Source organism: Lissotriton vulgaris, chromosome 2_1 (genome assembly GCF_964263255.1).
Source record: "Lissotriton vulgaris chromosome 2_1, aLisVul1.2, whole genome shotgun sequence".
Lineage (NCBI taxonomy): Eukaryota > Metazoa > Chordata > Amphibia > Caudata > Salamandridae > Lissotriton > Lissotriton vulgaris.
In genome coordinates this window covers 1,505,285,227-1,505,429,405 of record NC_141687.1, presented here as the reverse complement: position 1 = coordinate 1,505,429,405, position 144,179 = coordinate 1,505,285,227, and positions in this window count along the sequence as shown.

The following is a 144,179-nucleotide window of genomic DNA, read 5'->3' as shown; positions in this document are numbered from 1 at the left end:
CCTTTTACGAAGCTCAGACTCAGATTATTAGAGCACAAGTCAGCACTGAAGACCAGGAAGCAAAATGCGCCTCTGGTTGATCACTACACGAGGATGAACCACAAACACATGGGGGCAGATTTATGTTAACTGGCGCATCCCGAGGGATGTGCCAGTTATCATGCGCCACAGTGCGCCACAGCTACGCCACCCATGGTGCGCCGCATTTATGATGCGGCGCACCATGGGGCAAAAACGGCACAGATGCGTGACGCATCTGTGCCGGAAATATGGCGCATTGCTGGAGTTGCGTCGCAAGCGCGACGCAGCTCCAGCAATGCTCTGGGGGGGCCTATTCTTTCAATGCTGCCTCAAGCCTTACGCCTGCTTCAAGCATGCGCAGGGTTTTGACGCAGCATTGCCCTGAAAGTGACTCAGTGAAATCTCATAGATTTCACTCAGCCACTTTCAGGAGGCGTTCCTGCGCAGGAACGCCCCACCCCTGCGCAGGAACGCCTCCTCATGGCGCAGTGCTGTACAACGTGACGCATCTTCTAGATGCGTCACGTTGTAAATAGGGCGCAGGGATGCGCCACGTTTCCGGGCCGTTGCGTCACGCAACGGCGGCGTAAACGTGCCGCAAGCCCTTCATAAATCTGCCCCATGGAGTTTGAATGGTTAATCTTTGAAAAAATCATTTGCTCAAGAAGAGGGGGAAATGTTGAAATTAAGAGAAAGAACAGGGAACAGTGGTATATTTTAACCCTTGATACCATACACAAAGGATTGAATACCAAAGAGGATTGGATAAGGATTGTTATATAACTTGTCTCGTTTGGTTGCTAACTGAACTCAAAAGCACCTGATTGGGTAGATATTCATAGGATTAATATATTGAGATCCATACTGCCATCAGACAGGGGTGATGAGTAACATTTTGAATAGGGAGGACCATTGGTATGGAGTGTTTCTGCCCATGTACCTTATAGACCACAGGGTAAACATGGGAGAATAATAATAGTTCAATATCCAAGGTTTGAAAATAATTTTGTTTTAAAATTTCAATCTATGAGTTAAACCCTGGGAATCTAAATATCACTGCACCATTCCGGTTTAGGGATACATAGATGGACACCTGAATCGATATACCGAGTGGCTGCATGTGAACGTTTAAATGTGGGCCATTTGGGAAGTTTTTAAAATGTCCCATAGCCCATATACTAGTCTCCTTGGTAGGGATGACACTAACAGCATACGAGGGCCATTGTCCTATTAGAATAGACTTTATGAGTGTTATTGCCCACGTACCTTAGAAGTCACTTGATAAACACAGGCGAATAATAACAGTTTAAGATCCAGGGTTCGTGAAAATGCTTTGTTTTAAAATTATAGTTATGGGAATTTAATTTTTAGTGCAACATTTCGGTCTAGTGATAAATAGATGGACACCTACATCGATACATTGAATGTCCACTTATGAGTCTTTAAATAAAGTTTTTTTTTACACTCCGAAACTAAGTCACGTCATTGGGCGTAGTGACGCAATCACGCAAGCGGGAGACAGAATAAAATGACAGTAGGAAGGCGAGCGCCTACCTACCACATCTTCCATGATTCAGGCCATATACTGGGGGTAGCAAGCCGTTAGATTTAAACGGTGAGATGCTTGAAAGGCAGATTGATTTCGGCTCGCACACTGGCGGGTCACTGTGGGGTTAATGAACTAACACAACTCGGTAACAGAGGCTTGCTCAATGCGGGCATTAAGTTAAATCTAGAAGGGGCCAAATAGATTGTTATTGGCACTAGAATTGAATGGGGCACTTCTTGGTACTTCTCATATGTTTGTTTGTTTATAAATTAACAAACTGTTGGAGTGTCATTTTTATCTGGTATTTACCAATGTTCTAGTTCTATAGATGTTGATATGGAGAACTGGAGTAGTGGCTGGAGTATTTTTCTTGAGCATGGTATTATTGAGGCCATCGCTTTCTACAAGGAACTGCGAGTGAGATAGAGGCAACGTATGTTGATATAAGGAAAGGATTCAGACATCCTTTCCGTTTGTGTGTTATTTAGCCATGATAAATAAGAGGCTATGTAGGACGATATACATAAATTAATTAAGCATTGGTTCTTATTCGTGTTTATCTAGCCAGGAGAAACAACACCTAGTTATCAAAAGGACGTGAATGTTGAAACACGCCTCTGATGCTTAAACGGTGAGAAGTATAAATTTAGACATTTTTGATAATTTTTGCGCTAAGAGACAGCTAGAAGATATTGACCTGAAATATATATATATCTTTTACTTCCTTCAAAACCAGGATGTTTTAAACCCTAGAGATACAATATGGGGGAATCCAATTGAAATGGATTCTGATGCCTCCATCCAAGTATAAAATATTTTAGGTAAGATATGGGCAAGTTATAGTGACATGATAATACTTAGTGATTGAGACTCCTGACACTTATAATAATTTCAATACTTTCCTTGTAGGACAGAACTGAAGTATCACCTATTGCAGTGAATAGAATGTTGTCTTCTTTTAACCCTAGTATGTATAACCATTCCTGACATCCGAGGTTTATGATACTATAATAAACAACTTTCTTATAGATAATTATTTTTCATAATTTTAACAGACCATAATAAGCGGATCACGTTCTCCACTATACGTTGAGAGTACTGCTCACTGAAGTGCACCGGTGAGTAATAATAATAAAAAAAAGTGTGGTGATGCATAACATGCAAGAGTGGAATGTTTGATGTGAGGATCGGGGAGACCCTGGAATTGTTGAATGATTGGAGCACTTATAAAAAGAAATAGAGTTTTCCTTGTGAAGTGGATGTATATATATGTATATCTAAATATATATCTAAATGCCTATTGATTGTAATGTTTTGATTTGACACAAACTTGGTCGTAATATTTTAATGAAATTTTTGTTATTTATTATTCCACTTACATTAACCCTTTCAATGCTGTGACGGAACCATTCCGTCATCAGTCACGGCTGAGCTGTGCTGATGACGGAATGGTTATGTCACGACCACACCCTGTTCTGGAATGTCCAGCACAGGGGAAAAATTCAAGTAGCAGCCAAGGTGTTAAGTGAGATCTAGAGCTATGTTTAGGCTTATTTGTAAGGATGAAATGTATTAAGAATATTGTCATGTCTTACCTTACATTAGGTGAGATTAAAGCTGTATAAAGGCGAATATACCTATACTTGTCCTGATGAAGGTTGTCTTATGAGAATATACCACTGAAACGCGTTGACGCCCAACTTTGTTGTTAAATTTGGACAATTCAGCAGTCAAACAGTGACAGGGAATCAAGACCTGTGCCCTCTGCTGTATATAATGGATCCAAATTAACATGTATATGACAGAGTTTTGTCTATGTTTACTCTCCTTTAGGAATATTGTATTCATTGAAAATTGTGTCACTTGATAGATGTGCTTTTAAAGTGTTTTTATCATTTTTGCTATGACATAAATTGCATGACCCAACAGTTTTTTTATTAATTAAAACATATATTTTGCATAACTTGATTTTTATAAGTGCTTTAAGATGATATGAGTTGGAAGATTGAGTACCTGCGAGGCATGAATGGCATAATTTAGATTTTTACCAAGAACCCTTTTTTTAGCATTATGGTTATCGGGAGCTTCATCCTTTTGGTGTATAGAGCCCCCTCTCCTTGTTTTCAAGGCTAGATGCAATGTTCACATCTCAGGACAAGCAGAGCTCTTCTCTTCCAAAAGGTGTCTCTCCAAGTGTGACAAAACATGTTGTGCTTGCAATATTAAGGCACACGATATCCAGTAGTGCAGCTGTGTGTAGCATGTCATGTCTAGGTGCGCGGGACTGACCAGTACAGAATACCTAGGGGCATTGTTGTTGAACCTTGAACTTTGTGTTTTACATACTAAACCTCAGAGCACAGTAAGGTAGACGTTCTCATGTGAAAGAGGCACAAACAGGGTCTTGCTAAATAAATGCATGCAATGTTGTGTGCAAAAGCAGCCTCATGGCAGTGAAGCTCATGCTAATTTAGCAAATGTCGACAATGGACCAATACTACACCATGCAAGACAAAGGAACAGAACAACAGAGAGGAATTCCCTTGGTGATGTCACAATAATGAAAAAAACACTTTTATTTCCCACTTTTGATACATCCTTTCAACAAATGACCAGATTCTGAGCTTGTTATTCACTCTAAACGCTTCCTATTTCAGTCATACATACCATACATAACATTGTGATTTGGGCATTAAATTGAAAAATGTGTAAGTATATCTACATATTGAATGTTGTTATAAAGATATGTTTATAAATATGTGGTGAAAAAGTTTTTAAAAACTGGCTTTTGTGAACTTGAATGTTTAGATATACCAATAAAGCTGCATTATATTGCTGTGGCAAAGGGTTTTTGCAAATCAAGTCAAACATTGCATTCTGTTGTTTGGTCACAGCTCAGTCACGGCTGAGCTGTGCTGATGACGGAATGGTTATGTCACGACCACACCCTGTTCTGGAATGTCCAGCACAGGGGAAAAATTCAAGTAGCAGCCAAGGTGTTAAGTGAGATCTAGAGCTATGTTTAGGCTTATTTGTAAGGATGAAATGTATTAAGAATATTGTCATGTCTTACCTTACATTAGGTGAGATTAAAGCTGTATAAAGGCGAATATACCTATACTTGTCCTGATGAAGGTTGTCTTATGAGAATATACCACTGAAACGCGTTGACGCCCAACTTTGTTGTTAAATTTGGACAATTCAGCAGTCAAACAGTGACAGGGAATCAAGACCTGTGCCCTCTGCTGTATATAATGGATCCAAATTAACATGTATATGACAGAGTTTTGTCTATGTTTACTCTCCTTTAGGAATATTGTATTCATTGAAAATTGTGTCACTTGATAGATGTGCTTTTAAAGTGTTTTTATCATTTTTGCTATGACATAAATTGCATGACCCAACAGTTTTTTTATTAATTAAAACATATATTTTGCATAACTTGATTTTTATAAGTGCTTTAAGATGATATGAGTTGGAAGATTGAGTACCTGCGAGGCATGAATGGCATAATTTAGATTTTTACCAAGAACCCTTTTTTTAGCATTATGGTTATCGGGAGCTTCATCCTTTTGGTGTATAGAGCCCCCTCTCCTTGTTTTCAAGGCTAGATGCAATGTTCACATCTCAGGACAAGCAGAGCTCTTCTCTTCCAAAAGGTGTCTCTCCAAGTGTGACAAAACATGTTGTGCTTGCAATATTAAGGCACACGATATCCAGTAGTGCAGCTGTGTGTAGCATGTCATGTCTAGGTGCGCGGGACTGACCAGAACAGAATACCTAGGGGCATTGTTGTTGAACCTTGAACTTTGTGTTTTACATACTAAACCTCAGAGCACAGTAAGGTAGACGTTCTCATGTGAAAGAGGCACAAACAGGGTCTTGCTAAATAAATGCATGCAATGTTGTGTGCAAAAGCAGCCTCATGGCAGTGAAGCTCATGCTAATTTAGCAAATGTCGACAATGGACCAATACTACACCATGCAAGACAAAGGAACAGAACAACAGAGAGGAATTCCCTTGGTGATGTCACAATAATGAAAAAAACACTTTTATTTCCCACTTTTGATACATCCTTTCAACAAATGACCAGATTCTGAGCTTGTTATTCACTCTAAACGCTTCCTATTTCAGTCATACATACCATACATAACATTGTGATTTGGGCATTAAATTGAAAAATGTGTAAGTATATCTACATATTGAATGTTGTTATAAAGATATGTTTATAAATATGTGGTGAAAAAGTTTTTAAAAACTGGCTTTTGTGAACTTGAATGTTTAGATATACCAATAAAGCTGCATTATATTGCTGTGGCAAAGGGTTTTTGCAAATCAAGTCAAACATTGCATTCTGTTGTTTGGTCACAGCTCAGTCACGGCTGAGCTGTGCTGATGACGGAATGGTTATGTCACGACCACACCCTGTTCTGGAATGTCCAGCACAGGGGAAAAATTCAAGTAGCAGCCAAGGTGTTAAGTGAGATCTAGAGCTATGTTTAGGCTTATTTGTAAGGATGAAATGTATTAAGAATATTGTCATGTCTTACCTTACATTAGGTGAGATTAAAGCTGTATAAAGGCGAATATACCTATACTTGTCCTGATGAAGGTTGTCTTATGAGAATATACCACTGAAACGCGTTGACGCCCAACTTTGTTGTTAAATTTGGACAATTCAGCAGTCAAACAGTGACAGGGAATCAAGACCTGTGCCCTCTGCTGTATATAATGGATCCAAATTAACATGTATATGACAGAGTTTTGTCTATGTTTACTCTCCTTTAGGAATATTGTATTCATTGAAAATTGTGTCACTTGATAGATGTGCTTTTAAAGTGTTTTTATCATTTTTGCTATGACATAAATTGCATGACCCAACAGTTTTTTTATTAATTAAAACATATATTTTGCATAACTTGATTTTTATAAGTGCTTTAAGATGATATGAGTTGGAAGATTGAGTACCTGCGAGGCATGAATGGCATAATTTAGATTTTTACCAAGAACCCTTTTTTTAGCATTATGGTTATCGGGAGCTTCATCCTTTTGGTGTATAGAGCCCCCTCTCCTTGTTTTCAAGGCTAGATGCAATGTTCACATCTCAGGACAAGCAGAGCTCTTCTCTTCCAAAAGGTGTCTCTCCAAGTGTGACAAAACATGTTGTGCTTGCAATATTAAGGCACACGATATCCAGTAGTGCAGCTGTGTGTAGCATGTCATGTCTAGGTGCGCGGGACTGACCAGAACAGAATACCTAGGGGCATTGTTGTTGAACCTTGAACTTTGTGTTTTACATACTAAACCTCAGAGCACAGTAAGGTAGACGTTCTCATGTGAAAGAGGCACAAACAGGGTCTTGCTAAATAAATGCATGCAATGTTGTGTGCAAAAGCAGCCTCATGGCAGTGAAGCTCATGCTAATTTAGCAAATGTCGACAATGGACCAATACTACACCATGCAAGACAAAGGAACAGAACAACAGAGAGGAATTCCCTTGGTGATGTCACAATAATGAAAAAAACACTTTTATTTCCCACTTTTGATACATCCTTTCAACAAATGACCAGATTCTGAGCTTGTTATTCACTCTAAACGCTTCCTATTTCAGTCATACATACCATACATAACATTGTGATTTGGGCATTAAATTGAAAAATGTGTAAGTATATCTACATATTGAATGTTGTTATAAAGATATGTTTATAAATATGTGGTGAAAAAGTTTTTAAAAACTGGCTTTTGTGAACTTGAATGTTTAGATATACCAATAAAGCTGCATTATATTGCTGTGGCAAAGGGTTTTTGCAAATCAAGTCAAACATTGCATTCTGTTGTTTGGGATGTTGTTTGGGTACTCCCATCCAGCAGCTACAAAGCAATTTGGTGATCTTTAATACATCCTGGTACTTAGGCTCCTATTGGGGGCCCTGAGGCATCAGCTTCCTGTTGCCTTTATGTGGCACCAGTCATTTAATGCTGCCAGCGCCTTACCTTCAATCTCACCCCTACATTAAATAACCAAGGATATGTTTCCCTACTTTGCACTTTCACAAAATTTGAAACATATGCACTTCGTCACTGCAGTGAGCATTCTAATCCCTTAGATTGGCAGAATCTATTCCTCAATCGCACATAGGGTGCACAAATTAATTGACATTTGTTTTTACATTTCTGTAACAATACTTTTGCTTCCCTTGCATTCAGTATTTGCTGTATCTTATCTTGTCACCATCATTGCTGTTATCTACCAACGGTCAGCATAACTTCTTATTTAATGTGATTCACGATGCTGTCTATTCCGGGCTGTTTGTTCATCATCAATTTCCAGCGTTCAATTACACGGCACACACTGTGCCAATTTCGTGGAAACTCCAGCAGCCAATTCTACACCTGCCCTTCCCACAAAGCATACGGTATCTTGATTAAAAAATGATTGCCTGTTTTATTGATCTGTTTCTGAGTCCAGGAGGCCATTTGTAATCATCTGCTCCAATGTTTGCAGCCCATTAAGCCAGCTGTAATATCTTAGCGGCCATATCTCAGAATTACATATTGCTAACAAGAACTATATTGATTGCTATTGAAGTTTTTATATTAAACACATGGTCTCTTACATAGATGTAATTAGCAGCGGTGTGGTTCATTTTGCTGATTGAGCCTGAATAATCTTCTTTTTGCGCTTTTCAGTATTGATTCACAGCTTTGTATTTCTCATCTGGCCCGACAATGTCCTGACAGCACATTTGTTAGCCAGCCTTCATTTACCAGAGTTGAAAGACTTGGTATTGTCCAGCAGGTGATGTGCGATTTTTCAATTTCAAACTTGTGATGAGTAGCCTTTATTTCTCTGCATCTTGAAATCGCCCTCCACAGTGTGCACCTTCTAAACTCATCTCTCATCATGAGGTGCAGCAACTCGAACATGCCGAAATTACCCGCCTTCTAAAGCTGCCTCTGTGATACCGGAAGCTCTAGTGAGTGTCGGATGCATCTTAGAGCACTTGTGTGACGGGAAAGCCTTCAGAATCATTGACTTCTCCCTGCTGCTTTCCTTTCAACTTGTAAAGAAATATGGTATCCCAACTGGTAATATTTGAAGGCAGTTAGCAAGGATATGAGTACAACATTATCCGAAAGGAGGCAAGGAGATTCTGTATGATTATGGCATGTGCTCAAGGCATCATTTATACAAATGTTCAAGGGAAAAAGTAAAACAAAGGAAGTCATTTGCAGTTATTGCAGCACTGCAGTATACAATTAACAAAAATGGAGAACAACCCAAATTGTACGTGGTGCTCTAGGTGTATCAGTGAAAACCAAGGTAGCGACGCATGTGACAATGTGAACAGTGTGGGCGGCGCAAGGTGACTGGTGCATAAATATACAGTGAAACATTTGGCATACGGCGGTTCCAAGTGGCTTTAAAAGTTCATATTTAGTAGGTTCAATATTGTGAGCCGCTTCGTGTGTTGCGCCTGTGTTTGCGCTGTATGGTCGACGGCGTTTCGATCCAATTAAATCAGGATCTTCATCAGGACTGGGTCGAGGGCAGTGCTGCATGGGGGCAATGAAATATGAAGGATGGAGCGGGAGTGGCCGGTGGTTGAAGGGATACGGCGGTACTCTGGGACACAGACAGATCGCAGAGGATGAATGGTCGGGGGGGGGGGAAGGAGATAGTTGGTTAAAATGGCTGGGTAGAAGGCTACTGACTTAAAGCGCTGGAGGCCGCTCTCTGGGTGGTGATCGATAGGAGTGTAGGATCGGCTGTGAATATTTGAACCTTTGGTGTCGCTGCAGGGGGTGCAGAGGAATACTGGAGCGTAGAACCCTATGGTCCGCGGCAAGTGGGTCGGACCGCACGCGTAGGGCAAGAACCAGAGAGTACAAGATGCTGCTATCCAGAGGGCGGCGTACCACCAAGAGGAGGTACGGGCACGTGTAAGGGCTCGGAGGAAAGCAAGCAAGGGGATAACTGGAGCGTAGAACCGTATGGTCCGCGGCGGATGGGTCGGGCCACAGGTGTCGGGCAAGAGCCAGAGAGTCCAAGAAGTTTACGGGACACTCACAGGTCTGTTGGATGTGAGCGGTGGCTACTCAATCAGGGGAAATCATTTGCATGACTGATTTGTGACTTCATGTTGCCTTGTTTTTGTCACTTCCTATACGATGGTCGTTAAAACATTTTTTACTGTATTGAGAGAAATCTATTATGTGCTTTTTTTCTGGCACTTGCAGAGTATTGATTTCCAGCAGACATCAAACCTTTATTTTTTGGGTCTCTTATTTATGGATTCAGTATTTATATATATTTTTGCACTATGTATTTATTTTGGTTAATTTTTTGATGTTTTCCTGCTATGAAATTATGCACACCTTTCTCTCTTCATTGCACCTTGCATTGTTTTTCAGGAATGCTTTGATTGTTTGTCAGTATTTGACCGTATCAGGTGCCATAGTCTGTTTTTCATTTTGTTTGACATGGTTAGCCTGTTTCTATAGCTGATTGTGCACATTTTACACTTTAAATACGTCAGAATATGGAGACCCATCATGTGAGAAAGCTCCCTGCGAGGAGCGAAACTCGTCATAGAGGGCACTGCACCTGTGTAATTTTCTACTTAAATAAATTTGCACTGCTTCACCCACTCATGCTGGGTGGGAGTCCGTGATTTTGTCCCTGGAGTTTGGAGGTCCGTGCCTGGGGTTCCGCTGTGAAAAGGAATTGTTGGACAGGACATCTTATATATATATATAACCCAGTGGAAGCGGTCAAGCAGGGCTTTCTGGCATATCTGGTACCTCGGATCCTGACACCATCTCTTTGTCAAGCTCTGCGAGCACAACAGGATCTGAGTTGAGTCTTGATGAAAGCAATCAAACCAACGCCTTTTTGGATATAGCCGAGGAAATCGATTTTTTAGTCGAGGAACGCCTTTGAACCTTGCGCCCAAGGACAAGGAACAATGCCGCCGGAAGAGGCGCAATGCCAGGCACAAAGCAAGGAGAAAGCGCGCCAAATCCGCCGCTGCTAAAAAGGAAACCGTGGCACAACAAGAAAAACAAAAAGCAATAATCATGGCCAGCACAATCACAAATGTATCCAATGTGACTCTTACAGCTGCAGAACAACAACTTTTAACTTTAGGGCTTAACTATTGCCCGGAGAGCACCTTCAACTATGCAAACACAAGAGCTGATGTTTTTCTTTTTATATGAAAACTAAAACTAAAAAAGTTCTTTGCAATCAAGGCAAACCCCAATAAAGTAGACACGAGCAGCAATAACACAGATGTTGCGGCAAATAATCCTCCGCTGACCGCAGCAAGTGATGCCAGAACTTTGTTAACATTGTGTGACCTTGGAGCTGGATGAAATAGTTCTGACGCAAATGCAATTCACGACACACCAGACATTCAGAGTGAGCTGCAGGCAATCAATATTGTACAAAAAGGAGCAAGGGAGCAGGAGACAGTCCCTTCAAAACAAAAAGTAAATTTGTCCCCGTCATGCCAAAAGACGCGGTGGACATTTTTCATGAGTGCGTGATTGAGGATTTAAAAACATTGAACAGAAAAGTTTCCAAGCCAAACAATATGACAAGCTGATGGAAAAGCTAAGCAAGAATCAAGAGATAGTGGTCAATTCTTCTGACAAAGGTGGAAACATCGTTCTCTGGCAAAAACAAGACTACATTGCAGAAGGAATTAGACAGCTCGGTGACATCAACTGCTATGCAAGGAGCAGTGGTTTGGAGTACAAACAAGCTAGGGATACTCTGAAGAAAAAGTTGATGTCTTACAAACAGGAACATTTAATCTCTCCAGCCGAATATGCTTTCCTGCATGTAGAAAATCCGGTCATGCCACATTTGTAACTGATACCAAAGGTGCATAAAATGAAGAATCCAACCCCGGGCATACCGATTATATCTGGGATCAAGAGTATGGGTAGGAACGTATCACGTTATATTGAATACTATCTGCAGGAACATGTTCAGAATCTTGCTAGCTACATAAAAGACACCAGTGACTTTTTGTCCAAACTCAATTCAATACAATGGCAGAACAATTGGTGCATGATAACATTGGATAGTGAGTCATTGTATACGTGCATTGAACATTCTAAGGGAATTGAGGCTATTAGATACTAATTGGGACATAAATCACGTGAATATTATGGTCACAATCATATGCTTTGTGATTTAGTGCAATGGTGCCTTAACAACAACTTTTTCACATTTAGCAAGGATGCATGGAAACAGATCAGGGGGGTTGCGATGGGATCCTGCTTCTCCCCCAGCTACGAGTGGGCTGGTGGGAGAAGCGGGATCTTATTGCAATACCGGGTTTTAACAATGTCAAATATTGGATGCGATTCACAGATGACGTTTTCTGTGTGTGGGAAAGTGATATCTCTAGTGTATGCCAGTTTGTGGAAGCTCTAAATGTCAACAAAATGAATCTTTTCTTTACATCTAATATAAGCAGACAGGCCGCAGAATTTTTAGATGTCCATATTACTATAGATGAGGGACTAATTATGACATCATTGTATCGCAAGCCTACGGCGGGCAATAGTTTTTTGCACGCAAGTAGTGGACATCCGAAACATCTTATCGACAGCCTACCCCTAGGGGAACTACTGCGCTTAAAAAGAATCTGCAGCACAACAGAGAAGTTTGACAAAGGAGCCAAACTAATGATGGAACGTTTGAGGGCGAGGGGTTACAGTGAATCCACCCTGTCCAGAGCTATATCCAAAACTAGGGAAAGGTCCAGGGAATCCCTGTTAACATCAAAGCCTACTGAAACAACAAGCAGTGATGAAACTCCCAGGCTGATAACTACTTTCAGCCAACAACAACGCAAAATTAAATCCATCATACACACAAACTGGCCTATCTTAAAAACCGATGGTGTATTGAGCTCTAGAGTCCCTGACAAACCCACTATCACCTTTAGAAGGGCTTATAGTATGCACAGCAAACTGGTCAAGGCCAGTCCTGAGCTGGGGAGCGGCTGCAACTGGCTAAGCAGGAGGGGCTTTTTCAAATGCTCCTCATGCCGGGCATGCAAATTTGGGCAAAATACAACACATTATGATACCCCATTTTCGCACACAAAAACTGCTGTCAAAGACAATTTCAACTGCCGCACGGAGTTTGTTGTATATGTCCTGACGTGCACTTGTGTACTGTGCTATGTTGGCAGCACGAAGTCGCAGGTGCACGTCAGGATACTGCAGCATCTCCGCGCTATTGTCAACAATAATGCAGCCTATCTTGTGGCACGCCATTTCCACATAAAACACGGCAGGGATCAGTTGTGTTTAAAATACTTTGTCATCGACGCAGTGCCCCCACTAAGAAGGGGTGGGGATCGGGAAAAAATACTCAGGAAGATGGAAACAAAATGCATCAATGAGCTAGACAGCAAACAGCCCAACGGTCTTAATGCGACCGAAGATCTTAACAATTTTTTGTAAATTTATCCTTTTTGTCAGTACTAGTCCGCAGCACACATATGAGAACATTGTCTGGTTCTGGTTAGTCTATGATATATTAGAGTCAAGTGAGGACTCCAGTAAATGTTAAAGAACCCGCAGAGTCGCACGCATGCACATTTACAGGGCATACAAATGAAATTAATGCACCTGTTAATTTTATGAATTAACAGCATGAGTACAATATATTCTATCCTTTTCCAATATTGTACATATTTCTAAAATTAGATTGGTTTTGCTCTTTCCCTTTTCTTTTGTGTTCATTCACTTTATTTTATTGGTTGTCACAAATTTAGCACATGTACAGATTAGCACTTATTTTTTGTTTCCATGTACATAAATTGTAAATAGGTCTTATGCAATATAAAATTTATCAATTTTTAAATTTTGAATAAATATTTGGGACAGGATTTTTGTGGGTAAACACTATGACATTTTCTATATAGACTTTCTCATGAATTATTGGTTCAGAATTGGTACTAAAAAAAATTACTAAATCAGTATTTTTATCAAGTTGCACTTAGTCACTTTATGTACCATTGGTATCTGCATTCATGCAGTAAGGATATTTGTTCATAATAAAATGTATGCAACTATTGAATTATTTGAAACTTTTTAAATAATTCTTAAATGTGATTTTATAATTTTATGCAATTATGGGATCAGTATACACAGAAACAACAATGTGATTTGTTTTATGACTTGTATACATTGCACAGGCAAGCTTGTAAAAATCAAAGTATAAGACATGTCATTTCCTGAATCCTATATGCACTATGTACCGTTTCTATATCCATGAACCTGGTCATGTGATTCACTACAGATGGTGTGGCCCATAGGAGGGGTCAAGGAAACACAGCATTAAAAAGCAAGCCAACATGGCTATCAGGTGTGTGAACAAGAGTACTTGGTACTCGAAACGCGTCGCTTGGAAGGTTAACAATAAAAATAACATCTTGCCTGAAGCTGTGGGGTCCGTCTATTCTTTCGCCACGTCCCGTGGAGGTCTGAGAAATTGGTTTATATATATATACACAAGGTCGGTGCTCCAATCGGAAGGTTTTTCTGATTCATTCGGGAAAGTTTTGTGACTCCGGAAGGAGTATAGCGCCAGACCCCCGCTCACCGGAAGAAAGGAAGAGGAAGACGGAGCGAACTGGTCGAAGAGGAGGCTGCTCAGCGAGAGCGAGAGCGACCGACCGGGTGATCAAAGATCCGGAGAAAACCACGCGACCAAGTAAGCATCTAAAAATTCACTGAGCGGGTGAGGAGTACGGCACAAGGTTGTTTGCTATTGTCGAACATTGCATACGACGATTGACAAACACCTAATCAAAAACTGATTAAGGGCAGAGAGATGTCGAGTGACAACGTTCGGGACCGGGAAACTCTGGCAGCCTCATTGTTTTCCGACAGCGCCCCCCTCCCGCCAGACATTCGCGGGAGGCAAAATAATGACTCTAGTGGTAGCGGCACCTCGACCATTAGGGAACTGTTCAAGATATTGGAGAAAAAATCTCGCCAAGAGCAAGCTAAATGGTGGGAATCCAAATCGTTGCAAAGATATATTGAGGTTAATGGCATACCCCTGGGACTTAGAATCCTCACTGTACCCACTTACAAGGATCCCAACCCTGAGCTCATGAAGGAGTGGGCAGAAAGCAACCTCGAGGCGTCACGCAGACAAGTACAGATATTGATCAAATATGCTGACATTGACAGGGCAAAGTTACTGACAGAAATCGCGACTATTAATGAAGAGATTGAGGCTCTTGGGGAGGAAGAGGAAAGAACTAAACTAGCTAAACTGATGAATGATCGCCTCAAGAAAGAGGAGAGCAAAATCGTTGATAGAAAGGCCTACAAATTCCAAAGGGACCTCAACGATTATGAATTGGGACAAATATTCACCTTTTCACGCAAATATGATGCTCTCCGGAAAGGCTTATCAAAGCCCCAACCCAAAGCCAAAAGTGCACGTCAGCAACAAGGGAAAGACTCACAAAGTGATTAATCTAATATTACTCTGAGTTCCGACCAAGAATCAGGGTCGGATTCTGAACGCCGCAAACAGGCGGAAGGTGCCCCAAAACCATCACCTGGCCAGGAAATCATTTTTTTATGCCAGGAAAGACTCAAAACACTGAGGTCTCACACACGGAATGAACAAAGAAACGACGAGCCAACTACCGGAGACGCCAGAGATGGGGGGCGGCGAAGAGGAGGATTTCAAAAGAGGAAAAGAGGCGGAAGGGGACGGGGATCTGTCAACCAACAGGAATAACAAACGCCACTAGTAGAACAATTGTCAACTTAACATCTCTGATATTGACAGCAAAAGAAGAAGAAATCCTAAAGCTAGGACTCACCTATGCGACACCCTGCAATTTTGATTATCCGAAAACAAGATGTGATGTCTACAAGGCAGTGAGAAAGGTAAAACTCCGGAAATTCTACACCCTGAAGAAAAGTTCTGGAGATATACAAGTAAGTGAACCAATCAATAGCAGTAGTATTACCAATGCTTCACAAGGTACACGATCTATAACGGAATTATGGGAAACTGATGGACAAGGATATGGCAATACAGGAGACGGAAGTACAAATGAAATAGATCAATGGGGGAATAGATCCTCGTTTAATACTCACTTCAAGCCACCCTCCACCTTCTATCCCATACTTCCGCGTGACAACCTTGATATCTTTCATGAAAATTATACAAAGAACTTGGTGGTAGTGTTTCTCATCAGAGAAAACGTCCGCACCTAATGTTAAAGTTATTCTCACTGGGTACGTAATACGTGAGGTATCAAAAAGAGGTGCACTGAGAACTTGATAGGACACCCACCACCAGGGGTGTTTGAGCAATGCAACTTAATGCAAATACCAAGAATCAAGAGAACAACCAAATTGCACAAGCACCCTCTTCAAAGTCCATTCTCAGCGAACATTACTGTAGGATAGTGGTATTGTTTCCAAGGTTATTACACCAACATCAACCAATGGTTCAATGGCAATTCAAAGTATGGATCCAAAACCAAATCTTGTGCTTCAAGTTCTTTATTAGTCAAATATGTTAAAAGTTTCCCAGCTTTACACTGCCGACACGTGTTTCGCCCTCTCCAGGGCTTTTTCAAGGCTATCTTGGTTAGTCTATACTGGTCTGGCGTCGGAGAGGTCTAGAGTTCGAAAGGATAAGGGTATGAAGCGTTGATATGTACGATACCTATTGGATGTCTTGATCACAGCGAGCTATTCCAGATGTGGGTTCCATCTAAGTACCTTCATTTTATTGGGTCCCTCGTAGAGTGTTATAAGAACATGAGGACATTACTGGAAGTTTGTCTTGGTGAGGTGGTGCGACTCGCTGCGTGGAGGTAAGTCTTATCTTACTTGGGTAGAGATTCTTGAAGACCTTGATAAGTCTTCTATTCGTTGTCCTCGGCGCCGAGTCTCCACTAATAGATGTTACATCACTTTATACGAGTATAGCACACAAGGATGGCTTAAATGCGGTTCAACATTATTTATCGAGAAGGGGCCCTGAATTTGATGAACATAATGCCATGCTCCTTGAAATGTTAGAATTTTGTTTGGTTAACAATATTTTCCTTTTCAACCAGCAATTGTACCACCAATTACATGGAGTAGCCATGGGGGCCAGCTTCTCCCCAAGCTTCGCATGTTTACACATGGGGGCTTGAAAAGAGCTGGTCCTTGGCCTTGAATATCAACACAATATACGCAACAATTTGGTGGCATGGTTCCGTTTCATCGACGACCTGTTGGTCGTCTGGAGAGGAAGCCATGAAGGTGCACTTAGGTTCATTCACGAGATAAATATTAATGAACTTAATCTGAAATTTACAGCGACCCTTGGTCAGGAAAGAGTAACATTTCTTGACACAGAACTGTATATTAGTAATGGGCATTTGGAATCCAGAATTTTTCGTAAGGCTACTGCTGGAAACAGCATTCTACATGCTGCCCGTTCACACCCGGCACATTTGGTTTCCAGCATCCCCTATGGGGAAATGTTACGACTGAGACGAGTCTGTAGCAATCCTTGAGATCTAGAACAGGCCCAGAGAGAAAGCGAGTCACGATTTCTAGAGCGTGGATATTCAAGCCAACTAATTAAAAGTGCCAAACAAAAATCTATGGCATTTACAAGGGATGAACTATTGGTGAAAAAATCTGAACGACAGTTAATGTCCACTGGCGACATACAAAGTGGGAGGGAACAAGGAGTAGGTTGTTTCCGAATAATAACAGGATACAACAAACAACACAAACAAGTACGCAGAATTATTGACAAACATTGGCCTATTGTTGCCAAGGATAACATCATAGGCAAAGATCTCCCAAAAAAAGTATCCCTCACATTCAGTAAAGCCCCATCCTTGCGAGATCACATAATGGTAACTAACTCTGAGCCATATGTCAAATCTTCATGGTGGCAGGAAAATAAAGGTTTTTACAAATGTAAAACTTGTAAAGCCTGCCAACATGGAATCAATACCAAAACTTATAAGGATGGTTTTACAGACACACAACACCAAATCAGCCAAGTCCTAACCTGCAAAACTGAATTTGCAGTGTACATTTTACAATGTCCCTGCCATCTTAGATATGTGGGCAGCACTAAACATGCTGTCCACAAGCGAATCCTCCAACATCTACGCGCAATCACAAATGGTGACAATACTTACCCTGTGGCGCGCCATTTCAGGGAATGTCACCGGAGTAACAATACCAGCTTACGATACTGGGTGATTGATGCGGTTACAAGTAGTAGAAGAGGAGGGGACAGGGACGCAAAACTTAGAAGGCTTGAAACCAAATATATCCTCTTGCTTAATACTAAGACTCCCATGGGCCTCAACATCACAGAGGATCTCTATACATGCTTGCCATGAAACTATGTTAATATTCAATCCCAAATACTTGAGGTCTCCTCTTTATGGTTGTCGCACACAGTGATCGCCCGGCTGGGTGATGCATGTGTGTGCACCATGGGCGGGTTGCGACCCAACAGATATCCTTGATATATGACTGACTTTAGTTGCTATTTAAAGGAATTGATATTGAAAAACTTATTTTTAATTTACCATTTGAACACTTTTATGAATTATTTTTTGGTTGTGGTATTTACTTTCTATTATATCACAAAGCATGAACTAGGAAAGAATTATTTGGATTATATGTAAATAGTGAAATTAGTGGTATATACACATGATTGGAATTTTATCAATGGTCACTGATTGTTAATTGTTATTATATTGATATGTAACATAATCTGATATTACCAGGTATAACATTTCATACGGCATGTACTGATCATACAATAAGTTTTGCCATAAAAGGAGGATTTAAGCATAAGAGGGGAAACAATAGCTTATTTTGCACATATTGAGAGTTTACAGTTTACTTGAATTGCTTCATTTTGCACATTTTGCGATATTTGCACATGACTTAAGTACTGTTAGCATCATTTGCACATGTCTTGAATTAACAACTTGCATTTACACTTTACTATTGACTATTTTCCCCTTAATCTGAACAAATCCAGGCGTTACATTTAATCGAGCAAATATTTTTAACATGTTGTATCTAATTACCGGAAATGTTGCATAACAGTCTAAAGCGGGTATTTTACTGTGATTGTTTTTTCTAACAAACTCTGTATATATTTATATCTATTTTTTTCACAAATGGTATTTTACTGTTATCCAATACTAGCAACTAACATCATGTTGCTTCATACTTACTATTGAGTGATTATAGTATGTTTTCTATGCCCATGCTAATGATTGCACAGGTGATGATTATTACTTTTGACACTAGCACTTTAAAAGGGCTGTCCTTTCGACAAAACGTTGTCATGTGAAAGGCTCCGTTGAGCCGAAACGTCTTTGACAAACTCTCTGCAATAAAGAAAATTCAGCGCCTAACTGGTCCATGTCCGTGTTTCCTTGCCGGCTGGTGAGACTCCGGTACAGTGCATTTGAAAGCGGATTACCTGATATATATATATATATATATATATATATATGTATATATTACCTACAGGCTGTCGCCAGTAGGTAGTTATAGTTAGGATTTTTTTCAATGCAAAATCTCAACATTCTATTGGGAATAACTTTGGCGCCGGTTGAGGAATCTGCCTGAAAATTTCCTCAAATTTGCCTCGCGGCGCTCCGGTCCTTCCTTGAAAGTTTGGGGGGGGATTCGTCAAGCCGGGGCCGAGATAAAAGGGGGGTCCCTAAACGTGTTTTCCCCATGTTAATTTCCATAGGGCGGTCGACCTCACTTTTAGCCCGAACGGCTGAATGGATTTCCACCAAACTTGGCAAAATTATAGGGACTGGTTGCCCGATGTGCCTTTGCTATGTCTCAAGATATGTGCTCCAGTGGTTTTTGAGTAATTTAGGTTCAAAAAATATATATATCTATAGGCGCGCCCCGGTACGCGCACCAGGAAGCGGACCGGGCACGCTACACGACTTATGCGCGGAAAGCTGATTGGCTCCCGGGTGTCTGTAAACTTTCGAAACAGTCCGGAGCGGCCGCCATCTTGTGTCTCGGTAAGATCGAGGCACAAGAGGTGGCAAAAACAAAGGGGGAAATTGACCATAAGGGGGTGGAGTAGACCCCCCCCTGACCCCCTAGGTTTGATGTGGGGGTCATAAAAAGGGCCCCGCGGCGCAAAAAAAAAATTTTTTTTTGATTTGCGCAGGGGGAGCGGACCGGGGAGCGTAGCATGGGGAAAACCCAGTTTATTCACTGCGTTATCTCTACGACCCTTTCTTGCGTCAATACGCCCCTTTTGCATACATTACACCTGATGTAGGTATAATGTGACGCAGGGGTTTACAAAGTGACGCATCTACCTAGATGCGTCACTTTGTAAATATAACTCAATAAGGTGCATGTTTTACGCTGCTGATGCGTCACAAAAAGTGACGTACCGGTGGCGTAAAAGTGACGCATGGCTTTATAAATGAGGCCTTCAATCTTCTACTCATGCGTCATATTAAATATATGAAGTATTATGTCGCAAGTACTTACAGATACGTCAGTATTTCAGACGTATCTGTAAGCGCAACAGTGATGCATTGCTGGAGTGTGTCACAAAAATGATGCAACTCCAGCAATTCATCCTTTCACATGGGGCCAGGCCCATGTGAAAGGGCATGCATCAGTCTTACGCCTGCTGTGAAACAGGCGCAAGATTTTGACGCAACAGCGTCATAAAAGTGACGCAGTGATATCTCATAGATTTCACTGCGTCACCTCTTGCGTCAATATGTCCCTTTTGCATATATTACACCTGACGTAGGTATAATGTGGCACAGGGGTTTACAAAGTGACGCATCTACCTAGATGCGTCACTTTGTAAATATGACTCAATAAGGTGCATTTTTAACAGCACTGGTGCGTCACAAAAAGTGACGTACCAGTGGAGTAAAAGTGACGCATGGCCTTATAAATGAGGCCTTCAGTCTTCTACTCATGCGTCATATTAAATATATGACGTATTATGTCGCAAGTACTTACAGATACGTCAGTATTTCAGACATATCTGTAAGCGCAAAAGTGATGCATTGCTGGAGTGTGTCACAAAAATGATGCAACTCCAGCAATGCATATTTTCTTACCCTTCCACACCCCTGTTCCTTTTCTACATTTTCTTTGAATATCCACATTCCACATGTTCACTCTCCTTCTCCTTACTTTCCTTCCCAACACTCACCTTCTTTCAGTTCCTCTACTTCACTTCCTTTCCCCTCTCATACCTTTCTGTTCTTTCTTACTAATTTTCTTTTCCTTTATCAATGCACTCCAGTTCACTTACTCTTTTTCATTTTTTTAAGAACATAGCTCTTTGATGAGAATTGGAGGTAGTTCTGAAAAGAACTTTTTTTTCTTCTTTTTTCTTTTTTTAGAACAAAAACAAAAACAGGGAATGGAAACTGCTCAACAGGAGCTAAAAAAATAAATTAATTGAGGCTGGGAACGGCAGCGATGGTTCTCCAATGATCGAACCATGAGCAGAACACTTTGCTCCCCATAGCAAAGTAGCTGTTCACAGTATCTGCATTTAAGGGCGCCTTTATTAACTGCAGGCTGAATGTTCGGAACCAGCTCTTGTGATCTCCCCCTCACCGATGTTGTTGGTCCTCCTGTGGATGTAGAGGCCCCATCACTGGGAACCTCTTGTGCCAGAGCCCTGACACTTTCCCGGGAAAAATTCTGGGGGTGCCTCCTCTCCACATGGCGAATCATTGTGGAGTTCCCAAAAGAATATTTTTTAGTGGGGTCACCCCATGACAGGACTGTGTGACAGATCCTGCATTCCACTTTTGGAGCATTTACCTTCTTTTGGTCTTCTGGTATGGAATTTTTTTTCCAGATGAAATGTTCTTTCACCTTCCGCTGAGGAGGCTCTTCATCAAGGAATTCATTGGAGTCATCTTCACTGCTGGATGATCTGGCAGCCATGATAATTCAAGATATCCAAAAAAGAACCGAGAGCAAAAAGGCAGGTCTTTCAGTCACAAAAGTGAAAGAAGAAGTGAAGGAAATGGGTGGGGATTTCATTCTTTGTAAAAAAAACTGTTAGCAACCAATGAAAAGTGTTATTTTAAGGTCACATGACTTGACGCGCTTACGCTGCGCGCACCGATGCACTTCCGGGGGCGCTCACGCGGCGTGAACGTAGGTGCTTCCGGGGGCGCATACGCGGTTCGAACGAAGGCGCTTCCGGGGGCGCTTACGCGGCGCGCCTAAGTGACGTTTTGATAGTTTCACGGAAATGCAAAATCATTTTCATTTCCTTATTCAAAAAAACTGCTTTTATATGTATGGTAGTAAATGTCTTGCGTTATTATTTACTTTTCATTTATATTTTTTTTCACGAACGCAAGTAGCGCTCTGGGTGCGCTTTCCGGAGAGTTTACCGGTGCGCGCACCAAGAGCGCCCCAGGAAAAAAATGATAAAAAAATATATATATATTATAAAAAATTAAAAATATTTATTAATACTTACACCATACAGCAAATTTATAAAAAAGAATCGTAGGTTAGAAACTCGATATAGAAAGGAATTAGCTTTTAAAAAACCTTTGAAATTCACTGAAAAAACCAAAGGTTTCACACTAGTTATAGTTAGGAATTAGCATTTAAAAAACCTATTAAATTCACTGAAAAAACCATAGGTTTCTCACCAGTTATAGTTAGCGGAATATTTTACTGACATAAAACCATTGAAATTCCCACGTTATAGTTAGTTGGACTCACTATAAGTTGCGCGCCTGCAATGCACTGCTGATGACACATATTACATCACTCATGACATGGTCAGTGACATCACTCATGACATCACTGATGACACCATCCTTGTGACAGAGTGACAGACCTCCTTTCAGTGTAATGTAACCCTTGAAACACATACTCAAAAATAGAAACTAACATTTTCACAAAAATGGAGATACCCATACCAGTTACAACAACCAATTCAGTAATTCCACCATCTATATACACATCCACTCATTCATTAACAGTTCTATATAGTCACTCATACATATACTCACTCATCATATGTAGTGATACATCTATACATCCTGTTACACACCGACAGTCATCCAAAAGTTACTCACACATGCAAATAAACTATTGAACATCCATTTATTTGCATATACAGCTATACACACACTACCACCTTACTTCTAAGGAAACTTACACATACTTACTCTCTTAAACAATCACTTATAGAAACACATACTTATTTAAATAGGAACTCCTACAATCTCTCACTCTAACATATACTCACTTATATACATCAATACTCACATATACTAGATTAAAACATATGTCGTTACTGATAAAGACACTAGTGAGACAGTCATTCACTCACTAACACACACACATATACACATTCATCCACCCATACAGTCCTGCATATATGCTGTCTTCAAAACACATACAAACAGTGAGTCTGTCATTGATGCATCTATGTGCTAAGTAATACCCCCACCAAACCATACAGACACTCATACTGATACTAAAAAATATAAAACAACAAAAAAGAATAAAAAAAACAGTGACACCATCCTTGTGACCGAGTGACAGACCTCCTTTCAGTGTAATGCAACCCTTGAAACACATATTCAAAAATAGAAACTAAAATATAAAACATATTTATTTTTCAGAAAGACACAAATTCACTGGATGGTGTCATCAGTGAAGTCATGAGTGATTTCACTGACCATGTCATGAGTGATGTAATATGTGACGTCATCAGCAGTGCATTGCACGCGCAAGTTATAGTGAGTCCAACTAACTATAACGTGTAATTTCAATGGTTTTATGTCAGTAAAATTTTCAGCTAACTATAACTGGTGTGAAACATATGGTTTTTTCAGTGAATTTAATAGGTTTTTTAAATGCTAATTCCTAACTATAACTGGTATGAAACCTATGTTTTTTTCAGTGAATATATATATATATATATATATGTCATGAGCCCGCCCTGCAGGACCGGAGGCCCCCAGCAAAGTGGAGGTGTGTCTTGGATATGAATTGAGGGGGCATGGACCGCTCTCTGCCGTTTGCCAGCTTGAATGGACTTCCGCAGTAACACGGCAAAGGCGGTTGAGAAAGGGTGATGAGAGAGGGTGACTCCTCTCTTTGGTAACAGCACCAAAACAGCAACACTATTATCAACGTGTGACAACAAATGGATGCACCGAATATGAACTATAATGCAAAATGAAAATGACGCTACTTAGCACAAATTGAAATCGCTGTGCATGTTCAAGAGATAATGATGGTGCATTCTGGGACCTGCAGTATTCCTGACAGGCACATGACCACTTGGTTTTAATATTGCCCACCTGTGAACAAGGCGCCAGTAACGCCGAAACGCGTAAGGATAAATATGAGCAAGTTATGCACCCGTTGACGACGAATAAAAGTCAGTTGCTGCAGAAATCGCTGTTGGGCTCATTTTTGTGCTGTGGTGAACCCGTATCTTACCAGGATCTCCATTCCTGGTCATGAGCCCGCCCTGCAGGACCGGAGGCCCCCAGCAAAGTGGAGGTGTGTCTTGGATATGAATTGAGGGGGCATGGACCGCTCTCCGCCGTTTGCCAGCTTGAATGGACTTCCGCAGTAACACGGCAAAGGCGGTTGAGAAAGGGTGATGAGAGAGGGTGACTCCTCTCTTTGGTAATAGCGCCAAAACAGCAACACTATTATCAACGTGTGACAACAAATGGATGCACCGAAAATGAACTATAATGCAAAATGAAAATGACGCTACTTAGCACAAATTGAAATCACTGTGCATGTTCAAGAGATAATGATGGTGCAATCTGGGACCTACAGTATTCCTGACAGGCACGTGACCACTTGGTTTTAATATTGCCCACCTGTGAACAAGGCGTCAGTAACGCCGAAACGCGTAAGGATAAATATGAGCAAGTTATGCACCCGTTGACGACGAATAAAAGTCAGTTGCTGCAGAAATCGCTGTTGGGCTCATTTTTGTGCTGTGGTGAACCCGTATCTTATCAGGATCTCCATTCCTGGTCATGAGCCCGCCCTGCAGGACCGGAGGCCCCCAGCAAAGTGGAGGTGTGTCTTGGATATGAATTGAGGGGGCATGGACCGCTCTCCGCCGTTTGCCAGCTTGAATGGACTTCCGCAGTAACACGGCAAAGGCGGTTGAGAAAGGGTGATGAGAGAGGGCGACTCCTCTCTTTGGTAACAGCGCCAAAACAGCAACACTATTAACAACGTGTGACAGCAAATGGATGCACCGAATATGAACTATAATGCAAAATGAAAATGACGCTACTTAGCACAAATTGAAATCGCTGTGCATGTTCAAGAGATAATGATGGTGCATTCTGGGACCTGCAGTATTCCTGACAGGCACGTGACCACTTGGTTTTAATATTGCCCACCTGTGAACAAGGCGTCAGTAACGCCAAAACGCGTAAGGATAAATATGAGAAAGTTATGCACCCGTTGACGACGAATAAAAGTCAGTTGCTGCAGAAATCGCTGTTGGGCTCATTTTTGTGCTGTGGTGAACCCGTATCTTACCAGGATCTCCATTCCTGGTCATGAGCCCGCCCTGCAGGACCGGAGGCCCCCAGCAAAGTGGAGGTGTGTCTTGGATATGAATTGAGGGGGCACGGACCGCTCTCCGCCGTTTGCCAGCTTGAATGGACTTCCGCAGTAACACAGCAAAGGCGGTTGAGAAAGGGTGATGAGAGAGGGCGACTCCTCTCTTTGGTAACAGCGCCAAAACAGCAACACTATTATCAACGTGTGACAACAAATGGATGCACCGAATATGAACTATAATGCAAAATGAAAATGACGCTACTTAGCACAAATTGAAATCGTTGTGCATGTTCAAGAGATAATGATGGTGCATTCTGGGACCTGCAGTATTCCTGACAGGCACGTGACCACTTGGTTTTAATATTGCCCACCTGTGAACAAGGCGACAGTAACGCCGAAACGCGTAAGGATAAATATGAGCAAGTTATGCACCCGTTGATGACGAATAAACGTCAGTTGCTGCAGAAATCACTGTTGGGCTCATTTTTGTGCTGTGGTGAACCCGTATCTTACCAGGATCTCCATTCCTGGTCATGAGCCCGCCCTGCAGGACCGGAGGCCCCCAGCAAAGTGGAGGTGTGTCTTGGATATGAATTGAGGGGTCATGGACCGCTCTCCGCCGTTTGCCAGCTTGAATGGACTTCCGCAGTAACACGGCAAAGGCGGTTGAGAAAGGGTGATGAGAGAGGGCGACTCCTCTCTTTGGTAACAGCGCCAAAACAGCAACACTATTAACAACGTGTGACAACAAATGGATGCACCGAATATGAACTATAATGCAAAATGAAAATGACGCTACTTAGCACTAATTGAAATCGCTGTGCATGTTCAAGAGATAATGATGGTGCATTCTGGGACCTGCAGTATTCCTGACAGGCACGTGACCACTTGGTTTTAATATTGCCCACCTGTGAACAAGGCGTCAGTAACGCCGAAACGCGTAAGGATAAATATGAGCAAGTTATGCACCCGTTGACGACGAATAAAAGTCAGTTGCTCCAGAAATCGCTGTTGGGCTCATTTTTGTGCTGTGGTGAACCCGTATCTTACCAGGATCTCCATTCCTGGTCATGAGCCCGCCCTGCAGGACCGGAGGCCCCCAGCAAAGTGGAGGTGTGTCTTGGATATGAATTGAGGGGGCACGGACCCCTCTCCGCCGTTTGCCAGCTTGAATGGACTTCCGCAGTAACACAGCAAAGGCGGTTGAGAAAGGGTGATGAGAGAGGGCGACTCCTCTCTTTGGTAACAGCACCAAAACAGCAACACTATTATCAACGTGTGACAACAAATGGATGCACCGAATATGAACTATAATGCAAAATGAAAATGACGCTACTTAGCACAAATTGAAATCGCTATGCATGTTCAAGAGATAATGATGGTGCATTCTGGGACCTGCAGTATTCCTGACAGGCACGTGACCACTTGGTTTTAATATTGCCCACCTGTGAACAAGGCGACAGTAACGCCGAAACGCGTAAGGATAAATATGAGCAAGTTATGCACCTGTTGATGACGAATAAACGTCAGTTGCTGCAGAAATCGCTGTTGGGCTCATTTTTGTGCTGTGGTGAACCCGTATCTTACCAGGATCTCCATTCCTGGTCATGAGCCCGCCCTGCAGGACCGGAGGCCCCCAGCAAAGTGGAGGTGTGTCTTGGATATGAATTGAGGGGGCATGGACCGCTCTCCGCCGTTTGCCAGCTTGAATGGACTTCCGCAGTAACACGGCAAAGGCGGTTGAGAAAGGGTGATGAGAGAGGGCGACTCCTCTCTTTGGTAACAGCGCCAAAACAGCAACACTATTATCAACGTGTGACAACAAATGGATGCACCGAATATGAAATATAATGCAAAATGAAAATGACGCTACTTAGCACAAATTGAAATCGCTGTGCATGTTCAAGAGATAATGATGCTGCATTCTGGGACCTGCAGTATTCCTGACAGGCACGTGACCACTTGGTTTTAATATTGCCCACCTGTGAACAAGGCGTCAGTAACGCCGAAACGCGTAAGGATAAATATGAGCAACTTATGCACCCGTTGACGACGAATAAAAGTCAGTTGCTGCAGAAATCGCTGTTGGGCTCATTTTTGTGCTGTGGTGAACCCGTATCTTACCAGGATCTCCATTCCTTGTCATGAGCCCGCCCTGCAGGACCGGAGGCCCTCAGCAAAGTGGAGGTGTGTCTTGGATATATATATATATATATATACATATATATATATATATATATATATATATATATATATATATATATATATATATATATATATATATATATATATATATATTCACTGAAAAGACCATAGGTTATAGACCATATATAGTTAGGAATTAGCATTTACAAAACCATATTTTACTCACACAAAACCATTGAAATTTCATATATAGTTAGTTGCCCTAACTATATATCGCGCACCCGCAATCCACTGCTGATGATGTCACATATTACATCATTCATGACATGGTCAGTGACATCACTGATGACATCACTGATGACATCTCAAATGACATCACTGATGACAACATCCAGTGACTGTGTGTTTCTGTAAAGTTAAAATATGTCTTACATATTGAAGAATGAGTGGATGTATAAGTGTCTGGATGAAGGATTTAGTAGGTGCATGACTGACTGTATGAGAGAGTGATTAAATGTGTCTCACTGAGGGCATGAGTTAGTGACTAAACTGTCTTATTTTGTACATCATTATGTCTGTTGTTCTGTAAACTGCTGCATGTGTTGATCAGGAGCTATTTGAGTAACTATATGGGTTATTGGTTGGTTGCCCAAGTATTTGTATGGGAGACTGGATGTGTGTGTGGGTGGCTGGGAGGTGTATGACTCTGTGCATAGATGTGTGAGCAGTTAATTCACTAGATGTATGGGTTCAAAAGTGCATGTGGAAACAGCTGTATGGGCGGTTGACTGTGTGCATGAGTGTATTGGTGAGTGAATGGATATCTCAGTGCTACATGTCAAAGTAAGTACATATGTAAAACACAGTACATGTGAGAGTTGACATATATAAATAACTGTGCATAATGTATATATCATTGTGAGCTTGTATCAGGGATTGTATAAGAGAGTAAATATGTGTTAGTATATGTTTGAATAAGTAAGGTGTGTATAACTGTATAGTTGAGGAAATGGAGGTGTGAATGATTTTTTGCATGATTGACTAGGTGTGTGAATAACTCCATGGATGAGTGACAGTCTGTGAGTGTCTGTTTACACTGAGTGTATCTAAGGTTATATTAGAGTCTGAAGAGGTTCATCGTATTATCACAGGAATGATGTCATCAGTGATGTGATCAGTAATGTCAAATGAGATGTCATCAGTGATGTCATTTGAGATGTCATCAGTGATGTCATCAGTGATGTCACTGACCATGTCATGAATGATGTAATATGTGACATCATCAGCAGTGGATTGCGGGTGCGCGATATATAGTTAGGGCAACTAACTATATATGAAATTTCAATGGTTTTGTGTGAGTAAAATATGGTTTTGTAAATGCTAATTCCTAACTATATATGGTCTATAACCTATGGTTTTTTCAGTGAATTTCAATGGTTTTTTAAAAGCTAATATCTGTAGCTGTAAAATGTATTTTTCTTTAAATCCCAAATTATATTTTATATGTTTATGATTAATTTTTAAAAAAATATTTTTTGGGTTCGCTCCTGGTTCGCGAACCGGGAAGCTTTCCGTTAGCTCAATTTGATGCCGCGACCCGGTCCGCTAACCGGTAAACGTTCCGTTTGCGCAACTACCGCATCAGAAATCAACATTGTGACGCGTCGCGGAAGCGCGACATATCACGTTGTCGCGTAATGCGTCTTATGACGCGCCGCGTTAGCGCTCCCGGAAGTGCTCCGGACCGCGAACCGGAAGCGATCCGGGGCGCGGCGCGCTGCGCGTAACGTGAGCGGAACAGGTCATGTAACTTGTTTAAAAAACTTTTCATTGGTTCATTTCACTTTTGGTTTCCTAATGATGTAAGACTAGGTCATGTGACCTAAAAATAACACTTTTCATTGGTTTAGAACTATTTTTTTTCCCAAATGATGAAAGCCCCCACCTTTTTTCTCACTCTGACTTTCAACTTTGAGAAAGGAAGACCTATTTTGCTCTGTTTAAAAAATGGCTTCAGTAGTAGCTTCAGCTGGTGCACCCCCACCACCACCACCACCATCTCCTCATAGGAAGAGAGGACCACCTCCACAGTTCCTTGGAAACCCAGAGGAGGAAGAGGATCCAGAAGAGGGTGAGGAAGAAGAGGCACCACGATTTGTCAAAGAGTTACCCCGGGTATCTCATCACAAAAATAGTTTTATCTGGCAGTTTTTTTCTATTCCACCAGGAGAGAAAAAAGTTAATGTACGGTATGCTACATGCCTTTTATGCCAAGATAAATTATCCAGGGGCACTGAAAAAAAGTACAGCTATGGAAACTACACGATGCACCGACATATGCAGAGGTGGCATCCATTAAATTATAGCCGGGCAGAGATGCGTGACCTACAAGAGAACCCCCCATCTTCGGTGGCCAGAACATCTGCTGATATTTCTTTCACAGTTGCAGAGGCAAGCGAAACAGTGCCAAATATTCAAAAAAAAATTCTCCATATGAAGCTTAGTTGCTTATATTGTGGCACTTTAATTTCATGCGCAAATTTGAGTGTGAAATTAATTAATTTAGCATTTGAGAAACACCGATGCTCTAAACACCCCAAGCAATAATTTTTTTTTTGCTCCTGTTGAGCCCTTTTCAATGCCTCTTTTTGTTCTTTCCCTTTGAAAAAAAACAAAAAAAACAAAAAAGTGTTCAAAAAATACAAAAAAAACAAATAATGTTCAAAAAAGAAAAAAAAAATATAAAACAACAAAAACATTAAAAAAAAGTTCTTTTCAGAACTACCTCCCCTTTTTACAAAAATTGCTAGAAAGTGTAACACTCTGGCAAGCTGTTTTTATTTCAGTTCGCTTTCCGGTTCGCGAACCGGGAGCAAACCCCAATTTTTAAAAAAAAAAAATAAAGGAGTAAGTACAAGGGAAGAAAACAGAGAGTAATGTTAAAAGAAAGACAGCTATAGGGACTAAACCAGAAATGGTGTTTAGTAGATTTATTTACCCAAGAAAAGAAGGAAGAGGATATAATTGTGGAAAACAAAATACATAAGGAAGTGAAAGAATCAAGCATTGAAAATGCAATAGGTTTCACAATAGAAGAGTTTGTTCTTTTGGTTTTGCAAATGGATGAGTGGCGTTGTGTGGATGAGAGGCATTGCGTGGATAATTGGCGTTGTGAGGATTATTGGTGTTGCGTGGATGAGTGGCATTGCGTGGATTAGTGGCATTGCGTGGATGAATTGCGTGTGTGAATGGCGTAGTGTGTGTGAGTGACATTGTGTGTGTGACTGGCGTTGTGTGTGTGAGTGGCGTTGCGTGTGTGAATGGCGTTGCGTGTGTGAATGGCGTTGCGTGTATGAGTGACGTTACTGTGAGGGGGGGGGGAGAAATGCACACGACAGACAGGGGAGGGGACGGAGCGGGGACAGTAGAATGAGGATGTAAAGCAGCCGGGGCGTTTATAGTGAAGCTAAACTTCACTTCAAAAGTGTGGGAGGAGTACGCCTGAGGAAACAGACGGCGATTTGGTAATGTGCACACGCATTTTAGGTCAATGCACTTGTGTATTGAACCAAAACCCACGGGCACAGCTCCAAATTTGCACATTTAAATAATCTTTGTTTAAAGCTCTTTAGTCTGAAGCCCTATAGTAGGTGAATGTGATTGAAATGTAACGAAAAGAGTAGAAAACATTTACCTTATAATTCTTGTTAACTTTTTCAATTCTTTTTTCATACTTTCAATCTGTGAAAGAGAGAACAAACATTTCAAAAATATTAAAACATGTATTTAAAAATTAGAAAAGACAAGGGAAAATGTTCAAGAACAAACAGTTTTTCAACAACTTTGTCATTTACAGAAGCCTCTGCTTCTCTACGTCCCCTACACAGTCCTAAAGATATATATTTTAAACAAACAGTATCTTGATGCTGATGAAGTGAGGCCTATTTTGGAACATGGTGCATCTTTTGCACTGCTGATGTCTCACAATAGTGATGCAATGGCAGCGCAAAAGAGATGTAAAGCCATCATAAAATTGTCTCTAACATTTTAAATGATTGTTTCAGGATGCAAATAAGATGTGTCGTTTCCAGAGGTTTGTTTGAGGTGAGGCCTATTCAGGTTTAAAAAAAAAACAGTACCCAGAAGTGCAGCACTGTATGCATTAACTTTGACACTTACAGAAGCCTCAGTTTCTCCATATCTACCTCACATTTCTAAATGTATATCATAAGTACAAAAAGTAGAGAATTAATTATACATGTTAAATGGTTTATTTTTGCTGTTCTCAGAATGTATCAAATTTCACTAGAATCAGTGACTTGAAGGTATTCATCATGTAACAGCGGGGAAAAAAAACACAATCAAAATGATTGTGTTTAAAAAACCCATACAACATAAGAAATCTGAATTCAAAACTCCTTAAAATTAACTTACTTTCCATGACGTCGAAGGATGTCCTATGAATAGCTTACACTCTGTTGTGCTATTAATATTTTCAGCCCGCCACTTTCTGAAAGAAAACCTCCATCGTTTTGAAAAATATGTTACATACGATAAAAGACTTCTCACATTCTACCACATGTGTCCACATGGCCAAATCATGTTAGAGCGATTTACAACTCTTGGAATTCTTGTAAGCAAATCCCGTCATTTTCTATTTTCGCAACTTTCAGAAAGAAAACGTTTAAGATTACTTTCACAATCCTGGACTACTAATATCTTACTCTTCTTGCTCACTCATGTTCTACTTTTCCTATCACACTGATACTGCTTACTATGAAGCAGACTTACTTGCATCAGGTTTATGTAGTTGGATATTTAAAATGACATTATAATCCAAATTTTGGACCAATAATCTAGACTGCATTGCAGACTTACATTCCCTCTACTCCATGAACCTCTTGAAATTCCTCAGAGCACATCCCGAGATTCTTTCCCTAAAATGTTGGTTTTAAAAACACCAGGTAAGAATTTTTAAGGTCATACGGCAATTTTTTTTTTAAAGTTACAACAGAATCGTTGCAGAATGACCAGCCGTTTCTAGACTTTAAATAAGCTGTGTAATGTCCTGATGTTGTTGAAGGACCGTCATGATAGATAATTGCTGCAGTTACAAAAGTCCTTCCTGATATTGACAACTGCGAAGCAACACATTTTTTTATTAAAGTTGTCAATTTTGTTCTATCAGGCCTACATCGTTGGATCATTAAAATGACATACTGGCCATATCTTCGTATAAATAATGTTGACATCATTTCAGATTTACATTGGCTACACTCCATGTTGTGATCAGCTGCTTTTACTAGCTTATTAAAGGACACTTATTTACTGTCTGGCAAAGTAAAATATATAAATCTTTCTGAGTCTACACTAGTAGTACTTGATACCCTACAGTTCTCGCAGTCATGCTGCCATTGATAAGAAAGCCCAAACAGGTGATCTACATCTACACCCTCATCTTGCAATACATCAAGCATATACATTAAAAACTCCTGACAATCCTGCTGAATATTTTCAGAGAAGTCTGTTTGACCTGAACATTCGTCTAACAGATAACGAACTTCAGACACACTTTCTACTTTTGTTCTATCAGTGCTACATTTCTCTAACACAGAATTCAACAAACAGCATAAACTTTGTTCAGAATTGATCACAATCTGTTCTTTTAAAGTATCTAGTGAAAAGACAACATTAACAACTACATTAGCATAGCAGTTGACACCAGAACTGTTTTCAAATTGAAAACCGACAACATCTTCAACAGAATCCATTTTCTTTCTGCTTACAATTTTCGGTTCATCGACTTTTGGGCTTTTTGCTACAACCTCCCTACTATTACTGATATTTCTTCGTTTCCGGCCTACCACACGTTTCTCAAACAAAGGATATTGAGGCAAATGTGGCGCATACTCTCTTCTTAACCTATTGTATTCCTTAACACAATCTAGATCTGCACAAATGTTTGTGACATCACAGTCAATCAAGTACAATCCCGATAAAGATCTAACTCGTGACAAAGCCACACATGCCATACCTTCCTTGAACACAGAACTGCCAATATTCACCAATGCACTATCTACACTTAAACCTTGCGATTTATGGATTGTCACCGCATATGCCAAGCAAACAGGAAACTGTTTACGGCGAACATATAAGTCTTTAACAAGCAAAAACCTAGCAGAACAACGACCAATTAGCTGTACTTCCTCAATGCCATCAAATTTAATTTTTAAAAATTCAATTCCATCTCTACTTCTGTATTTCTCAAAATCAACAACATTACCCATTGATCCATTTACCAGACCTCTTTCAACATGTAAATTCCTTCTCAAAATGATTCGGCAATTTAAACACACATTCAAAGTCTTTTCAAAACCCGCTGTTTTAGATATAGTCTTCTCTAATGAATCCAATTTTGATTTCAAATTCTCAGACAAAATAATTGTTGATCCCATATGCTCTATTCTGTCAATAGCTTCCAGTTTCACAATCTCTTGCTTTTCTAAATTCAACATTTTGTTGTTGAAGATGGCACATTCTGCAAGAGGTGTCATCAAACATATTCCGGATTTCTTCTCAGTAATTTTCTGAAAAATATTCTCAGGCACAATGTCTTGTTCTGGATATAAATTTGACAGTAATCGTGCATGTAAAGCTTCTTTCCCATGCTCGCTCACTTTTCCAATTCTAATATCTTGTAGAATATTCTTGTAATCTTCATCCTTTGCCTGACGCATATTTTCATGCAGTTCAGCATAATTGAAGTTTAACCATATATTGACATTGCCAATGCTCCCTAGGCACTTCCTGGTATCTTCATGCGTGAGTATTTTGAACACAGGTTGTCCTTTTACTGGTGTCAGCTGCAGAAGATCTCCGAAAACAATGATGTGTTTGCCACCAAATCACACATCATACTCAGTTTTAAGAACTTCTTGCATTCTCAAATGCACAAAGGCAAGCATGACATTGGAAACCATGCTTACTTCGTCAATGATAAGAAGTTTCATTTTCCTCAAGACTCTTGAAACTTCACAACAAGCATCCCCAGATAACTTGTGGTATTGTAATTTGTTGTCATGCTCCACTGGCAGCATCAGTAGACGATGCAAAGTAATACCTTTAATGTTATGTGCTGCCAGTCCAGTAGGAGCGGTAACAACACAAGACAGCGATGACTCAGTCCTTTCCTGCAAATAACAAGAAATTGCTTTAATAAGGAAACTTTTTCCAGTTCCCGCTTCTCCACTCACGTACAGTCGGACAGGCTTCAACGACGTACATGAGCACTCTTTCTTCTCATGACTTAATCCATGATCAATTTGCTTGGTAACTTCGTCATATATTTTCCTCTGCTCAATGTTGAGTTGTTTTTCCAAGTCTTCTAAGTTAACCGCATCCTCCTGAGCATGTGCCATGGCTCTTTCCACTTCATTCATAGCAGTGGCAGCTTCATTTTCGATAATAGGTCCTTCTAGTGGATCCTGACTCAATGAAACAGAACTCTGACTGTCCTGAGAACTGTCTCTGGCAATCTCGGCTGCAATCGTTGCTTCCTGCTCAATTTCCAAAGTCAACATTTCTTGATATTTGGGAAAAGCAGGACATTCTATGGTCTCCTTGGCGGCAGTGAAAGAGTCTTCATAACAGAGGAAATCTCCAAGCAGTTCCTCTTCTGCATGCCAAGGCTTGAAAAGTTGCAAAAGTGCTAAATAGAAAAACTCCTTTTTTTCTGGAGATTCGCCACTCAATTTTCGATGATTTACCAAGTGGCATTTTCTTTGCTTCACCAGACATCCCTCACTTCCAATTACAGCATACACTCCTTTCTCAATATCTTCTTTGATGTTCCTTTTGAATATGTAATTTTGTAGAACCTCATACAAACAAACATTCTCGAGGTGACTGCTTCGATTTGGATAATATGTATCCAACATGTTGGTCTTCAAAATGTCGGTACTGTTTGGCTCCTTTTCCGCCAAATACTCAATTTCCCACACAGGTTTCAGAACTCGATTACGCGTTGCAGCAAGACCAAGACTCGCCCAAACGATACTCATGGATTTAGAATAAAGACTTGCTGAAGACAACCGGTCAGAACATTCGTAAGCTCCAATTTCTCGATGCGACAACATCTTCAGACTGAAACTGTACAACTTCTTACTGAGGCTCTTTTCATGGGAAATGTCCTCCCACATATCCTTCAATTCTGTCTTTTCTTTTTTGGTGATGTAAGATGTCACATACCGAGCCACAGCCATACAGTTGTCAGCCACAAACTGTATATCCATGTTAGCATTCCACATGGACAAAATCACTGGGTTGTAGTCGTTGATGTACTTGGACTCTTCGTTCCTTTTCAAATTGTATGTATTTTTGGGTGATTTCCTCGTCACATTATGTCGCAGAGAAGACATCAAACTGTTCACTCTTCCTTTAGAAATCACCGGTCGTGGAAAGTTGAAACGACATTTGGTGTAGAACTTGTCCTTGTTTCTGAATTTACGACGACAGTACTTTCCACAACGATGGCTTTGGAAACGTAGAACTTGTTCTCTTAGGCTTTTCTTCTCCGTTGCGTTTGGAACAGCACACGTAGAATACTGTTCTATGAAATTCATCACTAAGTCATCCGGATCTGTTCCAAATTTAGGTGCATCCTTGATCCACAGCAGCATATGTATATGAGGAGCACCTCTTGCTTGGTACTCCTTTCTCCAGAAGAAATCCAACACCTCTCCAAGAGGTGGATTCTTCTTATTCATGATGAAAGACATCATAGCTTCAAATCTATGATTGAAGTACCTGCATACATTCACTGGATCCAAAGAACACAGTTCTCCGGGTGTCTTGAATTCAATGTTTTCAATGTTTCCATTTGCCTCTCGTAGAAATTCAAGTAAGTCTTCCCCGCCATACTCGGCACAACTCAGAGTGAGGAACCATGTCGGAGTTCCTAAGTTCCTCAGCATACATTTTAAATCACCATGACGATGGTACCAGTACTCATTAGTACCACGCTGACACGCCATGAGATTAATTAGGTGAGAATCCAAAATACTGTCTTGGACATTGACTTTATGCATAAAGTCACTTGCCGAGATGTTTCGCATCTGTATACCACTTTTCAAGATGTGGTTCACTGCATATGACAGTCCAGACAGATCGCTTTCAAACAGGAGATGAAACAAATAGGGAATGCATTGACGAAACCTAGGATCTTCTGCATACAATTGTAAAGTCCGGTATTCAGAAGCAGGAATTTGATGAGGTCGCTCATCATATCTTCCTCCTTGACCTGTTGGAAATAGCTGTGGGAAACACTGAGCTTCCAAACTTTCCTCCCAAACACTAATGGGACTCCCTTTGGCTTGTTTCATTTGAAACAACTCAATAGCATTCCCCATGACTTCCTTGGAATGCAAAGGATGAACACTATAATGTTCATATATTTCTTCACTTTTAGAGGCCTTTACTTTCTCAATTTGGCCAGCACACAAATCGCTATCCTCTTCATCACTTACTTCCTCTTCTGCAACATATACATTCTTATAGTACTTATTATTTTTTTTCAAATACAATGTTGCCTTTTTGACTTTCCTAACATCCACAAAATCTTGCCATATTTTCTTATTCTTTGTTGGAACCCCATTAACTAAGATAACCAGAGGTTCCTCTTCCACTTTTTCTACTCCAATTGTGTTAATGTTTTTGTTCAAATCTAGAGGCAAATAAACAACTCTTCCCTTTAATCCTCTCTGTAAATCTGATGGAGGCAACTTCCCTGTCTTTGGCTCCATTCTTACAATAGCCTGAAAGGGATGGATACTTTGAATCAAAATAGATTCATAAGTATTTAAATCCTTCAATTCAGAAGGAATCTCAACCAATTCCAGATTATTATGAACCGCCCTAGCAGGCATCTGGTTTTGGTTTAATTTGTTACAACAATAAGTACACACACGTTGATCCGATCCCAAATCAAAACAATTTTCTACCATCAAGTATGTGGCAAAATCCTTCCATTCACTATTATTTTCCCTTTCACTTTTTGCATATAAATCCACTAACTTAATCTGATTCTTGTAATACGTGCGTCGACAACACACGCAAGTGAAATTAGGCCTCTCACTTGATTTCATCTGAAACGTGGCAATTTCCTTCTGAAAATTATCTGTACTGGAAACCTGTACATTATCTTCAACATTACCCTCTACTTCTGGGTCAATTTGAACATTCTCGTCTTTACTTCCAAAGTAACAAAACTCAATTTCTTCACAAATATTCTTGACATCTATTTCAGAACCATGCAAAAGAGCAGCACATAATTGTTTAAGCATAATTGCTGGACTCTTAGCATAATACAACATTCTGACTAATTTCCTCACTTTATTATGATGCACTGCTAGCATCCTGAAATGATGAAAAACACTCTGGCATACTCTCCTGGAAAGACAAGCCAGTGAATGACCACGCAAACCTGTCACTTGTCTCACTCTGCAAGGATCTAATTCTTGCAACAACTTCATTTTCTGCTTCAAACTTTTCTTATTAAATGTCCGTACAAAATCACAAAGCAAATTGATGGAATCCTGTTGCACACTGCAAATAGAACTACACTTCCAAATGTACACAGGACCTTTAGGACGTCTTTCTAAAACTTCATTACCTAACACCTCTTCTATCTCTGTTGTCACAAGTTTTTCTTTTTCAACTGGACAACCATCCTTCACTTCATAAGCTCGACCACTGGTGTCAACTGCAAGCACCACATCATTATCCTGAAAATAACTCTCCTCATTAAAAAATGCCTCACAACTTGAACTATGCATCCATTCTCCGGAAAAAACTTCACAAAAATTACTACGATTAACTACTCTCTTCCATCTACTATTTGATTTGAAATCAGAAATTACCTTGTTTAGTGTCCTAATTCTATTGATTACCAAAATAAATAACTTTCGCTTAATTTCGAAAGCATGATCAATAATTTTCTCTACATTTTTCTTTTTCTTATAAAATGCCACTTTCTGTTGGCCTTTCTTAATATTTTTTAATAAATTAACTATTATCCTGTTGCGGAACATTCGTTTTCGAATGTCCCTAAACTGTTGTTTCCTTCTACTATCATGCACAGAGTTATCTCTTGCTCTAGCAGTAACATTTTTGATTGGTCTTTCCTTTCCATTTAAATTGCTTCTCTTTTTCTGGACTGAAACATTTTCTGTAGAAATACTTTTTTTACTACAAATATTTCTTATGAATGATTTCGTGGTCTTACCCGGAGCTTTATTGGTGATTTGACAAGTTTTTTTGGGAGAGGACTGCTGCAGTAATAAATGAACCTGCTGTCTTTGACGTTTTCTAGCCTTTCTAATTCGATTCTTAGTTGGCATTTTCAAATTTTGAAATGATCTGCAGTTGAATCTGTGGAAAAATATAATAAAAAATGTTATTAACCACTATTACCAAACAGTAAATGAATAACAGTCATCAAAAACGTAACACCCTACTTATTATTTAACATAGCAAATCTTTTGCACCACCACTGCGTCACAAAAGTGACGCACAGTGGTACAAAACAGGCATACACCTATCATAAATCTCTCCCTAACATTTTAAATGATTGATTCAGGATGACGATAAGGTGTGGCCTATCCAGAGGTTTGTTTGAGGTGAGGCCTACTCACGGTTGCAGATGAGTTTTTCGCTTGTTGAAGAATACAAAGGAGATAATACATGTGAAGGCCTACCAATGAAGTAAGTCATGTCCACTTCACTCTTGAACAAAGGGCAGACCTCTTTTGAATCTGTGGTCAGACCTAAACTTCATCTGCACAATGTCATTCATAAACTTAGGAAACACTAGTAATGAAAATTGAAAAATGTGGAGTTTTTTTCCTTTTTTCAGAATTACATCACCTGTGTTTCCTCATTGACTTAAAATGTCCTTAAGACACATGAAAGCGTTTTTTGATTGCCCTTGCACCATTTTTGGGTCATTTTTAAAATGACTATGTAACTCCCATAATCAAAATCTAAATTTGCCAAGCACAGGTGGGAGCGTATTTACAAGAAACTTGCCCCATGGAGAAAGCTCTTCAATTAAAATGGGAAAAATAACATCATAGACACTCAAATGCCTTATAAATATGCTCCAAACAACCTATGAAGCTCTAGCAGTACATATCCAGAAATGTAACTGATTTCAAAAAACGTTTTTGAACACAACATATAAATCAATTGTATACCTACATTCAAGAGGAAATGATTGAAGATGTCCTTAAGACACATGAAAGCGTTTTTTTGATTGCCCTTGCACCATTTTTGGGTCATTTTTAACATGGCTATGTAACTCCCATAATCAAAATCTAAATTTGCCAAGCACAGTTGGGGGCATATTTACAAGAAACTTGCCCCATGGAGAAAGCTTTCCAATTAAAATGGGAAAAATAACATCATAGACACTCAAATGCCTTATAAATATGGCCCAAACAACCTATGAAGCTCTACCAGTACATATCCAGAAATGTAATTGTTTTCAAAAAATCGTTTTTAAACACAACATATAAATCAATTGTATACCTACATTCAAGAGGAAATGACTAAAAATGTCCTTAAGACACATGAAAGCGTTTTTTTGATTGCCCTTGCACCATTTTTGGGTCATTTTTAACATGGCTATGTAACTCCCATAATCAAAATCTAAATTTGCCAAGCACAGGTGGGAGCATATTTACAAGAAACTTGCCCCATGGAGAAAGCTCTTCAATTAAAATGGGAAAAATAACATCAGAGACACTCAAATGCCTTATAAATATGGCCCAAACAACCTATGAAGCTCTAGCAGAACATATCCAGAAATGTAATTGTTTTCAAAAATCGTTTTTAAACACAACATATCTGTTTGAGCTTACATGAGAGACCATGGAATGGGCTCCATGTACAACAATAACTTGCGTTACTGCATGCAAGATTTCTACACAGAATATGCAATTGCAATTTCTCAAAGAAACAAAATCTATTTGTATATCACTTGAGACAAAGCAACATTTTAAAAACACAGCTTTCTTCATCATTTTCTCCTTAAATCATACTATTCTCTATCTAAATTAAATAAATCTTTTCTCACCTTAGCAAATACTTTTTGAGTTTCAAAACAGTGTCAGAAATACACCAAATTGTCTTCAGCAGAACAAAGAGGATGCACTCCAGAGGCTGCAGCTATAGAAAGCACAGAAATGCTGATATTCATTACACATATCTCTCATATTAGCCAATCATAACTCTTCCCTCACTTTTTTCAAATCAAAACCCTTCCCCCCTCTGCCCTCTCTGCCTTTTTTGCTTAGCAACCACCTCCTGAAAGACCTCTCATGTTTGCAAGTTCACACAACAATGTTTCAATTGAACTCTGAACTCTCAGTGCACCTGCGTATCCAGGGCAATCTTTCATTAAATGTTTTTTCCTTGACCATTCAAATTACATCTTTCAAAGAACACATCCATGCACCCTAACTTTCTGTTTTCAGAAATGGAAATCCACCAATCACTGCTAATGAATCATTAGCACTGGAAATCCACAGTTTTTTTCTTTACAAACTCCTACTGTTTCAACTGCCCTTTCATTACCACACTTCATCTGACTGCAGCACAACCTTCTCTCACCATGTTTCATGTCTGGATTGTTGGACATAGTTACATCTACTGGGCTCAAAGGTATGCTGAGAACAGAAATTTACCTAACCTCAATTTACAAGATGTGGAAATTAAGTGGTTGGGCCAAAGAGGATTAAAATGTCACCAATTGATACCATTGGTGAAAACCTTTATGCATTTGCCAAAACCTGACCTTTTAATTGTGCACTGTGGAGGTAATGATTTGGGCACTTTGACTGGGGTAGGTCTGGAAATGCTTTTAAAGGACACCTTTGAGCAATTAATGGCACTTTTTCCTCAAACTGCCTTGGTATATTCAAATATATGCCAAAGACAGAAATGGAGGTGGTCCAACCAATTTTGTCCACAAATTGAGAAGTCGAGGAAGCATGTAAACAAATCTGTTTCAGCTTACATGAGAGACCATGGAATGGGCTCCATGTACAACAATAATTTGTGTTACTGCATGCAAGATATCTACAGAGGAGATGGAGTTCACTTCTCAGATGAGGGCAACAGAATTTTCATTTTGAATTTAAGACTGTGCATTGGTACCTACTTATAAGTACCTAAATGTACCATAAACCCAAAAGCTCTTCTCAGAGCTACCCTACATCTGATCACTCACAATTATTATTTTACTCTAACTTTTTTCTCTAATTTTCAACAAACTACGCTCCCCAGAGCGCTACCCGGTACGCGAACCGGAAGCTAACCGTGCAAAATTTCTAAAAAAAAATGTTTTTTTCCCGCACATATGGGCCTCCTCAGCCACCCTCAGAAAACCTAGGGGGTCAAGATACGTCTACCGTGCCCCCTTCTACCCATTCTGAACATTATTTGCCCTCCATCTTGTATCTTGATTCGACCGAAACACAAAATGGTGGACTCCCATAACGCTGCTGGTTCGCGAACCGGGACGCTTCCCGGGAAGCGGTCCAATAAAAAAGGTGGGAAAGTAATTTACAGAAAAACGACTGGAGACACTCTCACCAAATATAGATTAGCTCATACTACATAACAATCCCTTTCATTTTCACAAATTTGATTGAAATTCCATTTAGCCATTAAGCCTGTAGACCTCTCTAAATACCGTGAGGTAAATTACTTCACAAAACACATCTGAAGTGTTGGAATTGACAACCAATGAAAATGTTACTTTCATTTTCTACTTTTATTACCTGACATTTGATTGGTTATATACCTGAATATATATAAAGGAAGAGAAGGAAACACAGCCATTTTGACTGCTACTTCTTGTTGTACATTTCAATTGAATTATCACTAAACACTTCAACTTGTTTGTAAAGGTAAGTTGTTATTTTTAAAACTGAAGTATATTGTGCACTATAAATTAATATGGTAAACTTTTTCTGATAGTTATATACTATCCCTCAGTAGTAGTTATAGATTTAGATATACTTCTCTGTTATAGTTATGAATGGAGTTAGGCTTCTCTTGTATAATTATGAATTTACTTACGTTAAATCACATACACTTTTTTATATTCCTACTTCCACTCTGATACTATACACTGCCAAAAGATAAATTCACTGATAAAAAATTAATCCCAACAGTGCCCTATCTCTACTAATATATATTTTTTTATCCAAATTTCAGGCAAAATGGAAGGCGAACAGAAAGTTGAATTTCAAATTGTCCTGCAAGAGAGCAGCCAAGAAATCATTGATCCAAATTATATTGAATTTATGGATGAAACTTGGGACCAAGAACTACTGCAATGTGTGCAAGCAGTAGATGACCTCCTTAAAAATGAGGACATTTTACACCCTCAGAGACTACAAACTATGTTCAATGAAAATAATGACATTTCTGACAGTGAAATGTTAGAAAGTTTATTAAAATATGAAACACAATCACAATAATAAAAAATTGCTTAAAAAATAAAGAGATTAAAAAATAATCAACAAAACCAACAATCAATTAACATACAGTATTTGAAAAGTCTATCATTCTTTTTTCCTTATAGTACGCTGCCCAGAACGCTTTCCGGTTCGCGAACCGGGCGCTCCCCACGCAAAAAAAAACATTTTTTTTTTTTTGCCCTGCTGGGCCCTTTTAAAACCTCTACATAAAACCTAGGGGGTCAACGAGGATCTACTATGCCCCCTTATGGTAATTTCCTCCTTTGTTTTGGCCTCCTCTTGTCTCTCGATCCTACCGAGAGACAAGATGGCGGCCGCTCCGGACTGTTTAGAATGTTGACAGACACCGAAGAGCCAATCAGCTTCGCTTCGCAAAGCTCCGTTACGCGAAAAGTACGCGAACCGGAGCGCTGCCCGGAGCGCTGTTACAGATATATATCTTTTTTTGAACGTTAATTTCTCAAAATCCACTGGAGCACATATATTGAGACCTAGCAAAGGCACATCGGGCTAACAGTCCCTACAATTTTGCCAAGTTTCGTGCAAATCCATTCAGCCGTTCGAGCTAAAAGTGAGGCCAACCGCCCTATGGAAATTAACATGGGAAAAACGTGTTTTGGGACCCCCCTTTTTTCTCGGCCCCCCCTTGACAAACCCCCCCAAATTTTCAGGGGCTGCTCAGAAACAAAATGTGCCATTTTCCAGAAAATTTCAGCCAATTCTGTCCACAAACGCCAAAGTTATTAGACATAGAATTTTCAAGAATCCCATAGGGAAAAAATCCTAACTATATATACCTACTGTCGACCGCCAGTAGGTAATATATATATATATATATATGTATATATATATATATATATATATATATATATATATATATACAATTACCGCTCCGGTGCTTGAAACCACCAAACGGAGAAAGACACGGACTCCAGAAATAACTTGCACACTGCTGGCTGCAGTTACTTTTATTTAAAGATGGTGCGAGATGTCAGACGGGATGACGCGTTTCGGCTAACGTGTAGCCTTGCTCACATAACCCCGCTGCTCAAACAACTTGATTTAAATACATTCGTGACAGTGCTCACGTGATTGCTTGGACTTCACAGGTCATAGACATTGAAAACATACTGTGATAAAAAACTGCAAAACTGTTTTCTAATTTGTCGTTCTTGATTAAATGCATTTGTATTGAGCATTAGACAATTATTATATCAAATATTTATCAATTCAACTAATTTGACGCTATTATCTCTACAAACACATTTGTTTTGAAAATTGAAACAAACAGATTTTGTCAGATAGTCGGAGAAAGGTGTAATTGCTTGTACTAATACAATTATAATACAATCATGGAAATAGCCACATTAATTCATTAGTGCCATGAGGTCTTATTATAAGCATATAAAATTAGAAGAAATGCAATGCACAAATGCATAAAGTTTATACCCAACTAAAAAACACATTTTGTCAAATAGTTGAAGCATTACTCTAACTTAATGCCAAATTTATCTAAACCGACCCTAAATAGCCTATTGGTGCCCACTATTTGATGTCGCCTTAACTCCACAATGTAGTCGCAGTGATGAAGAAACAATATGTGCAGGGTGATCATAATGTGCAAATAAAGTGTAGTGTGATTAAAAACATCAGTTGTCATACTAAACCAGCTGGTGTATCAGGTACACTATATATTGCTGGTTGAGAAGGATAGGCATAATTAAGTCTTCCATAGACTATAGATATCACTCCCTTGACCTATACAGGGTCACTTTCCTTGTGTGGAATGTTTAGCGATCTTATTGGAAGACAATTGAATCAATCAAACTGGAGGGATTCTTGTTTGGACAAAAGCTAAAAGTATATGCAGAAAAACTGGTGCAGAAAAGTTGGTATCAAAAGATATAAATATATATCCTTCAAACTGATAAAACGGATCAGGATCAGGCATCAGGACAGCAGTAATAAATCCTACTCAATATTAGAAGTGAGTGAAACATATATGGACTTCTTGTAGTGTGCTGAAACAATTCATTGCTCATAAAGGGTACACCAGACTTCATGAGGTCCAAACCAATGACCTCACAAAAAATGATGAATATCTTCACAGATATTTACCCCATTAGGTGTTTTACAATTAAGTTTGAGAATATATTTGGTCTCCAGTTGTCGCAACCTTTTCTCTCGATCACCAACTTGTTTGCTCAAAGGCACACAATCAATTACGAAATATTGAAGCATATTTAGATTGCCACTGTGTTCTTTATTGATGTGGCAGGCCACTGGATATCCAAATTTACAGTATCCCGAAGGTGCTGTAATATTCGTTGTTGGATGGTAGCTTAGTGCTCCCCACGTAGCAGAGTCCGCAGCCACATTGCAACACGTAAGCGGCATGATCTGTGCAGCATGTGTAGTGTCCTTTTAGTTTTACTGGCGCATTGGAAAAGCCATCAATATAGGTCTTGGTGTTGACACCAAACTTGCAGGCACGACATATGTTACATTTAAAAAAAAAAACTAGCTGTAAGCCAATTTTTGTTGATCTCCAGTTCTGGACTGGTTCTAACTAAATCACTTTGCATCGATCTGGCTTTGCGATACGTGTGATTAGGTCTTAAAGGTAATGTTTGTGCCAGGACTGTGTCGGTCAGTATAATTGGCCATTGGGCATTGATAATGTTTTTTATAGCTTTTGCCTGTCTGCTGTATGTAGATATAAACCTACATGGTGCCATAACATTAGTTCTCGACTCTGCAGCCGGAGTGTTACCCTCAACTGTCACTGTTTGTGACAAGCTCATGTCTGGTTGTGTGAAGAGCAGTTCTTTCCTGTCCCTTGCATTGGCCTTGGCTAATGCAGAGTCCAACAATTTGGCTGAATAGCCACGTTGTAGCAATCTGCTTTTGGCTGCTTGTTGCGCTGTTGTCATAGCTGCGGTGGTACTACACGCTCTGCGTATTCGTAGAAATTCTCCATATGGCAGGCTAGTGATTGTATGTTGTGGGTGAAAGCTGGATGCATGTAGCAAGGAGTTTCCTGCTGTGGGTTTGCAATACAACTGTGTTGTGATCTGATTATTCTCAATAATCACTGCAATGTCCAGAAAGTTCACTCGTTGTTGATCTATGTGTGCGGTAAACTGCAAGTTCAATTCATTATCATTGATGGTATTGACAAATGCTTGTGCGTCAAATTCACTCCAGTTCCAAACAATAAATATGTAATTTATATATGTCAGCCATATTCTTGTGTCTGCCCCTGAGTACATGCTCCTCCCACCAGCCCACGTGTAAACACGCGTAGCTGGGGGAGAAGCATGCACCCATGGCGACACCTTGTAGCTGTTTAAACACTTTCCCATCAAACAAAAATAAGTTGTTGTTCAGACATAGGCGAATCATACTTAGTAACATTTTGTTGTGATTATAGAATGTTATGTTTCTATTTTGTAAAAAATGTTCAGTTGCATTTAAGCCATCTTTATGTCTGATGCTTGTGTATAGGGAACAAATATCAAGAGTCATAAGGAGATAATTTTCCGACCAAGTGATGGAATCCAATTTACAAAGGAAGTCTTTGGTATCTCTGAGATATGTAGGCAGAGAAGTCACATGTTACTGAAGATAATGATCCACATATTTCGATGTGTTCTCAAAAACACTGTCTCTGGCAGAAAAAATGGGACGTCCGGGTACTGGTCTGGTTAGTTTATGGACTTTTGGAATCAGGTAGAAGGTAGGTAAGGTGGGAAACTCCTTATTTAAAAAGCAAAATTAATCTTTTGAGATTAATCCTTCTCTCTTCCAAGCCATCTGTCGTGTTTAAAATACTTTGTCATTGACGCAGTGCCCTCACTAAGCTCTTTCAAGCAACAAGAGCATTTTTTGCAGGATGTTTCTGCACGGCTGCTTCTGGCCGTGGAAGGAGCACCACCCACATAAGTTGAACGCCGGAATCGTGGAGACTGTCAAAGCAGGCAATGTCCTGCCTCTATCGGCGCAACAGGGGCCAATCACTAAATGAAGATTTAATTTCGTTCCGAGCGCAATGAAGTGCCTTAATTCAGGGGTATCGCACAGAACCTCTGAACCCCTTTGAAATATTGGTGCATCGCAGAACCCACTGCAGGTAAGAGTTAAGGCAGAGAAGAACTACAAGTCCCAGTATACTTACATGCTACTTTAGCCTTCATTAACGGCTACTAAGCGCTATGAATTATGGGATTTGACCTAGAACTGCCGTTTCTGCGCTTCATTACAAGCCCAAGAGGAAGAAGCGGATATCTTTGAAGCGCGTAGGCTGAGGGGCAGAATTACGAGTCAAATGTAATGTTCATCATGGCAATAAAGTGTTTTCACTTACCTGGGTGCGGCATGCTCTTTCAAGCAGCAGGAGCGTTTTTTGGAGGATATATATATATATATATATATATATATATATATATATATATATATATATATATATGTATATATATATATATATATATATATATATATATATGTGTACTTCAACGTCAGCTCAATATGGACATATATATATATATATATATATATTACCTACTGGCGGTCGCCAGTAGGTATATATAGTTAGGATTTTTTCTCTATGGGATTTTTGAAAATTCTATGTCTAATAACTTTGGCGTTTGTGGACGGAATTGGCTGAAATTTTCAGGAAAATGGCACATTTTGTTTCTGAGCAGCCCCTGAAAATTTGGGAGGGGTTCGTCAAGGGGGGGCCGAGAAAAAAGGGGGGTCCCAAAACGCGTTTTTCCCATGTTAATTTCCATAGGGCGGTTGGCCTCACTTTTAGCTCGAACGGCTGAATGGATTTGCATGAAACTTGGCAAAATTGTAGGGACTGTTAGCCTGATGTGCCTTTGCTAGGTCTCAATATATGTGGTCCAGTAGATTTTGAAAAATTAACGTTAAAAAAAAATATATATCTGTGACAGCGCTCCGGGTATCGCTCCGGTTCGCGTACTTGACGTGTAACGGAACTTCGCGAAGCAAAGCTGATTGGCTCTCCGGTGTCTGTCAACATTCTAAACAGTCCGGAGCGCCCGCTATCTTGTCTCTCGGTAGGATCGAGAGACAAGAGGAGGCCAAAACGAAGGGGGAAATGACCATAAGGGGGCATAGTAGATCCTCCCTGACCCCCTAGGTTTGATGTGGAGGCTTTAAAAGGGTCCCGCGGGCACAAAAAAAAAAAAAATCTTTTTTTTTGCGTGGGGACACCCGGTACGGTTTTGTGCAATGGGCGGTGGTAATCTAAATGATGAGAAGGGGGGGGGGGGCAGCGTTCAAAGCACATCAGCGTGCATAAACACGAAAATGTTTTTATCTACCACGTACTTGACTTATCTCTCTGAGATGCATTCCCTTGTGTTTAGGTATATATAGTTAGGATTTTTTCTCTATGGGATTTTTGAAAGTTCTATGTCTAATAACTTTGGCGTTTGTGGACTGAATTGGCTGAAATTTTCAGGAAAATGGCACATTTTGTTTCTGAGCAGCCCCTGAAAATTTGGGGGGGTTCGTCAAGGGGGGGCCGAGAAAAAAGGGGGGTCCCAAAACGCGTTTTTCCCATGTTAATTTCCATAGGGCGGTTGGCCTCACGTTTAGCTTGACCGGCTGAATGGGTTTGCACGAAATTTGGAAAAATATGTGGGAACTGTTAGCCCGATATACCTTTTCTAGATCTCAATATATGTGCTCCAGTGGATTTTGATAAATTAACGTTCAAAAAAAAATATATATCTGTGACAGCGCTCCGGGTAGCGCTCCGGTTCGCGTACTTGACGCGTAACGGAAGTTCGCGAAGCGAAGCTGATTGGCTCTCCGGTGTCTGTCAACATTCTAAACAGTCCGGAGCGGCCGCCATCTTGTCTCTCGGTAGGATCGAGAGACAAGAGGAGGCCAAAACAAAGGGGGAAATGACCATAAGGGGGCATAGTAGATCCTCCCTGACCCTCTAGGTTTGATGTGGAGGCTTTAAAAGGGCCCGCGGGGCAAAAAAAAAAAAAAATTGTTTTTTTTTTCGTGGGGAGCGCCCGGTATGGTTTTGTGCAATGGGCGATGGTAATCTAAATGATGAGGAGGGGGGGCAGCGTTCAAAGCACATCAGCTTGCATAAACACGAAAATGTTTTTATCTACCAAGTACTTGACTTATCTCTCTGAGATGCATTCCCTTGTGTTTCGGCAATGGTAGTCTGTTCATTACATAGATCGCCCGAGGGCGGTAGAACAGACCGCGCGTAGGAAAGGGTCAAAAGCCAGGGGTATAGGAGTATGTAACAAGCGAGCCATTTAATTGAAAAAACTAAACGTGACAAACGGTTGCAGGATCAGTGAAGGTTGATTTTTTAATTGAAAGTATAACAGGATCAGTTACAATAAAATAGTCCATACGCACACCATGGGCGAGTATCATGGGTAACATTACTTTGATGCTTTATTAATACAATAATCAATAATGAAAAATCGATATCAATAGGGTTGTCCGTATTCCCAGTCATTACCCTTCCCCGCCCGCCATGTGCACAAAGACCGCATACATCCCCCATAACGTCAAGGCTAAGTAACTAGAACATCATAAGGAGTTGCAAGTCGATCCCATACTGGCTCCATTTTGGTCGAGGCCAGGCAGGTCCAGAGTATAGTTTAATGTCTCCAATAAGTAGCGGCAGGACCAGAATCCCTTTCGACAGTTCTGGCTTCGTCATTACGAGCACTAGAAAACAAGACATTCTGGGCAATACCACCCTTGACGCAGCCCTTTATGCTACAAGATGGTGTCTTCCAGTCAGAAAATATTGTTGGCAACATTTTGAAAGGAAAGATAAACGGCCGTTCTCCTAGTGAGTCTCACATTGTTACATTTATGAAGAATGTTGAAGAGTAGTATGTTGAAAATCTGAAGCTATCGTTCTACAAACTCTCAACCAGCCTTGGATGGAAAAATCCTGAAGAATGTACAAACTGAAAACCAGTTTTTGTCTGCATAGCATCAGCAGCAACACTTGAGTCAGCTTTGTGTGAAGCCGCCATCTTGATCCAATCAATACCGTCCCCCTGCACACATTCAGGGACCAGGCCGCAGGACGTGTCTTCAGGTCAAACGGATTGTGGGACAAGGTCCAGAATAGAAGAGTCACCAAAGGCAAAAAGTTCTGCCGGACCCCGGGAGCCGGCCGCCTATGTCGGGGGCGATCTCAGGCCACACCAGGGCAACAAGATTTGGGGAGGGGGCTGGAGCCAAGCCAGTCCGCGCTACCACACCGCCCCTCGGGGGCCTCCGTCAATCGGTTCAGGGAGGCACCGCAGGCAGCGGTTCTTCAGATCAGTGGCTCTCACTGGCAAGTCTCCCCTCCGTTAGCAGCGATCGTTGGCACTGTGGTTGCGGCCGGAGGCCCCGCCTAGTCAACGCCCCAGTCTCTCCATCTCGTAGGCCGCAAGAGTGGGGGCAACTCAGCTGGACGAGCGAGGAATACCGTCCCCCTGCACACATTCAGGGACCAGGCCGCATTGCGAGGGCACCGCAGGACGTGTCTTCAGGTCAAACGGATTGTGGGACAAGGTCCAGAATGGAAGAGTCACCAAAAGGCAAAAAGTTCCGCCGGACCCCGGGAGCCGGCCGCCTATGTCGGGGGCGATCTTAGGCCACACCAGGGCAACAAGACTTGGGGAGGGGGCAGGAGCCAAGCGCCCCCTCCCAGTCCGCGCCACCACACCGCCCCTCGGGGGCCTCCGTCAAGCTGTTCAGGGAGGCACCGCAGGCAGCGGTTCTTCAGATCAGTGGCTCTCACCGGCAAGGCTCGCCTCCGTCAGCAGCGATCGTTGGTGCTGTGGTTGCGGCCGGAGGCCCCGCCTAGTCAACGCCCCGGTCTCTCCATGTCGTAGGCTGCAAGAGTGGGCGCAACTCAGCTGGCCGAGCGAGACTTGGGGAGGGGGCAGGAGCTAAGCGCACTCTCCCAGTCCGCGCCACCACACCGCCCCTCGGGGGCCTCCGTCAAGCGGTTCAGGGAGGCACCGCAGGCAGCGGTTCTTCAGATCAGTGGCTCTCACCGGCAAGGCTCCCCTCCATCAGCAGCAATCGTTGGTGCTGTGGTTGCGGCCGGAGGCCTCGCCGAGTCAACGCCCGGCCTCTCCACGTCGTAGGCCGCAAGAGTGGGCGCAACTCATCTGGCCGAGCGAGACTAGGGGAGGGGGCAGGAGCCACGCGCCCCCTCCCAGTCCGCGCCACCACACCGCCCCTCGGGGGCCTCCGTCAAGCGGCTCAGGGAGGCACCGCAGGCACCGGTTCTTCAGATCACAACAGAGTCTCATGCTCGATCGATTGAGCTGGCCGAATCAGGCAACAAGAAGGTGTGGGGGGGCACCTCTTGCTTAACCACCACCTGAGGAGGTGGTACTCTCTTCCTAGGAGGTGGTGGTGGTGGTGGGGATGCACCAGCTGAAGCTACAACACTTGCTATTGCTAAGTGATGAAAAAAGGTCTTCCTCTCACAAAGATGAAAGTCATAGTAAGGAAACAAGGAGGGGTTTTCATCATTTGGGACAAAAAATAGTTTTAAACCAATGAAAAGTGTTATTTTTAGGTCACATGACCTAGCCTTACATCATTAGGAACCCAAAAGTGAAATGAACCAATGAAAAGTTTTATTAACAAGTCACATGACCTGTTATGCTTACGTTACGCGCTCCGTGCCGCGCCCCGGATCGCTTCCGGGAAGCTGCGCTTCGCGCCTCCCGCACCGGAGCACTTCCGGGTGTGCTAACGCGGCGCGTCATATGACACATTACGATGTTGTTTTCTAAAGCGGCAGTTGCGCAAACAGAACGTTTATCGGCTAGGCATATGGAATACATACACATTCATACCATACAATCAGGGCATGTACGCACAGTCACACCATACAATTTTTCACGTTCCCAGTGATGGTCTGCACTCCATGCAATATCTCACAGCGCTTGTCTATGTCTTTCCTTACATGGAGCACGGTGCGGTCCATGTCCACTCCATTCTTCAGTCGGAACTCCGATGTAACCTACAGAGGAGAAAAGAAAGGGGGGGATACTGCATTCAGAGGATGTCAGCGCGCGCAAACACGAAAAAGCTTCTACTTACCATGTATCAGACTAGCTGCAGGAACATGTGATACAACAGATCTTGGCTATCCCTTTCGCATTTTTTTTCTGTGTAACATATCCTCCCCTTCTTATGATGCCAAAAAATGTTTCATTTTGTTTGTCTCTAAATTCAAGTTCCCTCTTCGTGTATTTGTTTCTCAATTAGTCTTATTTTATGGGACAAAATACCACACCTTACATTCGGCAGGTACCTTAAGCTACGGTCGACCATTTTCTAACAATTCTGGAAAAAGGGCTGGTGTGACGGATACAAATTTCAATCAATCCAAAATTCAGGCAAAGGGTCTGCATTTTCTGTCTTCTATTGTTTGGGAATAACAGCCATTATTCTAAAACCCTACCAACCTAGACGATTGTTATGACGCTGATTCCATACTTCCTTCGAAAACTCTTTTTTGCAAAAATATATATACAAATACTGGCCTACAACCACGTGGGCCGGCCACGGAGCAAACTGGAATCGTATATGATGAGGGGACCTTTACACTGTAGAAAAACGTAACGGGCGGGCCATTAGGTTGCAGGAATTAAGGTGTCTAACAGTTACAATGAAATTATCTAGATATACATTTGCGGGCAAGTACCATGAGTAACGTTAATTCGAACTTTCAATAGTACAGTAATGAATAATACATCAGAACTTAATATCAATAGGGATGTCCAAATGTTCAATCAGTACCCGTCCCCGCCCGCCATGTGCTCAAAACTGCATACATATCTTGTGATATCAAGGCTGAGCAACCAGTACACAACAAGGAGTTGCGAGTCTCATTTATACCGACGCCATTTTGGGCGAGGCCGGGCAGGTCCAGAATTTAGTCAAAATGTCTCCACCAACCAGCGGTCGGAACAGAACCCCTTTCAGCAGTCCAAAAAGTTCTGTTAAATGACAACAGAAGGGACAGGCAACAAGAACCATCATTCAAAGAGGGGAGGGCAAGTTCGTCTCTACCGGGTCACGTTGGGGCTCCACCGGAACTGATCGAATTGGTAGTCTACAGTGTTTCTGGATGTTTCAGACTGAAGCTGGCGTCAGCATGAGAGCATTCCGTGGCTACGTCGTGGCCATTCCGCGAGCGATCATGGCAGTCGCTCCCCACCGGAAGTCTGCGGGAGTCGGGGGCCCCGGTGACTCTTGTAGAATCTTCAAGGATGAGGCAACGCTTTTGGGAATGGGGCCCATGCCCTAGCAGTCAAGCGTCCGAGTTCCAGTGTTGCCCAGAGCCATCCTTGCAGGCCAGGCCCAAGTCTGTGGAGCCGACCGCCATTTCGTGAGCTCCGTGGCAGCCGCCTGTCGCTGTATCTCAAGAGTGGGTGCAATTCAGCCGGATGGCGGGTGAGACGCTGTAATAGCAAGAGCAGGCGAAATTCAGCTGGCCGAGCGAGGCACTGTGCCGCAAGAGCGGGCGCAACTCAGCTGGCCGAGTGAAGCGCTGGGGTGTAGCTGAGAAACCTCCACCTTGGGAGGTGGTGGAGGCTCGCTCGCGCCGCCTCTCCCTTCCAGTGCACCCCACGCCGTCTCCTGGCGCAGGTATATGTGATGGTCGGACCAGGGCACCGCAGGACGTGTCTTCAGGTCAAACGGATTGTGGGACAAGGTCCAGAATGGAAGAGTCACCAAAAGGCAAAAAGTTCCGCCTGACCCCGGGAGCCGGCCGCCTATGTCGGGGGCGATCTCAGGCCACACCAGGGCAACAAGACTTGGGGAGGGGGCAGGAGCCAAGCGCCCCCTCCGAGTCCGCGCCACCACACCGCCCCTCGGGGGCCTCCGTCAAGCGGCTCAGGGAGGCACCGCAGGCAGCGGTTCTTCAGATCAGTGGCTCTCACCGGCAAGGCTCCCCTCTGTCAGCAGCGATCGTTGGTGCTGTGGTTGCGGCCGGAGGCCCCGCCTAGTCAACGCCCCGGCCTCTCCATCTCGTAGGCCGCAGAGTAGTCGGGGAGAAATCCCGGGAACGGCGGCATGCATTTGGATCGATGTTGCAGCAGGCTGCCATGTAAATAGTTATTTAATAAAACGTTTTACCTTGTTACTTTGCTGGTGTGTTGTATATATTTATAATATTTGCATAGGGTTTGTCGTTGTTTTGGGCGGGGTGGGCGGCGGAGCCGAGCTGTCTTGCAGCCATCATGGCGTCGAGCTCAGTTCCTCTCACTAGTTTCATATTTCTCATGAGGTGTTGTTCCTAATGTTTCTATTTTAGCGAGGTCAAAAAGAGATCCCATTAGTGGCCTACTGATTTTGCTTGATTCTTTTTGTTTTTTCTAACAATTTTTCACTATCTGCAAAGACTAAACAGAGTATTGCGACTCTGTACTTGTTTGTAAATAGAGAATGAACCAAAGAGAACCAATTCCAAAACAGTAAATGCTTGGATAACAATCAATCAAATGGAGAGGGAAACAGGCACGACGGATTACAACGGGGGCAAAGGCCTGCGTTACCTACCCTTCACTATCTGCAAAGAGAGAATACTAATAAAAGAAAAGAGGGGGGGGCAGCGTTCAAAGCACATCAGCGTGCATAAACACGAAAATGTTTTTACCTACCACGTACTTGACATTTTAAAGCTTTTGATATTTGCTATTAAAAAACCATTGAAATTCACTGAAAGAACCATAGGTTATAGACCATATATAGTTAGGAATTAGCATTTACAAAACCTTGAAAATTCACTGAAAAAACCATGGGTTATAGACCATATATAGTTAGGGATTAGCATTTACAAAACCTTATTTTACTCACACAAAACCCTTGAAATTCCATATATAGTTAGTTGCACTAACTATATATCGCGCACCCGCAATCCACTGCTGATGATGTCACATAATATATCATTCATGACATGGTCAGTGACATCACTGATGACATCACTGATGACATCTCAAATCATGTGACAATACAATGCATCTCCTCACACTTTAATATAACCTTCGTTACATCCAGTGTAAAATACAGAATATAATTTTTTAAACCATTGACACACCAATACTAGTTACTACATACGCACTCACTGATTCCTATGTCTACACACACATTCACTCATTCACCCATACAATCATTCATATATACAATCACTCATCTTTACAACACTATCATATGCACTCATACACCTATACAGACACTCACACTCTGCCACTCATCCATGGAGTTACTCACGCACCTAGTCAGTCCTGTAAAGAATCAATCACACTTCCATTTTCTAATCAATACAGTTAAACATAGAGTACCTTACATTTTCAAGCATATACTAACACATACTTACTCTTATACAATCATTGATACAAGAACACATTGATCTGCACAGAGTCACACATCTCCCAGCCAGCCACACACACACTCAGTCTCCCATACAAATACTTGGACAATCAATCAATAACCCATATAGTTACTCATATAGCTACTGATCAACACATGCAGCAGTTTACAGAACAACAGACATAATGATGCACAAATTAAGACAGTTTAGTCACTAACCCATGCACTCAGTGAGACACATTTAATCACTCACTCATACAGTCAGTCACGCACCTACTAAATCCTTCATCCAGACACTTCTACATCTACTCATTCTTCAATATGTAAAACATATTTAAACTTTACAGAAACATACAGTCACTGGATGATGTTGTCAGTGATGTCATCAGTAATGTCAAATGAGATGTCATCAGTGATGTCATTTGAGATGTCATCAGTGATGTCATTTGAGATGTTATCAGTGATGTCGTTTGAGATGTCATCAGTGATGACATCAGTGATGTCATCAGTGATGTCATTTGAGATGTCATCAGTGATGTCATCAGTGATGTCACTGACCATGTCATGGATGATGTAATATGTGACATCATTAGCAGTGGATTGCGGGTGCGCGATATATAGTTAGTGCAACTAACTATATATGGAATTTCAATAGTTTTGTGTGAATAAAATAAGGTTTTGTAAATGCTAATTCCTAACTATATATGGTCTATAACCCATGGTTTTTTCAGTGAATATATATATATATATATATATATATATATATATATATATATATATATATATATATATATATATATATATATATATATATATATATATATATATATATATATATATATATATATATATATATATATATATATATATGCCGCACTAGAGTTACTCCTTCCGGAGATTGTAGCCCTTCGAGGTGTGGCGCGATGCCAATGGAGTGAGACCATTAATTAATTATTTTGCAATAAATGAAGCTCCAATCGCGCGCTTAGACCATAACACAAGCACCAACATCCAGGTTTCATCAAGAGGGGTTTATGAACTTCATAATCCCGCAGTGTCGCGTTTCACCCTCAAGGGGCTTGTTAACACAATGGTACCACACTGAGTAAAGTCTTTACATACACTCCATCAATAACCATGTACATAGAAAGCAAAGTGCAGTCCATCAGCGAAAATGCAGATGACATTTTGGAAAGTGCAATTGACAAATCTCAGTAAGTACATATCTAAATGTCCCTACTTTGTTGCCCATGTGTTCTTGCAATGTTGCATCATGAGTGTATGGGACCTCATTTGCTTTGCTTAGGCAAACTATCAATGTTGGTATCTGTGTAGTTTGTATCCTGCGCATGGTGCATTGAGGTATTGGAAGTGCATAGTGTCCTTCTGTTCGTGGTAGCAAGCGGGCTGTCAGTATCGATGACGTATACCATACATAGTGCTAGGTGGCACTTGTAGTGCACAGTGTCTATACTCACGCGGTTGCCTTCACACCATAGTGGTATATCAGGTCATATACCTGTTAGATCATCCTGTAGTGGAGCGGTGATGGTTACGGTGCTTGATCCACTTGCGTGTGCGGTTTTTTAGTGCAAGAGACAATGGGATTCTATGTTGTGCTCTGCGGTGGTTCAGGAACACCAGCGAGTTAGAGACTACTAGACATATTCTGACGCTTAGTGTGCGGCATATCTATTGGGTGCATCTAAGTAACAAGCAGTGCACTCTCCTGTGGTGTGTACAGTAGGAGTGCATTTACCCTAGTGGTTCCTCCTCTGTCACCCAAAAAGAGACACAATAATGTGATAATAATAATGTAAAATAAGTTATCAAAAATTGAGTGAGATCTTATCTGCTCCTGGGATGCAGCCGAAGAAAAGGTTAGGGAACTTTTTGTCATGGGTCTGAGACATAGTCCCTTCCTTTCCTCCTGTGGAAGATAAAAACAAAGCAGTATAAACTAATTACAGTGAAAAGGTTGCCCAATGCACCTAGCACAGACCAAACTTATCTGCAGGGTTGGCTTAAACCATAGATCTACAGATTGCTACGATCTAGGCCTCATGAAGGTGTACGGCCATTTCCTCGTCAACATTGTGTCCATTCGGTTGACGTGTCCCCATCCCTATGATGTGTCTTGATTCCCTTTGTCTACATTTCAGGGTCCGGTTTTCCCCTCTCCTATTTGCTGTTACCTGTTCTATAGAGTAATAGGACAGTTGTTTACAATCAGAGAAATGGTTAGTCTCAAAATACCGTGCAATTGGATACTGCTGGTCCCTGTTAGTTAAGGCTCTCATGTGCTCCAGGACTCTTTTTTTCGCCATATGTGTTGTGCTACCCACGTACCTTAATTTGCATGGGCATTTTAGGACATAAATTACAAAGGTATTGCTGCACATGAGGAATTGCCTTATGAAATGAAATGATGAAGAAGGTTCTTAATAAAGCGCACTGCGACCAAGCGGCTTCCTGGCGCTGAAGTAGAAGGCTAAGGCAGAGAAGTAGCTGACCATTTTGTTAGTACTTGAACTCCTTTCACATGTGGCTGTTTCCCCAGGCCTTGCAGTGGCCGCAAGGGAAAAAGCCTTGAAGGTCAAGTCCCCTTTCCCCCGTGTCGTCTGGTTGATCACTATGAACTAGTAGGTCTTTGAGGTCACGTCCCCTTCTAAAGGTAATCATGAGAGGTCAGACATGACATAGCTGCCTACTCTCATTTCAAACCCAAGTCCACATTCCTACCAACAATGAATCATGACAACATTAATACTTTTCAGGAACAGGGGGGAAAATAACTTTTGGAGCTTAGGCAAAAGAACTGGCCGAAAAAATGAGAAAAATCAAGTTTAATCTGACCGTGACTCAGAAAAGCCAGTAGGCCTCTATCATTACTCAACATGAGTGAAAAAAATCTGAAATAATAGCATCATCTCAAAGGTATGGGAATTAGAAAGCGGTACACGGTGCTCTAGTTCACCATTAATATTTTCTCCAGCAGGTAAACCTTTAGCTTTTCAGTCATGTAACAAACTCCAAGAATAGGCAATATATGTGTATGGCCATACACTTGCAGTGTCACTGTTTGCTGACAATCATAAGAATATTAATTTGAAAACATCAGTGTTGCTGTGAAGTCGAGGTGGACTGAGAAATGATTTATTTATGCATCAGCAGGTCTGAGAATCAGCAAATATCACATGAGGGGCTGTCAGCTGGAGAGTATCCAGTTGAATAGAGTTCTTCACCAGGTCTGGTGCAATAATACAGTACACTCTAAAGCTAGACTATGAAGTCTGTGAGGGACCATAAGGGTCCTGCACTCTATAATCCACAGGACACTACATTTTCCCTTTGTTAAATAAAAAGTTCAAACAAAGAAAAAACACATATACATTATAGTTCCTCAGTGAGTTGTCAAGACACTTGAACCACTCTTCCAGATCTTTTGGTGTGAGGCAGAGGAAACACAGGAGAAACAACCGCAGTAGGCACTGGTGATCCAGACACTCATCTAATCCTGGGGATCTCCTGGCACTTTCATGACCAAGTCTCACTTTGGATGTCTGGAATTCACAGACTCCAAGGTAGGTGCTTGAAATGTGAGGAATCCCTCATAATGGACTTTCCAGAATGGTGAGCAGTCCCCATGTGTCCATTACTAGTCACAAGTTACAATGGATGGGCATCAAATGGAGTATCAGATTTTCCGCCTCTGCCTAACAAGGACACAATTCCCTTGCTGAAATGTAATGTCTCAAGCACAACAACGATTGTCAGCATAAGTCTTCATTCTGGACTTGGGAGAGAAAAAGTAAGTAAAACTCTCTTGGCCTCAATTGTTCTTTCAAAGGTCCACAAGGCCAGCTTGGTACCCATGGCTCTCCCGAACATCAAGGTGGCTGGGCTTTCATCAGTTGTAGAATGAGGAGTAGCTCTGTAAGCATGAAGGGTATAATGAAGAACTGACTTAAGCTCAAGTCCTTCTAGTGCAGCGTGCTGAACAGCCTTCTTAAGTGTCCTCATAAAACATTCAGCATCACCATTAGTCTGTGGCAATTAAGGGGTTCTTTTCTGATGCGTGTTCTTTAAATTATCAAAAAAGTTTTTGAATTCCTGACCATTGAATGGCTGGCAATTGTCAGATTTTAGAATGGATGGAACACCACATGTTGCAAATATGCCTTCTAGTCTTTCATTTACTTGATCATGAGTGATTGACAAAAGGTCTTACCACTAGAGGAAACCGGGAGAACTCATCTACTATTGCCATGAGGTTATGGCCATTTTCAACAGGTCCAAATAAATCATCAGAAATTTTTATCTCAAACGTTTTGGAAGATCTGATCTGACATGTTCAATGGATGCTGTGTTGTTTTGGGATATTAACATTTACACAAATGACAGATCTAGAGTATTCTCTAAACTCACTCACCAAGATGGGGGATTCAAACATGGTCCTGGAAGGATTGCTCTGTGGTGACAATTCCAAGGTGTCCTTCATGTGCCACGTTAATGACTTGCTGTCGTAGACTTTCTGAATTGACAATTCTCGACCTTCATAAGATAATCCCTTCATAAAACACATTCTTGACTCTCTGATAATCACTGTTGCTATTCAGAGGTTTAGAATGTGTTCTCCAAGATTGATGCATAATAATTCTTTGAGAATGAGCATATTCCTATCTGCAATGGTATCTGCACTTATTTGCTCCACAGACACAGCTGCAGGAGAGCTGGATCACACAACGAAGTTGATGTAGACCTCAGTCACTTTAGAAGGGGTACCCTGACATTCTATGGGCTCTCAAGAAAAGTAGTTGACAGTGTTATGATCTTTACCAAGTCGGTGCACAATGGTGTAGTCTTACTCTTGCAGTCGCAGCCCCCACCTCTCAACATGAGGGGGCATCTTGGCCTACCTATTGCCAAAAATAGAGAGCAGTGCTTTGTTATCAGTAACATGCGTAACATGCTACCCATATAGAAACACATGAAAAGCTTCCCAAGCCCACACATCAGCTAGACTTTCTTTCGAAAGCTTGTTCAGTCTGTGACAAAGTTCAGCTAGCATAAGCTACAATGAACTTTCAGGTATTTGCATGTCCACTATATTGGGTGAGAAATATACCCAAATCTACTGGGATGTCATTCACAACAATCTTTGTATGCAGTTTTAGATCAAAGTAAGCCATTTCAGACGCATTTTCAATTGTATGCCTAATTGTCTTTAGACTTTGATCATACTCCTGTGACCACTGAAATGAAACATTCTTTTTTGTTGACTCTCTCAATAAGGCACTCACAGTGGCAAAGTTACAGATGTACCTGGAACAGTAACTGGTCATACCAATAGAAGAACTCAGCATGGTTACATGTTGTGGTGAGGAACTCGATGATAAAGCATAAATCTTGGTTGATCTGGAGACATTGTCCCTCCAAGAAAATGTGCCCACACAACTTTCATTTTGTTTTGTGAAACTTGTGCTTTTCAGCATTCAATGTGAGACTTGCATCACCAAGCAGTCAGCACAATTGGGTAAGGGCTCTATCATGTTCCTTTTGTGTGGCCCCAAATACCATATTATCATCACTGTAATTGAAAGCATGTGTGACGTGCTGTGTAATTCAATGAATGACATCTTGGAAGATTTTGGCAGCTGACAACATTTTGAAACTCAATCTTATGTATCTGAACAAACCAACATGAGTTCAAAAGGTAGTAATGTACCTGCAATTGTTTTGCAATTTGAGCAGATGATATCCTTTGTTGAGATCATGGAGGAAAAAGGCCATAGCACCATTCGACTGGGCAATCAAATTGGCAATGTGTTGACATGGATGTCATTCCCTTTCTATTGCCTTGTTTGTTAGATGCATTTCAATGCAAATTAGCATAGACCCTCCTCTTTCCTTTTTAGGTCCCACCACTATTGGCAAGACCCATGGCGTTGGACCAGTATTGATCTTTTTATGTTTCACAGTTCCCATGAATGAATCTTGACTTTGTAATGGTGCCAAGACTGCCCCTGTGTATACTTTGGTTTTCAATGGTTTAAGACAGGATACCCGGGACAGTTTATGGTATTTTTGCGACTGGCATGATGTTTATCGACACACCACTGTCTATGACAGAAAGTATATAGCAACCATTAACCTTGAATTTTATATTGGGATAATGTTCAAATGAATTTTGTGATTTCATTTGTCAATGCTTTTCTGACTTGGATCCTTCCATGCAGGAAGCCAAATTTTGATTAGTCAGCATTGACACTGGAGAATGTAAACTAATTATGCCACACATGGAGCTCGGTATTACACATATTTATCTCTCAGAGTGTAACCAGAAACTGGCATGAACTGCTTCCTGAATTTTATTAACCACACCTAGTCACTTATGTCACTAGACTACGGAGTCTGTGAGGGACTATAGTCCCCAGCTCTATAATACACAAGACACTACAGTACCTGCTAAAATGATTTATTATGGAGAAGTTCTATTTTAATAATTTCCTTCAGTAGCTCCTATATAAAGGTCAATTGTACATCAAGCCTCTGTGTCCTCAGCCCCTAGCTTCAAGTATATGGACGATTCCTTTTCCTTTCCAATGATATGTTGTTCTAATACTTTTTTCATTGAGGAGGGCCTTGACAGGACACAAACTTAAACCACTATTTTTAGTGTGTCCCATTCAATGTCTTTTTATAGTAGCTATATTCTAGTTAAGTAGGAAAAATAAAAAAAAGTCTACATTGCTTGATGACAGTCTGTTTCTTTGAGTGACATGGGTGGCAGTCACCATGATGGAACCCAGGGCCTGCCTGCAATGCTCTGTAGTTAGAATTGTAGCAAGAAGTGATCTGACAAAACTGTGCCTAAATATTGAGTATCTGAGATGTACTCTATGTTTTCTTTGTTTGTTCGTGCTAAATCTAGTAGTGAGTATGTTTTATTCACCTGTGTATGGTATGTGTATTGCTTCGTCCTCAGGTTATGCTTCTTCTTGGCATCTAATTGAGCTAGGTCCCTGATAGCTTTTATCAATGATGGGGTCATACTTTTCTTTTTGTATGATTTTGAGTGATGCGGGAAAGAGCTTCATATACTTCATGTTTTTGTCTTCAAATTTCTTTTTGGCTGCTTTAAAGATCTACTCTGCTAATGGACTTGTTGCTTATAGTGCAGGAATCTAGCACACACAACAAAGGGAATGAGGAGGTAAGACTTTAAATTGTTGTCCCCCTTTTCGGGAACCCATAAATGGTTTAAAAGTGCCCTCACCCGCTAGCAGTGGCATGCTTCATCATAGAGAGTACTACAACACACCCTGGACAGCCAACTCTAGGAGTGGAGCAAGGTTTTATTATGAATACAAACATACAATCAAAAAGGGATCCTCTGTGCAGTATCAAGTTTAAAGCTATTTTACGAGTGTCCCTCACTACTTTATTCTGGGCCCCGTAGGCAGGGTTAAAAAGGTATGCTGAGATGAAATGGGGAATTATTTCCCTGTCACATTTTAAGCTATCAACATGTTTCAGCCATCTTCTATTGCGCCTCAGGTTTATTGGCCTCCATCAGATTTGAGATCCCTATAGTCACAGTCACCAATGCTCTACGTGGCATAATACCAAGCAGTAACCTTACATGTAACCTCTGTTTTAGAAAACCTGGGATTTCCTGTAAAACAAATGACAACAACATAAATCACATTCCACAAGGGGTTAATGTATGTGGTCCTAATATACAAACCCTTTCAATTACAGTCAAGTACTCATGTCTTGCACACTCATACCTTCTGCGCCCACTATCACTTTTTCATTGTGAAACACCAATCACCATACATACATTAACATAGGTGGCTTTAAAACAAATATACATACAGATACTATAGTTTCTTACTCTGATATTGAACTCATCTCTCCTAAAGCAGGGGAGTGTCAGAAACGTCACCCTGTAGTTGCACACTGCATAAAAGCAAAGTTTGTCAGCCACACCGTCATAGATTGAAATGTTAGGTCAATTATTTAGGGTATATTTTTCTCTTTCAGATAAAAAATCATTCTATACAGGGATCTAATCCATTGTTAAGTAATCGGCATGAGAGATGTGAACAACACTGACTTGTCTCACTTATCAATTTGTCTGGGATGCCTCATACAGTAATGCAGCCGTGCTTGCACCAGCACCAGTGTAAACGATCAGGTAAGCTGACCTGGAGTGCTGCGAAACTATAGGTCAGGAAAAGGTATGTTACCTTTAAAGCCAGTCATTATTAATAGACCCCTCAAGATTTTGTACCCAGCTCCCACTTTTTGACTGCACTATTAGACAGGAAAAGATATGTTATCTTTAAATCCAGTCATCATTAATAGACCCCTCGAGATTTTGTACCTAGCTCCCACTTTTTGACTGCACTATTTGACGTGGTTGTGCTGATGCGGTCACATAATAATTAACCAATAGATAGAAAGCCCTAACCCGAGCGGAGCCAAGTTCTTTTTAGACTATGCTTCTTGCCTTTAATTCAAATCTAAGTCTTCTGCTCGGCTTGATTTTGAAACCCCCAGCACTTCTTCGAGGGACAGACGCTGCCTCAGTTCGCAGCACGCCACCACCCTCTGGAGATGTGTTATCATGTCGACACGCCCCTTTTGTAGCCACCAATGAAGCATTTCTCGCCTATGCAGCGTGAACGCGTATCTGCACGCTGCCGGTCTTTAAGCTAGGCCGCTAACCCATTCTGCTGTGTTCATGTACTTCCGGCTATGTTGGTTTAGCTTGTGGTGATCGCCTGAAAAAAAATGCAATCTGTGTTCTATTCTCATGGATTAAAGAAGCTAAAGTGCCAGACTCAAATGTTAAGTATTAGCCTTGCTGCAATATATATTCTGAAACAATAGAACATCAAATAGTGAACAATTATGTCAATGGCTCGTGATGTTTTGATTCCCCAGGTACTTCTACTATTCACGGTAAAAACACCTAGCATCAATGTGGTGTATCTCCCCATATGTAGTTCGGAGCTCAGAACATATCTGTGGAGATCCCCAACTATCAAATACCTCTTAGATCTCTCCTCTTCTGTCTGATTACATATTGCTATTTGGTATATATATAGTTGCTGTGTCAAAATGGAATCTCGTCAATTCTTTATTGGGGGTATACTTTGTGAACACTAGAGAAGAATGTTACCCCCATTTCAGCATCACCATCGTAACTTTTATAAGTGCACTGGTTAGCCCCTGCAATTTATGTCTCATAAATGGCTGAGATGGTGCTAGGGAATATCTTCATTTAATCTTCTCTTGTGGCTACGTATTCTTTAAATCCATCTTTGTTCCCATTTCAATTGGAAGTTCTTGACATATCTTACATTTGAAGGACATTTGGTTTATTTAAGACTGCCCCATAAGATCATTCACCAAATGGTTAATCTCTAGGAAGTATGTGGTTAGTTTTGTCATGGTTTTATTACACTTCACATCTTGACCTTCCTTGTGGTCATACCCATATATAGTAGGTTGCAAGGGCAGCGGATGAGGTATATAATATTCTCTAAATTAGAAGTGGTGTGTTTTGTTAAAATCTACAAGTATAAAAAACATATATCAACAGTCTTTGGTGCCCTTGTGAGGGGACATGCTTTATGTGAGCCACACGCTTAATGGCCCACTATTGGGGGAAGATCCCACACTGTTGGTTCCACCCAGGCTTTATTCACCTGTGGCCTACTGTGAATCAGCATATTCCTAATTCTGACGCTCTTCTTGGATGAGAACATTGGAGAATGTAAACGTAGGTCATTGGAGTTTAATGTGCACCAATTTCTTGGGATAATCCTCTTAATGTAATTAGAAGTTATTTCTGTCTATTTTTGGTCTCTCATTGGTCTCTAATAGGACATCTCTGTAGCTATTTCTCAATCTCTTAAGTGCTATTGCAACCCCCTGATTAGGATACTGTCTGTTCCATAGTTTTTTTGCTGAGTCTGTCTGTCTCTTAGTTGAAATAGTTAATATCTGACCAGTTCCTGCGTTGACTGACTGATTTTATTTCAAAGATCTTGGGTGGAAGGTCAAATGCCTCCTTCATTTGTATCCCAATTGCTTCCCGTGTCTGCTTGTTTTATTATAATATTGGGGTTGTGAATTATTTCTCAGTTGCTTGTTTTCCCAAATTGGACAGGTTCTTGAAAGGCTGTTTATCCATGTTTTCAACATCATGGGTTACAACTTGTTCAAAAGCTGCAATCTCGGATGGGAGTTGCGAGAACATGGGTACAAATGTGAACTTTGGTTGTAGACCTGTATCCCCCTTTTGTGTGTGCCCAGAGAGATCCTTATAAAAAATTTACCTTAAGGCATACTTTCCTGAAAATGTCTGCTCGCTCACATCTGAGTTCACACCAACCACATTTGTTTGAACATATCCAAATTCCTTGTTGACGACAGTCTCTTGTTGAGGTGACAAGGTAATATCTGATAGATTCATCATAAGACCTGTTTGGTTTAATCTTAAATACCTGAAAGACATTATGAAGTAAGCTTAATTAAACAATTCTATTGTATCTGTGTTCTATTTATTAATTCAGAAGGATAACCTATACTCACTAACTTCTCTTCTTTTTCAGGCTTTAAAGTTTCTTTTCAATTCGTGTCTTTGTATGACTCGTAAGTATCCTCTTTTTGTTCTATTCAATGATGTATTTACATAATGTACAGGGAATATTCAAATGAAACAGTATAGTAGTCTACAGTCTTTTTCTCTTGTTATAAAACGAAACAATTTCCTTTTATAGGCTTTTCTTGGTACTTGCGTGAACTGCTACCAAGATGAGTTCCAAAATGTTGTTTTTCCTGTTGCCTTCTTCGTGAGTAAGTTGACAAGGATTCAGGAGATTCTTATGAAGAAAAACTAGAACTGGCGCGTAGGCAGGAGAACCCTATATTCTGATGGTATCACTCAAAAAAGCCTCTAAACTACTCTGACTAAGATACATGGAGACCAAGGCTGAAGCACAACCATTTGCGGTTGGAACTTCAGTGAAGTGCGCAGAGCGGTGGGCGCACTCGAGCTCCTCGCGCCCTGCTTAAAACAACTAGAGCGCTGACTCTAACAGGCGGCCACTTGGGAAAACTGTGTCTGCACTAATGCGGTCCAAGATTGGTGTTGCCTTTTGTTTAAGTAATCAGCGGAGAACATTCTCCTTGTTTTACTGGCTATTATAGTAGCCCCTGCAGTTAGGCCAGCAACACGATCCTTCAGGTACAGCTTCCTGACACCTGTTCTTGAGGAGTCTCCTTGCTTACTACCTGGGGGATTACTCTTGTTGTTTAATTATCCCTTCTGTTGTATGAACGCATCTGAGGTATAGGGATATACTCTTTTTCAAGAGAATTTATTTAGGTCCTTCTGGATTTTGTTAATATTGAAGGGGCCAAGAACACCTTAAATTCTCCACCTCCTTGTTTGCCTCTTCTAATTTATTTTTGAAGATTGTCAATTGAAATTGAGCTCTTAATTTGTTTGTATCTGAATCAAAAGGGTGTCTGAGATCTTTTTGGCAATATTTATGATTAGTATAAACCAATCTGTGGTATGCTTCCCACATCCAGGGTTATTTTGTGACTAGCAAGCCCCTCAATGCTACGTTTGCTCTCAGGTGCTCTGTTAATATGGCCCTGTGCCGGATAGACTTAACTTGAGTTTTTTTCAATTCCACTAACATGTCCCAACCCTCCACCTGTGTCAGTGTTTGTGTGTTTGCGGTTTCCTCTAATAGGGAAGGTGCTGATAAAATTGACACTGCTGTGCCATAATTATATGACAGTTCCTGTTCCTCTGTCATGGTCTGTCTGTTATTTAAAGTCACTTAGTAAGTGGTGTGGAAATGGGGAGTGTCCCTGTCCCTAATGCTTAATGTTCACCCATGTGGCCCAGTAGCCGTACTAACACTGTACACACAGAAAGAAAGGGTGAGAGGTACTACTTCTCAACCTTCCTTCCTAACCAGAAACCTACCATATACGGCAAAGGGGATGAGGAGTTTGGACTTAAAAATGTTGTAATACTCTGTGGAAGCCCATAAAGGGTTTATTGTGCAGGAACAACATGATTTGTAATATGTCAAACTGTAACCTGCCCTTTGCCGTAAAGTCCTGCAGTATGACATCTCTGTCTCTGATGTTTAAGAGATGCAATATCATAGCCTGAGGAAGTGCCCCATGCAGGGTCAGAACTGATTCCCTGTGCATTATTTCGATCATTTAAAATACGCATAGACCCTTGAGTTTTAATGTCAGAGTATACATTGATGAAGGAACAGTGCAGCACACTTACCCACCCTCTATTTTATCAGAGAAACTTAAAGCACAGCTATTTATGCGACACAACTCTCCTTCTACTTCTTCTGTTCTTTCTTTGGCAGTTAGACCTTACGTGTTATGTCATCCAGTTTCTTTTGGAAGGTCTTGACCGTTTGCTCTGCTTCCATACCCATCATTTAAACATTTGTGACAGGATCTATGACATTTTTCAAAAGTTCTGGTTCCGCACTACAGCATCTGCCTTGGATTCCAATGATGTTCTAGTTTCTTGTATGAATTACATGACACCTGAGAAAGAGAGTGCTCAAGGGCTCTAGGTTTAACCCTGGGTTGAACCTTCTGGGTCCTTCTGCTGAGTAGTAGTCAGCTTTGCGTATCTGGACTTGTTGTACTGATGTGGTGCTGATTTGGGACCTATACCTTTGCCCATTGTGAAGTTTGTGCAATGCTTGCACTGCTTATACAGCTATCTCTACTGTTTGCATCTGCAGCTTTGTAAGTCATCTGGTATCACTCTCTAGCATTATGGGACAAGTGGCTATCTTTGGGATGGCAGTGCTTTGACTTGGGTTTTTGGGGGCTGGGAAATGTCCATTCAGGGGAATTAATTCAACAACTGCGTCAGAAAAGTAAGACATTCCTCTGGTATTCGGAGTATGGTGCATCACTGGGCTTCTTTTCCTCAGTTGCCTCAGGATATATTTTCCATCTTAGTTGTCATGCATCAGCTTACAGACTGCTTTCACTCACACTTGCAGTTTATCAGGGTAGTTGAAAGGGCTGATTATGTATTGCATGGCTTCAAAATAGTGGTGTAGGTCCCTGGCAGGCTTGGCATTATCATGCTTCCATTAGGTGTAGGCCTGCCCCTTGTTTTACTGACTGTGTCGCCCGCATTGATGGGACATGTCCACTTTCTCTACTCAATTTGCCTCTGACTCCTTCTGTTTTGCTTCAATTCAGTTCTGCCGCCTGCCCCTCTTCATTGTTCTGTCACACCACTGCTCATTCAGCATGGCATCTTCCTTCCCTGGTGGGCAGCATGTACTCCCCTCCATCTCAATGTATTCGTTCAGGGATTGTGTTTGTCAGAACAGGGCACCTTGAGAACTAGCACCATTGTACAGCTGCTACTTGCCGCTCACTGCTCCAGTCCATCTGCGTAGTGTTGTCAGCCACATAGAAACCCACCCTGCGTAGTGTTGTCTGCCATATAGAAACCCACCCTGGCGCATATAAGGAAAGGGGACTGCTGATCTTGTCTAATTTTTGGCATCACCCAGACAATTTCAGAGTGAGTATTCAGCTGCAGTGATGCAAAATCAGTTGCTTTATTGTTTGTTGTCAGTAATTCCACATGATGGCCATTTTGTCTGCAGATTTGCTCAGGTTTCTTGCTGTCTTAAGGGAACTGTATATTTGAGTCCTCACTACATTGTATCGGGTCACCGTTTTTGCACGTTCATATTAAAAGTGTTATACGTTAAGTTTACAATTTTGTCATGTGAGTACCAGATATAAATAAATTGGCAACGTGCTGTCTTTAAAAAAAGAAAAAGTAAATTTATAATTCATGGACAGTTATCCCGTCTCTCAGGGCATACCACCACCGTACGACTACCATAACCACTCCGAGCACTGGGCCCTTTTCTGTCATTCTCTTAGGCCTGTGCGCCATGAAGGAAGATGAGGGCGGAAGTATTTTTTTTTTAGAATAGGAGGTCTCAAATTCTCAAAAAGATCATGGATCGCAGCGCAGCTGCCAAAACTGCTGCACTGCATTGCATGACAGGGAGGAGAGATATATCTCTCTCCTCCCCTTGCACTGGAGCTGATTTTAGCTGCTGTGTGCCAGGCACACACCTTAGCACCATAGTAATAGGATGAATGCCTGAGTCTACAATAGGTTTTGGACAAATACTATGCTTAGACACACTTTCAAACTTTCCCTACTTTGTATTTGTACTGTACATTGCACCACACTTGCAAAGTCAAAAATGAAGGGAGAAATACAACATTTATCCTTTAAATGCATCCTTTCAAATTAAATTAACTTTTGGTGCTAAACCCTGTCTACTATTGATTGTAAATAACGTTTTGTGTCAAAACGCATGGGTGGTTGCATGAAATCCCATGTACCATCCATATAACTCCCCTTTGACTCTAAGTAATGCACAGCTTTGCTGAATCAGGAAGAAAACAATTCGAAAGGGCAGGAATGCACCGTATTTACAAGATACGGTGCATTCCTGTCCTTTCTGCCTACCCGGCTCACAATTTGGTGCCTAGCATGGTGAACGAGTGTCTGTGTTGTTGGCAGGATTGTTTTTGTGCAGTAAGAGACACCTTCCTGCAAAAAAACAATCCATATAGGAAATAAAGATATTTCTCCTCGTTACATCTCCCCTGGGGATGCGTACAGTTTTGATGCATTCACAGGTTTATAGATCTTTGTAAATCTGGGAATGCTTCAAAACCCATGGGTGTTGTGTGGCCAAACTCATTGTAACTCCATTGGAATGCCCCTCCTGACCAGTGTAAGAAAATGCAACAACTTGCTTAGCCCTACACCATATCTACAGTGCATGAAAAGCCACTCAAAGTGGCTTTGCGTGGCCTCCTAAATATGGGTCTGCACTTTGCACCGCCGCGGGCGTCATAAATTGTGGCGCACTGGCGGCACAAGGGGTTTGTAAATTAACGATTTAGAATCTCCCCGATGTGTGCTGCCCAGACAGGACTAGTCATTGATTCCGAAAGAGGAATGCTCAACCACTTCTGCTTGTCGGTTCTTATAGTCCGCCTGTCACTTCCCAACCTCTTGCCAAAGCTGTGTCTCATTCGTTTGTCACCAGCCTGTTCTGGCAGCTTCTTTTGGACGGTAGAATTTAAACTTTATATCTACTGTTTGAGGTAGATATTTTGCAGAATGTAGTCCTGGAGTGTCGAGTGTTTACTTTTACCTCTTATCGGTTTGGTTATCAAGTTATAGGATTGTAAATTGGGGACTTTTTCAAGTTGTGGTACCCACTCCAAAGTTTTTCCAGGTTGTAAGTCAAAGTGCTATGACAGCAGAGAAAATAGCTACTGCTATTAAACAAACTGCCATCCATTGGCCACCCTCTGGCCGCGCTCTACGCTAGTTTCTGTTCCCTCCAGTGCCAGAAATTACTCTATCACTTAAAAGCTAGAAACCTCATCCAAAAGATCTTTCTTAACGTAATTAGCCGTGACCTCAAGCACCATTTTCTTTGGTAAATGTCCCTAAATGCAAATTTCAACACTTCCCTAATAACAAGTGCATTTATTTATAATTATATGTGCATAATACCCGCATAGTATTAAAATCACCATAATAATTTCGCATTTTAGTGCTTTTATTCAGAACGGACATTCCACTATTGTTGTAAAATAATTATTTTCATGAGTAGAAGCCGAGGGATATGGTTTGGAAATTATAGATAATATTAAGATGTAATTGACGAAATAGACTCAGACTAAGTGGTCATTGGTAAAGCAATTCCACCAGCAGTATCATTCTAACAGAAGAAACAAATACAAGCAGGAAGCCAATTTAGAACATTTTTGTACACACTTAAATGTTGAAAGTGATATAAACGAGCGTAAAATGCAAAGCGTGGACTCTCAGAGAATGTGATGTACTGTTCAGAGGAGCAACATGTGAAATTCATGCACAAAGGTATAGGACATTTTGGAGCTCATTATGTAAGAATAAACATGGTTGGTAAACTAAGGTAAATTTCGTTTCAGTCATTTAACTGGAAATACATTTATAATGTGAATATAAGTTGTTTTGCAAGACTGAGATACCTTAGGGACAGAATAGAGCGCCTCACAGACCTAGGTGTTCCTAGGTCTCAACAGAGTGTGGTAAATTACGGGCTCATTTATGGGGAATTGGTGCAGGGCAGTGCTGCAAGTCTTCTTGCTGCACTGCACTATGCCAATGTGTAAGGGCTGGAATGCACTGTATTTATGCAGTATGGTGCATTTCTGTCCTTTCCCCTGCGCTGATGCACAATTGGCTACCTAGCAACAACGTTGGCACCCTTGCACCTTTGTGCGAGGGTGTCTGTGTTGCACGCAGGATGGTTTGGCCCTCATTCACAGGGAACCGGCGTAGGGCAGCGCTGCAAGGCTGCTTGCTGTGCTGCCCCACACCAATGTGAAAGGGCAGGAATGCACCATACTTATTAAATAAAGTGCATTCCTGTCCTTTTCCCCTGTGCTGGCACACAATTTTCTGCTTAACGCCAATGTAGGAAGCCTTGCACCCAGGTGCAATGGTGCCTCTGTTGCAGGCAGGATTGTTTTTGTGCATGAAGGGGCACCTTCCTGCACAAAAACAATCTTAAGAGGTGTTTTCCTATTTCTATGTGTTCTGCAGAATGCAGCACACATAGAAACAGGAAAAAACGAGGATAAAATATTTCTCCTTCTTTATGCCTGCTCTGGGGAGGCGTAAGGTTTTGGCGCTGATCCAGTTTTTCAAGATTAAGGAAATCTGAGGCAGCATCAAAATCCATGGATGCTGCATGCCAAAACTGACACAGAGTAAGGCAGGGCAGTGTCCTGTGCTGCTTTGTTTTACTCCATATCTATGAGGCCATGCAAACCATGCAATGATATGATTGAGAGGCTTATACAGCCGGAGCGTCACTTTTTTTGACGCTCCGGTGGCGCAAGCTTCTCATAAATAATCCCCTTTTTGTGCAGGAAGGGCATTTTCCTGCACAAAATGTATCCCAAGAGGCATTTTCCTCTTTCTATGTGTGCTGCGGAATGAGTGGCTCCATCCTAAGTAGCCCCTGCTGAGTGAAAGTGGAACTTATACCTTTGCTTCTCACAGGGAAGCACAGCCTGAGTTCTAGTAGAAAATAAAGAGTTCAAAATATTAACTTTTGCAGATTGCCAAAAATGAAGCCAAAATCACCAAGGGGCGCTATTTTTCCAAGGAAGCAGAACCAGACTTCGGACGACTTGTCCTGACAGCAATCAGTGTATACCATTTCAGGAAACTACACAAGTAACAGTGAAATAACAAATGTAGCAAATTGCATCAAATTTCTATTTACACTATTGCCCTGCATATATTGATCATACTGATCATATGAGCTAAAGACGCGCAACTAAGTTTTAGCACTAGGATTCTTTTTCCATCAAATCTTAATGTAGGCATGCTCTTTCTTTCCCTGCTGTATTTTTGGTTCCTGGCCTTTATAAATCAATGGATCTAAAATGTAATTTGGTTCTTAGACATAGGGTCTTATTATGAGCGGGTCGTTAATTTCCGACCCCTGCATAAATCCCTGTTGTTGCAGGGGTCGGAATTACGAGTTGAGTGTTATTTACCGCATCCGATAATTATGGGATGGTTTAAATACCTCAACCTCCTAAATTTTAGAAGGTCAACCTGCCAAAATTTAACCAGGAAAAAGCATACAGTATTTACTGTATCATGCTGATTCTGGTGTGTTAAACACCAAATTCCACGTTTTTCCCCACAGACTTGGAATGGGTGCTATGTTTCACATCTGCTAGATAAAGTACCCCATGGTATCGTTATTTATCAGGTGAGATATATAGCACCTGAACTCGTAATCAGGCCCTAAGTGTCACAAACAGCTTCTAAAGATATTGAGCTTACATAATTTTGACTATAGTACATCTGTTCACATTGAAAATAGAGAGGAGCTATGCATAACGACTAATAAATTGCTCAGATTTCATAATCTGAAGAGATAAGACTGAAACTAATTTGTCACTGAGAAATATTTTAGAAGTGATCAGGAAAACACAGGAAGAAAGAAAACGTTATTGCATGATTTAAAAAACGTTTGCAAGTTACAAAAGATCAAAGTATTTCACGTTAAAAGAAGATAAAACCCCAGTTCTTAGTAAAAAAAACCTGTGCCCCCTGTCTTTCAGAGTACACAATCGTAATTGCCCTTTCGCCGACAAGTTTAATATAAACATTTGGGGCTTTGATGTTAGTGTCCAAGATTTGAATATCAAGTCCCGCATTAAAAGGAGCTATAACCCTAGTTCTTCGTTAAAGGCCCCCAGGCCCCAGTTTTTCAGAATACACACCCATAGTATCCCTTTCGCCGACACGTTAATAATAACCATTTGGGGTATTTCTGGTAGTGCCCAAGATTTGGAAATCGAGTCCCGGAGTGTGCCAACCAATGTGCTGAGCCCCCCTAGGCAGTTAGGTTGGTGCCTCTGACAATTATTTTTTCCTTTTCCTGAGCACCTGCAAGGAGGATCTGCCGGTTGATTTTCTGGTGGAGGTTGCTGTTAGTAAATCCCTTCCCATAGTTTTTTTGCAGCACGATCTATAAACATTACTAGAGCACAGGTTAAGTTGGTGTTGCGTGGGTCAAAGCAGGCTAATACTGCAGCTCTGCACAATCTGACCTCGTTGATGATCCATCCTCTCCATAAAAGGGACCTTCTTTCCTTCAACAAAATTGGACACAGGCAGAGGATGTGTGTTATGTCTTCCCTATGGTTTCCACAAAGCAGACATTGCTGCTGGGCTTGTTCTCTTTTCCATTTGTGAAGACAGCAGGACAAGTTGATCACTCTCATTCTTAATTTTAAGAAGCAAAGTTTAGTGCTTGCAGTGAATGGCAAAATTAGATACCCCTGAGCCATCAGCTGGTCGTACGATCTAAGAGTCATCCAGCCGTGATTTCTTCTTGCGAGACATGCCTTATCTTTTAGTAAAGAGAGTTTTTTTTGCGCTTATTTTTCCTAGCCTTTTAAATTCATTTTGGCTGACTTGTAAGTCCCAAACTTCGATCAGGCTTAAAGTTTTTAGACCTCTCGCTTAATTGTCGTACCCTGCCCTCCATCGTTTCGTATGCGGGTTTGACCATAGGAGTTGCGCTAAGGTGACTTCTTTCGACGACCTCAGTTTGTGGCAGCACATTAGGAAGCTCATCAGTCTGGCCAGTGATTGGTTGCAGATGCCCAGTTCCTGCCTTATTTGGGAAGGTGACATGTGTGTTGGTAACTGGAACACTGTTCTGAAGATTTTCACAATGATTTTGTCTAATTGGCCACTGTCAAGCCCTTTAAACTCCTCGCTTCCATGTGATCCTGACCCATGTGTCCCTGTGCAGTAGCTGTATAGCTCTTAAAAGACCATTTGGGATATTCAACCTGGAAAGCTTCTGCCAGAGCTTGGCCTTGTTGACGTTGTCGAATGCAGCTCTATAAATCCCATGTAGAATGGACTAGAGCTGATTACCGCCTGGTCTATCAAGAAAGAGAGAGTCATGAGATTAACCGAGGCACCTGTATCACTTGTGAAGCCAGTTTGGTTCGGAGGGGTTACTGAATGTTTGTTGGCCCATGCCCGAAGTAAGTTGAGCAGTGTCCCAGCGAAGTACTTTGATTCATTGGTTACAACAAAGAACCTTGTAGCAGGGATTATTGCCGCACTACCTTTCAGTTTAAAAAAAAACGTTCCTTGGTTCCAGCTATAATACACAGTATTGCCCACCTCCTAAGACCAGCCACCTGTGTTCCTCTTAACTATACATCAGCACTTTTTTACACAATTGTGGAGAGGCAACATGTACAATACAAGTTTTAGCTTCAAATGCTATACATATAATAACAATGGATAACTTTGATTTGTTGTTGATAAGGGCGACCAATCGGTAGTTCCCTGGAGACTTTTTGTCCCCACCTTTGAATATTAGCTCAAGAATTTAAACTTGCGGAATTATGTTCTTTTGTAAGATGGAGGTAAAGAGTGGAGATAACTTTGAAGCCCAGAAGGCCGAATCCTCCTTAAACAAAGCTGGAGGGATGTCTTCTGGACCTGGAGCTCCATCTTTCCGGCCCTTTTTTATCAGTTTTTCGATTTGGTCCCCTGGGACTATACTTTGTTCAATGCTGCTTGGGTGATTTATTCTCACTGATTGCTTTTCAGGTAATTGGCCTTGGTAGGGAGATTCTTCCATAATTAGTATTGTAATTAATCACTCTGGAGGCATGACCTTTATAGGGAGTCCAGAGCTGTAGCCCATGACTTCTCTTGTTTAAATACCTCCTTCTTCTCCTCATTTGGAGATGATGATGGTTGAGAATGGTCAGGTGCATCTTTACCATATGAGGACAGCATTTTTTCCCATTCTTTTGATTCAAGAAAGGAGAGATCTCTCTCCACGGCGCGAGCTTCCTCCGTGTATTGCAAAGCCGCAGACCCAATAGAATCATGTTGTACACATTGGGCAGATTTGCTTTCTCACTCCCCCCCGAAGGGTGCGAGCACTTGTGGTGCGGATGGTATGAGAGCAGCAATGTAGATAACTTATCTCACCTCTGTCATATCAGATACACTTTCCTTTGTGGCAGGATTAGTTATTAAATCAACATGATAACCCATTGTGTTTAAGTTAATGTCAGGGGGAACAGTATTGATGGCTTCTGGATCACTCATTGTCTCTCTGTTAAGTTCAGTTGAGGGGTAAATGTTGTTGAAGATTGGGTTTGGTCTAACAACAGGAGTGGCTGCAAAGTCACGCCTTGGCATTGATTGTATTGAGGTGGTCTTTTTTTGGATCTTTCTAAAGTTGTGACTGCGAGGACCCCTAAACTGCTCTGAATGGATATGTTAGGGACTCCTCCCTCCTGTGATGGAGTGAACTCGTCAAATTGGCTGGTGACTTTCGCTTGATTGGTTTGAGGTTTGCCCATCTCGTTGTTACCGCCTGAGCTACCCTTGCTGATGGTCACTGTGGGGCTCAGAGGAATGGATAGTCCCTTAATTTTCATATTGATGGAAAAGACTGCTGACCCTATGTCTTTTCAGGAAGGCAAATTTTTTCATTATTTTTGGTTGATTGCTGAATAGATGTTGGTCCACCAAGCCTGCTTCCTTCGATTACACTGCAAGCGTACTGACTGTAGTGCTTCCAGAAACGCTTGGCGACAGGTTGAGTAACCGTTCTGTGTCCATGATAGATATCTCTAGTTTTTCTCTCCCTTTCTTTTTCTTTTGTGGGGCTGTAGACCTCCACTTCCCTGATCTCATCCTTTGCTTTAGCCGGCGAAGGGAAAGAAGTGAAAGAAGGGGAAAGCTGGGTGGCCTGTCCAAGCTGTTCAAAATGACTGTGTCACAACGTGAAAGCTATGTGGCAGTTGCAGGTGAACCCAAGTTCACTGTAGGGCGAAGCAGCAGAGAAGGGAGAGTAGGATCAGGGTGGAATTCGCTACTTGCCGTGCCCCGCCCTCGCAAAGCCGTCGAGCATTTGGGCCTTTGTAGTGACCTTACTTCCACTCTTTTACTTTGCTTGTTAGATGTATTTGCTTACTTTCCTGTCCTTTCTTCTCACTTCTTTGGCGCTTCGTTGACATTTACACTTTTCTCTCACGCTTGTCGACCCAAGCCCTGGTGTCCTAAGTGCTGCCGCAAGTCCGACACAAATCAGCCACTTAGTGGCGCTGCCGAGTTGAGGCGGGCTGGGGCAGACTAACAGGAAGCCACGAGGAGGCTTAGAGAAGCAGATCGTGGTATCACAGTATGTAGCTAAGCAGCCAGCGGCCAGCAGGTAGAGCGATTTCAGCAAGCTGAGCGGATAAACTGTTAAGCTGCACGCACCCGCGAGCCAGGTTCCACCCTAGCTCTGAGTTCAGCCGCCACCAACTCACCTCCTGTTTCCATGTCTTCACAGCTTCGTGCTCAAGAATAAGGTGCTGACTGCCAAGCCTTTTTACCCATATTTAATATCAGTAGTAAGTGCTGGAGTTTCCAGGCAGGCAATCCAACACGGCGGGTGAACCAATGTGGCTGTCCGTCACACTCTACTCCGCCAGCCGCTCCCGGTCCAAAGATCACTGGGCCGCTTCCGCGGAGTGGCAGGCTCGAGCCCGTGTTACACACAAGCTGGGAGCCACTGCAGAACCAATTTCGCGGCACCACCATGCTCCACGAGATGGCAGGCTCAGACCCGCGGGACAAGCAGACTAAGAACCGCAGTCAGTCTAACTTCACAGCCCCACTGCACTCCGTTGCTCCAGGGTCTATTTCGATTGCACTTGGCGGGGGGTCAGGCCCGCAAAGTCCAAGAAACTGCAACCAGGTGCTGGTCCTGATACACTCCCCCAGTGCACTCCGAGGTTGCCTCACCGCTGCTCTGCTGTCTACGGTGCACTGGAAAATCAGGTCTGGAATACCCCAGAAAAACACAATGATGCTACAAGCATGCACTAGCGTGCATGATAAGTTCCAAGATCTGAACCACCAAGTTCTGGTCTTCTTACTTCAGAAGTACATTAGAGTATGGCAACCATGATATAATTCAGCAGGCTGTAACTAATCTACTTTATAACCAGCCAAGTCAATGCTCAAGATATTGCTGAAGCTTTTGCATGGGTGGATGTTTCTTGCAATGTTTCTGGTATTTAAAAATAATTAAACTGCAAACATTTTGCTGATTTTCTAAGTTACATATTCTAGCTTCTCAGGAGACTTGGGTCACTGACTTTTTTTGCCTTCCCTAATTTAGAGGTTATTTGTAGTCCAGTCATTGCTATCGCACATATGAAAAAATTTGTGGACTTGTAGTCTGCCTTGCAATCGGTAATTTCCGCTACAAATGTAACTGTCATATGTGCCATTATTTTCACTTACAATGTGGTAAGAAAAGTACGTGATAAGCACTAGCATTGACTTTTAAAACTGATAGATAATAACAATTTGAGACATCTAAATGGATAATGCAGAAATAACGTTATTGTTCTCTTAGTAAAGAAAGGCACCCAATCAATCTGAGTGATTGTGGGCTCCTCTCCATGCTGCAACCAGCTAAGATGATCACAAAGTTCATTCTGGATGAATTAATAGGCTCAATGGTCTATACAAATACAGGCTTCCACAGGGGCTTATCAACAATGCACAATGCAGTAGCACTAATGACTAATCACTATTGACGTCTAAGGTTTATTTTTTTAATTTGTTGATTTTTCTAAAACCTTTGGTTAATTGGTTAGGGGCCTCCTCTGTAAGAAACTCATTGGTTAGGCTCATATCCTGCCTACAAGTTGCATTTGGGTAATATCTGACTGAAACAATAGAAACCTTTGATTCTAAAACTAGAATTATTAAAATAGTATACTATGTTTAGGTCTCGCACAAGATGGCCATCTTTATGGGAGGCTCCGCACCTCACCAGGACCGCCAATGGAGGTTTCTACAGTCTTGGCCCACATGAAAGCGGAAGACTTGATGATTCCCCAATAAGAAGTCTCTTCCACCACAATTGAGTGGATTTCATTGCTTTGAATGTCCCCGTGTTGTGATTAAATGCTTCAAGGGAACTAATTGCAAGATTCTATGTTGAACAATGCATTGATTCAGCTTTAGTGAGTATTTTTTCCTTGCTCTATTTCTTGTATGCCCTTTTTAACCACCAGTGATGCTCGTTTTTTCTCATTGTTTGGTATTTTAACTCACTTCTATTGCCTCTCATATTAGATTTTTGCTAAAAGAATTACTTGAGCGAAAACGACATCCTTGTACTGTGTCCAGTCTCACTCATTCCCTTAAGAGGATGTCTTCAGGTTTTTGGTGACACTTTGCTTGACACAAAATCTAGCTTCTTTCTCCACAAACAGGCGCATGGCATCACTCCATGTGTCGTGGCCGCCATTTTGAGAATTACCACGTTGAAGGTATTACCTGCAAGCTTCCTTGGTGGCAGTGTACAAAGTCTACAATTTGCAATGTATTTGCTTCATATTTCAATGAAATAATTACTTGAGTAGCAAGGTAATTTATATTCTGTATCCTGTCTTATCGGCATCGCTTACCCCAACACTATTAATGCTTCTGACCCGTATATCCACTCCTTAAGCACTGCAACTTTTTCTTCCATGGTTAGAATTAAAAAAATCACATACTTCAGCAAATATTGGGCTCAGGTCTGTCCTCTGGAGAACCTTTCATGGAGGGCACCATTTCTCTTTCTCCATGTCATATTTCGGTAATTGTCGCTCCATGACTACAACTGCTAGTCCTTTGAAGATGCACTCAGTGTCTTCTACTAATAAAAGACTCAATCATGATCCCCCTTCTCCAGACAAGGCCTTCATACTATTTCTTTAAAAACTGTAATAGAGGAGATTAGAGCCCTAAGACGATTTATTGAAGAAACAAATACACAGAGTCAAACCCTTGATGATAAATGGATGTCTATGGAGTCTAGAATATAGTTGGTGCAGCAACAGGTCAGTGATCTCAAGATGAAACTACTAAAATCTCATCTTTGGAAAAGGACATCATCATGTTGGAAAAAGAAGCGGAAGATCTCAGATCTCAAGAACAGAAACAGACAAAATAACTTATGTTTATTTGGTCTACCTTAAGCTATTGAAGGAGAAGATCCTGTGAACTCATTGAGTTGTTTTCTTCTACGACCTTGAACATTCAGCGCGCACGCAGATTGGGCCCTCATTTATCTTCCTCATTAGCTCCTGGTAAATCTTGTGGTGTGATTAATTTGTTTCTGGAGTTTCCATATCTTTTGAAAGTTCTAACAGCAGCCAAATCTATGAAACAACTTCTGTGGTCTGGTGTGAAGATATTTATCTTACAGGATGTCTCCTCAGCTACAATCAACAGGAGGAAAGACTTTCTTAATCTTTTCCTGGCTGTGTGTCCTATGGGTACTCGCAATGGCTTATTTCATCCCTGAATATTCAAAGTCATATACCAGAATAAGAAACCTTCATATGACAATCCAGCAAAGCTCAGAAACGTTATTCATTCTCATTCAATGTCCACATTGAGATGCCAAGCAATGTTTTATTGCAATTAACTTATATTATTGTCATTTATTGGTTGTTCATCGTTCTTTGTTAACTCTCTCTTTTCTTTGCATTCTTTTGCAGGCAATCAATATTTCTTCTGTTATTTTTTCCCATTTTCCTATGTAACACCCCAGTGTAGTGCATTGTCCCTAGTTAGTAGTCCTGCCTTTATCTGTACAATACCACCCCATTATTCTGCTTGTTCTTTAACAAGGTATGTGCTCTCAGTCATCAGCATCTGAAATGTAATGTCCGCTATTGTTCTATTTTCTAATTTTCCTTAATATCTTTTCCTTCCTTTTCTTCTTTTTTTACCCATTCTTCTTCTATATCTCTTCCTTCTTTATATCTTATAAGGCTTTAGTTGTTACTCTAGAATAAATAGTCTTATATTTTTTGATTGGTTATGACATTTAGAGTTGTTTCTTGGAATGTGAAAGAATTTGTCAATCCTATAAAACGGCAGAAACTGTTCTCCTATTTAGCTTCATAAAATCCACAAATGACGGATATTACAATTCCATTATATACTATGGAAATTGTAATACAGTGGACAGGATATCCGATTCACTAAATTTGCAATCAGGCCCTTAGTCCTCCTTCAAGAGTCTAATCTTACAGAATTGGAGAGCAGATGTAAGACCCACCAATTTGAGTGTCACAAATTGCATCGCATTTGCGACTTGCAATTTGCGACTTGCAAATTATGATGTACAACATTGTCACAATATTGTTACTGAAATAGACGTGTATTGCAACAAAAACATCCATCTACGCATTGAGGTAACCATATGATTAACCTTAGTACACTACGTAATGAGGGTACTAGTGCCAGCCATCATTAAATAAGACACTGCTCTATTTTTAGATAGATGAATAAAGAAAATCCAGGTGACTACTACGGATGAAAAACAGAGGGTCGCTATATATCTGGTGGCCTCTCTGTGGAAAGAATTAACGATTACGGTCAGTGTATTATTGCTGCCAGTGCGCATGGGTGCAGTATGAATGTGACATTTTGAAGTAAGAGAACGGTGTCAACATGAACCAGAAAGCAAAAAATTATTTTTATAGTAACAAAAAAAGGTGTGGTCCCTTTGTATATGGTTTGGTTTTATAAATAAAGGGCATATTATTCAGGATGTAAAGATATGGTCCCAAACGGGGTATACCAATGTGGTCTGTTCCAAAACAAGCATTCTATGTGGTCTAAGTTAACCTCGCAGTGTTCAATATTTTAAAATGAATGTAAAATAGTCCCATTTGAGTTTTTCTTTTTGGATCTAGATACATAGATTTTTGGGTTAGTTTAATATGCTGTTCTGTATCTCTCTGTATTTGTGTGTATCTTAACTTTCACCATGATCGAAATCAAGTGCATAATGAATTATATAGATGAAATGTTTAGTGTCTAAGCTGGAACATGAAATTGGGAAACAAATGAATTTACTTAAATGAACCAACACGACTGACAAACCAATTGAGATCAGGAATCGTAGTTGTACAACTCTCTTTAAGGTTTATGAAATAGCGCATAATATATATATAGTACTGTTACATAGGAAATTGTGTAAAGGCCAAAAGCCCCTAACAGTTACATTTCATGTGATTTATGCATTAGGTTTACTACCAACGTGTGGAGAGTACTTAAGCAAATTGTCCTGAAGAAGGAAGCCGTTATCAGTCTTTAAGCTTCCGAAACGCGTCGACGCCAACCTCAAAGTCATATTCGGCATTGCCAACAATTTGACTGAACAAAAGGAACACTTTTCCTCTTAGTGTTGACAAATGAAAGTCCGAAATGACAGACTAAAGACAGATATAAGTGTCTCTTTAGATCAACTCTCTCCCCGACCACATTAGGTGGCCTTTTACAATTGTGTATTTCATTGTGTTTTTTATGTTTTTTTAAAATTGACCGGTTTTGTATATTTTAGAATAAAGTGAATATATTTTTTACAGTACTAGCAGACTGGGTGGTTTTCCTTTCTGGTGAATGTTCGCCCGTTCCACATAGATGAATGGTATGAATGGTGTGTGAAAGGTGAGCCCTGATTTATGAGCAGGTAACAATATCTCCCATTGGGAAATCTCTTGTTTTACTTTTAAAACATTGTCTCAGACACTGTTTGCAATTCCTAATTGGTTGCATATTGCATGCCTCATCAATATAAATGAGGCAGGCGCAATTTACGACCCCATTAGAAATGGCTAGCACTCACAGGGATGGTGGCCTGCTGGGGTCAGCATACCACCATGTCTGTGACTGCTTTTTTAATGAAGCAGTTTTTTTAAATGTAGCCCGTTTTCCTTAAAGGAAAATGGGATGCATTAAAAAAGAAAAAAATAACTTTTCAGTTTCATTTTTTTAAGGGCAAGCAGTGGTCACTGGGATGACTGCCTGATCTTAACAAATATTTTCTAACATACTCACAAAGGGGGAAGAGGTCCCCCGGGGACCCCTTTCCTGTTTGTGAGCGGTTTATCACCTACTTGAAGTAGGTGGTAAACTGTGAGTGTTTTGCTAACGCAAATGCGGTCACAAAACAACACTACATGGCATGGTGACTCGCTATTAGAAAGGTACGTGCCTTCCTAATAGCGAGAGTCACAAATGCTATTTTGCAAGTCAGTAACTCGCAAAATAGCATTTGTACATTACCCTGTTTTTGCAGTTGCTGGAGGATCTGCCATCTTCCATTCATCACCCTCTTGCACTCTCAGTAAATGGCATGTTCCCCTTAAATCCAATTTGGTAAATAGCTCGGCTTCTTTAACCTGGTCAACTACATTCGGTTAAGTGGTAGAGGATACTGGATCTTTATGGTTATGACCTTTAGGGCGCAGTAGTCAATGGAGCATCTAGGACCTCCATATTGTTTTTGTTACATTCTAGATTCCTTGCAGAAAGACTTCAGGAGCAACCATAGCACTGAGACAGTGATTGTTGCCACCACTGTTGGCCACAAGACAACAGACAGACTAGGGTGGGATGATTGTCTTTGTGCTGCTGGACCTGTAAGCAGCCTTTGGCACCATCTCACCGCACACCTGTCTCCATCAGACAGGTATTAAGGGGGAAGCTCTTATATCTTCTCCATTCCTTTCTCAAGTGGTCAGTTGTGGTGGCTTTAAAGCTAAGGCTTAGTCTTTTTTGGGGATCCGTCAGGGGTCCATGCTAAGCCCCACTCATTTCAATCTGTATGTCACCCCGTTCGCCAACACATACGTTTGTGTGGCTTTCAAGCACTTTCTTATGCAGATGACATGCAGATTATAGTGTCTATCTCCGATGACCTGCCACTAGTGTCCAACAGGATTAATCTGCATGACAGAAAAATATTGGGTGAAGGAAAATGTTCTGAAACTGAACAAGGAGAAAAGTGAAGTGCTGATGTTTGGGGGACAAGAATCCATCTGGTCTGGCAGTTGATGGGCAGAAGAATGTGTACCATTACGCACTTCAGTGAAAGCGCCTAAACATCTCAGTGTGGCATTTGATACACATTTGAATCTTGAGTTGAAGGTCAATCCGACCAATAGTACCTGTTTCCATATTATTAAGACTCAGGAAGATCTTTCCTTTAATCCTGTTGAACTGCACCATATGATGGTCATTGCTTTAGTTTTGTCTAGACTTGACTATTGCAATGCACTTTATTTGAATATCAAGGCCTTCTTATTGAACAAGCTGCAAGTGATCCAAAATGCGGCTGCATGCATTATTCTTGCATCAGTTAGAGAGGGTATCAAGGTGTTGCACTAGCTTCCTGTTAGGCAGCACATCTTGTACAAGGCTATCTGCTTTCAAGCCCACCATCATAACTGGTCTAAACATCTCTCTCGACCTTGTTTAACTGGTATATCCATGGCAGGTCACTCAGATCCTCTTCTGGTAGGAAAGTGTGTATCCCCACATTTCCAAAGCTAGATGGGGCGGCCGGCCTTAGTCCGTGCTGCTGCCAAGTTCTGGAATTCCCTGCCTATCCATATTACCAATTTGGATTTTTTTACTTTGTTTAAAAAAATCCCTGAAAAATTGTCTTTTCTTGTCTTAATTCTCGTAACTCTGCTGTGGTTGAGCCCTGTTTCTGGATTAGTGCTTAAATACTCTCCAGTGTAATGCGCTAGTTTAGTGTGCTACATAAATGTGTTTTTTATTTCATTGATTTAATTAATTTCATGCACCTGATCAACCAGGCTACTTGGCAATGTCAAGAAACTTGGTCACTTTGCGTCACAATTTACTTTAACCTTCCAAAGAACATGTAATGAGGGATTTGGATAATATATGAGCACGCTATTCCGATGCTCCACATAACATGCCCTTCTTGAATGAGCTGTGGAAGAAAATTATTGCTCTTCCTCTTCAAAGCAAGCATCACTCCTGCCTTGGCACAAACTAGAGTTTGTTCTATACATAACACCTATTGGACCCCAGTTAAATTGCATAAATTAGGCCTGTTCATTGTGGACGTCTGTTGGAGATGCGAAGATGGCTCTCCTCCTGTGAAAAGGTTCAACCTCTATCTGGAAAAAATCAAAACCTGTTACAAGACATCTTTGGGATACTGCTCAAGACTGATTTAATCTCATCTGCACTGGGGGTCAGCAGGATGCACTTCCATGCTAGACCTGTCTGTGCAAGACATACTGCTCTTAGACCTGCTACTATTGATGGACATCAAGGTAGTTCTGAGGGAGTGGAAATCAATCTCTGTAATCCCCTACCAAAAGAGGTGGAATATGCTATGCTCCACTAACATAATATATGAAAAGTGTCACTCCACCAAAGGCTCCAGATGCTTATGGGACTCACTAGCACTAGATAGGTACTTACAGGAATGGAAACCACCTGAGGTACAAAAAAAAACACACTATGCCTGCCAGATGGTGACTAGATGTGGATTAAGAATGCATACGGTCCTGCTGACCTTGCACACCTTAGCTCCTTTTCCTCTTTTTTCTATCCTAACTCTTTACTCTCTTTGCTTTTCTTTCCTTATTTTCTTTCATCATTGGGGTTTATGTTTGTGTATTTCAACTTGGACAGGTGTACTTTTGCTTAGGGTATTTGTTGTCTTGATACCATTAGATATAAACCTTAACCTACCTGGGGGTGCTTATGATATGACGTTATTCTAGCTCTAGCCGCATATCTTCAAATTTCTTACTGTTGGATTTGTCCCTTTTTGCAGGGTCACGCCAGCACCTTTTGCCTTCCTCATGTATTGTTTCTGACCTGTTTTTGGTGGTTTTATGACTCTGGGCACTTTACCACTGCTGATCAGTGCTAAAGTGCATATGCTCTACGTGTAAATTGTGTTTATGGATTGGTGATTCTATGATTGGCATATCTGATTTACTGGTCAGTCCTTAGTACAGTGCTCTGTATGTGCCCAGGGCCTGTAAGTCAAATGCTGCTAGTGTGCTACAGCACTGATTGTGCCACCCACAGAAGCAGCCTGTAAAATGTAACTCTGGCCTGACATTGCAGAGTCTATGTGCAGTCTGGGACTGCCATGTCGACTTGGGAAGTGTGCACACTTGCCAGTCCCTAACCTTCCGTTTTCTTACATGTTAGTCACTCCTAAGGTAAGCCAGTGGTACCCCTGTTGGCAGGGTGCAATATAGGTGAAAGGTAGTACATGCTCTGATGTGTGTGGAATGTCCTGATAGTGAATTACTGTCAATTTGCTTTTTCACTATTCCAAGGCTACCTGCTCCCATAGGATAGAATGGGGAGTTTGTGTATAACATCTTATAAACATAACTAGCCCTGGGAACAAGTTGGAAAATTAAAGTTTAGAATGCCTGAACTCAGAAAGGTAAAGTGTTTCTTTTAGTGAGAGTGATTTTTACATTCTGTGTTTGAAAATACCACTTTTAGAAAGTAGGTATTTTCTTGCTCAACATCCAGTGTGCCTCTGCTAGGTTTGTGTATTGCATGTCTGGCTTTTGGATGCCAGGGGCTGAAGAGGGCCAGCAGCTCCAGAAGTCCGATGAGTCAGGGCTTGGCTGAATAGGCATAGCCTGCATTTCGAGTGATGGGAGGAGTAACACCTGCACCTAAATAGGGCTGTGCATGCCTTCCACATTGATGGCTCCTCCCCCCTGTGCTGTGTCTGGAGCCAGGGCTCACACTGACAATGGAGGTTTTTGTGCACTTGCAAAGTGCCCCACAGAAATGGTTTTTGCTGGGTACAGACACTCTCTGCCTTCATTTAACAAAGGATTTTTAGATATAAAAAGAGAGGCCCACACCTTAGACTTTTACATCACTGCTGGGAAATCAAGAGGAACATTTGCCAAGGAGAAGAGCCAGATAAGCTGAAGAGGAATATTGCCCCTGTGCTGTTTGCTGTCTTTGGTTGGCCTGCAGTGGCTGCTTGCTTCCAAGGAAAGGAGGAAAATGACTTTGATGTTTGCTTTGTCACCTGCTTGAAGAAAAAATCTCCAAGGGCTTGAAACTGAGCTTGCCTTCTGTTCTGAAGTCTCAGGGACACAACGACTTCACCACCAGTTGCCCTGAATTTTCTCACTGGAATTCCAACCTGCATAGAGGTGCCTTCTGCTGTTTAGGACCTCCAGAGACTGTTTATCACTGGGAGCTGGAAAATCGCTGCAACACCGAAGAAGCTTGTCGCATCTGCACCTATTTTGCGATGCATCACCGAAGAAACCATTGCAGCGCCTGCCGCGGCTCAAGAAATCGCCGCACAACGCATCGGGTGCAACGATCTCCGAAGTCCGAGATCACCCCACCGATCCTGATGCAAGCCTGCTCTGCGGCTGCACGAAACCACTCATCGTACCGGATCAATGCAGCGCATCGAGGCGCCATGACTGCTGCATTGTTGGGGGGAGCAGTAAGAAACAGACATATCAACTTCCCATGCAGTAAAAAAATGACACATCACCTCCTCTATGATAAGGAACTGATGCATCAACTCCCCTGCGCTGCAGTAAGGAACCAAGGCATCACCTCCCCCGGAGCAAGGATTTGACGCATCACCTTCCCTAAGTGAAAGGAACCAATGCATCATCTTCCCTGCGGCCATTTTGTTTATTTTGGATCTAAGGTACTTTTGAGAAAAGTGTTGCATTTACAACTTGCATTGAACTGAACTATTTCTATCATTTGAAAGCCTTATCTTAATACTGTATTGTGGATTTTTTGTCGTTTGGTCTTGTTTTGGTTTAGATAAAGATTACTTATTTTTCTAAACTGGTGTGGTGTCCATTTTTAGTGTTTTCACTGTAGTACTGTATGTGTTCACAAATGCTTTACACCCTGCCTCTGAGATAAGCCTGTCTGCTCGTGCCATCACCACCCCCTTTTGTACCGCAAGCTACCAAGGGGGTGAGCAGGGGTTATTTTAGGATTGCATCCCCCTTACCCTGACTCGAAGCAAGGGTCCCCATTTGGACAAAGGTACCTACCTCTGCAAACTAGAGACGCCCATTTCTAACACTTACTCTGAATATAACTTTCTATTTAAGGATATCTTGTATTAGAATTTGCATATCATGAGAAATGTATCACCCTTCAGCATAATTTCCAGTATGAAATATACTGTCGACCGTTTGGAAGCGTATTATGATCACTATTATCTCTGTAATATCATAAAAGTCAATAAATGTTTGGAATAAAAAACATTTCCTATTCATTTACCTGCTGCAACATTTTTGTTTGCCTGTGAAGATGTGGTAAATGCTGTTGTCAATTGTCCAAGGGGAAAGGCCCCAGACCCGGATGGGGGTACCTCTTTATTTATATCAACTTATTATTGAATTATGGGCTCTGATTATAACAAGCAAAATAAATGCTTTTTCATCCTCTAAGTTTCCCTCAACCTGATTTCAACCTATTAACAGTTTGGAAAAAAGTTAATAAATATGACCCTGCTTGTTACAGACCAATCTCATTGATTGATACTATTGTCAGAGTCACAGGATGAAAACTGATGCTAAGTTGGCATGAAGGCAAATGAAAATAAGGTAATGTCCCAAACTACAGTATTTTTTTCAGCCTGGCCTTGGCATTTTGGTCGTGTTTTAATTCGCATTTAGTGGTGAAGAAGTATGCAACTGCTACACAATCCTTGCACCTGACTTTTATGGACCTGAACACTACCTTTGATAGAGCTATCAGATCTAAATGATGGTCCATTATATTTTCCATTGGTATACATGAATAAACTGTACTTTCTCTAAATAAGTTACAAAGCAATAACACTACTAGGGTCAGGTATGGTCCTGGGAATGTGTGCAGGTATTCCTTTGATTTAAGAAGGAGAAGGTTGTTCTTTAGAACCCTTCCTTTTCATTCCATATATCAAAGGGCTGGGAGCTTTCTTTCTAAACACATTAAGAAATACGCCCTTAGTTGAATTTAATCCTATCCCTTTGAGACTATAAGCTGACAGCGTGATTCTGTCAGTTAGAACTGCAAATAGATTAAAGTTGCTTCTGGATTCTTTCATTGATTTTGTAGGCCACATTGAATTATCTCCTAGCTTGTCTAAGGACCTAATTTTGAGTCTGGTGGTGCACAGACCGCCAGACTTACGGGGCGTGGTGGTCTTCTGACCGCCCTATTACGACCAGGGCAGCAGTGCCACCTTGGAACCATCGCAACCCCGTGGTGCGATGGTCTTCAGGCCTCAATGTACTTGTCAGGCCACTGCGACCAGCCAAGAATATTTATTCATTTATTTATTTTTATTTGCAGTATTTATAGAGCGCAGCACTCATCCCATGGGATATCACGGCGCTATGTACCAGAAAGGACTACTGATGGCGTATGCTCAGAGATTATGATTTAGGTAAGAGGTATGTTTTCAGTTTTTTACGAAACTGAAGGTAATTTGTAGTATGTCTCAGGTCGGTAGGCATGTCATTCCACCTTTTTGCTGCAAGGTAGGAAAAGGAGCGACCGCCGGTTCTGACTTTGTAGATGCATTTGGTTTTGGCCAGGGCTGATTGGCATGAACGCAGGTTCCTATTCGGTACATAAAAATCGATCTTCCCGTGGAGAATTGTGGGGCCAGTTTTATGTAACGCCCTGTGGGCATGGCTGAGCAGTTTGAAGGCAGCCCTCTGGCGCATCGGGAGCCAATGGAGTTTCTTTAAGCACTCCGATGCCGAGTTTTGTTTGCCTTTATTACAAATGAGTTTGGCCGCCAGGTTTTACAGAGCCTGTAGGCGACAAAATAACTGTTCATTCATCCCTTCGAATAGTGCATTGCCATAGTCGAGGCGGCTGACCAGTAGAGCTTGTGTGACTGAGCGTCTACAGTCCAGGGGTATCCAGGGAAATATCCTGGCGAGAAGTTTTAGTATGGCAAAGCCTTTGCCACAAAGGGATCGGAAGTGATCCTTCATGAATAGGGCGTCATCCATGATGATTCAGGTTCCTGGCGTGTTGCTTAGGGGTGGGAGCTAGTCCCAAAGAAGGTGGCCACCATGTAGCGTCCCACACGCGTTTGGCTCCACCGAACAGAATAATCTCCGATTTGCCTGCATTCAACTTTAGACAGTGGTTGTGCATCCATTGGGCCATTTCGGAAAGGCGGTCATGTAGCTTGGTTTTGGTTATCTCAGGCCCTTCGTCCATAGCCACCATCAGCTGCGTTTCATCCGCGTAGGAGCAGATGCCAATGCCCCACTTTCTTCCAATGTCCGCAAGAGATGAAATATAGACATTGAAAAGAGTCGGGCTCAGTGAGGCGCCTTGGGGGACTCCGCAGCTGATGGGGTTTGGTCTTGAGTGGAACTGGCCCATATGAACTGCCTGGGTGCGATTACTCAGAAAGGAGTGTATCCAGTTCAATGCTGTGGATTGGACTCCCTTGCTCCGGAGAGTGTTCAGCAGACAGTCGTGGGATACCGTGTCAAACGCCACTGACAGGTCAAGCAGTATCAGTGCCACCGCTCCACCTTGACCGGTGGAGGATCTGATACTGTCCGACACTGCCAGCAACATTGCCTCAGTGCTGTTATTGGCTCTATAACCAGTCTGGGAGGGATCCAGAAGGGAGTTGTTTTCTAAGTACCTAGTCAGTTGTACATTGACCAGTTTCTCCAGGGCTTTAGAGAGGTAAGGAAGCTGGGAAATGGGTCTATAGTTCTCTGGATTGAGAATGTCAGATACCCCTTTCTTTAGAAGCGGGGTCACGGAAGTGTGCTTCCAGGCATCAGGAAAGGTGGCAGTGACTAGCGATTTATTAAAAAGTTGAGTGAGCAGGGGACAGAGCATGGGTGCAGTTTTCAAAAACACGAAGTGGGGACATGGATCCGAAGGGAATCCGGATTTAACTGTGTTCAGGACTGCTAAGACCTCATCTGCAGAGAGTGGTTCGAATCTGGTTAGGCAGGGAGTATTACCTGAGTCTCATGGGTCTTTGGGTACTTCTGGTCGCATAGCAGGCTTGGATGAATTGTCTAAGTTACTGTGGGGATTTTGGGGAGTGAAGGTGGAGTATATTTTCTTGATCTTTTCAGAAAAGAAAGTGCTGATATGCTCACAGGCCTCGATCGAAGGGGTAAGGGTTTGTGAGGTGCTAGAAGGTTTGCTAAGCTCCTTCACTATTTTGAACAGTTCTTTCGCTGAGTTGCTGTTTTCTTGAATGCGTTGAGTGAAGTAATCCTTCTTTGCGTTTTTGATGGCCAAAATATACTGCTTCCGTTTATAGACATAGTTTCGTCTTGCTTCACTGTCTTTGGACTGTCTCCAGGTGTTCATTTTTTTGGCATTCCTTTTTAAGATTTTTTAGGTAGAGGGTATACCATTTCTCTGTTATGTTTTTTTTCTAGATTCCCGCATAGGGGCTAGTTTGTCCAATGTTTGCAGTATTCCAGCATCTAGTAGGGTGACGTCATTACAGACAGGGGAGTCATCCAGTAGTTTGACATCAGCCTCTTGAAAGCATTTCTCAAAATTGGATTTATTGATAAGCCTCCAAGCTCGTTTGGAGATGTGAGGGGCTGCTTTTGGGTTTCAGAGGTTTGCCGGGCAGGTTAAGTGAGAAGGATATGAGGGAGTGGTCTGGCCAGGATAAGGGTTGGATTTCTCTTATGTTGGTGGATTCGATGTTAGTGGATAGTATGTCTAGGGTGTAGCCAGCTGAATGCGTGGGGCCCACTATCCACTGCCTCAGTTGGAGAATTCCCATATCGTATTCTAGCTGGGAGGTTCCTAGGGCATCCATTTTTTCATAATGAATGTAGAAGTCGCCAACAATCATATCGTTTTTGTATTTTAGGCATAGTGGCAAGAGTTGATTCAATAATTTAGCGCCAAGATTGGTTTGTTGTCCAGGGGGATTGTATGTAACTGCACCAGCTAGGATGGTGAGGCCCTCGAGGAGTACTTTAAAAGGTAAGGTCTGAAGTTCGATATGGGCGGTTGCTGGTTCAGCAAGGCATGCTAGATGTTCCTTGGATATCACAGCAACCCCCCCTCCTCTTTTGCCAGGTCTGTCTTGCATAATGATTTTATAGTTGGGGGGAGGGCGTTTGCTAGGTCTGGCGCGCTGGTATCGGATAACCAGGTTTCGGTAACGAAAACCAGGTCCGGGGTCTTAGATGTAAGTAGGTCCCAGATGTCCAGGGCATGTCAAGGTAAGGATCTAGCGTTAACATAAAGGCAATTCAGCGCGAGGTGGTGTTTTTCGGGGATTTTGTGGTTGCTTGGTGGGATTTGACTCATGCTGGACCAACCGCAGGCGAGGCAGGTAATGGGTCCATAGGATAGTCCTGGCCCTGTTTGGGTGCATAGGTGTGGTTTTTTGCCCATGTTGACTTTATGGACGGCTAATAGCTCGCTGCGCGAATAGCAAATCGGCCTGGAAAGATTTTGATTAAAACCAGCAGGGAGTATAGCCCCTAGTCCTGGCCGGCTGCGGACGTGCGCAGACGGACTTGCCTTTGGCGCGCCTTCGGCACGCAGGCGGCGCGCCCGTTGCGCGCGCCCGCTGCGCGCATCCGCTCCGCGCGCGCGCTGCGCGCATCCGCTCCGCGCATCTGCTGCGCGGCTGGGTTTGGCACATTGTTTAAGGGAGGACGGGAAGCGGCGTGGCCGAGCGGTGGTGGGCGTGGCCTGGGTCGAGGTCTTCCTTGTGATGGGGGCGATCTCGCAGCAGCGTTTAATCGGCTGCGCGAGTTTAGGGTGAGTGAATTTTCCAGGCAAGTAGGCTTTTGCAGTGAAGTCTTAAAATAACACACAAGAATTACAACAAGTTATTTAAAATGTGCAGTGCTCCCGGCTTTTGCCTCAGGAGTTACTTTCCAGCTAGTAGTATTACAAGTTTCCTCACCACCACAATTTTCATGGCAGTGCGACAGCAATGAAAGGTGTAGCAGTGAGGAAACAAAGGGGGGCCTTGTACCTTGTACCTCTGTGCCATGGAGTGCATGCAGGAGGGCACTTGCTGTGCCACCCGTGTGCAAGCACCCCAGTAACTGCAGGGCATGGACAACAGAATTCCATGCCGTGCAGGTACTGACTTTGATGTTGCCATTGCGGTGCCTGTTTCATAACGCACCTCTGATGGAACACCAAAGAACAGTCCGACAGACATAGAAAACTCCTAATATGGCTGGCAGTTCAACAATGAGTTTGGCGGTGCAGGAGTGGGCGATCTCGCGCCCCCATTGCCAAACCAGTAATATAGTCCTAACACATTGCCTCTTCATATGTGGGATGAATTTAACAAAATCTAGATCATACAGAATTAAAGGAAAAGTTATTAGTAAATCTAAAGTTTTCTCCTATTTGGGTAGCATATTTGATTCCCATACTAAATGGCATAATCTCTTAAGTGTAAGAAGAAAACAGTTTGTTAAGTCAACTGCAGCAGTTTTGATTTTTCATCATAATTAGATTAAAGGTCCTTATTAACAATGTTGAGAATGTTAAGAGCCAAAACCTGAAGTTTTGCCTGCCTGTTATGGAGTAGGAATATGGAAGTATACAAATGTCTCTCACTTACATGTTGAGGAAAACAGGTTCTTCGATGATTGCGGGCAGTTCATCATATTGCTTCAATATTTTCATGAAGTGCTTGGATAAGGGTATGTGGATGACATTATGCAGTTATGACCCCTACTTTTGAGGATTTCTGTCTGGCCCAAGACCACTCTCAATTGATCAACTTTAGAGGACTGTTCTTAAATGGGGTTTTTGCTCATCCAATGGATGTCGTATTTAGGAAAATCCTTTGGTAAGCTTAGGACAATTAATTCGTTTTTGACATTTCTGTTAGCACTTAGCAAGATGCATTTTGCAACATATCACATTTTTGAAAGCAAAATCTTTGAGAGGGGAATCAGAGTTAACAAAATAGACTCTTCCCTAATTCTAAAAACGTGCCAACAATAGGGCCATAACTTACTCAAGTGCATAATTCAAGACAGATTTCTGTTAACATAATTAGGATAGAACATTATTCACTTTTGTATGTGCTTTCTGAAGGAGTGAGCCCACTCTGGGAATTAATGTCCGCTCTCTCCATGTTTTTGCGATGACGTGTTCTCTCAGCCCACTCTACATTTTGTCTTGTTGGTCCTTTTTATTTACAATTATGCAGTCAGCATTTGTTACCTTTACGCTGAAACCATAACTGTGTAGGATGTAGAACTTACTTGAAAATGCTTTCTGACGTTCACATTCATTCTACTTTGATTTGTTCTCTGAATGAAGTGATGTACATAGGAATATTTTAAAATGATCTTTACTGAATCTATGTTGTCATCATATTTCATTCACTCTGAAATGGTCTGATGTGCTTTTGCTTAAATCTGTATGGATGTATTCTAAATGAAATAAAGATGTATTGAACTGAACTTAACTGAATAAAAGGTGTAGTCATTCTCTCACTCCGATTACAGTTGGGCTGATTATTTATGATTTTTGCAGAAACTCTGGTGAGCACACATATCCCAATTATGAATAGGACGGTAAGGCATATACCTCTGCAGTGACTGTAATGCTGCCAGGACATGCATATTTGGTGCATAGACATAAAAATCCACATTTTCAGGTAATAATTGGAAGTGGGTACTATTTCTTAAACCCAATATATTCCGATCCTGCAGTGTCAAATAATTGGGTGCAATAAATATCTCAACCTTCTTCGGGACATTGGTGGGTGTAATGTTCAACAAACTTCAACATAACACAAACCTCTTATCATTCTCCATGCTTAGGCAAGGTTAGTATGGATGTCCATGCACCTGCCTGCTAACCAGGACTGGACTGGGAACTGAAACCGGACTTGGCAAACTGCTCGGCTTCCCCCCGGGGCAAGGGGCGGATGCCGAGCTGTTTGCTAGGGTCGATTTTGTCACAGGGGGCTGATATTGCTGGTCCATGGTCATAAAAAGGCCCCCCCCCGGCCCAAAACCTGCCCCCACCATGGCAGCCCACCGGGGAAATGCCGTTGCCTGCTACGGCCCGTCTGGCCCTGCTGTTAACTAACTGGTTGAAACCTACTGTCACAATGATCGTACCTTATGCAAATCCTCCCAGTTTCATAACCAACAGATGAAGATGGGTCTAAAACATCAAAACTGAGATCTTCCTCCAAAATGTTTACTAATTCATAATCAAATCCCTGACAGTTTAGTGCATCAGAAGCTTGGGGCAGATGGACACTGTAACTGTCAAATCAGAGTCACTCCCATTCTTTCTGATATGCCAGCACTCCCTGTGACATTAAATAATATGGGCGTAAAATACACACAGATGGACACAACTTGTTATATTTGTTTTCCGGTTTTACATAGCATGAAATTGGCCAGAACGTATTGGAGTGCTTTACATGACCTCCAGTTACAATCATTTTGTAGGCATGTGGAGATTAAGGGCCTGATTATGACTTTTGGATGAGCCGTGGTGTGGCGGTGCAAACCACTGCACCATTGGCCTGCTGAGGGTCGCCACCATCTGCCAGCCAGATTACAGCTTTTAAGTAGTCTGTAGGGAGGGCAATGTGGTGGTCCTGGGCGGTGCCTCATTCAGAGACGGGGTTCCTTTGAAAACGAGAACGCAATAGGAATACCTCACAAGGTTCCTGCATGGTATGGACTTGAAAGTCCATGCTTTGCAGGAACTGTTGTGCATGCACACAGGTGGGCACATGTTTTGCCCCCTGTGTGCACCCACAAGCATAGGAAGCACAGGGGGCCCTGTAGTCCCCCTTTGTTTCCTCTCCTCCAGCATTTAACTAGCGTAAGAATCTCCATGTTATCCCTGGGGGTTAGGAAACTTGTAGTATGCTTTGAGGAATCACGGCGGTCACGCAAAGCATATTACAGCCTCCTGACTGCCATGCCACCTCCGGGGAATGAAGGTTCCCTGCAATTGTTGGCAGTCCTGGGGCTTTCCGACCACCTACCTGTAATGGGGCGGTCAGAACCCTGGTGCGGCAGTGACTGGAACGCCACCACCTCGCCCCGTAAATCTTCTGATCCTCAAGCCACCTGGCTCGTAATTTGGGCCTAAGGGATTTGCTCAGAATCACAGGATGTTGAGCTGAAGCCAAAACTCGAACCTGTTTTCCCAGTTTCTAAGAGGTATATTTGCTATTATTTCACACAATGAAACACAGCAAGAGAACTTGCTGCACTGCGCTGTGTGAAAGGGAGACAGCAGACATGTGCAATATCTACTCAAATATGGCTCATTATTTCTGTTTCTTAGTGCTGGTACACTTGTGACAACTAGCACCAACACAGGCACCCTTGCACCATGCTGCAGGTATTCCTGCATGATGAGCAGAATTGTTTTTGTGCAGTAAGGAAGACAATCCTTAAAGCCATTTTCCTAATTGTATGTGTGCTTCAGAATGCAGCACGCATAGAAAGGGGAAATAACGAGGAAAAATAAATATAATAACGATATTTCTCCTCATTAGAGTAGAAATAAAGATAATAAAGATATTCCTCCTCATTATGCCCCAGTCAGCATTTTGTCGCAATCCAAGGTTCGTTAGTAAATCTGGGAATGTGTCATAATCCATAGGTGGATGCATAAAAACACCCACACTCCACTCATGGAACTCCTCCCTGCTACAAGGTAAAACAAGGCAGCGATATGCTCTGGCTTGCGATACTTTGGATTTACTAAACCATGCAGAGCCTCACAAGGTGGCTTGGTACACACCATGCAATGACTTACGTCACACAAGCCAATACAAAACCCTTAGTAAATACACACACACACAGACACGCACCAAACACCCACACATTTTTCAGTAGTAAATGAAAGGATAATCAGTCACAGCTCATGGGACACAAGCACCGTGCAAAAAAGAGAGAAGGAGGTAATCTCCGTTTTGATCCAGATAGTATGAATAACTACTTTTACCAGTGTTCAAAATAGCTAATCTCAGAGGAATAAAATGTTCAGGTTTATATACAGGGCTAATGGAATAATGGGATTCTGCGTCTGCAGCTTTTTTGCATAATTATAGATTTGCTGCAGGCGACGTTTGTTTGAATGTCATGGAAATCAACTATAACAAGCATTTACAATGCAACGGTTTCGCCTTTGGAAAAGTTAGAGCTATTGGCATTGTTAATGACAAAATTTGTATTTATGTGTTGGTTTTGAAAACCGATAAATAAATGGCATTGTCATTTACATTGCCAATAGCTTAATCTCTCGCAAATGTGAGATCTATTGTACCCTACGGACGAGCTCAGCAGACAGCAATTACTACCACACACACACACACCCAGAGCCACACACACCCAGACACACACACCCAGAGCCACACACACACACACCCAGAGCCCAACACACCCACCCAGAGCAGTCACATACACACACCCACTGGAGCAGTCACACAAACACACACACACTGGAGCAGTCACACACACGCACTCTGGAGCAGTCACATACACACACTGGAGCAGTCACATACACACACACTTTGGAGCAGTCACATACACACACACTCTGGAGCAGTCACATACACATACACCCTGGAGCAGTCACATACACACACACCCTGGAGCAGTCACACACACACACACCCTGGAGCAGTCACACACACACACACTCTGGAGCAGTAACATGCACACACACACACACACACACTGGAGCAGTCACACACGCACACACTCTGGAGCAGTCACATACACTCACTGGAGTAGTCACACACACACACTCGGGATCAGTCATACACACACACACACTGGAGCTGTCACACACGCACACATTCTGGAGCAGTCACACACACACACATACACACACTGGAGCAGTCACACACACACACGCACACACTGGAGCAGTCACACACACACTCTGGAGCAGTCACATACACACACACACACACTGGAGCAGTCATACACACACACACTGGAGCAGTCACATACACACACACTGGAGCAGTCATGGTTTTCAGGTGTTTTAGTCTAATTAGTTCAATGGAAGCAAGACTACAATACCCATAATGCATTAGGTGATGACATAAAGGATGAGGACTGGATACGATGCCCCTAATGACGGAAAGAAGGCAGTCCTGCTATTGAGGTGTGGCACCAGCCTCTCTGTGGGGGTGTGGTTCCACACCTTGTCCCGCCTGGGGTTTTACATTTGAGGCTGTCACAGCGACGGTTTTCAAAGCCTGACCTGTTTTGCGTGACTTTCCACGGTAATACCACTGGCGCCCCAGGGTTGTAGCCGCAGCAAGTGTAAAACCGGGTGTCATCGAACAGAAATGGAGCAGCCCTTGCTTCCATCAAAATATCCATTCTAAATGTTTGTAGACTCTGGGGGTGAGACTACCACTTCCTAATGGCGAGCACAAACTTGCATGTAAAATAGGCTTCGGTGTCATGTTTATTACTGACATATAATCTCTTATATATGCCTCTTAACATCACTTCCGGCAGATCCGCGCCCTCTCCCCTCCTGGGAGTGAAACATTGGACAGCTCCGTGGGAGATCGCCTTTATCTGCTTATAAGGGGAAACCATGAACAGGTCTGTCTGAGACTCCCAGCTACGACCCCACCTTCTTTGATCCTGGACTGAACCATGTAAGAACCCCCCCCCCCTTCCTACCCCTCCATCCGAGACCCTGAACAGATTTTTTATTTTATTTTTATTTATTTTGTGAGACCCTGGAAAGTCCAGTATGGGCACCCCCCCCTCATGCCCTCCGTTATGAGACCCTTGATAGACCCAACGCCCCCCCTTCCCGCCGAGTGAAAACCTAATCAGATCTTACAAAGTCCCATCCCACGTCCAGTCCAGACATCAAAGCCCAGTCACCCCAACAAAACACAGCCACATCCTAGGCATATGCAAATAAGCCCCACAATCCTATTCCATTATTAACATCCCCATACTCTTAGGGCTGTATCCCAAATCCCTCACATACTCGTAAAAAGCATTTTCCCGTGGGAGCGGTAGTCTTAGCCTCCCACCCCCTTCCCTCCCAGTGCCACCTGTGGGAATCCGCCGGGTCGAACTCCTAAGGGAGGGTGCATTTTAGAATTCCTCCAGCTGCGCACACCGCAGCCCATCAGCACCAATAACGGGGAGCCCCAGTCCTGCGGGAGGGGCCCACAGGAGCCTGGGGGGTCTCCTCCGGCACCCGGGGAGGGAGCGCCGCGCCCGGGGGACTCGCACAACTTCACCCGATCCGGCTTTGTCACTCAAGGCGGATTAGGGAGCGTGAGGCGATCGGACGTTGCCTGGCCCGATTGGGCTGCTACTGCCGATGACGGGCTGGGAGCGCCCCCCCTCCTACAACTGATGGGCAGAGAACGCTCCCCCCTCCTATAACTTACGGCGTGAGAGCGGCCGCTACCTGAGTCAGCGTCGCCCGGGGGGTGGGTTGGGGGGGTGGTGAGCTGACACTGGCGGCTGCCTTTTGAAGTACCTGCGCAGTCCGGAGAAGAGAGGCACGATGGGACTGAAGCCCCCGGGATAATCCCAGCTCGTGTTGGGGGTTAGTGCCACTTGCGACCTACCAGGCGCTTACTGGTGAGTAGGTAGGGAGGCGCTTTGGGGCGGCGCTACGTGGGCAGCTCAGCCGGGCACAACGTCTGCTGTACTTGCAAAGGGTGCAGCTGTGTCAGATATTTGCATCTAGCAAATAAATAACTCTTCATGGTTGGAGCTGCTGACCCCGACTGAACTTCACCCAAGTGAGTATATCCCTACTATGAGCTTACACTAATTTTCATTTGCGGACCCTGGCTATTATTATAGGAACCATAATCCACTGCTTCCTCATAGGACAATATGGGTTTACGCAATGTATGTTTGCAAGACTATTCATCCTGCTCAGCCTGCGGAGGGAGCACTGGCCAGGGTGCTCTCATAGGCTTAGGTTGGAAGGTGGGAACTTTAGCCAAGCCTCAGTCACAACTCCATCTGTCTCCCTAGCTCATGTCAGCATGTCATGTCACACCTTAATAGTTTGGGGTGCGCCACTCCTAATCTTCTTGACATACTTTATGGCAGTAAGCTTGCTTGAGGTAGGTTGCTTGATTAGAATTATTAATAATGTGCTTCTTGTTTCCTACATAGCACTTCATAGGACACTTCTGCTGGTCTAATCACGGTTTACTGTTCATCAATGTAGTTGTACCCAACTAATTGACCTTGGAAGGATGGAGGGTGAGTTTGCCTACATGGGAATTCAATCTGTTGCCTATAGATATCAACAGGTGTCGTCTGTTGACATTTAACTATGAGCTATTTTGCATACTTTTAATTATTGCACATAGTTCTACGCCCATAAACAAATGTGAGAGATTACTTAACAACAGTTTACAATGCAACTGTGGGTAAATAATATATGGAATAAAGTAGCCTCGGTCATACATTATAAGGACATTGCAAGTCACCGAGGAGTTCTGTCACCATACAGAGGAACAAGGCGAAGGCTGAGTGCATTTATAAGGCTATGGAACTCGGGTACCTTGTGAAATCTTTTTGAAGTATGGCATAGTGTACTTTATTCATTGTATTCCTTCCCTAAAACTGGTTAAATCCTCTGCGTCTTGCTCTCGAAAGATTCTTTATATCCTGTAAGAAGTGTGGAATAAAATAATCATATTCCCATAAATAATGTTTCCTTTTTTACGAGCGTTGCTTCTTTAAGCAAGAGAGTAGACAAGTTAATCGGCTATTTTCGGGTCACTGTCTTCATATTTACAGGACTTGGCGTGTTCGTTAATTCTCTCCAAGTCGGTAAAAGCCCGGAAGCGCGGTTGAACCCCTCCGGAGAGTTGGCAGTAGAACTGGAAGAGAGTTTTAGGTGTGCAAGTCAGAGACCGGTCACTGCCTACCTGGGCTGTGCAAGAGCAGTACATACGTTCAATAAGGCTATGCTAATACTGGTGACAACGGGCTCGTGGGATGCTTCATTCCAGAGGTTGCTGAATCGAACTGGCATGTTTTTTTAGTGCGAGTAGATGCGCACGCATCACACTGATGCTAGTTAAACTGCAACGCAGTTAATAGGTATGCTGTCCCACATGTCCCTATCAAACTTTCTGGGACAATGATTCCATGTAACTAAAGCGGCCATTCATTTATGACAGTGCATTAAGGATCTGTGTGTCAAACACTCTCAATAAACTGATTACACCCACATTTAAGAAACCACACAATCAACACAACTCTTCTGTTGCTCCACCTCCCTTCCAGTCCCTCCTTCGGACGTCACCTCCAGGTTTGACATTAATCCCTGCAACACGCACGTTAACACATTGTAATCCCAAAGCAAGCACTACACAATGCGGTCTACATGAGCAATGTGTACATCACATGGATGTACAAAAATGAGACTCAGCAGAAGAAGCCCCCCAGATAGGCCGGCGCCGCTCACCTTCCTCGCGTCTCCACTCCAACGTTATCAACGGTACATGCTGTTTCACTCTAGGCTGGCTGCTTATCTGTCCCGACTCCGAGAAAATGGGAAGTTGCTGCTATGGGTGCAGCACCGATGCTGCCTAGAATCACTTCCTGGTGGTCACCATCCCGCCTACCTCCCACACACTGTGCCAGGATTGGCTGAACTAAGCCCTCGAGCTACATTCAATTGGACACGCAGTACGTCAAGGAAGAAGCTGCTCCTCCTTTCATACCACAGCGTCTCCAGTCCACTCTCAGGCTATATCTTATCAGCTGTATTAAACAACGGAAAGCGATTGATATTTTAATTTTCTTAATCGCTCGCGTTGTGGTCTTTTCCTCGGACATTACAGTAACGGAGTTGGTTGAGCTCCTGCTGCGAAGATCCATTAATGCTTCTTCACGCCACATTCAAATTCTGGCAGGATTTAACCGGCACAATGTTTGCTCTTTCCGTCTGCTACGCTGACCACAGAGACACCGCAAGGCCGCTGCCCCCACAGGGCTGTTGTTGCGCAGGAACTGGGGTGCAACCTTTGGGTAGAGGAGGTCTGATCAGGATACTACTTTAAGGAGATGGTAACTGCAACGTGGCCTAATCTGACTTGCTGCGGGGGCAAACAGAATACAGATGTCCAAGGAGTGACCACTACACCAAAAGCATCTGCCTCGCCAACCATCGCACTGAAAACAAGTCAGGTCCCGGGCCGGCCAGCCAATTACAGCGCGGCCCGGGAATGACGTCAGGGGGGTGTCCCGGGCCGGCCAGCCAATCACAGCGCGGCCCGGGAATGACGTCACGGGGGTATCCCGGGCCGGCAGCCAATCGCAGCGCGGCCCGGGACAAAGGGGCGGGGCTTAAAAAAAGCAACAGAAACGCCCCCGAATCGCGTTTTCGTGAGAAAGCGCGATTGACAGCCTCTGCCTCCCAATGGCTAGTCTCCATTTATGGAGCTAGCAAATTGGAAACAGAGGCTGTCCTAACCTCACTACTAAGCACAAAAGATTTCGACTGGGAGGGGCTTAGCAGCCCCTCGCCAAAAGTCGAAACCTAAAAATGTCCCACCAGACCTTAAAACAGGATCATAACTTGGCAAAAAACAGCCCACACACTGACCTGTCAGGCTGTCAGACCAGCCCTTCAAATGAGCACATACTTGCTAGCACGTCTGGTAAAAGTATCTCGTAAGCCTTTGAAAACGTTCGCTCAAAAAACCTATCCTCGGGTGATGATAAACTTTGCAATCAAGTGTGAAACGGAGACCTCAAAACTCGGCGGAAAAACATTATCTAAGACCCATTGCCTTAGCAAGGGGTCCATGGGCCCTAATTCATGCAAATAAATGGGTCCCACCATCCCCTTGCTTGATAATAAAAAGCATACACAAATTGCGGCAAAATGAGCCCCCGAGACTCCTGTGCCCTGGTGCCACTAAACCTGCTGCACCATTATTAGCACCGACCCTCCTAACACACTCCTACTTTCAAAATGTAAGTGGAGTTAATGACACTTGTTTTGAAGGTGAAACGCCAAACGATGGCCCCTAATACTGCGAATGAAATCAAGTCATGAGTGTAATAATCTCTCAGGCTCTCTCCTTCTGCATTCACGATTAGAGGACGTTTTTGCAGATGCTCAATCGTTTTAATGTAAAAAATGCATGCCGTCAACTACAAAGTACTCTACAGAGAAATGTCAAGCCGCTTGTATTTAAAAACATAATCCCTGAGATCTTTGGTGACTTGCAACCATCTTATCAACGTGCAGCAGGGAGCTTTGAAAATCTGCAAGACCCTATTTCACTCAGAGGGGAGATAGTGTGTATAATGTGAATCAACTGCTCTGAGAGAGTCGACTGGGGCAGAGAAATCCTCTAGTAGCAGAAATCCATTATACTAAAACACCCAACACTAAATACGCTTAATCAGATACTTATGGTGAACAGCTTTGCACAGAAAAGAAAATCACTGCATTATGACATACAAACTGTAAAACACAAACTTCTTTTTTAAACTTGGTTATGGATTTCAATTGAAAAAGTAATCCGGGTTTCTAATGTACCATTGCCATTTCATAGCTGTTAAATAGTAAGAAAATGCAGACCTATATTTAGTTATCCAATGCTGTATAAATCTTAACAACATGGCTGAATAAAGTACTGCAAAAACAACAGTTGATGGACAGAATGCAGAACAATGTCATACATTCACCCCAGTACAGAGATCTGGGCCCAAATCCATCGTTTTTTTGCACTCCACACCACCCCAGTACAGACATGGCCATATGCAAATCAGTCTGACCCTGTGCATCATGGGAACAGTCCAGCCCGAACTGCCAAGCCATGCCGCCCCTGGATCGGAAACAAGCTTCCGAGGACCGGTTTCTGGCATTCCAGCCATCTTCAGCCCAGCTTGCTTGAATCCAGTGGTGTGGAGTGCATGGGACTCACGTCTGAGCATACCCATCCCACTCGGGGTGACAAATGCAAAAACCACAGTTGATGGACAGAATGCAGAACAATGTCATACATTCACCCCAGTACAGAGATCTGGACCCAAATCCATCGTTTTTTTTTCACTCCACACCACCCCAGTTCAGACATGGCCATATGCAAATCAGTCTGACCCTGTGCCTCATGGGCGATTCAGAAAAGGGGGTGGTGATGAACAGAGTGTCTGAATTAAGCAGACCACTCTTACCCAGTCCAAAGATCAGGGCTTGATCCATCACCGTTATTTAGCTCACTGCACCATCCCAGCTCAGAACCTGGCATGTGCAAATCAGTCTGTCCCTGGCCCAGTGCATCATGGGAACAGAGCAGACTAAACTACCAAGCCAATTCTTCACCAGAAAGGAGACAAGCTACCGGGGACCGGTTTCTGGCATTTCAGCCGTCGTCGGCCCGGCTTGCTTGAATCCTGATGGTGCAGTGAGCAAGGGACTCATGTGTGAGTATACCCTGCCACACCTATAGTGGCCAAAAACGATTCAGAAAAGCGGGGGTGATGAACAGAGTGTCTGAATTAAGCAGACCACTCTTACCCAGTCCAAAGATCAGGGCTTGATCCATCACCGTTATTTAGCTCACTGCACCATCCCAGCTCAGAACCTGGCTATATGCAAATCAGTCTGTCCCTGGCCCAGTGCATCATGGGAACAGGGCAGACTAAACTACCAAGCCAATTCTTCACCAGCAATTCGGGCTGGACTGTTCCCATGAGGCACAGGGTCAGACTGATTTGCATGTGGCCATGTCTGAACTGGGGTGGTGTGGAGTGCAAAAAAACAATGGATTTAGGCCCAGATCTTTGTACTGGGGTGAATGTAAGACATTGTTCTGCATTCTGTCCAGCAATTGTGTTTTTTGCAATTTTCACACTGAGTGGGCTGGGTATGCTCAGACGTGAGTCCCAGGCTCTCCACATCACTGGAGTCAAGCTATCCAGGCTGAAGAAGGCTGATTGCCAGAAACCGGTCCTTGGATGCTTGATTCCGGTCTAAGAAAGACATGGCTTGGTAGTTCAGGCTGGACTGTTTCCATGTGGCACAGTGTCTGACCTAAGGTGGTGTGGAGTGCAAAAAAACTATGGATTTAGGCCCAGATCTTTGTACTGGGGTGAATGTAGGACATTGTTCTGCCTGACCTACATATCCAATTTTGAAACAACTTAAACTTACTGTTGAAGTTGGAAAGTAGACTGGAGGTTTAAAATACTGAGGGGCATTTGACCAAAGAAGACATTGAACCTGTATATTACCATAATGGCAACTGAGCTGGCTAAGGGAGGGTTCAAATCTCTGCAACGACGCTCATGCCTCCTGTGATTCTGGGCAAATCACTTAAACTCTCTGTGTCTTACAACAATGAATGTGTCCACCTGTAAAAGAAACTGGTGCTCATGTAAAGCACTCTGATACCTGATATTTTCGGATCTAGTTTGCGCTATATAAAACTCTAGTAAATTTAGTTTTATATATAGTCAATCTTAGTGCCAGGCCTGCCAACGTGTTGCTATTGTCGGATCATTGAAACAATGGCATTGATGGATATGACTAGATAGAGCAAACCTAAGGGGTCTACACAAGGCGATTTCTTTTAAACAAGATAACTCATACTTTTCAGACTTTTGCACAATTAAACTCTTTCTCTGCTGTTAAATATTTAGTGGAAGCAGTAACACTCTAACGGCCACATGCATCATCGGAACATTTTGCGATTCCTTATTTGCGAAATTTAGGGAATCGCAAATAAGGAATCGCAAAATGAAATGCATCAATTTTTTCGCAATTATTATGCAATTCGGTAAAAATCGCAATTTTTATCGAATCGCATAAAAATGCAAATTCGTATTTGCGAATTCGCATTTTTGCAAATTCGCAAATAGCGAGATCGCACATATTATGCATCTCAATACAATTACTGCCAGGAAGCTAGGGAAGCAATCAAATGCACCTGATTCAGCATTTGAACTGCAGGAGAGACTTCTGACAGTTGGAGCTGTGCCTGTTGGAAGTGGAGGAGCCTGTTTCTTTTTTCCAAAGAATGGATCAAGAAAATGTGTCAAAAGAGCAGCATGCAAGGAAAAGAAAAGTGAAATTTAGTGAACAGGAGTTGGAGATTCTAATAGAAGAGGTCACAGCGAGACAGGAGCAGTTGTTTGGCAAACAGTCCCTTAAGGTGCCTGAAGGGGTGAAAAGGAAACTTTGGCTGGCAATACAAGCCAAAGTTAATGCAGTGGGTGTAGCACACAGAGACATCACCAACCTGCAGAAAAGATGGTATGATCTGCGCAGTCGCGCAAAAGAAAAAATTGCGACCCGCATTAAGACTGCCAGAAGGACTGGTGAAGGACCTCCCAAAGACAAGCCAAATATACCCCTTGAGGACCTTGTTGAAGGAACCCTTTCCACAGAAGCGGTGATTGGATTAATAGACATTAACACATAAGAGCTACCAGGAACTTCTCAAGGTAAAGGTGCTTTCTGTGTTTTTAGATGTAATGTTTGTCTTTGCTGGCCATTCCAAACTACATCATTAGTGATGTTGGTTTGTTTCACCATCTGCTTCAATGTTTTACCTATGGATGTGTGTGCAATACTAATTTTCATAGTAGCTGCAATGCATCATGGTACTTGTAGTTTCTTTTTGACATATGCAGAAAACATTTGTTAATTGTGTTTTCCAAAAACAGAAAAATATACATTTAGTAATAGGCAAGCAAAGTAGGCTGTAAACATGTATTGGATATACAAATGAAGTACTTTATTTAATGCAACATAAAGTACATTTCACACATAGTAATCACATGTTTCCACTCTTTTAACCATAGATGCAGACCTGGACACACATTTCATAGACTTTGCTGAGTCTTTCACTGAGGAGTTGCTTAATTCAGTTGAAAATCGTTCTGAAGCATCCTCACCAACACTCCAGAGAAGTAATCCACGTCACAGAGTACGTCAACTCCCAGAGTCAGACAGCGATGTACCACAAAATGATGTTGGTTAAGTCCAAAATACTCCACAAACCCTGCTCCTCCACAAATACAGCTTGCCAGACGTCATAGATTGCAGCAATTTTTCAGACGCAGGACACATCATGGGCAGCGCAGATCACATAATGATGAAGACACCAGTGCCAGTGTGGTAGAATTGAAGCTTTTAAAAATTCAGCGTCTGCAAGGAAAAGACATTAGGGTCATTAAAAGAAAAATGAATAACATCAGTGTTGATTTTAGTGCCATTAGTACAAGTTTATCACAAATGTCTGCACTCATGGAAAATGCACATATGGTGTCCTCAGAAAAACTGGACAGAATAGCAGCTTCCATGGATTCCATGTCTGTAACAAAACAGGCACAATATTTATTACAGTCAAAAAGGTCGTACCAATCTTTCATCTCTATGCAATCATGTAGTAGGGCAATGAATAGAATGTGCATGGCCACAACGCAGCTTATCAAGACTGCAGTTGCCATGCAGAAGGGCCTGACAAAGTGCTGTGATGATGTTTCCAGAGGAATGTCCTCAATCATGACTTTAACAAATAACATGCAAGTTGTGAGAAATAGTGAAATGCCTGTGGAACGGGAGGTCAGTTATGGTGGTGCAGATGTAGCAGAGCAAGGGAGTAGTAGCCAAGTTGTTGAACGCCGCAGCAATAGGAAAAGTGGCAAAGGAACCAGCATGACCAAGGGCACTGACAATGTCACAAGTAAAGCCTTAGGGGTGAGAGGCAGAAGGAAATAGCATGTTACCTAAAGTGACATGATACTTAGTCATCATAAGAGTTATGCTTTTCAAAAGTGTACAATAAGTCAATATATGTAAGTTTACTTTATACAAGAGCCATTATGATGTCTACATGTTTTATTTTCACTGCATTTCAAATTAACCTTAATAAACAGAACATGTCACAAAATTATCAGCATTGTAAGTGTAACACTTGTCTGCCTCTAGCTATAGCAACAGCTAAATACCTGGGGTGGGCATGGTCTATCAGGCTGAAAGCTATAGCTGAGAGACTACCTATATAGGGATTGTTTTACTGTATCCATCAGAGTCATTGTGCAAATTTTAACTTTTAGTATCTTTCCTGGGCTTTATGTTTTTATGTTTTGTAATCGATTTTTATCTGAACAAGGTACCTATTTAATGATGTTTTAAATTTATGTATGTTTTTGCTTTTATGAGAAATACTCGAATAAAGCCTCTTTGAATTGTAATTGAATTGTGTCATACCTGTGTTAAAAGTAATGTTGTGTGATCACTGCCCTCCTTCTCCTTCCCTCTGCAGCGTCTGCTCCATGTATTCCTGCTTGGGGTTGTTGGGGTTGGTTGTCATTGTTTTGCAAGACATCCTCAAAATCCAATTCAAGTCCTCTCTTAGTTGCTACGTTGTGCAGCATGGCACATGTTGCTACAATCTTACAGCACACTTTAGGGCGATATTGTAAGGCACATCCTGTTTTATGCAGTATGTGAAATCTAGATTTCATTACTCCAAAAGTTCTTTCAATGACATTGCGTGTTGAAATATGGGCATGGTTGTACTGTTGCTCTTTGCGAGTAGTAAGAGGCAGATAGGGTGTGAGTATGAATGATTTGACACCATAAGCACTATCACCTACAGTACAAGAAAAGGTGGAATACAAGCTATTAGTGTTAATGCTAAGTATTATTTCACTACTTAAATAATTTACCATGAAAATCACTTACCAAGCAAATAACCATCACCAAATTCTCCAGCCAGCAATCTACCATGAATAGCACTGTGTCTAAAAATGTAGGAATCATGGGCACTCCCAGGGAAGCTAGCAACTAGATCAGTGATAATAGTTTTGGAGTTACATATAGCTTGAATGTTGAGGGAATGGTAACATTTCCTATTGCGGAAAATGTACTCATTGTCAGAAGGAGGAGAAATAGGAATATGTGTGCCATCTATGCAGCCTATGACATGTGGGAAATGTGCCAAGTTGTAAAAGTCTAACTTGGTTTGAAGCAATTCCTCTGCAGTTGTAGGGAAACTAATGTAATGCCTTATCCTAATCAACATAGCATCTAGAAAATTATTTAAAAACCTAGACAGTGAACTCTGGGAGACCCCACCAGCAATGGCAATGACATCCTGGAAAGACCCAGAGGCAAGAAGGCGGAGCGAACTATGTACCTGAACATGAGTAGGAATGGCTTGGGTCCTACGTGTCTGCCTCTGCAAAATTGGGTCCAAATCTGCAATCAACTCTAAGATAGGATCACCATTGAGCCTATATTTATCATATATCTCTGGCTCTGACTGCCCTAATAAAGTTATGCGCAATCTAAAAATTCTTTCACTAATCATCCTTCTCCTCCTAGCAGCTCTCAACTTCATCCTGCGTGCAAATGCAATGACTGCAGCCATGGTGAATGGATGTAAGATGCATTGGTGTTCCCCTTATATGCCTTTCTAATCACTTTCACCTGATGCACTGTTAGTAAACAAAATACCACCTGCTCAGACCTCTTTTAACCCCTTCCATGCGGCCGCGATTTCCCTGGTGTGCTGTAAACAACACGAACAGGGGCGGGCCATGACAAACCCCTGCCGTCATCAGCACACGAGCACCGTAGTGCATGACGGCTGGAGTTCGTCATCAGCATGGAAGGGGTTAAAAATAAAATTCGCAATTTGCGATTTCTAAAAAAATCGCAAATTGCGATTTTTCATGCATGCACTTTTTGGTAATGGAATTGCGATTCCTTATTTTTTGCGAATAAATTTAGGAATTGCAAACACTATTGCGATTCCTAAATTTGCGAATTTGACTTTGACATTGATGCTTCCCAAAATTCAATTTTGCATTCGCAAACGACCGATTTCTGCGAATCGCACCATTTGCGAATGCAAAAACGAATGATGCATGTGCCCGTAAGAGGTTACCATAACAGGTTTGCCTTTGTACAGTGGTGTGAAACTGTATTCAGATAAGGAGAATAAAAAACAACAGACCGTTAAGTTTGTGAAAAAAATATTATTTATTACACCATTAACATCACCTTATACTACAATTACAGGACTAAATCATGGAATAACAAGTTTCAAATTTAGGAGTTATACATGCACACTAATACTTTTGGAAAAGAAGGAACTTTGCAAAGCATGACAACCATTAGAAATAATTTGTTACAGTAAGTTTTCAATTATAAGGTTTCATTTCATTACAAATTGTACATTGCCATTAAATGTGATGTTACAGTGAGAAAAAACATATTTAATAATTGTTTCCTTATTGTGATCTGCTCTGCTCCCTGGCATCTTCAGAGAAGGATTGCCTTCTATTTCTGCACACGTTTCTGGCCCATTTATGTTTTTGACAGATACTTCTTTCTTGGTATTGTCACCTGCATTTGCTAGTACAGTGGACCATATATTTCGATCTTGTGATGAAGCTTTCCAGTAACTCTGTACACTGGTTTTGCTTTTGTGGCCAGTGACTGCCATAATCTGTCGAGCTTCTAGACCATTATCTGCAAGCAATGTCACAGCTGTAGGCACAGACAATTGTTTGTGTAAATGCGACTTAATCTTGCTTTTCTACTGATTTCTTTCATTAGTCCTCCAATTGTGTTTTTCCAACTAGGCTTTTTGAAATACCAAACAGAGGCACTTGCAGCATCCTCCACAGTAAGTTTCATTGGTTGAACATAGAAGTATTTGCAATCTCTGGGGTATTTTGAAAGATAAAATTTCAAAGATTTCACAGGACACATATCAATGCCTGGCTGGGCATAGATGTGACCTCTGTTTTGGTATCTTAATTTCTCATCTATTTCTTTGTGGTTTTTTGTTTGTTCATTAAAAGTTAAGGTTGCATACTCGTAGTTGTTTTCATCTATTTGGAAGGTGAAAGCCTTTTTAGGCAACTCCCGTAATCCTTCCCTGCCACGTCTTGCAAGGTGTAGTTGGGTATCAAAAAAAACTTTGTACTGCAGTGAAATAGGTTCATCACAGTTCAAGATACCACAGTGTTTTATCAATGACAAGTCCTTTGCTGAGACAAATTATTTTCTTATACTGATATCTCTGCCTTCTCTATGTTGTTTTTTTTAAATTGCTACTAACACATTGTTAGCGGGAGCAAATACAGCATCATGCATGATATTAACAGCTCTGCTAAAAGGAGGATTATTAATTTGTCTATTTAGTCCAGCCCTTGCTGATATAAGGCTTTGATTACTGTAACATTCCCCCTTAGCATTTCTTACCTCTGCATAAAAATGTCTAAGAAGGCTACAGAGTTCAGGCAGTGGTTTCATCTCAAAGTCCGGTTGACACGCATTTTCTATCAACCAGTCTCTGAATATTTGAGTCACCCGTTTTGTTGCTGTTCTAGTGCGGGTTTCAGCCCTCTGCTCTTCAAGTATATCCAGTTCATGTGCAGCAAAGTTTTGGTGACGTTTTCCAGTCTTCTCCATTTGAACTCCAGCAGATTTATTTACCCATTCATCAATGGAAAGGTGTCCAAATAAATTGAATGATATTTGTTGAGGCTTTTCACAAAGCTGTACATATCTTAGAGGATTTGCCATTGCTACTGCTCAGCTCTTCACCTTGGCTTGACTGTTGAGCTAACTGTGATTTTAAACAATAGAATGGATTGCTCTTGGCAGCTTGTGGAGTTTAGAACACTCAGACAAGAGGGCCTTTACCAGTGAATACAGATCTCTGGAGCTGCATTGTCTTCAATGGAGCTCCCAACATTCCAATGCTCTAATTCCAAATAGCAGAATTTATTAACAGTTTCCACTCTAGTTCTGTCTATCAAAATGTTTTTTTGTTTCTTATGTTTTAAACCACATACCATAGGGAATGATTTTGCTTTGTTAATTAACAAATTCCTACTGATAATAAAAGCTCTAAACTTGTCTATTAGTCGCTGTAGGCCGACCGGGGTTCGAGACAGAAGCACAGCATTGTCTGCATAAAGCAGAAGAGGTTTAGCATGACCTTGGGGTGCATCCGCCTGCACTGACTTAAGGGCTGTGTTGACCTCGTTTATACATAAAGTAAAAAGCAATGGCGCTAAAACACAACCTTGGCGGATGCCTTGCTTGACCTCAAAAATTGGAGTGCACTCACCATGTTGACCATACTGAACTCTAGATATTAATCTCTCATACAACCTCATGAGAAAAAAGATAATAGGTTCTGGAGCTCCAAGATCAAGCACAACTGGACAAGATCAAAAGAACTACTGTGGTCTGCAAAACATAAATACAGGCTCCCTTGTTTTGCACTTGTATATTTAGCTATTAAAAGCTCTAAATTAATACATTGCTCTGTTGTACCTAGTCCTCTTCTAAAACCATATTGTGCTGATGATAAAATCTCTTTCTCAGTGACCCACTCCTCCAATCTTGCTAATAAAACTCTTCTCATCACTTTTACTGATGAGTCCAGGAGTGAAATGTGGCAGTAGTTTTTAGCTTCCAACTTATTCCCTTTTTTATTAATAGGAATAATAACTGATTGACCCCATGTAGGTGATGTGCCCTCAGTCACTGCTAGGTTAAGAACTCTAGTGAGTAGGGGTCCCCATAAATCTGGTACTGTTTCATACCTTTAAATAGGGACCCCATCAGGACCGGGGGCTTTTCCTACATTAATACCATTTAATCTTACCCTAACCTCATCAAGAGTAACGTTTATGGGTATTGCTGGCCACATACAATGTGTTAGACTGTATTATCTGAAAACATCATATTCAGGTGGATTGAAAATGCAGGCACAATGTAACACCAATTCTTCATAGCTAACATGAGACTATAATTCCGGGAGTGAATCATTTTGAAAAATAGATGAATTAACAGCTCCCAGAAAAGCTTATTGTTAGATGTGTCCACTGCCACAGATATTTTATACAACACTTTGATCCTGGATCTCTCTTTTCCTCTTCTTGAGGGCTGATTTATAGGTAAATCTTACATTTTTGATTAACTCTGTATTCCTAAGTCTATTACTAAGGGCCTGTTTATATTGCTTAGAAGCATTAGTACATGTATGATTGAACCTTCCCCTGTTTTGTATTTTTTATCCCTATGGGGGCGGTCATTATCTCTTCAATAATGCTATTGATTTTACAGAAATTGTTTCACATCATGGTGGGGTTAACATCTTCTTTAAGGCAATAGGAGATCTCTGTACCACATTTTATAACAATATTGTTTAAAACGTTATTCGGGTCTACCCCCTCCCACTTGAATTGTGTTCCATTTGGTCTAATTGGGGCAATGTTACCAATAAAAGTTTGTTGAGATATAAATTTGTTGCCCCATACCAATATTGACATTATAATACAATTATGATCGCTAAGTAATAACTCTGCGATCCTTGGTTTAGAACACAGATGTACAATACTCGTGGAGATTAACACATTATTGTTCACTGGGTTTGCATTCCTTACAATATAGGTTGGTATCACACTGCCATTGGTGTTATGTGCACATTGTAACAAATCAAGGTCATATTTTGCCATCCTTGTATTTATTGCTCCACCGTAGTTATTGAGTGGGAAATGTATACAGTCGTCCCCTTCATCACTCTTATACCCACAGGTTTTAGTCATAGACAACGGGCATATTTGTGTATTAAATCCTCAATCCATATGATTGCAATATTGGTGTTCATCCTTCCTATCAAGTTATCAAGCCCGTTTTCCAATTCAAATATTGCATTGCTGTGAGTTGAATCAAAAATATTATTATGAAAATTGACCAGGAGTACATCCCTGCCATCTTTGCAATACATCCACAAAACCTGCGAATGTTCTTCTATTATGAGCACTCTTTTAACAACAGCTTTTAGTTTATTCAGCATGAGGATTGGGAGCCCTCCTTTGACTCTACCTGCAGAGGAAGGTAGTGCCAGTAAGCCATATGAGGTAAACCATTCAATTTGGACTTGATTGGTACACCAAGTTTCTTGCATACAGACTAAATCATGTTTATTAATAAAATCTATCCATCCTAGTTAATCTTTCTTACTTGATAGCCCGGCTATTTTCCATGTGACTATTGTGTAGCCATTTACTGGCAAATTCCCTGTATTATCATCAAAGTCTTCATATATTCTTTCTTCATCTCTACTTGTGTATGGGGTCTCTTCATGTGGACTTGTTACATTTGAGGGGGCATATGGTATGGTCACTAAGGAATTATCAGCATTTGATACTCCAGCTTCCATTAACCCTTCTCCATTGTGGCCAGGCTCCACAAAGGATGAACGGGTGACATTATGTCAGTCGCTTGGTTTCTATTAGACACTGATAATGCGTATTGTTGATAGATTGGCCCTACAGGGTTCACACTAGGGTGCCCCCGGTCAACTCCCCTGTTAGATATAGACCTTAGATGTCTACAGAAAAAGCTAAGGATAGTAAGGACACATTTTTATCATAGTGTGACAGTACAACTGCTCTTTCCAGAGTATTGCTCGCCCAACTGGGGCTTCTAAAATTAATATTTATGCAGTCTTCCATAAAACTCTTGGCTAAGGGGCCAGTCCAACTTACTCTTCTAGATACGAGTATCTGACTTACACATCCCACTGGGAAATAGCAATTCTTATCTAACCAGTAGACCACTTTCTTTTTCAGGGTATGGTCCGATTCTCTTTGGTCCGGCTGTAACTGGGGCACATTAACCATAACTGCCACATACGGACAGCATTCTGGGGTAAATTTATAGAGATTCCAGCTCTTCTCTCAATAGTCTCCTTTTCCCCTGGCTTAGTATAATTTGTACTTGGGTGATTACGATCATACCTGTCTCCTCTAATAGGGCATGGTTGAATATTCTGGGCCTGGCTCAGTTGGGGGTGAGTTACCAACTCAATAGGACCATCTTTACTCCCCAAAGTTACTTTTTCTCGAGACCCCAGACCTATTCTACTAAAAGTTGACATACTTGTTGCCTTATTGGTGGCAGCTGTTACGTGAAGGGGCTGTTCATTACAGCCCCCCTTACAACATTTGTCTTTTCCAAAGCACTGTCACCTATGTTCCTTAGTATGCCACTAATCTTAACTATTTCTCCATTCAATTTATCTAATTTATTATAAAGAGGTTTTAGCAATTCTTCTATCTTTATCATTTGAGTGTCTTGTGCGCTTATTGAGGACTTTTGTTCAGGAAGATCATCACTGACCTGAACTGTTATATTCTGCAATGGTCCTTTCTTATTTTTATTACTCCCTGCCTTTACCTTGCTCTTTTTACAGCCTCTTTTTCTTTTTGGAGTGGGAGATCCATTAGGCAAATGTAGTTGTGAAGTATCAGTCTGTGTATATGGTTCTGTACCAGGGTTCCCTATACTTTCTGTTGTCCTTGGGGTGCCTTGTTGCTTATTGTAAGGAAATTCCCATAACTGAATATTCTCTTGCTGGGCCACTCCGCTAACCTCACCGACCATCCCTTCTGTCACCGTACCTGATCCCAGAGAAAGGCAGCGTTCCGCTCTGTCAATTTTAACATTAATTGCACTGTCTGCGCTCACTAAGTAGGAATCAATAGTGGTGCATGGGGTTTTTTACATTTTGCCATTTTTGATTCCCCTTTTACACAATACCATGCCCTCGTTCAGCTATAAAGTGCGGTGCACAATAATAAAAATGCAAAGTGCAAAGTGCAAGTGCAAAGTGCAGGATGCAATTACTTAGGGGCTAAGGATTGAGATCAAAGTGCCAGGTGCAAGTACAGAGGGCTAGGATAGATTAGAGAAGTACAAACTTTAAAATCCTTGGAAATTAAAAAAGAATTAAAAAAAACAGGTTGAAAAACACTATTTGTAACTAGATATTGACAGCTTCAATAGAAATATACAGTACAATATTTAAAATGGAATACAATTTGGCTGAACCATTAAAATCATAAAATTCTAATATCTTACTTCTGACACCCGCCACTTACAAAACCTCTGCACTGCAAGGCAATGTGAGAAGCTCAACAATATTTCAATGGTCAGGCAAAGGAAAAAAGTTAGTTATGCTTGAGATTTCAACGCCTTTGCTGTTCAGTTCAGGTTTTAAGGGTGTTGTCGGACTTATTATCACTATTTGGGCCAGTATTCGAAATCTCAGCCTCTGAGCCAAGGGGAGTGGCCCTGCCCTGCCAAGACCGGCGGAGAACAGAAGTGCTGGGCTGAATTTAGAAGGTGCCCACAGGATGACGTCACCTTCAATGCCACGCTGGAAGAGGAGCCTGCTGTGGAGTCCCACCCCAGCGATACACTTGACTTCTGGTGTGATTGTGTGGAACCCCCAATGCAGGAAACAAGCATTGTTGGGGCTCCAAAGGCCCTGGTAAGAGTCCCGCCTCTTACTCCTCTTCACCTTCTCTTCAGTGGCACAATTAAACTTTTTTTGCTCCTAAATTATTTAAATAAATACACAGTTGAGAGTAATTTTGATTATTTTAATAGTTGTGAAATAATGTCTACATAGCACAACAATATGAAATCAAAGTGAAAAGTGACTCCTCTTATGTTGTTCAGCTTACTGTTGACATAAATCTGGAGGTAAGCTGCGATTAAGCTTCCACAGAGTTAAACAAAAACGAATTCAGAGGAAATATTAGCAAGTTTCGGTGGGGAATTTTGGACACAAACTTACTAGCTGGGGCTCGAGTGTTGGATTTCCCTCAGAGAAAGGCTGCACCGAAGTACGGCTAAAATTCACTAATCAATTTTGTAAAATGAAGAAAAAATTATGAAAAACACAATACTCAGAAGTAATGTATTTCTAAAGTAAAAGTCAAAGGTTGTCATAGCGATGGGGGTGAAAAGTCATTGTTAGAATGTGTTGTGTTGGTGATTGGTCTTTGCTTTTACAGGCAAGCCATGATATAGAGCGGGTTGGGTAAAGCCTAGGCATTCACCCTGGTTATCAGTTTTACCTTCTGATTTAGTTAAGTTTTATGAAGTTAAAAACCTTCAGCTAGACGAGGCAGGATGTTGAGGTTGATATGAGCTCCTTAAGGTCATATCAGTCGAGATTACAGCACCCCAAAGCCATGAAGCCTGGTTTTAAAAGCACCCAGGTAAATGAACTTAAAATTGTAGCCACTGAAAGTGTTTCCCCATGGGGGCAGATACCTGTGGGCATATATATCAAGAATTTACACAATGTAGAAAGCCACCTTGCTGTGCTGCATTAAAGGGAAAAGGCAGAAATGTGCTGCATTTAGGGGCTGATTATGACACAGCCCCTAAAGGCTCCAGGTCCTCATCGTAACGGACCGGTCGGTTTCCTTTGCAACCGCCTCATTTTAATGGAGGCAGTTAGAAAGGAAAATGGCCACTCATTCCGACTAGATTCCGACGGGCTTGGAGAGCCCGTCCACCAGTCAGAATCTGCACTGTAATCTCAAGGGCTGCTCTTTCCGCATTTGACATTACGATCACCCTTTCCAACAAGATTTTCATGCCGGTCTATCCGACATGGAAACCATGTCAGAGAGCATGTTTGGGGGCCCCCCAGAAAGGCCATCTTTGGTACACGACCTCCAGTTGGAGGCCAAGGGGACACCTATGGTGCCACCATGTTAATCCCTGCACCTTGTGCCAGGCACCTTGTGGTGCCTGCACGTGGTGCAGGGATTGACCACACCTCTCATTTCACTATGGGAGCATGCATTACAGCCATGTTATGGCCATATTGCATGCTCCCATATTGAAATATAGGAATGCAACTGAACAGTGTTTGGTCGCATCCTAATAGGGCCGTCGGCACAATGACCGAGTTGGTGTAGGGCGGAAGTGATTCCACCCAACATCATAAAGAGTCCTTTAATATTATATGGTACATTCCAGTCCTTTCTTTGCGCTGGCACACACTGTGCTGCCCAGTGCCAACGCAGGCACACTTTCAAAATGTTCATTGACAAAATATTGAAACCAGAAATATTGTGGGTCTAAAAATAGTGTCAGAAAGATGTAACCAAAAAATATTGTTATCCTATACTTTTAATGTAATTAAGAAAACAAATATCGTTATACCCTAAAATCACTGTAAAAAATATCCTTTTTAAAATAAACATAATTAAACATAGTAAATGTTAAATATATTAACATTAAACAGTAATATGTCAATTAAATACATTTAACCATATATGTGTGTCTGTTTATTTAAACATATATATTTAAAAAATATGATTAATATTCATATTACAATTTACTTATTTATTGTAAACTACAATCTCTGCGGCAGTAGGGAAAGCGTTGGACTCAGAAGGGGTCAAATTTACTATTCCCACTCATGTAACTGTAGACAAAGCGTTGGATTGTAGAGGGGTAAAATTTACTATTCCCACTAAAGTCTGTGTAACTAGGGAAAGCGTCAGACTCTGGAGGATACAAATTACTATTCCCTCTCCAATAGGGTTAACAGTCAGGAAAGTGCTGGATTGTGGAGAAGGGAAAATGTACTATAACACTCCAATAGTTTCAACAGTAGGGAAAGCGTTGGACTCAGGAGTGGTAAATTCTGCTATTCTCAATCCGGTCTATCCAAAAGTAGGGAAAGTGTTGGATTGCAAAGGGGTAACATTTACTGGTCTCATTCCAGTCTGTGCAGCAGTAGGAAAAGCACTGGATTTAGGAGGGGTAAACATGTACATTTCCACTTCAGTCAGTGCAACAGTAAGGAAAGTGCTGAATTGCAAAGGGTAAAAATGCACTATTCCCACTCCAGTCAGTACAACAGTAAGGAAAGATGTGGACCCCGGAGTGTTAACTTTTACCATTCTCACTCCAGTCAGTGCAACAGTAAAGAAAGTGTTGGATTGTGGAGTGGTAAATGTACTATTCCTACTCCAGTCTGTGCAACAGTAGGGAGAGACTATTTCACTTCAAATAAATAAAATATTATCAACTATATATATATCACAAAAATGTAAATATTTATATATAAAAATTATATATGTAAATACAAAAAATACATATTTATTACAATGTTTACTCTCTACGTGGCTTTCGTTGACCTCAGAGCGGCCTTCGATCTTGTTCCCAGGGACAAGCTGTGGACAAGATTAAGGAATCAGGGAGTCCCTGTTGAAATAATTGAACAGATCGTTAGGCTCCATGAGGCCAACTATGCAAGGGTAAGGTGGGGTCCTAATGGGGAACTATCGGAGCGCATAGATATAAAGAGTGGCGTAAGGCAAGGCTGTGTGCTAGCGCTGACTCTTTACTCTTTGTATGTAAATGAAATACCGACCACCCTCTTGGGCTACGAGCATGACTCTCCCAAGTTGGGTGGTCAAGTAGTGCCGGCTCTGTTATTTGCCGACGACACTATTTTAATCTCCCAGACGCCAAGAGGATTGCAGACCTTACTTGAAAAATTTCAATCCTATTGTGTGGAGAAGAAGTTAGAGATTAATTTGTCCAAAACAAAGTTTATGGCAATTAGTCCCCACAAGAGTTTAAAAAAATTAATCACCGTCAATGATGAAATGATCGAGCACGTGCAGAGTTTTAATTATCTGGGTATTACTCTAGATGTAAAAATGAACTGGAATCCACAATTTGAAAAATCTAAAACAATTCTGATACAAAACCTAGCCCCCATAGTCAGAAGGCACAGGAACAGTTATTCTAGAGCTGTATCCCCCGCAATTGAGCTGTTTAAGTACAAGGCTCAATCTGCCACACTGTATGGAACAGAATTATGGGGCCACGCTGTAAAAAATGCCTTTTTAGTGCACGAAAATATTGTTTTTAGACAATTATTAGCAGTACCACGTCGCACACCCCTTATCCCACTCTTCCTTGATCTAAATATACATTGCTCTGACGATCACGCTACCTTACGTCCACTATTATATTGGATTCGCCTGTGGGCAACAAATGAATTAATTGATTACAGAGAAGCACTAAAAGAAATGATGGTAATAAGGAACACAACTCGGCTGCTGTGGTTGTTCCATATCGAGCACTGGTTCTTCAAATTGGGGTTATACCATTATTGGACAGACCCAGGATCTCTGACCCTAACCAGCAAAAAGCTACTGCGGGAAAGGTTCTGGGATTCTGTCCTAAGTTCTACAATATATAACTCAGAAACTGGAGTATTGACCCAAACATTTTTTGAAGTAAAGAGTGAAAGTAGCTTTGAAAGTCTCATGGACGAAATTTTGCCAACTTTGGTAAAAACATTGTACTTAAAGTTCCGTTATGGTATTCTCCACATCAAAGCCAACACATCAAAATGGGCATGTAATAAAGGTCGTATAGGAGATGATTTGCTTGAAAAATGCGACTTGTGTGACATGAGTGCAAGGGAGGATGAGGCCCATGTTATATTTCTCTGTCCAGCATACCAACATAGTAGGAAGAAGTGGTTAAAACCCATTTGTCGCATCCTAGGATTCAGACGTATTAGGGAAGCAGAAAGAGTGCTTTAAGCTGATACTACACAGACCATTATATTTAGTTTAAGCCGATATCTTTTCGCTGTAGCAATAGTACAAAGAAGACAAGGTCTGGACTGTAATAGTTTCGGTGATAGGACAAGGCATCTGACACAAAAATTGGTAATGATGTTGACATGGTTTTGGTTTTCAGTTGGATAAAAAAATTGAGTTATATGCACATCTAAATTTTGTTATACGAAATGGATGAAATACCTTTTAAAATTGTATTCGTCTTTTAACATGTTTTCTTTTATTTTTTACCATTGTTAATAATATTAATCAATGTTAGCGCCTGGTATTTATTAATACTAATATTTATTAATATTTATATTTGTTGCAAACTTTTAAACAGTGTATTTCCCATGCATTTAGCGAACTAGGGACTGATTGATTATAGTAGTGGATTAGGAATTGCAATTATCTGGTGTTATTAAGTTCCATTCAGAAAAATACTGTATTGTTTATCATGACCCTTCTTTATGGCCTCGCATCAATTGGAAACTGAAATTGTTTTTATTGGTACCACTTGTTTTTAGAGATTGTATTGGTTCTTATGTAAATGATTCTTTTATGATTTGTCTAACCGAAATAAAGATTTGAATGAAATAAATAATATTAATCTTATCAAAATAGCACCCTGTATTCTCAAAATCATAAAAACCAATAAATATAATTTTATTTATAATTAAAAAGCATAATACAATTAATACATACCATAATACATTCCACACATTTTAATACATTAATAATAATTTTTACATTACTTATTTTGCAAATCATTGTTTATCAAATAAGCAATTATTAATAATTAACGAAAAATAAAATAATTATATTTCATTAACTTCCAAACTGTTATCCCTACAAACACAACACACACCAAATATATAATTAAGAACTATCAGGTACATGCATCAATCTCGGCATTTGCGATTCCTTAATTGCGATTTTTAAGGAATCGCAATTAAGGAATCGCAAATGCCTATGCATTAAGAAATCGCTAAATAAATTGCGATTCCTTAGAATTCCTTAATTGCGATTAGCATTTTGCAAATCGCAATTAAGGAATCCCTTCCCATTCATTCCTATGGGCCTAGAGGCCCATAGGAATGAATGGGAAGACAATCTCAATTTGCGATTCGCAATTAGCGAATCGCAAATTGAGATTGCGATTTCAAGGGTGCAGGGGTGTCCAAAGGACACCCTGTTGCACCCCTGAAATCAAACAATGCACATATGTTGTGTACACACATGCCCTAAGGGCATGTGTGTGCACAACATGAAAGTTAAAAATATGCACAAAATTGCATATTTCTAACATTTCGCAAAATTACCATAAGGTCCAACCTCATGGTAATTTTTTCTCTCTAATTGCGAAATCGCAATTTGTTTCAGTTTCATGCATTGCTTTTAAGGAATCGCAAAATTGCGATTCCTTAAAAGCAATCGCACTTTAAAAAATCGCAAAAATAGCGATTTCTTCACTTTTAGGATGATGCATCCCAAATAGTGATTTGGGAATCGCAAACGGCCGAATTTTGCGATTCGCACCGTTTGCGATTCCTAAATCACTTGATGCATGCGCCTGTATATTATTTAAAATATTTATTTATTTTATTATCAATTAAACAATTAATAAAAATTAACTAATAATAAACTAAGTATAATTAATTAACTTCCCAAGCTTTACGCCTACAAATTCAACAACCGGCACCTCACATATGAATGAATGAATTAAATCTTTTTGTAAAGCGCACAATACCGGAAGGTGCCTTAGATCTAGGCAGATCATGGATGGAAAATGGACGAAGGGCAAAAAAGAAATCAACAAACACTTGCCCTAAGCCTGCAGAAACAGCCAGGTCTTTAGCTGCTTCCTAAACAGCTGCTGGCTGTGTTGGGAGCAGATGACCAGAGGGAGGGAATTCCATAACTTTCTTCCCTGGAATATCAGTGTCCTCCCGCCCCATTTTGCTCGATTAATTCTGGGAATCTGAATTTTGCGCTAGATCTAGGTTTTCGACTGGGTGTATACCATGTGAATAGCTCTTGAAAATATAGGCGGCCAGTTCTGTGAAGCGGCTTGTGCATTAAGCACAATGTTTTAAGAGAAATTCTCCTCTCCACTGGTAGCCAGTCAAGGCCATGTAGTAGATGCAACACTGGTTTAAACTTGGGATGTTCAAGAGTGTTCTGGCCACTGCTTTTTGGAGAGACTGCAATTTTTTTATCAGGTACTTTGAGGTACCAAGATAAAGTGCATTGAAGTAGTTAGCTTCGACCCAATGAGGGCCAACATTATGGTCTTCTGGAGATCAGTCGGAATAAAAAGGAGTATATTTTTTGAAATCCGTAACAAAAATTAGCCTCCAAAGGTCACTGCATTATTCTGAGCACTGAAGCATAACTTGGTGTCATAAATGACTCCCAGATTCTTAGCCTTCAGATTTGGCTTCGGTAGATTCCCTACCTCCTGGGGCCAACAAGATGCATTCCAGAAGGAGGTTTCAGTCCCAAAAAGCAGTACCTCCATCTTCCCAGAGTTCAATTTCAGACAGTTCTCCTTCATCCAACCTGCCACTGTGGTCATGCAGCTGCGGAAATTGTTGGCATCATTTTCAACCTGAGATGATATAGACACCACAATCTGTGTGTCATCAGCGTAAGAGAGCACGGACAAGTCAAAACTCACGATAAGCTGTACAAAAGGGTTGACATATACATTGAAAAGCATAGGACTGAGCGCTGAGCCCTGTGGCACCCCACAAGGGAATGAGAAGGAACCGGATTTTACCTCTACCATCTCGACCCACTGTTGCCTGTTTTGAAGATAAGAGCTCAGCAGCGAAAGTGCAGTGCTCCTGAGGCCCAACATGTGCAGGAGTTTCCTAAAGAGCACATGGTGGACCGTATCAAAGGCGACAGAGAGATTGAGCAGAATTAGTGTTGCTTTGCCGCCCTTGTCCACCCTCCCTCTAATTTCCTCCGATGCAGCCACCAGTGCAGACTCAGTGCAGTGCTAGCTCTGAAACCATGCTGTGCTGGATCCAGCAGTCGATGGGCTTCCAGAAAGGTCAGCGGGGCATATTATCAAGCTTTAAAAGCCAAGAAAGCGGAGATAAAATGATCTCCCTATTACCTAGCTGCCGCTAACACCAGTTAGTGACAGCTAGTAGGAGATAGCGACCATTTTGGGCCCCACTTTGCATGTCAGTGATATTTATCACTAATGAGATGCAAAGTGGGCGTGCCAAGATGTTAGCGACTGAAAACAGTTGCTAACATCGCTATCTCCTATTACCAACGTTTGGAGATATTCGCGCTAAGCGGGAATATCTCCAAAAGCTAACACCTGCCCTGAGCCGTTCTTAGCCATGTTATCCAATGGGAGGTGGATAACATGGCTAAGAGCATTAGCTCGCTAATGCATGAATATCGCTGACTTTTCAGCGATATTCATGCTTTGCAGCGATTTTTACCGCATTTGCGTTAAACCTTGGTAATACCAAGGTTTATTTGCGGTAAAAATCGCCGCAGGTTATCGCTATTGCTTGGTAATATGCCCCAGCATTCTGCATTAATGGCCTTCTCCAAGACCTTAGCTGGGAACAGGAGTTGAGAGATAGGTCTATAACTGTTCACTGATTTAGGGTACAGAGAGGGCTTTTTCACCAGCGAAAGAATTGAGGCCTTTTTCCTGCTATTCTAATTTTCTGTAACTTAAAAAAAAAATGTTACCGAACAAAAACAACTCATATACAAATTAAATTAACTACGCAATTTACATAATTAATTAACAACTAAATAATTATTAATAATTAAAAATGTTATTATTGTATGTAACTTAATAAAACTAGTAATTACTCAATTAGCATAATTAATTTCCAGTTAAATATTATTATTAATTACATGTTAAATATTAAACAATTATGATTCAATTTCTTCCCACCCTATATCCCTATGAACCCCACAACCTGCTACAGCACTAAAAATAACAATAAACTAATAAATGAAATTTTAAAACAACCTCAAAGTATGTTAAAACACATTAACAATCAAAATATATATTAAAATACATGCAAATAATAAAAAATTGATATTAATAACAATATTTTTGTAAACGATATCCACAACATAGATATTTTTAGGATGGAGATGAACAATTTAGATATTTTGACAAATTGATCTTTTTAAAATCTGTATTATTTACCTTAAAATAAATATTCTTATCCACAATATTCTGGCACACTATATTTTGCATCACAATATTTCTAACGCAATATATTTACCTCTAGATATAAAAATGTTTATAATGTTCTGATTATCCACTTGCAGCAGGGCGTGTAGGTGCCAGCATTGTAAACAGGATTTTTGTTCTGCAGGAAGGGACACCTTCCTGCACAAAATATTCCTCTGAGGCATTTTCTTCTATCTATGCGTGCTGTAGAATGCAGCAAGCATAGAAAGATGAAAAAACTAGGAGAAATAAAGATATTTTTCCTTGTTACGTCTCACCTAGGCAGGCATACTATTTCCCAGTATTCTGTGGTCTGCCACTAATGGTAAATCCATGGCTGGATACGCAGAAAACCCCACACTCCACCCGTGGAACATATCCAGAGTAATGCAACATAGCGATTTGCACTGCGTCACATGGGCTTGTGTGGCTTGATAAATTTGACTTAGTAGTTGCATTGCCCTTCCGCACCCTTGTGTGGGTTAAGGGTGACACAACTCAATTATAAATATGCCCCATGGTATCTACTGTATCACAGGGACAGTGAGCAAAGCAGGACATCCTGGTTGCTTAGAGTACTCCATTGTTGGCTAGTGTCTGTACCTGGTCCAAGCCCTCCACAAATCCAAGAATTTCATACGCCCACGTTTTCAGAAGCTGAGAATATTTTTTCTGTTCAGTCCTACAGATCTTAAACTTTCAGATACTTTTCTCCGTGTACTTTTGTACAGATATCAGTGGAAGACAGAAGTCTGAGCCTTTTTTTTCAGCAAGTGCTCCAATCAGCATCCACTATAAATGACTTGCTCCCAAGATGACCCTAGTCATTTCTAGTTTGCTTTTAAACCAATGTGCCAATATGTGGTTTTAAACATGGAGGAGGTTACTTCAGTGGAAGGTGAACATGAGCTTATACACAAAGACACTATGGGTGTTTTACTTGTAAAGATAATGCACCTGGCCTTGCAAGCTTCAAGGCACACTTGTCAGATGACCTATTTAATGGTAAATGAATTTAAAGCATGTCAGCATCAATTTATTCTGACTATTTAGCACTGCAACCTGCCACAAGCACCACATGCATCACTGATTGTCAGCCCTTCTGCTTTGCTTATTCTTTAAAGGCCAATGTAGGTAGTGTAAATATACCTACATAACTACATTGAGCATTTGGTTTTTATTTCACCATTTGATACATACACAGAGGATGTGCTTAAAGGTGAAATAGGTCAATTATACCCTACATTTTAGAGTTACGTAGTGAGAATTGATTTGCAGTCTCCTACTGCCCAGTGGTCAATGTAGTCCGTTTATTGCACATTCTGAAGAATGAGGGAACTACATGTAAAAATGGACTTTCGTTTTATGGTGATCTTATTTGTTAAGGAGGTTCTTATACAGGAAGGCAGCTGAACTTGGACATGTATGTCGCCCTGGCAAAATGTGTAGGGGAAAAATATTTAGAGCACCCTTACTTTGAACATGATATTGAAATCAGGCCCATATAAGCAAAGAAGTTTACAAAAAGAACCTCACCATACTCCAATGTAAGGCATGAACAATGAAAGATTTTTAACAGCTACACGTGATCCATGTGTTTACAATGATCTAAATTATTCACATTATCAATGATTATCTAAAGAATCTGGCATTGTTCAAGATCTAGAGCACAGGATTCGTATACCTCTGTGATAGAATGAAAAATAAGATTTGGACTGGCTCATTACTGCCTTCACAATTGGAGGGTATGAACTTACTTGCACATACTAATTTTAACAGTGTTCCTATGAGGATCTAGATGATTAAATATGGTTACTGGAAGAGGAGAGCTACTATAAAGTTATATAACCTGTTTCCTGTAAAGAACAGATTTCAATGTGAATTTTTAATCTTAGATTTGGTGTTCGTGGGTTAATGCAATAGGTATTTCTCAGAAAAAAAATATTCAGTTAAAGCAGCACCATTACACCATAAAGAAATCAAAAATTTGCTTTGCCTAATTTGTTTAATGTATGCTCTGAATAGAAGTAGCACAGCCTCAGTGTGGACATCTGCTTAATCTCTATGCTTCTTCCTAGAGAGGAATATGAACATGCACACATGTTTGAACTCTTTTCCTAAAGGGACACACTATTATGTCCTTGACCTGCCGATTAGGCATAACAAGGGGAAACTATTTACAAGCCTCTTGTGATAGCCTATGGAAGAAAATACCTTTTTGAGCTACCACAGCTTTTACCATAGGAGACTAAAAGATGGCCTGCCTTTTAGGCAATTTCTGAGACTGTCGTGAAATGGTAGCCAAAAGGAATTCTATTTCATTGAGGCCAACATTTTCATGACCAAATTACTAGAAAGAGACTACCCATGTAAAATTGTCAAGTTAGCAATGAAAAGGACTTGGTTCTCCCCTTGGAAAAAATTCTTGAAACCAAGACCCTATACTAAAGAACAAACGGTAGTATGTGTTACCAACTTCTCTTCCATGCCAACCGGGTGGTTACAATTATCCAGAAATATTGGCCTGTTCTTCAAGCTAATAACATGTCACTTGAGGTGCTGTTATTCTCTTACAAGAGAAGGAAAACATAAAAGACCTTGTGGTGCACTCAGCCGGGAAAGTCAATCATCAACATTGTACCCTGGAAGACATCTGGAGTTTGCCACCTGTGCTGGTCCACTTTAAGGGTCTTACCTGCATTGCTTGCAAATTCACTATGAATATCAAAATGTTCATACATGGTACAAACAATTAGAAGTTAAAAACATTCTCCAAATGTAAATCCCCTGATGTGGTCAAGTGCATTTTGTGCCACACAACAGATTCAATAGGCCAACATAGAAGTAGAATCAAATGAAAGGTTGCAATGGCCCCTCATTTCTCACTCTACGGAGTACAATTACAACACAGAGGATATAATGTGGCAAGTGATTGAACAAGCCCACCTCCCTAAGAGAGGAGGAACCCTCAGTGTCATTCTGAAATGGCTGGAGTGCCAATAGATTGATTGCTGTGACTCTATTGCAAGAGGTATGAACTAAATAGGGGAATGGCAAATCCCAACTCGTCTTGCTAATAATGACTCTGATGAACTAGAAATTAAACTGTAACTAATGCTGGTATTTAAATTATCTGTGAGCAGTTTTGTGAATGTAACTAATGATATTGAATTTCTTTCTTCACTGAAGTCTAAAACAGTCTGCCTTCTATTTCTGTTGCTAACCTTTAATAGTGTACAATATTGATTGCAATTTTAATAACCAGTCCAGCTAAATTCACTTTCCACAGTTTATTCACTAGGGAAGCCTTTAATGTGCCGAAGCCAGCTCCTTGCCTGCCTAAGCCTCATTCTGCAGCAGCCATAATATTTAACTACTTGTCCACTAAAATAGTCTGTCTTCCATTTGTCTTGTTATTTTGTAATATGTACAAGATGTAGGCCCAGTAGAAAAATTCACTCTGCTTGTGGAGTTGGCAGAATTCGGCAACTCCGCGCTACATGTGTAATGCCGAGTTCCCACTAACTTCCACCATCCGGTGGATGGAGAAATTTTTTTCAGTTGCCTGCACATTTTTTCAACTAGAAGGAATTGCCCCAGATACTCAAATGTTCTGTCCCTGTGCACCAGGCACCTCCCAGTGCCTTTTCCATCTCCTGGTCATTTTTCAATAGGATTTGGAGCTCGAAGGAGCACTCTCTTTGTCTGCTGCATATATACCATGGTATTTAAGGACATTGTTTTTGTGATATCACAAGTAAGTTCTAAACCTTTTGTATAAGGGTGTTGTTTGTTTGATAGAGGGCATGCACCAAGAGTTTTTTGTACTTTTGTTTGATTTTTAAAATGCATTTTGGGTGGCCTGCAATTTTAGTAGGGGCCTAGTTAATTTCTTGTAGTTCATTTTTCATCTTTCGTAAAGGAAAAACGTTGCACAGTTCTGTACATTTTCCATGTTTGTTACATGTGCAATATTCATTTATTTTTACTATGTGGCCCAGTCTGCCAACGAGCAGGTTTAAAACATCGTCTAGGGCAATGATGGCATTGGATCAAATAAAAATGTGTTTTTTTGTATTTTACTTTTTTTCTGTAAAAAGTGTATACATGGTGTAATATGTGATGCCTTGTGAGGATTAGCTCAGTTAATTTTCATTTTTGCCATTGGTGGTTTATTGTTAGTGTTTTCTTCATTATTATCATGCCTCCTTTGCCTGGACAGTGTGTGTGTGAGTGTGTTTGCCGTAAGCCACCAATTGTCTTTGTTATCCATGCCACTTGACCATGGGCCATTTTGTGTGGTTAGTGCAGCAAGGCTTGCATGCATTCTTTGTTTTCCATGCCTCCTTGCTTATTGTTTGACCATGTGGCCGGCAACCATTTTGTGTAGCCATCCAGTGTGCTTTTTCCATAGGCTTCCTTTAAATCTTTGCTGTGGCCATCCCTGCCTCCTTGCTTGTTGTTGATCGTTGACCATGTGGGCAGCAGGCATATTGTGTAGCCAGCCAGTGTGCTTTTGACTTAGGCCTGCATGCATTTTGTGTTGTGGCCATGCCCCCTTGCTTGTTATTGTTGTTTGACTATGTTGGCAGCGGCAATTTTTTATACCCAGCCAGTGTGTTTTTGCCGTAGGCCTGCATGTGTTCTTTGTTGCTATGCCTCCTTGCTTACTTTTGTTGGTTGACCATGTGGCCAGTGGTCACTTTGTTCAACTAAAGCTTTTTTCCAGTTTTGATAGCCAGTTTTTAGGGAGATGAATGGGAGAGGCTTCTCCCTTTTTGTTTGTGTTCACGTTTTTACATTTCCCTTACATCAGTTTAATAATTGAGGTTCATTATAGTATATGTACATTATAATTATGAACAGTTTTTTATATAATGTGCATTTCCTTGTAATTTTCACCTGCACCTCTTTGCCTCCCAAAGGGTTTCTCGTAGTCCCCTAGTAAACCAGCAATTATATTTTTTGCTTATTTAATTTTTTGGGTTAAAAAACGTTTGCATACTTTGAATTTAAATTGATTTTTTTTTACATGTGTCCATCATCAATCTATTCCTACCTGCCATATGTGCACAGCTGCACAGCAGAATTCATATTTAAGGATTATTCAATTTCCCCCTCGACTCCCTTGCTTGGATTATTCAATTTCCCCCTCGACTCCCTTGCTTGCCATAGGTGCATACCAACATTCGTTTTTTAAGGATTATTCCATTGTCTCTCTTAGATGTACATAAAGCAACATGTTACCTGTGTATGTTGTTATCCTAATTGGGAATGAAATATTATGCAGAGTAGTTCCTATCAATCAGTAGGACCTGCACATTGTTTGGACAACATAAATTAAGGGTTTGGTGCCAAGACTGATTCCGGACACTCTCACAGGATATGTTGGCCTATAGACCAGATAGCTCACAGTGCCACCGTAAGCCCCTTAACCTGCCAGGGAGCGACAGTTTACTGGCAACCACTGAACATGACAACCCTGATCCCTCAGAAATCATGGAAACTGTACAGTGCCTTTCACTTTCCCTCTCTTGCTTGCTTATTCTCAGAGAAATATACAGAGAATACAAAGTGGGACATTTTCAATAATATGTATTGAACCAACATCATTCTTGCATAAAATATGTGTGCTGCAATGATTAGTAGACAGAAGCAGATAAATGTGATTACAAGCACCAAGGGCCAGATGTGCAATAGATTTTTGCATGCGCAAATGGGTTTTAGACCCAATCACTCCTGCATAAATCCTGTGGCCCACGTACTAACCCTATTTTGAGTCCCTAATCAAATAGCGACTCACAAAATAAAGTTAGCGACTCTCTATTAGGAAGTGGAGTTTCGAGGCCGTCCCTTCCTAATAGGAGTCTGAACCCAATATAAGAATGTTTTGCAACCGCAATTGCGGTTGCAGAACACTCACAGTTTACCACCCTCTTCAAGTGGGTGGTAAACTATTCAGATATGGGAAGGGGTCTCCAGGGGACCCTTTCCCCTTTGTGAATGGGTGGGCAAACATTTTTTCAGAGCAGGCAATGGTCCCAGGGATCACTTCCGACCCTTAAAAAATTAAACAAAAACGTTGTTGTTTTTTTTAAATGCATCCCGTTTTCCTTTAAGGAAATGGGATTGCCAGCCATTCCCAATGGGGGCACAAATTGTGACAGCCTCATTAATATGCATGAGGCTTGCAATGGCCCTCCCCATTGGGATTCGCAAACAGTGTTTCAGACACTGTTGTACATTGGCAATTGAGAGTTGTAAATTGCGACTCGCAATTTGACGCAATTTGCGAGTCTCAAATGACAATGGCCGTACATCTGGCTCTAAAAACGTAAATAGTAGATATAGTTCTACCATAGTGTTAAACAATGTAAGTATGCAGGCATATAAACAAGGTAGTGATCGAGCATACTCCTTCAATGCGGCTCTTCCTGTAAGTGTACCTAGAGTGGGTGTAGGTGTAGAGCCAAGAATCCCCCAAGGCATGATCCAACCCCATTACCTAATGGCATAGAGTGAAGGATCGAGTCTTGGTCATGAACTGGACACCCCTCACGAGATGTCAGCCTGCTGCCTGGTGATTTCTCAGCATGCAAGGACCCTTGGTGCCGGTGGAAGTACCTCCTCTACTAATCTATTGGGATGCTCACCTTTTATAATAGAAAGCAGCCTTGTAATGTACGCATAGATTAGTGATGGTATGGATATGTTGATAGCCCTGTCGTCCCTTGGACAAAGATATTGATGACATGTGTACGCAGTGTGAAATGAGAGCTTATACATGATGTTCAGGGTGTTGTGATAATGTTGTGTAAAGCTCGATGTAAAAACAAGTTTAGTTTTGGAAAACAAATCCTACATTGTTTTACGTGCAAATTTGTGCAAAAGGTCACAGCTGGAAATGCCATTTGTGAGGACAATGTAAGAAATGAGCTGCTTTGCTACATGGGCCTAACTAGGGAATCGAACAATTATGTTATGGTGGTGGGGTTTTACTTTGGAACGGATACACTGTATTGTTGTTAATTATTTAAATAATAACTTAAGTAACCATACTAAATTATATTGTCTTTGTCTGTACTAATTCAAACTGCATTAATACCGCATTACGCTAAATGTTTTTCTTTCATGTTTGCTATTAGGTGCAAAACGAGATATCACCCAGAGTACTGCCAGACAGAAGGCCTGTACAAAGTGACGTGACCACAAAGCACATGGCATGAGTCATCCAATCTCTTCAGCTTGTGCAGCTAAGTGCCACGGACACCTGTCAGCTTCAAGATGGCCCCAAAGAAAGTTGCTGCAAAGAAAATGGCAAGTAAGAACAAACAGCTTTCCACCACTGTCATTGCAATGGGAGCTTTTTTTCCGGAAACTTGTGCCTGCCTCACTTGACTCCAGGGAACAAGCTGGGAGCAGCTCTCAAGCATCAATGTCGCCACCAAAACTTCAGCTCAAGCCCATGTCTATTAGCAAGGCAGTCACTGCAATTATGGTGACGTCCACCAGCAGTGACATTGACCTGGATTTAGTTTCTTTTGTAAAAAGTACCAAATCATTGCAGAAAGCTGAGCAAACGTCTTTAGGAGTACTCTGGTGGGTGGTGATAAATACTCCAACCAGACCTCTTTTGTGAGATACTACAAACTGGACAACAGCCATAACCAGCAGTAGTAGATCTTCCCAAAGTAGGAGCAGAACAGGACGTTGCACTTACTGCTGAACAAGAACCTCCTCTTTTTGAACTGTTGGCTGCTAGATCTCCAGCATGAAAATGGAAGGGTACTCCACCACATTCTCTAGGCCCCTCTTCTGATGACCTGGACATGGGTCGGACCCCAAGTGAGTCTGAAACACACCAGGATAGGCGAGAGAAAAGGAAAGTTCTTGAATGCCTTACAATTATGGGAGGAGTGGGGATGATGAGCCAGTCATTGTCACAGAAGCTGGCACAGAGGAGACTGTTATTACCCCTCCTTTTTACTCTGCTCCAAGTGATGTGGCACTGACACCACTGCTAGTGCAAGCATGCATATTTGTAAGGCCCCCTCTGAGACCTGCATCCACTACTAGCTCAGTAGAAGTACGCACTGCAGAGAAGCAATCATCAACACACCCACCCACCCACCCACCTCCAGTTCTTCAAGCAGTGGCAAGAGTGGCCCACTGAAAAAGTTCACATCCCCAGTTTGGGATTTCAAAATGAAAAAAGAGTCTAATGAAGGCACCACAGCAACAGCATACAGTGACAGCCCCAAGATGCTCAATTGCACCAGAAAAGAAAAAGCCAGGAGGGGCTGTATGAAGGCAACCACCCTACGGAATGTTTGCACAGCAGGACGTTGGCTAAAATGTTAGAGCTGTACCTCCTCCGTTTCTGTTTTTGTGGAGTGGGATTTTAGAATCTGTGGGGCCCAACTGCCAGAAATGGAAGGTTCCCAGCCAGACCTATTTTGTCAGAGTTGCTATTCTAGTGCTCCATCACGATGTGCTAGAGTTGGTTGGGCAAGCTTCGCAGCAGAATACCGTTCACACTATCCACCTGATGACAGATATGTAGACCAGTTGTCAAGCCAATGATTACAAGTATCCCTGCACACTGGATCTACTTTTAGAGGGTTACGACACAGCTATTTACAGGTTCCGGCAGTCAAGAAACTTTTAGGGCGTTTGGCGACATGCAACAGTAGCGATGTTCACCATGGAGAAATCCCATATAGCTGCAAACATCTTGGAAGACATTAACATTAAGGTGTTTGAATAGCTGCAACCCAGAGGTCTCACAATTGGATTTATTGCTGCAGAGAATGGCAGTAATATAGTTTAGGCTATGGTAGATGGTAAATATTCCAGGGTTTTGTGTTGGGCACCCTGCATCAACATCATTGTGCAGGAATGTCTAAAAAAAGAAGACCTAGTCAGCAACGTACCTGCAGAAGAATCTGCATTAATGTCAGCCATTCTTTTAAATCCAGGAAACAGTTGAAGATCCTTCAGTTTGTTAATAGAGTACCAGTTAATGCCCTCATACAGAAGATGCCAGCAAGTCGCAACTCAACCTGTTATATAATATAAAATCTGTTTGAGCAGTACAAACCGATCAATGAGTATGTCATTCAAAGAGGGAATGCAACTAGGAATTCATGATCATTGAGATAGATAGATAGGGCCTAGTCAAATGCCTTACAGAGATGCTACTTCCTTTTGAGGTTTTTCACGCAAGAAGGACAGTATGATGTTCCAAGCTATCCTGTTGTTGCATCTGTTACAGGACTAGTTATAAAAGATGTCAGAAAGGTTTGCCCTTTCCAGTGTGAACAAAAACGAAGATATGCATTAGTTGGTTGAGAGTCTAATCCTTCACTTGGATGCTAGTACAAGGCTTTAAAGAGACATTATGTTGTCCAAAGAGTACATCTGTGCCACAATACTTGAACCATTGTACAAAAAAATACTGCCTACTTTTATTTCTTTTTCAGAAGGGGATGTTTTACAATACAAGGCGTGGAATGTTGAGCGAGCCAGATACCTAGAAGAAGAATGGCTAGACATTGCAATCTTACTCTCATGTAGAGGTTCTGGTTGGTTGACTTCAACTTTCAGACAGTTCCTTCCTGTTGTCTCACAGCTGCCAACACCAGTGACATGAACACCAGTGGCAACAACAGCAACACCAGGAACAGAAGAATCGGCCACAAACTCTGCATTGGTTTTGTTTCAAGTGGCAGGCCTTAAGTACATTGCAGAGGTGAAAGCAAATGAGGTTGAGCAAGTGTCAGCACCAATGATCATTCAGAGGATGTTCCAGAAATATATGGATGTACCAAGAGAGGTCTATGTGAATCAAAATCCTTTGGTGTCTTGGTATGGAAAGATGCACTAATGGCAAGAACTCAGCAGGCTGGCAATAACGTCACTTTCTTGTCTGATAGCCAGTGTATCTGCTGAGTGTGCAATCAGTGCAGCTGATGCAGTTATCACAGTAGGAAGGACCAGTGTTTCACCTCGAAATATTGAGCGATTGACCATGATCCAAATTGACCAACACTTTATGCCACAAAATTAAACCATTCCTGAAATACCACAGAAGGATGATGAGGGTGGCTGGTCAAACTGAAGTGTGTTACCTGATCAACATCTGGGTGAACCACCTGAGTTTGAGGAGGAACTCTATTTCTTTGACTGAGTGTATGCCACCTTAGAACTTTTTATTATTATTTATTGTCAAACTGCTTAGAAAAAAAAGGATAAATAAAGGGGAACATTAAATATTGTGTTTGTTTGTGGTTGATTGACATATGCAGCCCCACCATTTTAGGCACATGTATGGCCCAACAGCAGTTTTGAGGGCCTAGACCATCGACACTTAGAGCGGTAATCCTCCTGAGCTGCATACCAGGTTGAGGTGAGGGCTGGTTCCCACGATGTATGGGTACCACCACAGTATACCTTAACAAACACAGTTAAAGCAGAATAAGGATTGTTGGTTTTGTATCTTTGTTTTGTTGTTACTTATGAATATTTTAGATTTTTTGTCATTATTTGTGTCACCTTACGTTACATAGTCTCACAAATACATGGAAATTGAGCAGCAGCATAAGTTGGTGCTGACAAAAGCCACAATACTTCTACAGAGGGTCATCAGGCTGGAACATGGTTTTGGTCCACCTTTGTCATTAACTGCTGGTATATGTTTTCCCTGCCAGTACCCTGTTTTTAATCCTAGCCCAGGGACATTACAAGAAGAATGTGGATGCACAGCCCAATTTGGCAATACAGAATCATTTTTCTTTTAACAATCTTCATTTTTAGAACTGTGTGGGTTCATTTCACTCCTCCATAATTTGTATCTACTTTTCTTTTTTTCAAAACTGGATGACAGAACATTTAGATATATAATAGCTTGGGTCTCTGGGACTGAAGGACTGTTTGCATCCACAACAGATTGAAGATGATGCACTGTTCATGGCTCTGATGATTATTGTTGTGGTGTAGTATATGTCCTTGTCACACCTTTCCCCAAATCCTCTTTCCCATCCATTCATCAAACCCCTAACCCTCTTCACCCAGGCTGTGTAATTTATTGATATGTGACTTAATAAATCGATCACACACTTGGTGCAGCAAATGTGATGAAAGCGATACACACTAAAGAGGTCTTTATGATGGCAGAAGGCCCGCCACCGCCAGCTGTGCGGTGGCGGGCTCTCCGCCATCTGACTGCCAATTTCCCCCTACCACATGACTATGGCGTTCTGCAAGCATGGCGGACGCCAAGACCGGCCATCATGCTTCTGCCACAGGAAATGGTTATAATTGCCTGGTGAAGCAGACAGGACCTGCAAAATGGTGGCGGTGCCTAGCAGGCACCGTTCATCAGATTACAATGCTGGCTTCAGCCAGTCTTTCCATGGCGGTGAAGCAACCATTGAAAGGCTGGTGGAGATTGGAATTGGGGCCCCCTTGCGGGCCCCCTCTGTATTGGGGGGTGGTGCACCTGGGGTAGCCATGGTACCTCCCAAAATTTCCCGGCACTAAGTGGCAGGCACTGCGGGGTGCCTGGCACGTAGTGCAAGGAAATGTGCTGCATTACGTTTTAACATTGCAAACAGTGCTGCAGCCAGCAGCACCAACTGAAATGTTGAAGCCCCGGGATGCACCCGCCATACTGGCGGGCGCAACGTAATTTGGTTGGTGGGACCCCGCATGACTGAAGGGCGGTCCCAACCACTGCTACAATGGGGGCAGACTCAGGTCAGCTCAACGTCATAATGACCCCCTAAATGTGGGCTCTTCTAGCCCCTGAGCAATAGCCCACACTAGCCCCACTTATCAACCCTCTCAATAAAAGGGTAGGGGTGGGCAATATGCTTCACTCTGCTGGTGGAGTGCACAGAGTTTTGCCGAATCCCTTTGGCACAAACTCCTCTTCCAGTGGCCACATGGCAAAGTTTACTGCCTACCCCTCTCTTGAGTAAACATAGTTGCCCTGAAATTAATTATTCATTTGTGTTTACTCACTCTACTTTGCTCATTAATATGGCATCTGCCTTTTGGTAATCCCAGCCGATAGCAGACTTCAACATTAAAGGATAGGCCTGACTTGTGGAAGCTGGCAATAAGCAAATATCATACATCATGGGTGGGTGTGACAATAAAAGGAAAGAACAGGAAATAGAGAATGAAGGTGGGGGCTCATGGCAGGCACACCGGAGCTGAACCCTGAGTCCCTGTCATTCCTAGCCCAAGGAGTCTGGCTAAGCAGGTACTAAAGAGAAACTTCAGCAGGTGAGGAAAGGGACAGTGCTTAGTACCCCAGTCTCAGCCCAGAAAACAATACAGTTACATTTAACCATTGTTGCAGGGACCTCTTACATTCCCCAGAGCCCACCATAGGCTCTGGGTGTGGAATCTGCAGGACACAGTTGAGTCAGGGAAGCCCCTCCCACAGAAATGTAACCATGGTCTCTGCCTGGAAAAACAAAGCAAGCAGCCCTGCAGGCTCTCTCCTACACACTGTAAGTGTCCCCTGTCAATTTGGCACTACAATAAGCCACCACAATATCATGAACAGCTTTTTGGACTTTACAATCCAAAAAGCGTCTTTAGTCTGTTTGCGAAAATATTTATGTATGTGGGGTTTGAGTTTGTACGTGGTTGATTGGCCTGAAAGTTTAAAAGCAGTAAAAAAATATTTTTATTTTGCATTATAGTCCTTTATTTATTTGCACATCATCCTACCAGTAATTATGTGTCTGTATTTCTTATGAAAAACTGAGGTCAAGCACACAATTACTGACTGCCGACCCGGTAGTGCTTTCTCTCTTTTGAACAGAGCACAGACAAGTTAGCATTCCTCCTGAAAAATGGCTTTTCTACAAGCACCAGAGGTAATTGCATGTGATAGTCTTCCGGAGAATGGATGAACAGTAACCCCAGTGTGTCTGGGTTACCTGCCCCGTGAGATTTTCTATTTATTTTGTCCTGGCAAAACCCTGAGATAGTTCCTGGGTTACTTGTCTGCGTAAGACAATGGTGCACTAGTGATGGTGTAGGTCATTGCAAAGTTAGTGAACTCAAGGGGGTGCCGCTTATTTACACTACAGACAAATGTTCAAGATGCGGAGATGGTGGGGCTCCCCATTCACCCTTAATCCATTCAGTGAGCCTGATCATGCATTGCAAATGAGATGCCTGTGCATACATTAGTGCCGGCATAGTTTGCCAAGTTTGGCCATCCTAACCATGCAGCCTTCTTTCAGCTGCCTAACAAGTGGCCAGACACAACATATGGCCTGTTTACGCAAGCCATCAATGGCCTCCAACATGGTGCAGAGGATGAGGGGGCTTTGATGCAACATGTGGTACAGTATAGGGGGTGGGTGGAATCTCACTTAGCTTGTGAGCAACTTCACAGAATTCCAAGGAGTACAACAGTGTCAGTTTCACACACCCCTAAACATGGATTGCTATTTTGTATATGGAAGAACATCATTCATCAACATCATCATTCAGGCCTTGTGTTGCATAAACACTTAACCTTGTCCACTCCTGACTCAGAGCTCACTTCTCCTGACACGAGAATTTTGTACGTTTAGTTTTAATTAAATACTAACTCCCCATTGCTCAGAAGAAGTTTCCGTTGCTAGTTTTTGCTATATCAGGTCTTCATTGTTGTATCCTGGTTGTGGTCTGGTTTCAGTATTTCTAAAGTTGTGTTATAAATAATATAACCCACTAGCTCTATGTTTCTTTCAATCTAGGTGTCTGTGATGGATAATCCTTTGGTTAATCAAACAGATTGAGTTCACCTAGGTGGGGGTGGGAACTCGCCTGTGACTTTAGGAAATCCTGCAATAAGAAGATTGAGAGAAGTAGCAGCCTACACTTCATCTATACAGGTAAGAGAACTAAGGAGTGAAGTAAAATAGTTGTCAGTAACTAACTTCTACTGAAGATGTTGTTTATCTAAGTTGTTGTAGGCACTATAGGCAATCCACTCTAGTGGTCAATATAGTTACCAAGGGTAATAGGACAAGGGTATAACTAATTTGTACACATTGTTTGAAGCAGATTTAAAGAACCAGCTGCACTAAAAGACAGCAGTGCAAAGTAAAACACACAAAAGAATCGATACGTAAAGTAAAATTATAATTTCCCTCTCAACCCACAACAGGCCCATCCCTCGTCCCAAACATCACCATGCCCCCAACCAATGTCGAAAAGAAAGAATGACTAAAAGTCCAACTTTCCCTTCCCAATTCCCACCCTCTCCACCCACAAGAAAAGTCTCTCCAACCAAAGTGAAAAATATAACAAGAGCATTAGAGGGCATCAACTTTGAAGCTAGGGCTTGCCACCTCCTGGCGAAGCTGAGCCAGCTGGCAGACCACATATCATTGGATGCAATCTGGACAGTTTGTATGGGGTAGTAGAGGTGGATTGGGATGGGGACCCAGCTGCAGGCGGCACTACCGATTTGGCAGGGATGGAGATGCTTGCAGTTGCCTGGAGGACTTGGGGCATGGGCAGTGAGGGAAGATGTCTTTCCTTCCTCCGTAGCAACCAACTGATGATATTTGGCCTGGCTGGCCTCCAACTGCTGTTGCTACAGCCGAGTAGCTATATAAAGAGAAAAGAAAGACAAATTGAAAATAATGCTCTATGCAAACTATTGTTTATATATTGGCTAGTGGTAAAGTAGCAGTACATTGCTGGTTCCCTAGGGCCATTGGAAATGTAATTAGTTATATGTCCAAGTTTTCCCCACACATGCCTCACATAAAATAAGCACTAACTGGCTCCAAGGAATAAAGCCTGAATAATTTACTACCAGATTACAATTAACTGATCTTTTCTTTTAACCCCTTCACCGCGATGAAAATTCCGCCGCGGCACGGGGGCGTGGCGCTGCGGTGCTCATGACGGCTCCTGACCATCATAAATCATGGTGGGAATGTGCTCATGACGGCAGGGAGCTGTCTGAACTCCGCCCACTAATTAATTCTCCCACACAGATGGGGAATTAATAGCGCATGGGAGGAGCAGCAACGTTCGGACGGCTCCCGGCCATCATGAGCACACACCTACCGTGACTCATGACGGCCAGAAACCGCCATGAGCACCTAAGAGGCTAAAGGCTTTTCAAGTAAAAGAACTAAACTAACACTTCGTAATTGACTACCGTGTCAATTGGAAAGGGCCTGAACAGCATTCGGTTTGTCCGAATCCATGTCGGAACCCACATTTTTGACTGACCGATTACAATAGCAGGTAACCATTCAGTCTTTCAGACTTGATTCTGACCGGCATTCGGAGGAGCCGAGTCAGTTGAATTGACTCATATGGCTCTACAGACCACTTTTTTGATGAGCGATTATGATGTTTTATTCGGACAGCCTTTCCAACTCGGTTTGCCTGACGCGGATCGGATGTCGAAAACCAACTTTGGCGACCCGTAGCAGTCCCCATTCACATAGAGGCCTCCGGTTGGGACTGGTGGGGATTCCCATGTGCCCCTCTTTATAGGAATGCAGAGTACGGCGCGCACCATGGTTCTGTCCCATACTACAAAAAAGAAAATCTATTCTAGGCATGTGCCACATTATTCTGATCAAATGCATGTCTATATATTTCATGGCTGCCATAACGGATTTAAGTTAACTGTTCAGATATTTTTCCTTGCATCACTCATCATATACACTAACTGACTAAGCCAAAGCTTATCACAGATCAGTGACTCTCCATGATTCTGTAGGAAAACCTCTATCTACCCTAATCCCTATAACTTACCCTTCAGTAGAGTAAGTTTCCTTCTGCCAAGCGAAGGTATTTGTTGAAAAAAATTTGTCTTGGGGAAAGAAACTAGGGAATGCAGTGGGACTACGTGCCTGATTTGGAGTGGCAGAAGGAAACTTACTCTACTGAAGTGATGTTTTGCTAGGGTGTGTCTGAAAATAGACACAACTCCAGCAATGTGTCCCTTTATATGGGGCAAGCCCCATGTGAAAGGGCCTGCATCAGTCTGACACCTGCTGTGAGGCAGGTGTAAGATATTGATGCAATGGTGTCCTAGAAGTGGCGCACTGAGATCTCATAGATTTCAATGCTCCACTTCTATGAGGCTTTTTGCGGGGCAACACCTAACCTGCATAGATTATACCTGGCGCAGGTATAATGTGTTGCAGGTGTTTACAAAGTGACACATCTGCCTACATGTGCCATTTTGTGATTAGAAAAAGGAACAAGAATAATCGATGGACAGAATGCAGAACAATGTCATGCGTTCATCTCAGTACAGAGATCCTGGCTTAAATCCATCATATTTTTGCTCACCATGCCATTCAAGTTTGGACCCAGCCATATGCAAATCAGTCTTGACCCTGCGCCCAATGGGGACAGTCCAGCCCAAACTGCCAATTGTGTACCTTTTGCTTTGTAAATAGGGCGCAACATGGCAAATATTTGACACAAAAAAGTGATGCAAGGCCTCAAAATATGGCCCTTAGAATTTGAATGAGTGTTCCTTTGCACTGTCAGGGACCTAATGAAATGAAAAAGTGTATTTAATAAAGTGCACAGTTACTCAGACTAGAGTTTCCTGGCGCGTGACAGTGGGCGGAAAACATGCGGAAAACACTCATCAATTATTAAATAGCCAGGTTTTTAAGTTCTTCCTGAAAGAGAGTAGGTCTGTTGTTAGTCTCAGAGACTCAGGGAGGCTATTCCACAATTTTGCACCTAAAAAGGGATCTGCCTCCAGTGCGGGCACAGCATATTTTAGGCACAATGGCCAGGTTGTCATTGGAAGATCTTAGGGGTCTAGATGTTGTGTAGTGATTAACGCGCTTATTTAGGTAGCCGGATTCTAAGCTGTGGATACTTTAAAGAAGATGGTCATCGCGTGTGAGTCGATCTGTTCTTTTATGCGGAGCCAGTGTAGAGACTTTAGAATAGGGGTCAAACTAGATCTGGGTTCAGGTCTCAGGATGGCTCTGGCAGCCGCATTTTGTACCACTTGTAGGCGCTGAATAAGGGATTTGGGAAGACCAAGGTACAAGCTGTTGACATAGTCAAGCTTTGATGTCAGCAGAGCCTGCACCACGATCTTTCTGCTCTCAAGCGGTAACAGTGGCAGGAATTTTTTCAGCATCGGAAGTATATCAAAGCAAGTGCCAGTTTGATTTTGGATTTGAAAGCACATAGAGAGTGTCTTGTCTATTACAATTCCTACTTTTTAACTTTCTCTTTTTCCGCGGACGGGGCGGCAGATCTTTTGGCCACCAAGAGCTCCAGTCAGGTTTTTCTGAATACCAAAGAAAGCAACTTCAGTTTTGTCAGGATTGTACTTCAGCTGATTGGTCTTAAGCCAGTTAAAAACCTTTGTCAGGCATGACCTAATCATTGCCCCATGAAAGTCATTTCCTTTTTCACACCTAAAAATCAGCTGAGTGTCATCAGCGCAGGTAACAATTTTTGCGACCTCTTCCTCTACCAGAAATGCAAGGGGGATAGATATATATTAAAAAGGGTAGGACTGTGACTGGAGCCCTGAGGGACACCTACTTTCATGGCAGGGATGAGAAAAGCAGGGGGGCCAGATGTCCTATTTGCCAAGAAGGATGACATCCATGTTCAGGCGATTCTGTAGCCATTTCCTTCCCACGGGCCGACATCCTGCCCCATCATTGTAATATTCCTAGGGTAATCCCCCACTTTGGAGCGCAAAAGGGCTTCCGGGACTAAAACTACCAGCAGGCCATGGGGCGAGCCGGAGTGAAGCACAGGGCGGTACTGATATAAGCACCTCCTCCACAATGGGAAGGTGCTTGATATTCTTCTCTCCGATTTGGAATGGTGGATGGTATGTCGCCGCCGGATTCCAGCGTGAAGAGTACAGCCTTGGTTCTCGTTAATCCTTATTCCTGCTCATGTTTCTGGTGATTTCAGCTCTCCGGAGAGTGCCCCATCGTTTTCCAGGTATCACGGAAGGAGCGCGGGCTTGCCTCATCCGTCTACAGAGATTTTTTACTTTGTTTGTGAGCAGCAGTAACTCTAGACGCGCTGGTGTGTGTTTACTCGTTACGTGACTCAGAGGTGTGAAATTTGCGTGTTTATGCATCTGCAATAGAAAGACGCATTCCCGTCGAATTACAGAACGGCAGTCTCTCTGTTTGTTGTGGACTGCGACGTGCTGATCTTTTCCTTGCCTCCTACAAAGGGATTTCTGACTTCAGGAGACAACGGAACGGTATTGACTGCTCAAAAGTTCCCCGCTCTATCGCTAGTCTCCAGTGGTCTACACCGTACTTTGCCTAGCCCTGTATATTTATAAAGCATAATTTTGTTATTCTTTTTTCCATTGTATGCAGTAGTTCCAGCAGTTCTAGTTCTAGTTCGTAGTGTTGTGAGGATAACAACATCAGCTACTTGGGTACTTTATCTTGGAGCATTGGATACTTTTGTCTAGTACCTTTTCTTTTATTTTACTACTCCAGCATTGATACGTACATTTACCCTGCTCTGATTGATGCCAAGTTCTGTGGAGGAATCTTTCTACCATGGAAAGTCAAGGCATGTTTACCTATTTTTGATTCTTAGCTGTATGTATTCTGGTGAGTAGGATAGAGTGGCAATGTTAGTATTCTGTTTTAAACATAAGAAGAGTATACTTCATTCCTGTTGTCTTGGCTTCCTGTCCTGCAATGTATCACATCTTTCCTGTTGCCGTGCAGTCTCCCAGACCAGGCCTTGAAGGGACCACAGAAATTACAGCTAGTTTATTATTTTATCCACTTATCTTTTCCCCTGGGCACAATTTCACACATCAGGATTCCCTTCCTCTGCTGGAGGTTGTGTTAAAGGGAATTGGGAGGATAAACGTCTGTCTTCGTCTCTGCTGGCCACAAAGAGAAAGGTTAGTGGCGTTTCATATATTCATGCGCTACTGACGATCGCGACAGGTTCCCCCAGGGCGATGTAAGCAAGTCTCTCCAGGAGCCTCTCATGTGGGACCGTATCGAAGGCCACCAACAGATCGAGCAGTATCAGAACAGCCTTGCCTCCCTGGTTCACCTTACCCTTGAGAAATTCAGTCACTTCTAGCAGAGCGGACTCCGTACTGTAGTTAGCCCTAAAACCGGATTGGACTCATGAAGTAGCTTCCCATCTTCAATGTGCTTTTGGAGGGCCTTGTTTACATGCTTCTCTAATACTTTGGAGAGGGCCGAAAGAAGGAAGACTGGCTGGTAGTCGGCAGAGTCCGTCGGTTTGCCGTTAGCCTTTTTTGTCAGTGGAAGAACTTAGAATTCTCCCATATTTTCGGCATGTTGTCTGAGAAGAGAAAAGCATTAAAGAGCTGGTTTACCGTGGGGTTTATGGTGGGAGCTAATAGGTACAGGATATTTGCTGGACATGGCTCGGTAGGAGAGCCAGACTTAATGCTTTGGAGAAGGGTCAATGACTCTTTAAGCTGAAACTCAGGAAAAGCTAGTGAAGATGGAGGATTAAAGTGGTGCAATTTGCTATTAGAACTAAGGTAGAAGGTCAGTTCTTTCTCTGGGATATTAGTGAAGGCTTGTTGGATTACAGAGATCTTTTGTGGAAGAATT